Source organism: Solanum verrucosum, unplaced genomic scaffold (assembly GCF_900185275.1).
Source record: "Solanum verrucosum unplaced genomic scaffold, falcon-dt-bn FXZP01000210.1, whole genome shotgun sequence".
Lineage (NCBI taxonomy): Eukaryota > Viridiplantae > Streptophyta > Magnoliopsida > Solanales > Solanaceae > Solanum > Solanum verrucosum.
Window position 1 is genome coordinate 3,823,465 of NW_026020045.1, and position 144,179 is coordinate 3,967,643.

The 144,179-nt window shown below is 35.6% G+C and overlaps 2 protein-coding genes and 1 pseudogene across 2 annotated transcripts; all 3 read right to left on the reverse strand.

Annotated features, from left to right (window-relative positions):
* Positions 1–26,916: 26,916 nt before the first annotated feature.
* On the reverse strand, positions 26,917–64,839 carry LOC125821743 (uncharacterized). The gene is made up of 10 exons (XM_049501126.1): positions 64,563–64,839; positions 64,141–64,179; positions 62,188–62,314; positions 61,483–61,544; positions 47,060–47,127; positions 46,627–46,676; positions 44,760–44,829; positions 29,705–29,828; positions 27,813–27,929; positions 26,917–27,236 (listed from the first exon to the last, which is right to left on the reverse strand). The coding sequence occupies exons 1-10, from the start codon at positions 64,821–64,823 to the stop codon at positions 27,138–27,140; spliced, it is 1,017 nt and encodes a 338-aa protein (XP_049357083.1). The 5' UTR covers positions 64,824–64,839; the 3' UTR covers positions 26,917–27,137.
* Positions 64,840–68,884: 4,045 nt separating this feature from the next.
* LOC125821728 (uncharacterized) lies at positions 68,885–69,896 on the reverse strand. Its single transcript, XM_049501109.1, has 2 exons — positions 69,381–69,896; positions 68,885–69,313 (listed from the first exon to the last, which is right to left on the reverse strand). Exons 1-2 carry the CDS (start codon positions 69,894–69,896, stop codon positions 68,885–68,887), a joined length of 945 nt encoding a protein of 314 aa, XP_049357066.1.
* A 20,908-nt stretch (positions 69,897–90,804) lies between these two features.
* On the reverse strand, positions 90,805–104,207 carry LOC125821730 (cytochrome P450 71A1-like; annotated as a pseudogene).
* Between the last annotated feature and the right edge of the window lie 39,972 nt (positions 104,208–144,179).

Here is a 144,179-nt window from a genome sequence, read left to right on the forward strand (position 1 = left end):
TGTCCGCGTCTCAGGTGTAGCTCGGGGCGTGACATTCACTAGGCGTCAAGTGGCTAATGGGGAGGGTCTTCATTTAGGGCAGTTCTGCATGGCTACTTCCTCACCACCACGACTCCTCCCATGACTCCTGGTCCCCACCACGAATCGTCATGGGGGCCATGGTAAGGTGGGCAGTGCTTGAGAAAAACTAGGCTGCCCAAAACCCCTTCTTGGCTCTTGCTCTCTTCTTTGGCTCTTGTCCCCCCACACTAAGCCCTAGTTTAGTCAACTAGTTTATGGGGCGTTATAGTGAGTCCTCATATTTCGAGGACAATAGACATGCTTTCATTTTAGTCTTTAATTCAGTTTTCAGATTTTTTTTAGAGTTAGCAGGGGCATGTTCAAGCCACTCAACTCAATAGAGGTTTTTCAGACATAGTAGTAGATTCAGCATGAGTTGTTAAGTGGTTGTTCAGTATTACTAAACTCTTAGTCTGTTTTATATGTTCAGAGTTGTTGGGTTTTCCCCACTTTTAGTTATCCATTGTTTTAACTTCCGCATAGTACTTGTTTTATTCAATAACTTTTGTAGTATGCTAATGATATGCCAGACACAGGGTTAGCTTGGGTCACTCGTGATCCTAGGTCCCGTGTTATGTCAAGGGGGTACCCTCGGTGCGTGATAACGCTCATCCTATCCAACCAAGACAAGTCTGCCTAAACCCAAATATCACGATAAAATGTGGTAGTAAAATAAAAAATGGAAGCTTAACAAAAATAAAATGCGGATAATAGGTCAACTTAATTAAATCCCTAAAACATGACTGTCACGTTCACAAGCCTCTAATCTGTTACAATAAATTTGAAAGAAAAACACAAGTCATAATATTATCTCTAAAGTAGAACAAAATCATAAATAAAAGTGAGAGGGTCCTCTGAGATGACAAATAGCTACCACATAAATCTCCATAGAAAGCCTTAGATAAAAAGAGAAGAGAGAGTATCACGAAGATCTGGGTTCATAACCTACACAAATGTAGTAGCAAGGGGTGAGTACCAAACAACACAGTACTCAGCAAGCGAACTCCTAAACACCAAGTCAAATAATATAGAATATGGGTACTGCTACCACTCCAACCGAACCTCTACAACTACAACCTACATAAAACCATCCCAACCTAAAAATGCACAATTTAAATAACACATAGATCAATAACAATACTCCAACAATTACTGATCAATAATACACATGATCAAGTTCATCAATCACAAGTTCTACATAAAGGCATTCATAAGTTTACAAATGATAAAGATATGCAATGTAAAGAAGTGTAATGCTAAGTATAGTGATGCATGTCTGACCTAACAATACACACTCATTGTCTCTCAATTTGAGATCCATAGGAGACATATTTGTCCATGCATCCGTCACAGTGTACGAAACGACCCTCAATTATAGAATTTGTCGCAGCATACAATACGTCCATTAGAAATGGAACATCCTTTTTAATTCCTTGTTCTTCTTCAATTCACATAACACTTGTCACAACCATGTCTAAGAACGAATGCAAATAACATGTTCACATAATTAATGAGGAGATGATCATTTTCATATCAATACACAATTCACAACAGCATAGTAGTGATACTACATCAACAATGAATCGATAATTTTTTCCAATTATTCTCAACATGTCACACATAAATATACAATTAAGTTACCTTTAATTACCCCTTTATCATAATTAGGTTCATTCAATATGAACAAATAAATCCATCACCAAGTCTCATTACTCCCCAACACATACAATAAGGAAACACGAGATTCTATATACTTAACAACGGTCGCAAAATTTACTTGCCTCAAAAACATGAGCCTTCCCCTAGCATTGGGCTTCCAAATCAACGCAATCTATACAAATAAATAATCACAATAAGATTTTCAAACTAAAAATACTCATATTACTATATGTCTAGCCTAGACCCAAAAACTCACTCAAATCTATAATCAAGTTTCTTCTCTTGAGACCAATTAACATGTCAACTCACATATTTTCCAAATTTCAAGCAAAGGGTTAAGTTCCAACTTCTCCAATATCATAATTCTAATGGTGTGCATGTAATACAATATGCCTAATATTTACTTATCTATCTCAATTTATTATAAATTGAATCATAATATAATTTTATACAAAAAAATTCCAACACAAATTTGTCACAATAGATAATTATATTCTGACCCGCAATTTACACCCTATGATTAGCCATACTCATTGCCATAATCATTGGCAGCATAATAACTACTCAAAGAATTTGTGGCATAGATTATATATATATACACAAGATTGGCTGCCCAACATGGTAATACACGTGGATTATTATAATGTCTTCCTATGTCCAAGTTTCAGATACCATGGTTGCTCTAATTGTAAGATCCCCTTCCCTTTTCCTATAAGTTTGCTTAAATCAACAAAGCTCTACCTAGTAACACCTAACCATGTGAGGGAAAATAAGCTTTAATTCCACTCTATCCAAGAATTTCAGTATCTACCACTCTGACAGTCTGTCTAAGTAGAAATAATGTATTCCCATCATTACTTTGATTCCAGGTGTGGAAATTAGAGATCATTCGGAAATGTTCGTATAATTTAAGACTATATTTCTTTTCTCATACATTTCTCGTCTATTTCATAAAAGATCTTCTTAGTGTCTGCGAGTCTATGATACTCCCTTCGGAGTCTAAATAATTTTATAGAATGACATTAGGTCTTTGAAAACTAACTCAAAACAAAAAAAAAAAGAACACAAACTATCCAAAATTACAAGAACCAGCAAAAACAAAAAAGTTCCAAGACATTGAACCCCCAATCAAAATTTTAATCTACTATAACCACAAATATAAGGGAATGAGGCTCACGCAATCGATGTCCAAAGGCTACAATCACAGCAATCAGGACACCACACAATTACATTTACATAAGAAAAAAGATCCAATCACATACAATAAACATTACAGTCTAACATAAAGAAATATGCAATTCACACTAACAAAGTTTGAACCTTTTTGTACATATACAACATGCATTGCTAAAATAATCCAGATTTTGATTTAAATGAAAGAGAAAGGATAAATAAAGAAGTAGGTCATTTGGTTAGGAACAAGTTATCTCAGGATTAGCTATTGGATAACTTATCCCACCATGTATATGAGCTAACTTATCCCATCGCTATGGTATAAATGGTGGGATAAGTTATCCCAAACAAGACAAAAAAAATTGTCCTATCACTATTTATTCCATGACTGACTATCTATTTTTATCCCTCACACTAACCGAATAAGTAAAACAATATATCAAATACCAAAATTTAAAAAATATAAACAGTCGTAAACAAAGATACTCAATTTTATCATTGAGCAAATCAAAGCAAGGAGAATATCCAAGTAATTGACAAACATACCTTCACCTTGCATATTTAGTGAATAAAAGATGAGTAAACAAAGATACACAAGTTTTTAGAGTCTTTGCTCAATCGCTCTCAGAGATTTTACTACTACGATATTAGTCGATGAGCATGCATAACATCAAAATGAACCAAAACAATAGCATACTCCAAACTTTCTTTCTTCACCACTTTCATTTCTTGAAATGTACATGTATTACTCTTAGGACTTCCCTCTTTCATCTTCTTATGATCCTCCCTTTGTTTTCTCCATTCATTCTTCCTTTACCATTGTCTCACTAAAAAAACTTTGAAACACATCTCTAGTGCACCCTCCTCCTATGATCACAACTTCAATTAGCACCCAATGATCCCCTTTTCCTTGTGGAAATATTGACCATATTGCAGCTATATAAGCTGATGCCATAAATAATGTGTTATCTCCTGTAATAAGGTTAGCAAAATAGAAATAGAAAATTGATGAAACAGACAGAAATAATAATCTGAGTCCACAGAATCCACTGTGTTTTCTTAAGAAATTTAATCCCCTCAAGTACCTGAGGTTGCAGATTAATTCCTCCCAAGATAACACGATTAACCAATTAGAGAAGTAGCGGTACCTTAAACTTTAATAATTTCAGTGAACGCAAGAACAGTAACGAGAGTACACACAAACTCAGTCGATTAACAAATTGTTTATGTAAGAAAATGTATGCAGAGAGGAAAAAATTTTAGTAAATGAAAAATGAAAAAACCTCTTACTTATAGCCATTTACAGCAAGGAACGCGTCTGTTCGGACAATGGTGTCTTTCCAAAACATTGTGTCTTTTTGGGAAAAGTAACGCCTTTTCAGAAAAAACAGGTCCCTTCAGAACATTTTTACCGTTACACGTGAATTTCAAATAAATTTTGTTACGCGAAATTAATTTTGGTAATTAACTAACATTCTGAATTAATTTAGATGAGAAAGGAAATCAATTAATGAGATTGATTAAATAAATTTTATCCAAAAATATTATCAAAATCAATCACATCTTTTGCCAAATCCAAATCCAAATGCAAATCCAAAGCCAAAGTCGAGCAAGCGACGACGACGGCGCGAGGGGGAACCTTCTTCTTAACCCTTTAAGAACTAAAGTAAGTGTTTCCTAATATAAGGACAACAATTTTCCTTTCTTCTACCAATATGGGAGAAATGACTTTTCATTTGCAATTTAGAATGACTTTTCATTTGCAATTTGCAAAGACTTTTCATTTTCCCTCCAAAATTGGTTCCCCCACATTTTTCTCTTCTTATTTCCCATTCACACCTTGCTAAAACCCAAAAATACACCACATGAATGGGGAATGACTATTGTTAAAACATATGCATAAAAACATGTGTGTCTCGTAAGTAAGGGTTAATCGCATCTGGATAAGTAGGTTTCCCTTTAAATTTTCCGTAGTGAACATATATCGGATATACTCGATCAATCGGTAGATTTGATATCTTTGAACCGTCGAGCTTTGGTGTATACCTAGACAACATAAGTCACACAATCAACCCTTGAACTATTTTTGGTTCTCATTGTTTTGCTCGTTTCAGTCATGAATACGTCTTGGTTAATAAGTGCTTAGAGAACTAACCTTACTGGATTCTCCTTGAAGCGGCTTACACTTCACACTTACATAGGTTGTTTCTAACTATGGTATCTCGTAGATACACTATTTGATATACCCTGTATCAAATTTAGAAAACCATTAAAAAGTCATTATGCCTTTATCCTAGTTGTTGAACATTGTCTCATCATGAGAATGGATCATAAAATAAATTTTGACAATGTTGAACCGTCATCTATGACTTTGTTTGATTTGTTTTAACCTAGATCTTTGGATCTCCATTCTTCTAGGTAGAGTTATCGCCATGATGACTTGTTCTCGGCCACAGTCCCATTCCCGTCGATGATCTCTCAACTCCCTCTCTAGTTAGGCCTTTTGTAAGTGGATCCGACACATTATCCTTTGACTTTACATAGTCAATTGTGATAATTCCACTAGAGAGTAGTTGTCTAACAGAGTTATGCCTTCATCGTATGTGACGAGACTTCCCGTTATACATAACATTTCCAACCCTTCCTATTGCAACTTGATTATCACAGTATATACATATAGGGGTCATTGGTTTGGTCCAAAATGGAATATTTTCTAAGAAATTTCGAAGCCATTCAGCTTCTTCACCTACCTTATCTAAGGCGGTGACTTCAGACTCCATTGTAGAGCGAGCTATACATGTTTGTTTGGATGATTTCCAAGATATTGCTCCTCCACCAATAGTGAAAACATATCCACTCGTGAATTTCATTTCAATTGACCTAGTAATCCAATTTGCATCACTATATCCTTCAAGAACTGCTGGATATTTGTTGTAATGCAAAGCATAGTTTTGAGTGTCATCTAAGTACACCAAAACTCTCTTCATTCCCATCCAATGATTTTGATTGGGATTACTTGTGTATTGACTCAGTTTACTCATAGCGCAGGCTATGTCTGGTCGTGTACAATTCATGACATACATCAAACTTTCCAATACTCTGGCATAATCCAATTGAGACTGACTTTCACCTTTATTCTTAGCAAGATTAAGGTTTACATCAATTGGGGTTTTTCCCCTTTTGAAATTCAAATTCTTGAAATTTTCAAGTACCTTTTGAATATAATGAGATTGAGACAATGCTAGACCGTTAGGAGTTTTGTGAATCTTAATTCCCAATATCAAATCGGCAACTCCTAGATCTTTCATATCAAACTTACTAGAGAGCATACGCTTAGTAGCTTTTACATTAACAATGTCCTTGCTCATTATCAACATGTCATCCACATATAGGCATACAATGACCTCCTGATTCGGAGTGTCTTTAATGTAGACACATTTATAACATTCATTGATCTTAAATCCATTTGACAACATGGTTTGATCAAATTTTGCATGCCATTATTTTGGTTCTTGTTTTAGTCCATAAAGTGACTTAACAAGTTTGCATACTTTCTTTTCTTTATCGGGAACAACGAAGCCCTCAGGTTGTTCCATGTAAATCTCTTCCTCCAGCTCTCCATTTAAGAAGGTGGTTTTCACATCCATTTGATGGATTTCAAGACCGTATACTACAGCTAGGGCAATTAACATCTGAATTGATGTAATCCTAGTCACTGGTAAGTATGTGTCAAAATAATCAAGACCTTCTTTCTGTATAAAGCCTTTGACAACAAGTCTTGCTTTAAATTTGTCAATAGTTCCATCATCTTTCATATTCCTTTTGAAGATCCATTTCGAACCCAAGGGTTTGTTCCCTGGAGGAAGATGAACCAACTCCCAGGTATGATTGCTTAAGATTAATTCAATCTCACTATTGACAGCCTCCTTCCAAGAGGTTGAGTCGCTAGACAACATAGCTTCCTTGAACATTTGTGGCTCACTTTCAAGAAGGAATGTTACAAAATCAAATCCAAATGAAGTAGTTGTCCTTTGACGTTTATTGCGCCTTGGACTCTTTAAATTAAGTTCATTCTCTTTTGGTTCTTCTCGAGGTTGTTTAGACCCCCCACTAGATGACTCAAGTCTAGTTTTATACGGATAGATATGTTCAAAGAATTCAGCATTATCTGATTCCATTACCGTATTGTCATGAATATCCGGATGTTCGGACTTATGAACCAAAAATTGACATGCCTTACTATTTGTGACATATCTAATGAATACACAATCCACAGTCTTAGGTCCTATTTTCACCCTCTTAGGTATAGGAACCTGGACTTTGGCTAGACACCCCCACACTTTGTAATATTTCAAGTTGGGTTTTCTACCTTTCCATTTCTCATATGGAATAACATGTGTCTTGCTATGAGGCACTCTATTTCGTATTCAACTTGTTGTAAGGATAGCTTCCCCCCACAAGTTTTGTGGTAAACCTAGACTTATAAGTAAGGCATTCATCATTTCCTTTAAAGTTCGGTTTTTCCTTTCCATAGTCCTATTAGATTGAGGAGAGTAAGGAGTAGTAGTTTGATGGATAATTCCATTTTTCAAACATATTTCTGCAAATGGAGATTCATATTCTCCACCTCTATCACTTCTAATCATTTTGATCTTTTTATCCAACTGATTTTCAACTTCAGTTTTATATTGCCTAAATGTATCTATTGCTTCATCCTTACCATTTAGCAAATAGACATAACAATATCTAGTGCAAGCGTCAATAAAAGTTATGAAATACTTTTTCCCACCACGTGTTGGTGTTGACTTCATGTCACAAATGTCAATGTGAATCAGTTCTAAGGGATATGAATTCCTTTCAACAGACTTATAATGATGCTTAGCATACTTAGATTCAACGCAAACTTGACATTTTTGATTTATTGCACTCAAATTTAGGCAAAACATTTAAGTTAATCAGTTTTCACAAGGTTTTATTATTAATGTTGTCCCAAACGTTCATGCCATAAACATTTAGATTCAAGAGAGTAAGAACAAGCAGAATCTTTATTCATATCAACTGCAATTACATTGAGTTTGAAGAGGCCCTCAGTGAAGTAACCTTTTCCTACATACATTTCATTCTTACTTACTACAACTTTATCGGAAACAAATACACATTTGAATCCATTCTTGGTAAGAACTGGTATAGAAATTAAGTTCTTTCGCAATTCTGGAACATACAAAACCCTGTTCAAAGTCACCACCTTGCTCGATGTCATCTTCAAGTGGACCTTGCCAGTTCCTTCAACCTTTGCAGTAGTGAAGTTCGCTATAAATAACTTCTCGTCTGCTGGTGAGAGTATATGATGCAAATAATTCTTTGTTGGCACAAACATGGCATGAGGCACCAGAATCTATCCACCATTCTCTTGGATTTCCAACCAAGTTGCATTCTGAAAGCATTGCACACAGATCGTCCATCTCTTCTTTGGATTCAGCCAAATTTGCTTGATCCTTCTTGTCTTTCTTGGGACCCCGACATTCAGTAGCCCTATGACCACGTTTGCCACAATTGAAGTTGTTTCCATTGAATTTCTTCTTAGGAGGATTGCTCTTTGGACCAGACGCTTTCTTTCTTTTCTTTGATTTTGTGGAATCTTCTTCAACAATATTAACTCCAGATATTGTTGAATGACCACACGACCTCTTTTTTGTGGCCTTGTTATCCTCTTCTATTCTCAGCCTTACCATGAGATCTTCAATAGTCATCTCCTTGCGTTTATGCTTCAAGTAGTTTTTGAAGTCATTCCACAATTGAGGTAACTTCTCAATAATGGCCGCCACTTGAAAAGCATCATTCACAATCAATCCTACATTAAAGATTATGTGAGTATTAAGAATAGACTTAATATATTCAACATAGGCATTAAATAAATTTATACCTTCAGCAAGGAGATCATGGATTATGACCTGCCGTTCTTGAACTTGGGTGACGACGGTCTTACTGTCTATCATCTTATAGTCCAAAAACTTTGCCACAATGAACTTCTTCATTCTGGCATCCTCTGTTTTGTACTTCTTTTCTATAGCATCCCAGAGTTCTTTTGAGGTCTTGACACTACTATACACATTGGACAGTTCATCTTGCAGGCCACTTAGAATATAATTTTTACACAAAAAATATGAATGTGTCCATGCTTCTGTCACCAAGAATTGTTATTCGGCCAAAGTTTCATCCGACATAACAGGAACATTCTCATTAATGAACCATTGCAGACTAAACGTAGTCAGATAGAAGAAGATATTATGCTACCATCTCTGGAAGTCGGCTCCAAGTAGCAGTTGAACGATTGTGTGCAACCGATGTTGTTGCAGCACTCACTGATGTTGTTGCAGCACTCACTGTTCCAACATTTACTTGACTTGAATTTGTCATTTTTCTGTCACAAATGGCAGACAATTTTAGTATGTGGAATACTAACAGTAAAGAATAAATCCTTACACAGCCTATTTCTGATTTAATGATAAAGTTTTTATGTTCTTTTAATCGTTAATCGAATGAATTTTAAAAATTCAAACAGAGTAGAAAACCATAGAGGTTTTAATCTCCAGAAACCTCAAATACGGAAACTTTTAAATTTCTTAAGTTTGTTATCTCCTATATTAAGGTTACCAAAGAGAAACAGAAAATAGATGAAACAGACAGAAATAATAATCCGAGTCCATAGAAACCACTGTGTTTCCTTAAGAAATTTAATCCTCTCAAGTACCCAAGGTTGCAGATTAATTCCTCCCAAGATAAAATGGATTAACCTATTAGAGAAGTAGCAGTACCTAAAACTTCAAAAATTTTAGCAAACGCAAGAACAGTAACGAGAGCACACATAGACTCAGTCGATCGACAATTTGTTTATGTAAGAAAATGTATGCAGAGAGGAAAAAATTTCAGTGAATGAAAAATGAAAAAACCTTTTATTTATAGCCATTTGCAGCAAGGAATGCGTTTGTTCGGACAATGGTGTATTTCCAGAATGTTTTGTCTTTTTGGGAAAAGTAACGCCTTTTCGAAAGGAACATGTCCCTTCAGAACGTTTTTACCGTTACACGTGAATTTCAAATATATTCCATTACATGAAATTAATTATGTTAATTAACTAACATTCTGAATTAATTTATAAGAGAAAGAAAATCAATTAATGAGATTGATTAAATAAATTTTGTCCAAAAATATTATCAATCAATCATTTGCCAAATCTGAAGCCGAAGTCGAGCGAGCGACGACGACGACGCGAGGGGGCACCTTCTTCTTAACCCTTTAAGAACTAAAGGAATTGTTTCCTAATATAAGGAAAACAATTTTCCTTTCTTCCACCATTATGGGAGAAATGACTTTTCATTTGCAATTTGCAATGACTTTTCATTTTACCTCCAAAATTGGTTCCCCCACATTTTTCTCTTCTTATTTCCCATTCACACCTTGCTAAAACCCAACATAATGTTGAAATTCACATTACTTTGTGTGTTGACACCATTAGTTTCATCATTGTTCTTCTCTTGAATGGGATAACACTAACAAGGACATTAACAATTCCAAGGGAAAGGAAAAGTGCCACAATGTTACATACCAAAAACACCTTAAATGCGGATTTTTACCCAATAATGCTTTTCCATCTGCTTGATTAAATCCACCAGGAGGATTAACACCAGCAATAAATGTCACAGTTGCTATTAGTACTGCAACAATTGTTATCGTTTTTCTTGCATTTCTTAGACCTTCACTTTGGAGCTTGATTTTTTTTGTCCTAATAGAGCGATAATTATTGTTATTGTGCTTCCTTTGATGATGATTATTATTGTAATACGAATGTTGAGATGATGAGGACTATGCATAACAATAAACAGAAAACACTTCGGGTGTAGTATCCACTTGTAAATTTCAGTGATATTGATAGCTCAATTTTTTCCTAAGATGATTGATTTATTCACTAATTAATTGAAAACAAAGATAAAATTCACCAAAGAAACATAATGCATGAGAAAATCAAGTACAGTTATGAACATGTACGTAAAAATTATCCGGAAAAAAGATTCAGAAGAACTGAAAATTAACAAATATACATGAGATTGTGATTCCGAACAGTAACAAAAATAGATAATACAACCCAATTAATATTTACTACAGGTAGGCTGAATCTTAATGGTGCAATCGACAAGCGTAGCGGCACAAGCCAATTTCTGGGAAAACAACATGTAGAATAATTATAAGGATGTAATTAAGAGAGGAAAAGAATAAAGGAGAAATCAGAACAATTGAGGAGAATAGAAAGTAAAAGTATAGTGGAAGCTATCTATATCCCACATAGCTAGACACGTTTTACCAAAAAGTACAGTTGTCTCACAATTAATGCACCAAAATTATAATTTTGTCTTTGAATAGATCTTCACAAGATCACATTTCCAGCACAAAGTACAACTTTTATATGATGTGTTCGTCCTTAAGTCCCATTTCTATATATATATATATATATATATATATATAGATAGATAGATAGATAGATAGATAGATAGATAGATATCCTAGCTATTCAATTTTCTTAACTCACAAAAATAATATTATATTGATTGATTTTGCAATTAGCATGATGTCAATGTTATGATCCAAAAAATGGAGCCTTACTTGAAAGACTTTTTTGTTCTCCTTCTCCACGTGAATGGCAAAAAAAAATCTTACATGTTTCTTTTCTTTCTTTTACAAATAATTATGTACTAAAAGTGATAAACCCCATTTACTTATTTTTTAAAAATATCGATCAAGTGATATAGGGTATTAAATAAATTTCAGACTTAGCCCATTATTATCAATTAAATAAATTATCTAAAAATTACCCATTAATTAATTAACTAAAGTTAAACAAATAATTAAAAATTCCTATACCAACTGATCATAATTGACTTGGAGTAACTATCGAGAGGGGGTAAAATGGTAATTCTTACAAAAAAATTCAAAAATGACCTTCTGAGTCATTACATGATCCACCACTATAAACCATACTTATCCTCAGGCATAAAGTAAAAGAAAGTACTACAAGCTTTGAAAAGCTAAGGATATCTGGCACGCATGTTGGACTCCCAAGTCGCCTCTCCAACCGAGCGGTGCTTCCACTGCACCTTCACTGAAGCAATCTCTTTGGTTCTAAGCTTGCAAACCTACCTATCAAAACTAGCTATGGGCTCCTCCTCAAATGTCAAGTCTGGACCCTGCTCCACTAAATTGAGTGAAAGCATGTAAGACTCATCCATCACATACTTCCGAAGCATAGAGACATGAAATGCAAGATGCACAGTTGATAAGCTAGGAATCAAGGCCAACCTATATTCCACCTCGCAAACTCACCCCAAAATCTCAAAAGGATCAATGAATCAAGGGATAAGCTTGCCCTTCTTCCCTAACCACACCACACTATTCATGGGTGTCACTATGAGCCAAACATAATCGCCCTCCATAAATTCTACGGCTCGAACCCTCCTATGTACATAACTCTTCTACCGACTCTAGGCCATCAAAAGTCTTCCCTAAATCCTACAAACATACTCCATGGTATTTCTAAGCAATATTATATCAAATGAGTCCATCGCAGTCGAATTAAACCAATCAATATAAGATCTACGCCGCCTACCATATAGCACCTCAAATGGGGCCATCTGAATATTAGAGTGATAACTATTATTCTAGGAAAACTCTGCTAAGGGAAAGTGATGATCCCTAGAGCACCAATTCAATCACACACACTCGGAACATCCTCCAACACCTAAATTATCTTTTCGGACTACCCGTTTGTCTGAGGATGAAAGGTCGTACTCATATCTAACCAAGTACCTAAATAGTGTTATAGGGTCCTCCAAAAGTGAGAAGTGAATAATGAACCCCGATCAGAAACAATATAAACAGGCACCTGATATTGCCGAACTATCTGAATAATATAGAGTCAAGCTAACTTCTCCGTCGTGTAATTAACCTAAACTAGGGATGAAATGGTCAGACTTGGTCAACGGGTCAACAATTACCCAAATAGAATCATAACCACCGACGATGGTAGGAAAGCCCATAATGAAGTCCATGGTAATATGTTTCCACTTGCAAGTACGAATCAGCATCCTCTAGCTTAGATATACCTCTAGGCCATTGATGCTCACACTTGACCTGTTGGCAAGTCAAACACATGGACACAAATTCTGAAATATCTCTCTTCTAGGATCAATCTAACCAACTCTTCCACCTTGGGCACACAAATACTACCTCTGATCCTCAACACTCTATGGACATCAAGCATAGCATCTTTGGGCATAACTACTCACACCAAACCATCGCTCATGGATCTACTCAACCAAAGAATACTGAGCCTCAATAAAAGTGATCATACCACCAACCTCCTCTAAAATCTACAACCAAACAAGACTATTGGATAATCTCTAAACATCTCAAGCCAATGGTTGGTTCTCAATACTGAGCGCAACAAGATTCCCTGTTCTACAAGTCTTCCTACTCAAAGCATTATCCACCAGAGTGGCCTTCCCTAGATGATATATAATGGTTACATCAAAGTCCTTATCACAACCTAAAATATACCCTAGGCATATGATGGCGCATAGAACCCCGAGAGGCCCTACAAAATCTACTTAGCATACATCATGCAATATAATAGAAATAAAGATTTCAAATGAAACAGTCTTATAACTTAAAGAGTTTGACAAAGCAAAAGTTTAACATAAGTCTCAACCAGCCATCTACTACATCATAAGAAATATGATTGGGACGTAAGTCATACATCACATATAAAGTCTGAAAATTGAAATAATGAAAGCAATAAGAGTATCTCGGTCCTCGAAATATGGGGAATCACCGATCCTTGAGTGCCAAAAAATCAACTAGCCATGAGTGAGAGAGGTAGGAGCGTCGAACCCTACATTAGTAAAATAATGTAGGCACAAGTATGCATTAGTACATGGAATGTACTTAGTATGATATAAATGCATAAGAGTTATGTAATCATGCTAAAAGGGACTTTACATGACATGCAATGACCAAGCTAAATCATATGATCAAAGGTTAGAAAAATAAATAATATTCATGGTCAATGCAAGCTTAACATCTTTAAAACAGTTATGAGATACTTTAGAAGTAACATTAGTTCATTATTGTGAGAAGTTTACCATTTAACCGACATAGACTATTTGAGCTATAACATGGAATCCCGTGTCTGTCCCACATCGAAAAGGGATGTCCTTTCTTGCCAAGGTAAGAACCATGAGTCTGAGCTAAAGTGGATCCACTAGCTAGTGTCTATCGGAGACAAGTTCTATGCTAGCACATAGTTATAGGACAAGCAAATTGCTACTAGAAACCCGGCATTTACTAATGGGTGTGCCTCCATATCAATGTCCTCTTGGTGCTAAGTATAAATCCCACGGAATAGTCATTAATCATTGTAACACCCCGAATTTGAGAAAGGGGAATAATAGCATTTTCAAGAAGTTCCAAGTGCCACCAACGGCGGCCACCCACGTCCCGTGGATGGGACCACAAACCGTAGGTGTGGTCCGTGGTTAGTCACCCCCAACACCTCCTAGAAGACCCATAACCATGGCCTGACGCAACAGACCGTCGGTCAGACCACGATCTGTGGTTAGGGGTCCATAGGTCAAGGCCCCACTTCCACCTCTCTGAAGCCCGATAACGGACCAACATGATGGACCGTCAATCAGGGTCCGTAGGTCATGGGTCAAAAATTTGCTTAGGGATAGTTGGGTCTTTTCTTAATTATTTTATCCCTAAACTACGTGGTTTTACATAGTTTAAGCCTAGTATTCTAGTCAGAACCTACCCAAAACGTTTATTCAAGTTTAAGCCCCGAAATTAAAGGATTTCTCCGTGAATTTCGTCACCGGGTATATGAGATTTCACTAGTGGGTTCCTTTCATCCACTAGGTCCCTAGAATTCAGTCAGATTCTTGATCTTCATATCTTATTTAGACCTAGGGTTTCTAAAACCTTAGATAATTGTTGTGATTTAGTTGTTGTAGTATCCTAAATCAAAATAGCTTGTTTTCTCGGAAAGTTTGCTTAGTTCCTTGCATGAAACTCAGAACCCTAGTTTTGTGTTGATTCTCCTAGTTCATGAATTACACTTGCTAGATCAGTTAGACAGATAATCATGCTCCAGATTTTGAATGTTACATTACCAGGTTATAAATGTTGAATTCTCAAATTTGCATGTCACTATTTCGAGCTATTCAGTATTTCAATTACATTTCAGTCACATACATATTTAGTTGGGAGTACACTTAGCACCGAGTTGGACTAGGGTTCAGCGTACCCTCATAGTCCCAAAACTACGTGCCCTCATAGGTTTATAAGTCCCCTACATTGGGCATCAGATTTAGTGATCATGCCAGCCATGCCTTTATACCCTTGGCAAGGTATATTGGGTCCTCTCGATGAGGTGTATACATCGGACTCCGCATTTAGCTCACGTGGTTTTATGTCGATTAATAGTAGCTCCCACAATCAAACTCACAGTGTATTTGACTAGGTTTTCAGCATTTATATCAGTATACAGTTCAACATGTTATCTTCATGATTAGTACTTGGTCATTGCATTTAGTTTAGCCTTTCAGTTATATTTCAGTATCTATGTTTCTGTTCAGATTATGTCATTGCTCAGTTATGCGTTGTTCAGTTTATATATTTTGTTCAGCTATTATCTATATCATGCATGCTCAGTACATTCCAAGTATTGACACATACTCTGCACTACATCCTTTCATGATGTAGGTTCAGGTACTTAGCATCCAGCTTAGATCGACTTTCGGTCTGTATTCAGCAACTTCAGTGGTGAATCCTCATACTTCGAGGACAATAGACATGTTTTTCATACTTAGTCTTTTATTTAGTTTTCATTTTTTGTTAGAGTTAGCTGGGGGCATGTCCCAGCAACTCTACTCAGTTAGAGGCTTTTCAGACATAGTAATAGATTCATCTTTCATTTGAGTGGTTGTTTAGTATCACTAAACTCTTAGTATGTTTTATACATTTATAATAGTTGGGTATTCCCCACTTTTAGTTATCTGTTGTTTTAGCTTCTGCATAGTACTTCTTTTATTTAGTAACTTTTATAGTATGCTTATGATATGCCAGACATAGGGTTAGCTTGGGGTCACTCGTGATCCTAGGTCACGTGTTACGTCAAGGGGGTAGCCTCGAGGCGTAACAAACTTGGTATCAAAGCATTAGGTTCAAGCGTCCTAGGATGTCTAAAAGCCGCACTAATTAGAGTCTATTTCTTAGGTGTGAAGTGCACTACATCTATGAGAGGGAGGCTGCAAAGTGTTTTAAGAAAAAAATCATTTTCCTTGCTATTTTTATTGTGTGTGGGGTATGATCCAATTTCTCCTTTCTAATCCGTCGTTATGTGTTTAGATCATGCCTCCTCATAGATCTTACGCACAAAATGCTAATGCACACAACGCTAATGGAGTTCCTCCAGTCCCGAACCAAGAGGTTACACATGCAGAATTTTGGAATGTGATTCAGCTCTTGGCTTAGAGTGTGGCTAACCACACAATCAACAGGCTCCAGTTCCTGCAAACACTAATAATGGATCAACTGTAGCTAGGGTTTGAGATTTTGTTTGGATAAATCTGCCTGAGTTTCTAGGGTTGCAGGTTTGTGAGGACCCACATAACTTCATTAATGAGGTCAAGAAGATTTTTGGAGTGATGCAAGTGATTGGTAATGATAGGGTGGAGTTGGCATCCTACCATCTTAAGGATGTGGCTCACATATGGTTCACACAGTGGAAGGACAACAACAGTGCGGATGCAGCTCCTGTGACTTGGGAGTGTTTTACCGGAGCTTTATTGGATAGGTTCTTACCAAGGGAGTTGAGAGAAGCTAAGGCACAAGAGTTTATGAACTTGAAATAGGGTACAATGTCAGTCCAAAAGTACGGACTTAAGTTCACTCAGCTCTCCAGGTATGCTCCACATATGGTTGCCGATCCTATGGCACAAATGGGTAAGTTTCTATTTGGGGTATCCGACTTGGTGAAGACAGAGTGCGGGAATACTATGCCTTTAGGGGATATGAGTATCTCTAGGCTTATGAATCATGCTCAGTGGGTTGAGGGAGATAAGCTTAGGGAAATGGCTAAGGACAACAAGAAGGCTAGAGCAGGGAATTATGAATACTCTTAGCAGAAATCGGGTGAAGGAAATCGATCACAGTTTCAACAGAGGTCTACAGCCCCAGCACTTTCATCAGCTAGTGCTCCATCCCCTAGGTTTTGACAGCATCAGAAAGGGAGGGCATCAGGCTCTAAGTCTCAGGGGAGTATTCTGGTAACAGGACTTTCCCAACTTGCCCAAAGTGCGATAAGAACCATCCGGGTAAGTGTCTTGCTGGCAGAGAGGGATGTTTTGGGTGTGTTCAGTTTGGCCATAGGTTAAAGGATTGTCCTTCTATAAGGCAGGGGCAAAAAGGTAACAACAATAGGGCTCAGCTTCTCCAGCACCAGCAGGTCGCCCAACTCGGTAGGGTGTTTAGTCTGGTACATGTGGTGGTCAGCGCCAAAACAGGTTATATGCTCTCCAGGATCGTCAAGACCAAGAGGATTCTCCTGATGTGGTCACTGGTACGTTACGACTCTTTCATTTAGATGTTTATGCGTAGTTAGATCCTGTGAGCTACCCTTTCTTTTGTAACTCCCTATATAGTAGTAAACTTCGGTGTTAGTCTAGAAACTCTTTCAGAACCCTTCTTAGTCTCTACTCCAGTTGGTGACCCAATTATAGCTAGACCGGTATACAGAAATGGCATATTTTGAAATCATTCTAGGCATGGATTAGTTATATTCTTGTTATGCCTCAGTCGATTGTAGAACTAGGATCGTTCGATTTTAGTTTCCAAACGATCCAGTCTTAGAATGGAAGGGTAGTAGCTCAGTGCCTATGCGTCGATTCATTTCTTACTTTAAGGCTAGAAAGATGATCTCTAAAAGGTATGTTTATCATCTTGTTCGGGTTAAGGATTCAAACTCCAAAACCCCAACTCTTGAGTCAGTCCCAGTAGTAAATGAGTTTCCAGAAATATTTCCAGAAGATCTTCCCGGAGTTCCTCCCGAAAGGGAAATCGAATTCGGAATTGATCTCCTTCCAGATACCCAGCCTATCTCAATTCTTCCTTATAGAATGGCTCCAGCCGAGCTAAAGGAATTGAGAGAAAAGTTGAAAGACCTTCTAGATAAGGGCTTCATCTGACCTAGTATATCTCCATGGGGTGCTCAAGTGTTGTTCATGAAAAATAAATATGGTTTTCTCAGAATGTGCATCGACTATCGTCGGTTAAATAAAGTCACCATCAAGAATAAGTATCCCATCCCCAGGATTGGTTATTTGTTCGACCAACTTCAGGGTGCTAGTTATTTTTCAAAAATAGACCTCAAATTCGGCTATCATTAACTCAGAGTCAGAGATAGTAACATTCCGAAGACACCCTTCAGGACTTGGTATGGTCATTATGAATTTGTGGTTATGTCTTTCGGACTAACAAATGCTCATGCAGCTTTCATGGACTTAATGAACAGGGTGTTCAAACAGTATTTGGATTTGTTCATTATTGTCTTTATTGATGATATCCTCATTTATTATTAGAATGAGGAAGACCATGCGACTCATCTGAGATTTGTTATGAAAACTCTCAAGGATCGCCAGTGTATTGAGTGTTATTGAGAGGAGTAGTATCTTCGAGTTCTGAGTTCTTGAGTATTGAGTTCCTAATCCTTTGTGAAACTATATTCCTAATTATGAGATTACTATATGTCATGCATGGAGGTCCTAGAGTTGAGTCGTTCATGCCCATAATTCTGCATGAACCCTATGAGTCGAGCATTCTTATGATGAGTAGTATCATTGAGTCCTTGAGTTCTGGAGTTCTTAAGTTTTGAGTATTGAGTTCTATATACGGTTATTCAGATCCTTGAATTGAGTCGTTCAAGTCTATCATTCGGCATGAACCCTATTTTGAGAAGTCTCTAACAATTGGTTATAATTTGTTTTTAGACTTGAGTAAATGAGTATGAGTATGAGGAGAGTTGAGTTACACATGTCTAAATGAGTAAAAGGGAACTAAGTATTCCCGAGCATGTAACACTTTTACATTTAAAATGAGAAAAACATTGATTTCTAAATAAGTTTATGAGGAGTCTTGAGCATCACCTCTTTTAAAATGATTTTTTGAGTAATTATCTCAAATTGAGGAAGAGTAATGTTTTTAAACATTTGAGCATGAGTTTTATATATTATTGGAAGTAGTATTGAGCACCAATATGGGGATGAGTTCAGACAACTCAAAATCCTCATAAACCATGTGTGCCAACATGGATAAAGGTTCATACTTTTTAAGCATATCTTAGTAGATCTACTTAGTTGAGGATGTCCTATACTCCGGCAAGGTATAGGACAGTTTCTGCAGCGTGGATGAGGCGTTGTATCATTGCATAGCTGATAGTGATGGTTGTCGATTAGAGAATCTCCCAAATAAGAGTTATTATTGTATTTTTGCATACAATTGAGTTATTATCTACTATTTTAAAAGCTTTCCATATATTACATCTTTTATTGTTGGTTATTCCTTGAGTTGAGTTGAGTATCTTCGAGTTGAGTATCCTTGAGTTGAGTCGAGTTGAGTGAGATGAGACGAGGTAAGTATGTTCCCTTTTTATTTGCTCAAGCTTATGTTAGGTTTCAGTATTCCCCTTACATGCTCGTACATTCAATGTACTGACGCCACTTGGCCTGCATCTTTCATGATGCATATACAGGAATTCAAGGTCATCAACAAACTCTCTGTTGACACACTTGCAGTTCCAGTTAGCTTTGGTGAGCCTCCTTGCTTCCGGAGGGTTCCACTTTTACTTTTCACTTTGTTAGGATGTTGTGGGTCTTGTCTCGATAATCCTTCTGTAATAGTAGAGGCTTCATAGATAGTTTAAAGGTCAAGGAGTCTCTCATTATTTCCTTAGTTGTTGGAATGTTTTGAGGTCATGAGACATTTAACTATAACTTGTTAAATTATTTTCAGACAATTATTGGAGTTAGATTGAGTTTTTAAAGTTATTTATGCATTTGGAGTTCCCATTTTGCTTGAGTAAGCCTTTAGTTGAGTAATGAGCCAGGCTAAGGGTTTGCTTAGGAACAAGCAACGTTCTCGAGTGCAAGATACGCCCAGGGTGTAGGCTCTGGGCATGATACACGTATTCGAGATATGTCATAGCTAGATACATTACAAATGTGTATCTATTTATGTAGAATAACATAATTGCGCAATTAATGGAGTAAATCACTCCTTTAACAACTTTTGAGTATCTGTAGCATAATAACTTCCTAAAAAAGTTTCAAAAATCTTGAAATCATTTCCTTCCTTTTGTGAGAAACTAACTAAAACAATGTACATTTCATGTTTCAAAATTTTAAATTACAATGTATCTCAAAATAAACACAATATATCTGAGACAAATAATAGTTGAAAGAATAATCATAAAAACTAATATTCATTCCATATATATATATAAACAATGCATATAAATTAAAACACAATGTATACATACAAATCAAATACATATGAAAATAGTCAAATACATTATAATAACATAATAAATACATATGATAATATTGTGCTAATCAAACTTGGGTAGGAGAAGGAGAAATTGGGAGGGGATTACAATGTGGGGAATCGAACCCTCACCAACAAGATGGGAGTTCAAGTAGTCACTCAACTAAGCTACTAAGATTCACCTTCCATTGTGTAACAGAATACTAAAAATATGTTTTACGCAATAATTCTTAAAAGTATTTTTAGGAACAAAATATTAAATATTCAAATATATTTTACTTTAAATTAATTCAAATTTTTCTTTCTAAAACATGTCCAAATAAGCTTAGCATTTATTATTGTTTGTCAGAAGTTAACCAATAGAACAAGCATCGAACGATGTGAACAAACACCGGCTTCTTGCCGGTGTGCGTTATTGAAACTAATAGTTCGTGATCGAGATTGGATTAGCGAGGAAACTCTTCATTTTAACACAATTACAAAATTATCTTTATGGGTCCATAACAAAAGTAAGGAGATATATGAATTTTTCTAGATTTTCATTTTTTGACCATTAATAATACAATTTTTATTTTTTCCCTTAAATAAAGTCACTAAAATGTCATTGGTCTTCCTTCTATATAATAGAAACATTTTGTGAGTTTTTCAATTAGAAATATGAACATGAAAAAAATCTTTATTTTTTTCGGAGTTAGACTCCAGAAAATTGCTTAAACGTATGATTTTAAATTTTTTTGAAATTCTTAAAAAGGTATAGAGAAATAATTTACAATGACCATATTGATATAACGATAACTATATTGATATAACGATGACTATGTGATTATTAAAAATTAATAAATATATAAGTAATTAAATAATTAAAAAGATATAGCGAAGTAATTTACAATGACGATATTAATATGAATATGGTTATTATAGTTTCTTAAAAAACTATTGTTTCCTCCATTTCAATTTGTTTGACCTATTTTACAATGACGATATGAATGACCCCTTTCTTTTAGCAACTCTTTTGTTCTAACTTTCCACATGACATGCTTAAGACAACCAAATTAAAAGACATTTTAGTACATTAGATATATCTTTAATTTTAGATTACAAGATTCAAAGGTCTTTTAGACTTTCTTAAACTCTATGTCAAATCAAAATAGGTCAAACAAATTGAAACGAATGGAGTACAAAGAGATAAGGAAAATGGTTCCAAGGAGAAAATATTTCTCCATTATTTTTATATTTCTATCATATACAAACTTTAAAAATAATATATTTAACTTGATTACAAATTTCATAATTTATACTTTTTCTTTTATAATATTAATTTTTTTGTGTCATTTAAATTATCACAAAATATAAAGGTCAATTTAAAGTTTGTGGTTTTTAAATTATCTTAGTAGCATGATGATTTTACGAGGAACTTAACACTTTTTCTTAAAAAATAAATATGAAAGAGAGAAATGTTGAATAGGATAATACTTATAAACTAGAAATGATGAAAGAGAAAAAAAGTTTGGAAAGCAAAATTATTTATGGTACATACCTTTTTGTTGATTATGTCTCATCCCTGGTAAAAATTTTCGAAGAAATAACCCAGATCATCATAAACCAAAACTATATTTTCATAGGATTTATAATATTACAATTTTTTTACATATCGAAATTGATTTCATAGAAGGGAGAAAAAACTAAGTACCTAAACAAACTTCCAATAATTACATAATAGAGTTAGATTTATAAATTGAGACTTCAGGAGTGACATAAACGTGGAGCAGCACAAGTTAGCTGAAATGATTAATTACTGAATTAGTTAGTTAATGTTATGTAAAGTTAGTTAGTGAAATGGTGAGCTGTGAAATCAGTTAGCCAGCTGGAAATACAGTTAGTAGATAAACAGTGTGTCTATATATACTTGTGAACTACTTGTACAGATTAATTCAATACAGATGAAAATTTCCAAATCGATTCTCTCCATTCTTTTTCTTCCTTTCTTGAGTTATGCTCCTCTCTAATCTCCAGATTGAGATTTGTTCATGGTATCAGAGCTTCGAATCAAAGTTTGATTCAAGTTCTCGTTTTGATCTTCTCTTCCGCAGCTAATCTGGTAAATTAACATTCAAGATTTTTTTATTTTCTCGAAGAACCATGGCCAACAAAGATACAATTGAGAAGCACTGTAATCATCCCTTGTATCTTCATCAGTTAGATACTCCAGGATCAGTGTTGACAAGCATCCCACTCACAAGTGTTGAGAATTATGTCGTATGGAGCAGATCGATGATTCTCACACTTCAAGCTAAGAGCAAATTAGGTTTTGTTTATGGAACCTGCAAAAAGAGCAATTATGGAGCTAACCTAGAAGAGCAGTGGAAAAAGTGTAATGCATTTATTTTATCCTGGATCCTCAACTCTGTATCAAAAGAGCTCATGAGTGGGATCGTATATGCCACAGATGCATCAGTTGTTTGGTCTGATTTGAAGAAACGTTTTGATAAGGTTGATGGCTCAAGAGGTTACTAACTACATAGAGAGATTTGTACAATTGCACAAGGTAACTCATCTGTATCTGCATATTTTACCAAATTCTGTGTACTTAGGGATGAATTTGATGCACTTGTTCCTCCACCATCCTGTGGTTGTGGAAAATCAAAGGTGTATGCTAGTGATCTACACTGTATGCGTTCATTTGCTTTTCTAATGGGGTTAAATGAGTCTTATAACCAACAAATGAGCCAAATCTTTATGATTATACCTCTACCATCCCTGAATAAATCCTATTCAATTATTGTTGTAGATAAAGGGCAGAGAATGACTGTTGGTTCGTACTCGGGGGTTAAAATGGGTGAATCATCAACTGCTCTTTATGTGGGAAGCACTAGTTCTAACAAACCTAGCTATCAAGGTAACTTTCATGATGAAAGTACTAGTCTAGGTAGTAATAACTTTGGCTATCCACCTGCTGGCAACAGTTCTTCCAATGTTGTGGGTTACAATTTTCAAAATGGTGGTTCCACTTCCAATTCACAGAGACATAAAAGGAACTATAATCTGCAATGTGAAGTATGCAAGTTGAAAGGACATACCAAGGAAACATGTTACAGGGTAGTTGGATATCCTCCTGGACATCCCAGGTTTAGGAAGAAATATGGTGGAACAAGGATGGCAAATGCAGTTGATTGTGATGATACTTTTAGTCCTTTCAGTGCAGCTGTGAGGAGCTAAGGTATGTAGGACACACATCCTATGGAACAACCAGTATTCACAAAGGAGCAATATGGACAGATACTCAGACTGCTCAACAAAAAGAAGGGCACTGAAGATTCAGCAGTCAACATGACAAGTATTGCACATGCTTATTTGGTAGATAATAAAGTTGACTATACTTACAAACAATGGATAGTGGATTCAGGAACCAGCAAACATATTACTTCAGACTTAGGAGCATTATTTGACACATATGCTTCCTACAAGGCAATAAAAAGCAAGTTCATCTACCTAATGGCCAAACCACCACAATTTCTCATATTGGAAAGTATAAATGGAATGGTAGGGATGTCTTGAAAGATGTATTGGTAGTGCCTAATTTTAAGCATGACATGTTATCTAAGTCACAACTCACTAAAAAATTGCAGTGCTCAGTTGTGTTTTTCCCTGAGTTTTGTGTATTTCAGGACCTCTCAACTTGGAAAGTGAAGGGGATTGGTAAAGAAAGTAGAGGCCTCTATGTACACAATGATGGAGCAGGCGTATTGTGCCACAAGAGACTAGGACATCCTTCTATCAATGTTCTAATGAGAATTTCATTAGCAGTGGGAGGACATGACAACACCATTCAGAATAAATACATAGTCTGCCCTTTAGCAAAACAGACTAAATTGTCATTTCCTTTGAGTTGTACTAGTAGTAGAATGTTTGATATAGTACATTTGGATGTTTGGGGTCCCTATAAAACAGCTACTCATAATGATTTTAGATATTTTTTTACTTTAATTGATGATTACAACAGGATGACATGGCTGTATTTGCTAAGATTGAAGTCAGATGTTATCACTATATTAAAGAACTTCACTTCAAAGATAAGAACTTAGTTTGCCTCTCCTGTGAAGATTTTTAGATCTGACAATGTGACTGAATTTTTTAATAAAGAATGCAAAGCTCTATTTGAGAGCACAGGTACCATACATCAAAGCAGTTATCCTCACACTCCACAACAAAATGGAGTTGTGGAGAGGAAGCACAAACATATATTAGAGGTGGCTCGAGCCCTTAGATTCCAAGGTAGTATACCTATTAGGTTTTGGGGTGAATGTGTCTTAACTGCAGTATACTTGATCAATAGATTACCCACACCAGTCCTTAAGGGTAAGTCTCCATATGAATTGTTCCATAAACAAAAGCCCCCCTTAATCATCTAAGAGTGCTTGGTTTTCATTGCTATGCAACTAAAGTTGTCAAGGTTGACAAATTCTCACCCAGGGCTGCTGCTTGTGCCCTCTTAGGATATTCTGCTACTCAGAAAGGTTACATCCTTTTTAACTTACATATCATGAAGATATTTGTGAGCGGAGATGTAGTTGTTCATGAGAATGTGTTTCCATTCAAGATTGGTTATTCTCAATGCTTCTGTGCCCCTACTTCCCTACCTACTATACCAGTACACTTTGATGAGGATGAGAATTTCATAGTTGGTTCTGGCACACATGCAAACTCCAATAGTAGTGATAGTGACTTGGTTCCAGATGGTGAGGCCAGTGAACCTGTAGTAGAGACATCATTTGCTGATGAGATGAATTTTGATCATGCACCAACTGTAGATGTTGATGATCATCATCACATCTTAGAGGTAGTTCCTGAATTACCAGTTGCCACTCATGCTCCTAGAAGGTCAACAAGGGGTACTGCAACACCTACATGGCATCAAGACTATCACTGGTCATAAGGTTGGGAAGCAGGTTTCTCACCCTATGGGTAATTATGTTTCTTATCAGCATATTTCTTCACCATATCAAGCATATATAGCCAACATTTCCACTGTTGTGGAAACATCCACATATGAAGAAGCTATAACTGACTCTAGATGGGTTCATGCTATGAATCAAGAGTTGCAGGCTTTGAAGGATAATGGGACTTGGAAATTGGTTCCTTTGCCCCATAATCAGTCAATTGTTGGGTGCAAATGGGAAATTGGTTCCTTTGCCATCTAGACTATTCCTTATTTACAAAGAAGCAAGGAAACAAGATGGTAATAATACTAGTATATGTGAGTGACTTGCTTATAACTGGAAATGACACACTGTTGATCAAGGAAACTAAATAGGTTCTCCATCAATCCTTCCAAATTAAGGATTTAGGGGAACTGAAGTTCTTCTTGGGAATTGAATTCAGTAGATCAAAAAGGGGAATCCTAATGAATCAGAAAAAGTATGCTCTAGAACTATTAGTTGAAGCTGGTTTAACATGAGGAAAAGTAGCATTAACTCCCTTGGAGTGCAACATGAAGCTGACTATAGCTGAGCAAGATGATGACAAAGCAACTGAACTAGTGGAAGATATACAACAGTATTAGAGGATGATTGGGAAACTGCTCTATTTGACGATTACTAGACCTGATATTGCATACACAATGCAGACACTGAGCTAATTTATGCAAAAGCCCATAATGCAGCATTAAGAGTTGTGAGATACATTAAGACTCAACCAGGGCTAGGACAGTTAATGTCATCAGAGAAAGACATGAGGCTGACAGGGTATTGTAATGCAGATTGGGTTGCATGCCCAAATACCAGAAGGTCTGTAAAAGGATACATCTTGAGGTTGGGAAATTCACTCATTGCTTGGAAATCCAAGAAGCAGGCAACAGGCACAAGGAGCTCAGCCTCGACTGAGTATATAAATCTGGCAGGGTTGACATTGACAGCTGAAGTAGTTTGGGTGAATAATCTAGCAAAAGAATTGGGAATCAAGATTGAAGGTCGAGTATCAATATACTGGTGATAACAAGGCTGCTATACAAATAGCTGCAAACGCAGTATTTCATGAGAGGACTAAGCAGACTGCCACTTCATAAGGGGAAAAAATCAAAAGAGGTAGACCGTTTATGATCCATCACACGATCAACTAGCAAATCTACTAACCAAGGCATTGGGAAGGACACAACTTGAATACTTATTATCCAAACTAGGAGTCCTCAATGTCTTCATGGGACCTAGTTTGGGGGGGGGGGGGGGGGGGGGTATTGAGACTTCATGAGTGACATAAACGTGGAGCAACACAAGTTAGCTAAAATGATTAATTACTGAATTAGTTAGTTAATGCTACGTAAAGTTAGTTGGTGAAATGGTGAGCTGTGAAATCAGTTAGCCAGCTAGCAATACAATTAGTAGATAAACAGTGTGTATATATATACTTGTGAGCTACTTGTACAGATTAATTCAATACAGATGAAAATTCCCAAATTGATTCTCTCCATTCTTCTTCTTCCTTCGTTGAGTTCCACTCCTCTCTGATCTCCTGATTGAGATTTGTTCATTATATATCTTGAAATACCCAAGACTAGTACATAGGAAAAGACAGAGAGCCTATCAGTTTTAAGAAGCATGCAACTATAGAGCATCCAAAGAATAGGTCTGAAACAAGTATGATATTATCTTCTTGTAGTCACCAATCTGTGTGTCAGTGTTTGGATCAACAAGGTAAGGCACCTGCAAAATAAATTGGACTTCACTTTGAATTTTACTTGCAAAATGCTAGATGCCCTAAGAATTATGAAAAGAAAACAGTTCATGTCAAACGTGATGCACTATCTTGTTTTAATCTGTTCTAAAGCATAAAGAAATAAAGTAGAATAAGTTGCAACAAAGAGATCAGATCATGTTTGCAAAGCAATCTAGCCAAACTTAAGATTCTCCAGAACTTTTGCAGCATAAAACATCAATTACATATGGAGTTTCTTGACAGTCCCATGACTTATTTAGGTCTTATGAACACGGAGGTTAGAGATATATAACCAGCAGAGGGACAGATTATCAATCAATCAACTAAATATTACTACCAACTAGTAGGATCAACCGTATGAATCCATCCTTTGCATCCATTCCACTCTATTTGGGACATGTTCCAAAGAATTCATCAAGTTTGAGTATTTATGCAGGCTGTTAACCTACCGCAACCCTCCTTTAAGCTGACAATGCCAAGCTCTATTAGCGCCTTACCAGAATTATAGAAGGGAGATAGACTGCAAGTATAAACGAACAAGAACATTGAAAAGGAATTCTAACCTCCTTTCCACCAGATAATTTGATGAGTGACCGTTCACGTGTTGATCCCTCACCTATGTTATTTAGTATGTAAGGAAGCTCCAGTTCACAAAGTGCTTCACGAACTATTCGAGCATACTGTGACAGGAAAAAATGAAAAAAAAAAAATGAAGGAAACAATTTTATTAATTTCACCAGAACAGAAGTATTTCCCAACAGTGCATCGGCATGCTTGTCTTTTGCTCATATTATATGTTTTTCTGGGATTTCCCCAAGTATTTAAGGGTCACACTATGACTTGCATGTATCTTGGGTTCGGTTTGACTTTTTTTCTTTTAATACCAAACCAAGAGTGGTCGGTTTTTTTTTTCAACCGCAAAACAAACCAAACCAAACCACAAATCGATTTTTTTTTTCAGTTTGATTTGGTTCGTTGGTTCGGTTTGACTTTACGGTTTGTCTTGTACACCCTACTGCTGATCTACATTCTGTGTTTTATGGTCAACGTTTTTTTGAGGTAAACAGGATTCAGGTACATTAATAGAACCTAAATGACTGGGAGATCGGGAGAGTGGCTGAGCTATTACATGTTCTCAATGATTTTAATGGGTTATCAGCAGAAAAAGATTCTATCATATGGAAACATTCTAGAGATGGAAGCCTTTCTGTTAACAAGCTATATATTAAAGAGGTAAATGAGTATCCAGGTGGTAAACCTGGCCCTTGGAAGCAGATTTGGAGGAACAAGGTGCCAACCAAGGTAAAGTGTTTTTCCTGGTTGGTTGCCAGAAGAGCATGCTCCACTCATGAGAAATTAAAAAGTAGGGGTTTCTATATTGCTTCTTGGTGCTCTCTCTGTAATGAGACTGAGGAAACCAATAACCATTTGTTCCTCCATTGCAAAGTGACAACACAATTGTGGAACCTTTTTTTGGGACTAACACATACTGAATGGATTATGCCTGAGCATACAGCAGATCTACTTAGTTGCTGGATCAGCAGAGGGGGGAGAAAATCTAAGAAAAAGTGGTGGAGTATAATACCATCATGCATTTGGTGGTGTATTTGGAAAGAAAGAAATAGCAGATGCTATGATAACAAAGCTAATTCAATAGAGAAAGTCAAATGGAACTGCTTGACTACTTTTTATTTTTGGTGTAAAGAGGAAGGGATAGAAGATATTGCACAAATTTTGGATTTTATAGGCACTTTGTAATCTATTAGCCTTTTTGTTTTCTTCTCTTGGTGGAAACCATTTTTTGGAGGTCTCCAGCATATCCTTAATGCTGATGAATACAACATTACCTTTATCAAAAAAAAAGTACTTTCAACATGGAGTACAAATTTATAGGTCAAAAATTCATTAAAATTCAATAAAAAGTAGATATGAACCCATGATTTTAGAAATATAAGGAGTTCTATGCTAAGAACCTTAAAAGTTGAACCCATAGAACTTAAATCTTGGATCCGCCTCTATCCATGTGCCAGAACAATTATGAGACGCCTTTAATATGTTAAATAAGCACATAAAGCACAGGTTTTGCCTATATTTTTCATCGTTCTTTTAAAATCAGATAAGCAGGTTCATGACTAAAGTGCCTGTATAATCTTAAATGCCAATAAATTTAGCAGTTTGTCCAGTAAAAATACAGCAGATTGTCCAAATAACTAGTAAATTGAAAATGTTGTAGAACCTTTCACAAGTTGTACCTGGTAAGGATTGTAAAAAAATAGTCTCTGAAAATCACTAGTATGGCCACAACATTTTTTCCAACACAAGCCAGTTTATATCTGATTATCTGAACTCAAATTAAATAAAAATTTCCTAGCTTCATAGTGCGCAGAGAAGTATTCAAGATACAAAACGAGCAGTCAATATTCCTGAAAAAAGAATGATTTAGTAGCAGTCTTACAGGATTATTCTCATATGAGAAGAGTTCAAGCTTTTTAGGTGGTGGCTCTTTCCTGGATTTTTCCCAAAATGTCATTCCCCTTCCTGCTCGAAGAAGAGTTGGCATCCATCCTGTTAAGATAGTACTGTATGTTGCCAATGTATAAATTGTGTCAAAATCATAAACAAAGATGGCTAAACAATATGCATTCTTCTTCAAGCCATAAACTGCAACTCAGACTCCTGCACTATTTAGCATGACATACTATACTAGGAAGGTAATAGTACTATCATCTTAGAGCCTATTTGAATTAGCTTTTACTTTTTGACTTACAAGCCAAAAGCCATTAATTAGAATTTCTAACTTATGGCTTTTGACTTATTTTAACCAATTTAGCTTTAAAAAGCCAACCCAAACAAGCTCTTAAAAGTATGAGTGTCTACTGTCTTAATTAACTTGGTTGCATTACTTTACTGCTCACTAAAATTTATAGAGAACATGAAATATCTCCTGCTCATGTGAAAGTAAAACACTGTGATCTTATGCAGAAACATCCTAGCGTTTGAGTATTTAACAAATTATAGAAGTCTTGTTGGTTTTGAACAAAGGAATTAGGAAATAACAGAGAAATAAAATACTGCATTGTTGTCAAAGGGAATAATTTTATTCAGCTTTGTTGAACTCTACATTTATAGGAAACTTGCAGCAAAATATACTAAAAATATGATCATTATCCTAGCCTAGAATATCTCCATTGAATCATATCTTTACCTAAGTAATTACTAGAAATTAGGAATAACTAGTTAACATTAACAAAGATTTATTAAAAAAAAAAAAAAACTAAAGTAGTAAAATAAAGTGACCACAGTTCAAAAGCATAATTCTAACAAGTCCAGCAAGGGTAAGTATAGGCATATTTGTTAGTGTCAGGAAGCAAAAGCAGCTGAAAAAGACATTAGGAGAACATAAGCAAACTTGCATACATATAGACGTCCCGTTAAAGATGTATCCAGACCACTAATTATACCACGTTAGTGATCTGTATGATGATCCTTTCTATGTTCTTTCTCCAAATTTCCATTTCTAAATGGATATTGAATTACAAGGCAGATACATGAACTTCATTTTATATGAAAGATTTTACAGTCTAAAATAAAACCTTTTGCTAATGAGAAATATAGTTGATAATCATATTATATCATGAGCACTTGCTGCAGTTCTAGAGAGGATATTTTATTTTTCTTGCTGCAGTTCATTTTTTATCTGCTTCTTCAGCCGCAGAGCTGTTCATCTGTAACACAACACTGGACCGCGCCGCCCGTCTCCATTCACTGCTCACTGGCGACTGCAGCCTCACCACCCACCTCCGTTCAAATTTGTTTAGGGTTTTCAGATTGCACAGGTGTGTTAAGCTGCTAAATCACACCATGAAAGTTTTGGAGAAGGTAGTGGAGCCAGTTTGGATTCATGCCAGGACATTACACTACTAAAGTCATTCATCTTGTGAGGAGACTGATTGAGAAATATAGGGAGAGGAGGAAGAATTTGCATATGGTGTTCATTAACCTTGAAAAGACCTACGACAAAGTTATGAGAGAAGTTCTTTGGTGACGTTTGGAATCTAAAGGCGTACCAGTGGCATACATTAGGGAGATAAAGGATATGTATGATTAGGGGTGGGCATGGTATGGTACGGTACGGTATTTGAAAGTTTCGATACCGTAATTTCGGAGTTCGGTTTTTAAAACATTATACCATTACCATACCAATTTAATTTGGTATGGTTCGATATTTTGATGTTTGGTTTGGTATTCTATGGTATGGTAAATCAGTAACCATTGTTTATTCAACTTCGACTAATATATACTCGTATAATAGAGTATTATGACTTGGACAATTAAAAAAATGTCTCAATTGTATCATACACATGTAGAAATATTTATTCAAAATAAAGTACAAATAACTCCTTTTGTTAATCAATTAAATTTCAAATACATTTCAATCAAAATAGAGTAGCCAAAGTTTCAACTTCTAAACATTTAATTTATACTAATACTAGGTTGCATATTTGTTAGTATTTTAATAATAATAATAATAATAATAATAATAATAATAATATATATATAAATATTAATTATTTATGTAACAATATACTTTGGTATGGTATTCGGTATTACGGTATGTTATTTCTAAATACCAAATACAAAAGAAAAATTAAAATGTATACCATATACCATACCAAATACCATAATACTAAAACCACGGCTTCAAAAATTTTGATATGGTATGGTAATTCGGTATATACCATACCATGCCCACCCCTATGTATGATGAAGCCAAGGCCCGAGTAAGAGCAGCGGGAGAAGACTCGGAGCACTTCCCTGTCGAGATGGGGTTGCATCAGGGATCAACATTTAGCCCATTTCTATTTGCCTTGGTGATGGATGAATTGACGCGACTTATTTAGGGTAAGATGTCATGGTCTAAGTTATTTATTTTTGATAAAAAATAACTTACACCATTACATCTCACCCTAAAAAGCTGCGTCAACATTGTTTTGATGAAGGAGACTCGTAGTAGAGTTAACGATAGGTTGGAGGAGTGGAGACAGACTATGGAGTCTAAAGCTAAGTTGCGCGGACTCTTCACTTTCGATGCCGCACTCGTGTTGGATTCTTCAAAAATACACTACTTTGGAGAATCTGACACACACATGTTGTCATTATTGAAGAGTCCAAGCAACATAGGTGATAGCTCCATGGACACGGATGAGGCTATAGAAGCCCTAAGAAGACCATCAAGGTCTCAAGATAAGGAGTTGCAAGCCAATATCGTTGGGCTTCAATGGGAAATCAAGAAGATGCTTATCATGGAAGAAAAGCCCAAGAACGAGTCCAAGAATTGTGGAGAAGAATAGAGTAGGTGCTACACATATTTTATGGTTCACGTCCTAGCCCAGATGGAAGAAGATTGGGCCACACAAAGCCCAACAAAAGAGCCCAAAAAGTTGAACGGTTAAAGTCAAAGTTTCCTAGTTTAAGAAGTTCTTTATTTTAAAGTTTCCTAGTTTAAAGTTTTCCTAGTTCAAAGTTTCCTAGTTTAAAGTTTCAATAAAAGTAGGATTTGAATCTCATTCTATTTGGGATAGGTTTTCCCTATATACAGGGTTTTATATTTTTTATATTTTAAGACAGACAACATTATTATTAATTGAAAGTTTCTCTTCTTTACACCTTTGTGTGTAACTACTTAGGATTTATCTTACAATATAAGAACGACTCTTAAGAGGTGAGATTAATTCTTTAATTTGATACCTTTGGTTCTTATTCGTAAATTAAAGAAGATAATTAGTCTTATACTAATTGTCTCTAGTGTCTTCGAAATAGGGGTCTAGATCATTTTTTGATCTAAGTTCTTGAATTGGCTCTATTAGAATCAATAATTAACTTTAATCCGCTAATTTTTTAATACTAAGATCAATTAGGGTTCTTATCACGTCTTTTGAATTTGGAGATTTTCTCCACAAATTTTGCATATCTTTTTTTTTGAAATAGGTAACTTTGTATTCACACAAAAGAACTCAACAAGAAAGGGTATCCAATTGAAATCCAGGCACTTTTTTCTATTTTTCGCTTAGATGATTTACAAACCCCCAGGGGGTGCCATCATTCTCAAATCCAAAAACAAATTTTCAAAAATTTATAATTGGCCTATAAACTCCACTAAACTATCTACTTCCCCCACTAAATCTTGCTTACACCAAAAAAACAAAAGACTAGGACATCTCATCTTGATCATCTGGGAGCTGCTAACCCTCCCTTCAAAGCACCTCTCGTTCCTTTCTTTCCATAATGTCCACCAAATGCAAGCAGGGACATTTTTCCACCAACCTTCCTTTGATCCTCTCTTTCCAATTCATTGCCAGTGTGTTAGTACCTCAAAAGTGGTTCTGGGCATTGTCCAATTAACCCCAAGTATACAAATGAACATGTTCCACGGATCTGTAGACATCCTGCAATGCAGAAATAAATGGCCATTTACTTCAGCTTCTTGTTCACACATATAGCACCTTGAACAGATCTGTATACCTCTTCTTTGTAGCACTTCGTGGTTTAGACAAGCTCTACTAATTACCAACCAAGTGAAGCATGCAACTTTTAAAGGGATCTTAATCTTCCATATTAATTTCCAGGGCCAAACTGCTGTCAAAAGGTGATTGGTGTTCCTTTCCCAGTAACAAGACTTCACTGTAAAAACTCCTCTGCTATGCAATTTCCAAACTGATTTGTCGGACTCTGCATTGATGCCAAGGAACAAGTTAAAGGCCTGAAGTAAGTCTGCTACTCTTCCAACCTCACAAACATTTAGAGCCCCTCTAAACATAAGGTTCCAGCCTTGAGGACTCCACATCTGCGCTATAGTATCATTTTGTTGTAGGCTAATAATGTACAAGTCAGGAAAGAGTATCCTCATTTTCACCAGAAACTGATCTTCAGAACAGAATTCTGTTAGGGATGCGTTGAAAGTCATTAATTTAATTATTTAATTATATTTTTAGTTTCTTTATTTATTATTCTAGAATAGGATTTATGTTTCAGAGTTTCATAAGGATTAGGTTAAATTATAGTTATTAGTTTGGAATAGGATTATAGTCTCCTACTTCCATAAGAGTTAGACTTCCTATTGATGTAATAACACTCTTATTTAAAGGGGCTTTAGATGAATAAATCAGTAAGTCATAATTCAGCAAAAAGCAGGAGATTAGAGTTCTCTCTTCCATTGAACTGTAAGGTTTCAGTCTCCCTTTGAAGAGCTGAAGAGATCGGAGTTCTCTTTTAATGAATTATAAGGTTTCAGCCTCCCTTTAACGAGCTGATTTATATATCGCCCTGTGAATCGATCATTCCCTAAAGATTCATAACAATTTGGTATCAGAGCCTAACACAATGGGCGATGAGATCAATTCCAGATTTAGAGAAGAACGTGCCATTACAGAAACCCTAATAGACTCTAAAATTGCAGCAATGGAACAACGCCTCAGCAAAAAAATTATCCAAGTCATCCAAGAACAATTGTCTAGATTGGGAGTTGGCTCCACAAAACCAGCAACCCATAGACCTGAGTCATATAGCGCCCAGACAACTGGTAGATCAACAATTCCTACTACTAAAGGCAATATACCACATATTCAACTAGCCAATAAGAATCATCCAACAAGTGGTAATTCACCTTTGATAAGTTATGCAAAGATGAATTTTTCTACTTCTAACAACATCAACAATCCATTAATTTGGGCACATCAATATTTTGAGCGATTTGGACCTCATGAAAGTAGCAACCTGATGAGCAAATTAGTCATGCTTCAGCAAACTAATAGAGTCAAAATTTATCAATGTCAACTTCAAGCTAGGGCTGGAATTGGATAAGTTGATACTGATCCAGATTTTCTGGATGATTGCCCTGAAACTTGAGCTTGAGGACAAGCTCTTTCAACGTGAGGGGAGTAATGTTAGGGATGCGTTGGAAGTCATTAATTTAAGTATTTAATTATATTTTTAGTTACTTTATTTATTATTCTAGAATAGGATTTATGTTTCAGAGTTTCATAAGGATTAGGTTAAATTATAGTTATTATTTTGGAATAGGATTATAGTCTCCTACTTCCATAAGAGTTAGACTTCCTATTGATGTAATAAGACTCCTATTTAAAGGGGCTTTTGATGAATAAATCAGTAAGTCATAATTCAGCAAAAAGCAGGAGATTAGAGTTCTCTCTTCCAAGTCATAATTCAGCAAAAAGCAGGAGATTAGAGTTCTCTCTTCCATTGAACTCTAAGGTTTCAGTCTCCCTTTGAAGAGCTGAAGAGATCGGAGTTCTCTTTTAATGAATTCTAAGGTTTCACCCTCCCTTTAACGAGCTGATTTATATATCGCCCTGTGAATCGATCCTTCCCTAAAGATTCATAACACATTCCCCACTCTAAAAGTCACCAGCGTATTGAAGTCAGTCCACATTATCCTGATAGCTTTCCATACTGAGCACCCAAAGGTGCCATTCACCTCTTCAGTTATCCAATTGCACTGTAGGCCATATTTCTCAGCTATGAACCTCCTCCATAATGTTGTATCTTCGCAACAGAATCTCCACAACCATTTTCGCAGCAAACTAGTGTTCTGAATACTCCAATTCTTAATGCCCAGACCTCCTTGTTCTTGGCTCATTATCACCTCTTCCCATTTAACCAGGTTGTATCCTTGCTTCTCTTTGTCCTTTTGCCAGAGGAACACCCTTCTCAACTTGTTTAGTTTCTTTCCAATACTTTTTGGTAGTGGGAAAAGACTTAGCATATAAGTTGGGAGGGCATCTAAAACAGATTTTATGAGTCACTCTACCTCCCAGAGATAAATATTGACTCTTCGACCTTGTCAGCTTCCTTGCACTTCACTCCATACTTCCAATTCTTTGTTCTTGGCTCCCAACGGCATCCCCAGGTATTTGGTGGGAAGAAAAGCCACTTGGCAGCCCAGGTTGTCGGCTAGGCCTTGCATATTAGGGACTTGATTAACTGGGAACAGGCAACTCTTCTGCCAGTTCACATGTAGACCTGAAATGGCTTCAAATATGGTTAGTATTGCCCTCAGATGCCTAATTTGTGATACTTCTGTACCACAAAACACAAGAGAATCATTTGCATACAGTAGGTGTGTGACCTCCATGTTATTAGCCATGTTAGTATATGCACCAAAACCTCTTATCCACCCCAATTCAATTGCCTTTCTAACCATGTAGGTGAGTCCCTCCATTGTTAGGAGGAATAAGGAGACATGGGATCTCCTTGTCTCAGTCCATTTTGTGATTGAAAGAAACCTTCTGAACTCCCATTTATAATGATTGAAAACGTCACTGTTGACACAAAAAACTTGATCCAATTCACCCATTTCCTCCCAAACCCCATGTCACTCAAAACTTTAAAGAGGTCATTCCACTTGACATGGTCGCATGCCTTCTCTATATCCAATTTGCATAAGATACCTGATATCTTTTGTTTTACCCTGGAGTCCACCAACTCATTAGCCAATAAAGAAGCATCCATTATCTGTCTATCCTTCAAAAAAGCCATTTGATGCTCGTTAATTAGTCTCCCCATAACTATTTTCATTCTTTCAGTGATCAACTTAGCGATGATTTTGTACATTCCACCAATCAAACTTATTGGCCTAAAATCCTTGAGTTCCTCTGCTCCATACTTCTTAGGGATTAATGCCACAAAAGTGGCATTCAAGGATCTTTCAAACACTTCATTCTGATGGAAGTTATGAATTGTTTGCATCACATCATCCTTTATGATCTCCCAGCACTCCTTGAAAAAACACATAGTGAAACCATCTGGGCCATGGGCTTTATCCCCATCAAACAATTCGAGAATGTGTACCACTTCCTCTTCTGAGAATGGTCTCTGCATCCATTCTTGCTCCTCTTGACTTATTCTAGGGCAGTTCATTATCACAAAAGGTGGCCTCCAACTCATCATCACAAAATGTGGCCTCCAACTTTTTGATTCAGTGTATAGCTTCTGATAGAAATCTGTTAAATGCTCTTTGATTTCTTTCGGATCTTTACTCTCCTCCCCACTAATAATCAGTCTATCGATGGTGTTGTATCTCCTATGTGATGTTGCCACTCTTTGAAAGAACTTGGTATTATTATCTCCTTGCTTGAGCCATAGTACAGACTTCTGTCTCCACCTGGACTCTTCATTCTTTGCTAACTCTTCTAGCTCAACTAGGATTGTTGCTCTAATAATCATCTCATCCTCTGTCAGCATTTTGTCATTCTAAATCAAATCTATCTCAGCTAGCTCAGTTAGTAGCATGTTTTTTTTGTTGATGAGTTCCCCAAATGTTACACAGCTCCATTCTTTGAGTTTCTGCTTTAGAATCTTTAATTTCATGCTAAGTTTGAAGTCTAGGCATCCTTCCACAACAAAACCATTCCACCAGTCCTGAATTAAATCTTTGAAACCCTCTACATGAGTCCACCAGTTTTCGAATTTGAAGTAAGACTTCCTTTGTTCCCAATCACCACATTGTAGCATAATGGGGCTGTGGTAAGATATAACTCTACGCATAATTTTTTGTCTAATGTTTCTGAATTGTTCTTCCCACTCAAATGAGTAGAGAAACCTATCCAACCTAGCAGCACTGTGATGGTTAGGCCCTCTGAACCAGGTGAAATTTCCACCATTTAGATAGGGGTCATGTAACTCCATATCCTTTATCCACCTCGAGAAATCAGTCATTACACTGGTTATTCTCCTGCATCCTCTCCTTTCTGTCATTGTTCTAACAGTGTTGATGTAACACCTCTCTATTTGAAAGAACTAGGAAGAGCTAGAATTAGGAAGAGTCATTTTTGGAAAGAATGAAAAATCTAGAAAATTGGTTAAGTTAGGTGTGCTACCAGATACCGTAGGAAAGATCTTTGAATTATCTTTCCAACGCCGCCGAGTTTGCTCAATTCCGAGTTCATATGAGGGAGATATGTCCATTTGAAGTTGGGTTAGCTAGATAAGGAAAGTCAAAACCGAATTTTAGAAGGGTATTTTGGTCTTCTCCATACCCAATTAATAAATTTCATTTTTGGTAATTAAGATGGGGTCTAAACTGATTTGGTTCAGTTTACGTTTCATCAAAAAGAGTTAGGGTTTTGAGAGAAGAGAAAAGAAGAGGAGAAAAGAGGAGAAGAGACAAGGAATCGTCAAGTTCTTGAAGCTAAGATCGTGGATTTCAGGTATGTGAGATCACATAGCGTTGGGTTAGTTCACCCACGCGCCAATCATGATTCAATTCAGCGTAATTGTGTTCTTGAAAGAAAAGATTATGAGTTCTTGATGAAATTTGTTTAAGTTCTTGTGGGTTCTTGTTGTTGGAGTTGTTGAGAAGTTTCATGAGTTTGATTCATGAAATTAGGTGTGATTTTGAGTAGATTCCTACATATATTGGTGATATAGTCGAATCTAGGTGTTTGGGAAAAGAACCAATTGAATCTAGAGGGTTTACAGTTGAAAAACGAGTAAGAAAATTAGTCAAAAACCTGGGGAGGGGGCTGGGCCACCGCACCTCTCACAGCACCCCAAAGGGACTTCTAAAGTTTGGACTCCGGGGTGCCGCGCCAGCCAGAATGCCCCAACCCAGCTTCTGAAGTTTGCCCTCTGGCGCCCCGCGCTACTCAGAGCGCCAGGGACGCTAGGTCTTCCACCTTTTCCCACTTCTTTCCGTTTGAGTTCCCTAGCAACGTACCAAAGTTTTCTAGTTGATTTCTACACTCTAAGGTACGTCTGAACATTATGAAATCAACCATAAACATGAGATCATGAGCCTTGAATCCATAATTCAATTCAAGGAAAGTTAAGAGTTAAGTCAGGAGAAGTTCATAAAGTTTTCCAAAAGTCTTTTACAAATGTTTTAACTTTGTTTTAAGGCTTGAGTTTTGAGTTGAGTAAAGAGTAAGCGTAAAGTTCATTTCTTCAAAAGATTATACGGGAACTAAGTATTCCCAAGAGTTGAAATGTTTTCACATTTAAACAAGAAAGGAAACACACTGATTTTCAAGAGAGCTTTTAAGCTAGATTTTATGTAATTACCTCAAATCACAGAAAGAGTTTTGTTTTTAAAACATATGAGCTGAGTATATTTTGGGAGTAGTACTGAGCACCGATATGGGGACGAGTTCATAATAACTCAAGTCTCCATAAACCATGTAGTCATCGTGGGTAGAAAGGGTCATACTTTTTAGATGATTCCTTAGTGCTTTTTAGCATTGACTAGTGGATCCACTTAGTTGAGGCGTTCTATATCACGGCAAACTATAGGACAGTTCTGGCAGCGTGGGCGAGACGTTGTATCATCACTTTAGCTCATAGTGATGGATGTCGGTTAGAGAAACTCCCACAGTATTATAATACTTTATATGTAAACTGAGTTGTTATTGTATTTCTTTAATATATTGAGTTGTCATCTACTGTTTTAAATGCTTTGTATAAACTGCACCTTTATTGTTGTTTTACTTTGCATTTGAGTTGAGTATTCATGAGTTCGACTAATGGATTCCACAGAAGGAGGAGAAGTGGTGATGAATGGAGCTGAATCATCATTAGTGTTAGAAATAAAAGAGAAGCAAGACCAAGATCCTATTTTGCTTGAATTAAAGGCAAGTGTTCATAAGCAAAAAGTATTGGCTTTTGAACAAGGGGGAGATGGCATATTGAGGTATCAAGGTAGGTTGTGTACACCAAGGGTGGATGAACTCCAAGAGAGGATCATGGAGGAAGCTCATAGCTCCAGATATTCTATCCATCCAGGTTCAACAAAGATGTATCGCGATTTGAGAGAAGTTTATTGGGGGAGTAGTATGAAGAAGGGCATTTCAGAGTTTGTTGCTAAGTGTCCGAATCGCCAACAAGTTAAAGTAGAGCACCAAAGGCCCGGTGGTATGGCTCTATATATAGAACTTCCGAAATGGAAGTGGGAGATGATCAATATGGATTTCATCACAGGTTTACCAAGGTCTCGCAGGCAACATGATTCTATTTGGGTGATTGTTGATAGAATGATGAAATCAACCCACTTTTTGCCGGTAAAGACTACCCATTCAGCAGAAGATTATGCTAAGTTGTATATTCAAGAGGTAGTCAGACTTCATGGGGTTCCAATATCGATTATTTCAGACAGAGAAGCATAGTTCTAGAAATCTTTTCAGAAAGGCTTGGGGTCAAAGGTTCACTTAAGTACTGCTTTTCATCCTTAGACAGATGGTCAAGCAGAGCACACTACTCAGACTTCAGAAGATATGCTGAGGGCCTGTGTGATTGATTTCAAGGGTAATTGGGATGATCACCTACCTCTCATCAAATTTGCTTACAACAATAGTTACCACTCTAGCATACAGATGGCTCCGTATGAAGCTCTTTATGGGAGAAGGTGCAGATCTCCAATTGGATGGTTTGAGGTTGGTGAAGCTGAGTTGATAGGACCAGACTTGGTTCATCAAGCAATGAGAAAGTGAAAGTCATTCAAGAAAGGTTGAAAACAGCGCAGAGTCGTCAAAAATCCTACATTGATGTTAGGAGAAGGGAGTTAGAGTTTGAAGTAGATGATTGGGTATACTTAAAAGTTTCACCCATGAAGGGCGTTATGAGATTTGGTAAAAAGGGGAAGCTTAGTTCCCGGTATATTGGCCCTTACAGAATATCCAAAAGGGTTGGTAATGTAGCTTATGAGTTAGAGCTACCCCAAGAGTTAGCAGCAGTTCATCCGGTATTTCATGTTATGGAAAAAGTGCATGGAAGATCCTTCACCTATCATCATACCTACTGAAGATATTTGTAGCAAGGATAGTTTGTCTTATGAGGAGATCCTTGTTCAGATTCTAGACCGTCAGGTTCGCAAGTTGAGGACCAAGAAATTAGTATCAGTCAAGGTTCTTTGGAGAAACCAGTTTGTTGAGGAAGCTACTTGGAAGGCTGAGGAGAACATGAAGAAGAGATATCCACATCTCTTTGAGCCCGGAGAAATTCCAGATCAAGGTACTAATTCTCTTCTTAGTACTTTTTAAGTTGATATGTTTAATGTATTAGATTTGCTTGTTGGGTGTTTGAGCTGAATGTTAGATTTTACACCCTTAGCCTACCAAGAATAACCTCATTCGAGGACGAATGTTCCCAAGGGGGAGAAATTGTAACACCTCGTTATTTGAAAGAACTGGGAAGAGCTAGAATTAGGAAGAGTCATTTTTGGAAAGAATGAAAAATCTGCAAAATTGATTAAGTTTGTTAAGTTTGAGTTTTTGGTCAACTTCAAACGACCATAACTCCTAGCTCGCGATGAGTTAGGTGTGCTACCAGATACCGTAGGAAAGATCTTTGAATTATCTTTTCAACACCGCCGAGTTTGCTCAATTCCGAGTTCATATGAGGGAGATATGTCCATTTGAAGTTGGGCTATCTAGATAAGAAAAGTCAAAACCGGATTTTAGAATAGTATTTTGGTCTTTTCCATACCCAATTAATAAATTTCGTTTTTGGTAATTAAGATGGGGTCTAAACTGATTTGGTTCATTTTACGTTTCATCAAAAAGAGTTAGGGTTTTGAGAGAAAAGAAAAAAAGAGGAGAAGAGACAAGGAATCGTCAAGTTTTGAAGCTAAGATCATGGATTTCGTCAAGGGGTGATCCCTACGAGGTATGTGAGATCACATAGCATTGGGTTAGTTCACCCACGCGCCAATCATGATTCAATTCATCGTAATTGTGTTCTTGAAAGAAAAGATTATGAGTTCTTGATGAAATTTGTTTAAGTTCTTGTGGGTTCTTATAGTTGGAGTTGTTGAGAAGTTTCTTGAGTTTGATTCATGAAATTAGGTGTGATTTCGAGTAGATTCCCACATATATTGGTGACATAGTCGAATCTAAGTGTTTGGGAAAAGAACCAAATGAATCTAGAGGGTTTAGAGTTGAAAAATGAGCAAGAAAATTCGTCAAAAACCTAGGGAGGGAGCTGGGGCGCTGCGCCTCTCAGAGCACCCCAAAGGAGCTTCTGAAGTTTGGGCTCTAGGGGCCGCGCCAGCCAGAGTTCCCCAACCCATCTTCTGAAGTTTGCCCTCAGGAGCCCCGTGCCACTCAGAGCGCCAGGGAGTTCTGGCAGCGTGGGCGAGACGTTATATCATCACTTTAGCTCATAGTGATGGTTGTCGGTTAGAGAAACTCCCACAGTATTATATTACTTTATATGTAAACTGAGTTGTTATTGTATTTCTTTAAGTTTTAAATGCTTTGTATAAACTGCACCTTTATTATTGTTTTACTTTGCATTTGAGTTGAGTATTCATGAGTTGAGTAAAGCTAAGGTAAGTGTTCTTTTCAGATTCCTTTCAAGCCTATGTCATGTTTAGTTTTCCCCTCGCATGCTCGTACATTCAATGTACTGATGCCATTTGGCCTGCATTATCTTATGATGCAGATACAGGTAATCAGGATCAGCATCCAGCGCCTCGTTGATCAAGTTGAGCACTCAGAGTTAGTTGGTAAGCCTCATTGCTTCCAGAGGATTCTCTTTTATTTCCTTGTTAGTCAGTTGTTAGGATGACCGGGGGTCTTGTCCCGACATCCCTCTTAGTATTTAGAGGCTTCATAGACAATTAGATATGAGTTCTTTAGTCTTGTATTTCAGATGTTTTGCTAAAAGACTTGAGTTGCCACTTTGGCTAACCTGAATGTTTGTCCTTAAACGTTCCAAGTTTATTTGAGCCAGTTGTTTTAAAGTGCATTTGAATCCTTGTATTAATGCTTTAATTCTTCCGCTATGAGTTAAGCCAGGCCAAGGGTTCGCTTGGGGCCAGCAATAGTTATCGAGTGCCAGTCCTGCTCAGGGTATAGGCTCGGGGCATGACAGTTGAAGTCCCCACAGGTAATCCAAGGACCTCCACATAGCTCTCTAACTGCTGCAATTTCTTCCCAGCGTTCTAATTTTTCAGTTCTGGTATGTGGAGCATACACACCAGTGAGAAACCAGTAAAACCCATCTTGGACAACTTCGAATTTGTATGTAATTGAGAATTTGCCTTCCTCTACACTACTGCCTACCCAAATTCTTGAGTCCCGCATAATTAGGACCCCCCACTACTGCCATCGTCTTTGATATACCCACACCTAATCCATCTACTAGCCCACAATTGTTCGGCAATCCTCTCTACATCTTTGCTGATTTTTGTCTCCTGAAAGCAGTAAACATCAGCTCTCCATTTAAGTAGTGAGCTCTTAACCAGATTCCTTGTTGAAATCTTGTTAATCCCCCTAACATTCCACGATAATATATTTACTTTCATTTGAGAAATAGTGGCTGGACTCTCCCTCTGTTGACAGAAAATTCTTCAGCTCATTCTTGCCAATTCCTCTGTGTCGAGAAGTTGATGCTTCACTATTTTCCCCTTTCTTCTCCATCACCCTCTTTCTTTCATCGAGCTTCATCAGTAATGCATGTGTTTCCCCCCTGAAACCTTCAAACGCCACTCCGTAGGTTCTGCTAAGTTCCAAAATATGTGAACTTACCCGATTGGATGCTTTGACCTATGGCTATGGGAGTTTGTGAGTTGTTATGGTTAAAGATAATCCTTGATGATTTGAAGATAAGATGGGAAGGACCTATGAGACTATATTGTGACAATAAATCAGCAATAAGTATAGCTCATAATCCTGTACAACATGATCGCACTAAGCATATTGAGGTAGACAGACATTTCATTACGGAGAAACTAGATAGAGGGCTCATTTGTACGCCATTTGTATCTACAAAAGATCAGGTGGCTGATGTTTTAATAAAAGGACTGCCAAACAATGTGTTTCAAGATCTAATAAGTGAGCTAGGAATGGAAGATATCCATTCACCCACTTGAGGGGGAGTGTTGGCTGATATAGAGGATTTCCAAGAAGATATTCTTGTCATCAAAGATATGATTCTCTAAGATGAGAAGATATTCTTCATATCAAGATATGATCCTCGAAGATCTTAGGATAATTGTGGTAATCTAGAATATCATTACTCTGATTCTTTCTCTTAATGTAAAATATATGATTCTGTATAATCCCAGATTTCATGGGATTTAGGTGATTCTACTCCACAATCTCTTACGTATATATAAAGCCATGTATATGACATAGAAAAATATGAATGAAATTATTCAACAATCTTATTCCACATTAATCACTATATATCATTCTGCTCAAGTGGGAAAAGGCAAACAACATGTGGACTATAACGCACTGAAAATTTGGACCTCCCATTCACCTACATTCACTGGATAAGTCGACATGCGGGTGCATTTTCAATATTGAGCATAAGTATCATCATCAAGCACAATAAAAGAGAAATTAATCATGGAAAACTGATCTGAAGGTAATTTCTCTGCAGTAACCTCTGCCTTCTCTGCTATCCATGCAGAAGTCCCTCTCCCAACACCCACCAGGAAAAAAGATCCCCAAATTAGGATGCCTATTCATTAGCATGATAGATATGATAAATACCTTTCCAAGAGACCAGTAGATGGATTCCTTCCTTGACCATATTGATGAAATAAATATTTAACAATATCACCTGAGAAATAAAAACCACTCATTAGTTTACTAGAGGAACAGAGTTGTATAGAATGCTGGTTGTCTCATCAGCTTTTTCAATATCATATATCCCAATTAGAAAGGAGGTGCCTCCTGATAAAAAGGAATTGGTATAATGCATAACACAGATTGCAGCTCTTGTTTTCTCTTTATTTGCTTCTTTTCTTTTTGGCAAGTTATTCATTTGCTACGAACCTAGGACATATGGGTCTTGGTATTCATTCTATAGTAGCTTATGTACTTAAAATGTACAATGGCGCTCAGCTGGAAGAAAATGATTTAGAGAACTACAGCAGTTGGTGAACTGGTCACCATTCTTATGGCTATCCTTCCTTGTACTGGAGCTGATGAAGTGACAAGGAAAGGTGACAGTGTGTATATATTTCCCTTGGAAGTGCTTACCAACTCCTAGAAACAAGGGAATAACAACCATTGGCATGGTTCCCTTAAAGAATCCCAAGATTAGCTTTCATTCTTTAGCTGACCAATCAGAACAAACTTAGCACACTGGAGAGATAAAAGTCAGGAGATTGTTGAAGATAATAACCACTGCTTTTAAACTCAAAACCTGAGACGGTAAAGCATTTACTTTTTGCTTGCAGTTTTTCTGACCCATATGCCATCAGATTTTGTAGACAGCCTAATATATACTGGTTCTTACTCTAGCAATGATGAGCTTGCATGGTGATCCAGTGTGCAAAAAGCAAAGCCCTCTTTGAATAGGGGGTACTAAAGCTTGCCTTTATTGTGTGCTATTGCAAATGGAAGAGGAGTAACTTGGAAGAATTCCAACAAAAACCTAGAACATAATAGAGACATGTAAAACAGTAAAAGAGAAGGTAAATAGTAGTCAAGTCACTAAATCAGAAACAACTGAGAACTAAGCTAGGGTTCCATTGTTTTTGGTGATAGAGAGAACCATAAGATCATATGCTTTGCTTTTGTTAATGTGTAAATACCAAGGGTATGCCATCTTGAATATTGCGAACCATCATATCAATTCAGGTATCAAAGTTTCTCAAGTTACAACCAAAAGGAAGGTATTAAGATGTCTTGAGAAAGGCTCTACCAGGTTAGTAGTTCTCTCTTCACATGATGTAACTATCCCTACAACTGTACTCCAAATATAAAAGTTCCTCCCCTGACCCCTAGAAGAAAACAGAAAGCTGGATCTGTTCTTAAGCTAGTAAGACAATCAAGGGCACAACTATGCTTATAGCCTGTTTGGCCAAGCTTTTGGGAGGCCAAGAGCGCTTATATTTTACAACAAGTACTCATATATAAAATAAAAAAATAGAAATAAAAAGGTGTTTGGCCAAGCTTTTGGGAGAAAATAAGTGCTTCTGGGAAGTAGCAGAAGCTGTTTTTCAGAAGATGTAGGTTTTCCCTCAAAAGTGCTTTATAGAAAAAGTACGTTTGAAAAAAATATACTAAGAAGCACTATTAGAAATGTTGGTCAAACGCTAATTGTTGCTCAAAAGTGCTTTAAATTTATTGGCCAAATAGAAACTGTTTCTCACCAAAAGTACTTTTTTGAAAAACACCATAATAAGCTGATTTTAGAAGATTGGCCAAACAGGGTATTAGTCTTCATCTTAATCCAGGGTAGCACAAATTAAAAGCGTGATCCGTGCACTAACATTTAAAAGCTGAAGCATGTGTGTGGTATTGCACCCATTTGGTTGGAAAATGAACAGTTATTCAGCACTCAAATGAAATTGCCTTGAACACCAAAAAAGTACGAAGGAAAAGGAACTGCACTACTCATGCTTCTTACCACTTTCATAGAGCGAAGTTCCAGTATTTGGGTCAACAAGGAATGGGAACCTGCAAAATAGCAGCAATTCACTATGTTAAGAATGACAGCCAGGACAGCATTAGGCAAGAACCAAAAATATGGCCCTAAATGAATACCTAGTTTAATTAGCTTCTTGCCTCTTATCCATATGCATATACTAGGCAAAGATCTCCAATTAAAGGGGTATACTAAGATGTGATTCAGAAGGAAAAGACAAATTAAGAATACAATATAATAGACATCCATGAAAGATCTTCTTGCATCTTCACCTTCTCATGGTTCAGCATTATTTGCTCTACATGTTATCTAGCTTTTCGGAACTTGTTTGTTAAAGGAGAAGGAAAAAAAATCCTCCAATGTTTGTCAAACTAACAAAGCTCAATATAAAATTATCTAGAGATGATCTACATACTGTTCTTTGCCTCCCAATCTTCTAACCATTTCACGGTGTCTCACTGAACCCTTTGGGCATGGGTAAATCTACAAAGTCACATTTGGAGCATAAGATAACCTCATGGCAAATTAAATAAGAGATAAAACTGAAATATGGAAAAGTAAATAGCTTTAACATTCAACATTTGTTTTGATAACTGCCTACATCAGACTTGGACAGATTGGAAGAAATCACCTAGAGTTTTTGCCTCCACTGGCTTTGAACCCGAGACCTCATGATTCTCAACCCACTTCGTTGAGAACCAAGCCACACCCTTGGGTGCATTTAATATTCAACATTTTAAAGTGTTATATATTGCAGCAAATGAATACATTAAACCTCATAATCAAGTAACACTAAACAAACAAACACAGAAAGGACTTCTGCATTCAAACCATGGTCTTTTCATTCCTACTAGCAAGTGATGAGGAACAATCTAGATCTTAGATGACGACCAAAAAAGGGATGAAACGTGGCCGGCACCCAATACTTACCCATCTGCACCAAGCAAACATGTATAACTTAATTACTACCTGCTTCTACCCACATGCAACAATCATACCCAAAACATTTCATAGTAATTGTTTTACAAATTCAATAAGTGAAATAAAGATTCTTTTTCAATTTAAAGATTTATTCGATAAAGGGCTCTTGTCGGCCTAAACACAATCATTAATAAGGCATAAAGAAAGTTATTCATAAGGTCATGTGAGTACCCATAAACCCAAAATATTACAAGTTCATCTATGGAGTCTCTATGATGCTATGAATGAATAAATGAAGTTACGGGACTAGTCAAACTATACAAAATATTATAAACTAGACAACGTGCTCCCACGATCCATAAGTGGGTTCACAAAAAATAGCTATAAGGAAGCAGGATTCTAGTTCATACGTAGATTGTCCTGTGTCTGACCAATACCTGAAATATGCACATGGAATGAAGCCCGAGCATTGGAACACTCGGTATACATCATAGCTATACCACCACATGGTAGGGCAAGAGCTATATAAAACTCAATATGCATGTCAAGTTTTAATAAAAAGTTCAAGAAATTGTTGCGATTTTTCTTGGACGGGAAAAAAATTCTAGAGAAAGCTCTCAGCGCACAATAGCAAGGTAGCGATTGTGAGCTAAGAATACTTCACCGATGGCCCGCCGGCGACAATCACCACCTAAGCACACACCCAAAACCGTCATACCAGCTACTGGAGCAACTCATAAGCTGTCACCCCTTACTTTTGGGGATTTTCTACCTTTGAAGTGCCAGACGACAGTGAAGGAGAATGATACTAGCAGCTTAGAGGATGAAATTCAGCTGGGAGATGCGGACGGAAAGGACACGCCAAAGAGACGATTGCAATTTTCTGATGCAGGCATGTCTTCACAACCTACTCCTAATGCTCCAGCACAGGTGAAAGGAAATCGCGGTAATGGTAAGACCCTGAACTTCATCCTCCCTGTGATTAAGGAGGGTATACTTACAGTTCAGATTGAGGAGGAGGATATCCGATTACAGGTTAAGGAGTGGGAGAATGCACTAATAGGGTATGTTATTGGAGGAATTTATCAGGAAGGTATGGGGTTTTGTTGCACTACCTAAGATTCTGTACCATGATGATGGATACTATGTTTTTAAGTTCCAAAACACCATTGATAGAGAAAAAGATGCAAACAGGGCCATATTTCTATGGTAGTACAAAAATGATTCTGCGAAATTGGGAGCTGGACTTTGAATTGAATGCTGAAATGTATAATCAAATTCCAATTTGGGTGAGATTTCCCAGCTTACCTGTGGGGTACTGGTCTGTTAGAGCCTTGAGTAAACTTGCTACTGCAATTGGGATACCATTATACACTGATGGGATCACTGCAAATGCTGAAAAAATATCCTATGCCAGGGTATTGATTGAGGTGGACTTGGCTAAGAGCTTGCCTGATGTCATAGTAGTGGAAACACCTACTGGTCCATGGGATCAAAATATTGAGTATGAATGCAAACCCAAATTTTGTAATCAGTGCATTAGACTTGGACATAATGAGAATGACTGCTGGTACAAATATTCCTCCAAGGAGAAGGACATGGGAGGGGGAGTAAAAGTTGACCATTGGAAGGGGAAGATGAAGGATGTTAATAGGAAATTGGTGGCCAAATGGATGCCTGTCAAACCTCAAGATGCAAGTGAGTTTATACAAGAGGTACACCAGATTCCTACAGATCAACCTGTGATAGATCCTGGCCAGAGAGAGGGTAAGCAACTTGTTGAAGAGATAGCAGATGACACAATGATTGAAGAGGTAGCAATGCAGGGTAACTGGAAGAGTGCTGGCAACTATATGCCATTCCTTCCAGCTTGATACTCACTACTTGGAATATAAGGGGACTTAATCAAGGCCACAAACAGAAAGAGCTGAAACTCTTTCTGAATAAACATAGAATAGATATAATGGGTTGCCTGGAAACAAGGGTTAAGGTAAAGAGAGCTGCACATATTATTAACAGAGTAGCATATGGTTGGTCTAGTGTAAATAATTACAAGGATGATGCAAATGGAAGAATATGGCTTATGTGGAAATCAACATTGAAGGTGCAAATACTTGATATATTTGAGCAATTCATTCATTGCCTAGTTGAAGAACCAGAACTCCAGCTGAGATTATATTATACTGTTGTCTATGCTAGGAATGAAGTGCAGAAGAAAGAAATGTTATGGCAGAATCTTACGCAATTAACTTTGCAGAACCAACTTCCTTGGATTATAAGTGGGGACTTTAACAGTGTGCTGAGTTCTGATGATAGAATGGGATCTCCTGACACTCAACAAGAGGTGCAGGGATTCCAAAATGTTATAGATTATTTGCAGCTAACACCAATAAAGGGAGTGGGATGGCATTTTACTTGGTGCAACAAACAGGGAGGAAATAAGAGTCTACAGTAAGATTGATTGGGCCTTTGGGAATATGGTTTGGCTGCAACAGTTTGGACATATAGAGGCAGAATATTTGAATCCTTCAGTATCTGACCATTCTCCCATCCTGATCAAATGTAAGCCGTATAACAGCATTCATCCAAGGCCATTTAGGTTTTTCAATAACATGATGGAGCATCCTGATTTTGCTGAAAAACTGAGAAATGCTTGGGGTGATAGTGTGGAGAAGATTAATATGAAGCAGGTGTGGGGGAAACTCAAGAATGTAAAACATCAAAGCAGGGACATAAACAACTATATTGCTTCATATAAGCAAAAGCTGCAGGTACTAAGGGAAAAACTGGAGATAATCCAAGGCAAAATTCAGATTAGTAAACTGGATCAGGAACTTATTGATCAGGAGAAACCTATGTTGCTCGGACTCTTCAAAAATGTCAACGGGTGCGTGTCGGATTCGCCAAAAGTAGTGTATTTTTGGAGAATCCGAGACGGGTGCGGCAACAAAAATGGAGAGTCCGCGCAACTAAGGGAGAAACAGACAATCATAGAGTTGGAGAAATGGAGTAATATTGAAGAGGCTGCACTTAGACAAAAAGCTAGGGCTAATTGGATTGAACTTGGGGACTCCAACTCCAAATATTTCCATGCCCAGTGGAAGATAAGGTCTAGTCATAACACTATTACCTCCATTTGTACTGAAACTGGTCTAAAGCTGACAGAACCTTTACAAATTGAAGCAGAATTTATTTCTGTTTTCAAAGGGTTGATGGGGACAAAAGCATCTGAATTGAAATGTTTAAATACTAGAGTGGTTAGAGGTGGTACATGCCTAACTATCATGCAGCAAAGAGAGCTCATACAGGAAGTAACAAATGAGGAGATAGTGGAGGCCATAAAGAGCATGCCCAAGGACAAGGCTCCAGGAGTGGATGGTTTTCCCATTGAATTCTTTACAAAGAACTGGAAAGTGGTTGGAAAGGATGTTATAGCAGCTGTACTACATTTTTTTCAGACTGGTAGGATCCATCATGCTATTAATGTTACAGCAGTAACTTTAATTCCTAAAGTCAAAGCGCCAACAAAGGTTAGTGATTATAGACCCATTGCTTGCTGCACCACTTTATATAAAATCATAGCTAAGGTTTTAACTAATAGACTGAAGCTAGTGATTTCTGGTCTTGTTGATAAAGCCCAATCAGCATTTGTGGAGGGTAGGAGTATAGTTGATAATATCATGGTCAGTCATGAAATATTCAAGAGCTCTAATAGAAAATGGATTTCACCTATATGTGTGTTAAAGGTGGACCTAAGGAAGGCATATGACACTTTGGATTGGGGTTTCTTGGAGAGGTTGTAGAGTGATATGGGGTTTCCAGAAAAGTTTGTGCAATGGATCATGAAATGTATATCTACAGTATCATATTCTTTGCCTTTGAATGGTGGGCTAACTGAACCTTTTCCAGCACAAAGGGGGCTCAGACAGGGGGATCCCATTTCCCCCTATCTCTTTGTATTGGCTATGGAGTATCTTGGAAGGGAACTCAAGCAAATGGCAACAAATGTGGACTTTAATTATCATCCCAGGTGTGAAAGACTAAACAGCATTCACATTTGCTTTGCTGATGACTTATTGATGTATTGCAGAGCTGACTTAATATCAGTCAAATTGATGTATGCTGCCTTTAGGAATTTTTCTGACGCATCAGGCCTACAAGCAAATACAGAGAAGAGTTCCATATACATTGCTGGGGTGACTGATCATACAAAGCAAAGCATAATTGAAGCATTGGGATTCATTGAGGGGACTTTGCCATTCAGATACCTAGGAGTGCCTCTAGCATCTCAAAAACTTGGAGTTCATGCATACCTCCCTTTAATTGAGAAGATAACTGCTAAAATAACTTGTTGGTCTGCCAAACTATTGTCATATGCAGGGAGATTACAATTAATCAAAGCAGTCCTTTTTGGAGTACAGGCTTATTGGGCTCAGAATTTTCTTTTACCCAAGAAGGTAATCAAGACAATTGAACAACTCTGTAGAACTTTTCTATGGACTGGTGCTGTAACAGGATCAAAGCTCTAGTGTCTTGGGCAAACATCTGCCTACCAGGAGCAGCAGGAGGACTTAATATAATGTACCTATGCACTTGGAACAAAGCAGCTATTCTTAAACTTCTATGCGACATAGATAGAAAGAAAGATTGTTTATGGGTGCAGTGGGTTCATAGCTACTACATCAAAACTGGAGACATGTATCCAGTAAGGATCCCCAGGAATGCATCTTGGGTGGTTAGAAAAGTGCTGGAGGCAAGGGAGCAGCTGAGGATTAGAAGCCATATTCATGGGACAATATCACAGCAGATGCAGGGTATACAACTAGGGGGAAAGTTCTCAATACACAAGATGTATATTTCCCTGCTTCCAGACCATCCTAAAGTTGCCTGGAAATCTCTAACAATGCATCCAAGGATACACCCCAGGCATAGATTTATACTATGGTTGGCCATAAAACAGAGACTTGCAACAGCTGAAAGACTATTGAAGTTTGGAATCAATGTGACACCAGAATGTGCTTTCTGTGGATTGCACATGGAAACATTTGCACACTTATTCTTCGAATGTCGAATTACCACAAACATTTGGAGGTGGGTACTACAATGGTTGGGGCATAACAGACAACCCATGAGATGGGAAGATGAATTGCATTGGTTGAGCCAAATAGCTAAGAAAAAAGGTGGAACAGCAGAGATAACAAGTTGTGCTTTTGCAATGGTGATACATAAGTTGTGGCAAGCTAGAAACAATGCTCGATTTCAAAGGAAAACATTCCAGCCAGAATTGTTGATTAAAGACATGGTGATCCATTTACACGTACTAGGCAGAAACAATGCAATTTGGAGAAGGAGACTACAAGAGATTTCTAACTATCCTGATTAGTTTTTCTAATTTTTCTTAGTTGTAGCGATATGATTGTAAATAGAGCAGCTTGTCCAGGCTGTCTGAACTAACTTGTATGTTTTGGTATGAATGAAATATATATGCCAGTTAAACCAAAAAAAAAAAAAAGTTCAAGAAATTCAAGTACCCAATGTAGAGGTAAGAAATTCATTTTTCAACAAAGGAACTTTGTTCATAGGATTAACATTTCAAGCATCATTCTCAATATTGTGTGTTTCAACATCAATTACACAAGTGGTGTTGCATACATCAGGATACCATCCACATAGGTTGTAGTATATACCCTGATCAACTAGGCAACACACCATCATTATTACTCATTTCCTTTTTCTTTATATCAAGTAGCTCATGTCATTTCTTTAATGAAAATCAAGAGAAACTGATTCCACTATTATCATTTGAAAATATTTCATAAATTTTGTAATCAAACATGTTATGAGAAACATTTGAAAGCATGGTGTGTTGCACAAACGACACATGAGTCATATAAGAATCATAACCACTTATATAGAGTTCAAGACTTGGACAATTGGGCAATTTCAACATTTATTTCAAACCAAGGCGCGAACCACACAAGCTTGTTTGGCACATGCATCGAATCTCATTTAAATCATCAATTCGAAGTCATAAATTCGTATGGAAATCTCATGAGATAGTTTAGTCCCAGCATACCTCAAGTCACCCTTAAATAGTTTAAAATTGTCATGGTCATCATAACGGTACCCAACAACTTCATTCTACATATATGAACTGGTCATCACAAAAGTACCCAATTTGAAAATTTTTGTAAAATTACCGTTTTACACCTCCCAATTTTGACCCCGAGTCATTTCTCATTGAGTTTTGAAAGTTGATTTCGAGCTTTGAGTGAAAGTTTTGAATTGCGTAAATTTTGGGTTTTGAAAGGCTAAAGTAGCTTAAAAGTGGTTTTTGGGTGTTTTTTGGAGTTTCGAGTGTTGGAATGGAATTTTGTTGATTCCATCAGTCCTGGAGTGTGGAGACTTGTCCAAGAGAGTTGTCGGCCTCAAATTCGGAATCTTTTTGAGGATTTGAGGTCCTAAGGTTGAAATTGTTGAGATTTTAGCCTTTGGGTTGACTTTGGTCAACATTCAAGGTTCGGATTCTCGGATCGGCAGTCCGAGAGTTTCTTTGGATTTGGGGGATGGTCTAAGTTCTAAGTAAGGTCTTGATTGAATTTTTAAAGATCCCGAGCTTGATTTAGCCTTTTTAGGCGGTATGTTCATTTCTTGTGACTTTCATGAGATTCGGGTCAAGGAGCCCTCAGATTCGTGTTACGGGGTTCCAAACGAATCCTGAGGGGTCCATTTGATGATTTGTAGTTGGCTGTATTTTTTTGCTGGTGTTAGCAGGCCTCGCTTTTGCGAAGGCCATCCCGCTTAAGTGACCTTCGTGAAAGCGAAGGAGGCTTCGCTTTAGCGAGAGACCTCACTTAAGCAGGGTTCGCTTAAGCGAATCGAGGGTCGCGTTAGCGACATTCGCTTAAGCGAACCTATGTCCGCTTTTGCGAGATCAGAGAAGGTTAATAGACCTGCAATTTTGGGGTTTTACCCCTTTTTTTTCCCATTTTGGTTTTGGAAAACCCTTGGAGGCGATTTGAAGAGATTTCTTGTCCTAAATCATTTGGGTAAGATTTTGTGACCATAAAACTTTAATTCCCTTTTCTCATTTATGGATTTTAACATCAAAACTTGGGATTTTGATCGGCAAATGGCAAGATTTTTCAAGAACTTGTGTTTTAAAGTAAAATGATGATTGTGAACTAATTTAATTATTTTTTTGAAATGGTTTTCACCAATGAGTTCCAAATGCCTTGGGTAACATTTTCAAGTAAAGATTTTTGAATTCAAACCTCATTTACGGAATTGGGTTCTTGAGTTGATTTGATCCATTTTTTAAAATGTATGACTTGGATGTTGTTAATTCCGGAATCTTATTATGATTACTTGATTGAAATAGATTGTGTGGCTTTGGGCATTGTTCGGAAAGGGAAGACTCAAATCTTGGATTGACTTTTGATTAAATTGAGGCAAGGGATCTTCTAAACCTTGTAAAACTTATAGAATCTTGTATTTCCCTTCATTTTGTGTTGGGGAGTAATGGGAATAAGGTGATGGATTCATTTATTCCACTTGATTAATCTTAATGAATAAAAAGGAGATTAATGAAAAAGGCAACCTGTAGATCATAATGCTTTGTGAATTGCCTTGTTGTGGACCCTAATTTGTTGATTGATGAAATGCTTTGATGGCATTATTGTGGACTTGAATTGCTTGAGTTGTTGTCTCTTCCTTATGGTGTGAAATTGCTTATTTGCATTGATTTCTTTGCACCATGATGAGACATGATTATGTCAAAGGGAATGGTTACGGCAAGTGATATGATATAAAGCCAAAGGAAAATGGTTTCGGCTAGGGCTATGATATAAAATCGAAGGGAAATGGTTTCGACAAGTGATATGATATAAAGCCGAAGGAAAATGGTTCCAGCTAGTGATATGATATAAAACCGAAGGAAAATGGTTCTGACGAGTGATATTGTGCCAAAGGAAAATGGTTCCGGTAAGGGTTTGACTATTGTGATTTGATGCATTTTGACACTTGTGATTGATCTACTTAATACTTGTGATTGATCTACTTGATACTTGTGATTGTCATACTTGAAACTTGTTGGTTGTTGAACTGTAACTATTGGACTGTGATTGTTTTTTTTTTTTTGAGAATGGTAAAGTTGACTATTGGACTGTGATTGTTAAGCCTTGTGAACTATGTATTGTAAAACTGTAAGGTTGGGTTGATTTCAATGCAGGTTGTAGTGTGATGAGGTCGGTTAGGATGAAAAGAGTACTCGTATTCTAGCTAATTTACTTTTTTTAGTAGGTTGCTTGTTGAGTACCGTGTTGTTTGGTACTCACTTCTTGCTTCTACACTTGTGTAGGTTCCGAGCCCAGATCCGTGTGATTGCTCTTCTATTTCGAGGCATTCAAAGGATGTTGAGAGGTAGTTGCGTGTCATCCCAGCGGGCCCTCTTGTTCCTTATGTTATGCTTTGTTCTATTTGAGAAGCAAAGACATTGAGACTTGTAATTATCTTTCAATTTTGAACTTTATACATTAGTGGCTTGTACACGTGACAACCAGGTTTTGAGGTTATATTAGAATGACTAAGTTATTCGCTCTTATGTTATTCTTGTTTTAATTTATGCATTTCTTTCATGTTGTTGGGTTTGAGGCTGACTTGTCTTGGTGGGAATAGACGAGTGTCATCACATCCATTTTGGGTCATGACAGAAATATATCATCATCTCATAATGATCTCCATTTAATCAACTAAGTGTTCTATAGTTGCGCCTAATTTTCAAAAATTTCACAATGGACTATTTTGGGGAAACATGTGTTAACCATCCTAAATAATCTCAACAACAATGCTAATAGGTTCATTTGATCCATAACAATACACCATCAAAACTCTATCGCCACTATTTATCATCATCTTCATCGACCCAACAACTTCATTAATGCAGTAAAATGCATATTTAGATTTCCGCATCTATGGTCACCCATCCACCAACAACTCCAACAAACATTTATTTCTAGCATAAATACTCACTAACAATCCACAAAAACCTACGTAGAGTTTAGATTTAATTTCTTGAAGAAAACCTTTCCTCTTCTAGAGTTCTAGAAAGATTTTCTTGAAATCTAGCAATTCCAGTGTTAGTTAGGACTCTAATCACATAAAAGTTACATTGAGTGTAAATGTTGAAGAATAGGTGAAATGGGGTTGATAAAGTTCCACCACTTAGCCAAAATTTGGACAAAATAATGGCTGCCCTGACTTTGCTATTTATAGCCACGGTCGCACGCCTCAAGCCCATCACGCCTGGTGACCTAAGTTCTGCTTCTTAAGGAGCTACCGCTATGTGTCACCCAGAAGTCCCTCTGCTTTGCCAAGCCCACCGGCGCAATGGCTCGCGTCGTCGAAACATTGGGCATGGCAAACCTAGCATTTGTTATATTTCTTTTTTAAAAAATAAAATTCTTCCTTCCTTATTGTGATCTTCCTCCCACGCGACTTACCTACAAACATTGATACGCACTTCATAACACCTCTATATGCTCCGTATTCATCCGTAGCATTGTGTGGAACACAAAAATGATATTTTCAATATTCATAGTGCACTTTAAAGTATTAAAACTTAAATTTTTCAGGAGAAATACATTTGAGTAGCTGGAAGATTTGCAGCTTTTCATGTTTAATGGAAAGTTTCAGGTTAGATGATATGTCTATTTTATATAATTACATAACTTAATGGCAAGGTTTTACAAAAAATGTAACTGAAAGCAAGGGTTAACCAAATTTTACTAACTAATTCTTCTTTAAAAGCATATGCAACTATGTTGCTGAATTTCCACCTTTTGACACTGTGAGCCAGCAACCCTTGGGATCTCCAAAAGAAAATATCTGAGTGTAAAATTGAGAACTTTTTTGAGGACAAGACTTGATTTAGCTAGTTTGCGTGAAGCCCATGTATTTCAGGTCCAGGTCATCTCACCAATATTACCAAGACTATCACAAGGTTGATTCTCCAAATAGATGCTGGTGATCTCTTAATTGAGATAGCATCTAGCTCGATGATAGGCACATCGCTAATTGTATGTACCTGTACAAGTGTACAGCTTCTAACAAAACCTAATAATTACAATGATACTGAAAAAATGGATTTTCCCAAATCTTGCTAATCTGGTGATCCTACATAAGAAAAATTGCAGTGCTCAATAAAGGCGGGAAAAAAAATGAAATTGCTTCAGTATAAAAGGTGTAGATTCAAATTCCCTACACCTCCAAAATTGGAAGAAGAAAGCCTCACTCAACTTTTGTTGCTTCTATTTGAACGCTCGATACACAAGTCAATTTGAATTTTGATATATCTTGCAAAGACACTATAACATTCCAAAACCAACAATCAAACCTACTGATTAAAGAGAAAAAAAAAAAGAGAGAGAGAGACAAAAACCAAGAGCCAGTCCATACATAGATAGACTCATAGTCCCTCTATGTCCTCAAGTTATCTTGTCTAAACTGAAACCCTACAACCCTCATTTGAGGAAAATCACAAAGAACAAGAAACCAACTGCTCTCCTGGTCTTAACTTGCAAATAATGCAATTAGGTAAATTGGCTAATGAATACTTCCTTCTATTTGACTTTAATTCTGTTTTGACAACCATGGAGATGAAGAGAAAGTGTGAATTGAATATTATCTTGGAGTCTCTTTTGTTATAGAAATAATCTATTATGGAATCAGCATGGATTACTACTTGGAAAAAAAGTACCCAAAAGCGTGAAGGTGGGGGAACAGTTCCTCAAAAAGTTCTTTTTGGAAAACGAAGAAATCAAGTGGTACCTATATCAATGTATGGAAACTTATCCATTAGGGAAAAGGATCAAATACTTGGGTAGTCTAGCTCTGCCTAAAATGGTAGGCATTGTATAGTAAGTTGGAACAGAGAGGGTGACTCTTCAACACTTAGCAATGTTATCGTCATAACTAATGATGGTTGTATCTATATTCCAAAAGCTACTAACGAACTACGTCATTGTAACAAATGCATTTTTCTCTTTTCTGGAGAAATCATACTCAAAGAAACGAATGAAGGAATCGAGTTATGCAACTGAAACCATAAAAGCTGGCATTGCTTTTTTTGCATATGTTTCTTCTGACTCTATAGAAAAAAAAATTGCAGCAGGTAAAGGGTGGGTAAGTTAAAATGTTTCTGATACATCTGGAAAAATCAAAACCAAAACTAGAAAATTTTAACATGATCAAGAAACAATACTCTTTCGTTCCAACATGAAAAAAAAGAATTTTCCTCAAAGGAAACAACAACATACCCAGTGAAATCTCAAAAGTGGGGTCTGGGGAGGGTTAAATGTACGTAGACCTTACCAATACCTCGTGGAGGTAGAGAGGCTATTTCTGAAATACCCTTGGCAGCAAATCCAGGTACAAAAAAGGAGCCAATGAAGAAAATATAGCAAGTAACACGTAAGTAGTGCAAAATCTAACAGAAAGAAGCAAATCAACAATACAATAGTGCGATAGTCGGAACACACTAAACAGCATACTAAACAGTTTTAATACCCCTAGTACAAAGACAAAGACCAATCACCACAAGCAAGACAATACTGCAGTACCTTCTAACCTTCTACCCTAATACGTATCCTCCACACCCTCCTATCTAAGGTCATGCCATCGGTAACCTGAAGCTAGGTTATATCTTGTCTCATCACCTCTCCCAATACTTTTTCGGACTACCTCTGCCTCTCCTCATATCCTCTATAACCAACCTCTCGCACTTCAATGCATCTCTTCTTCACATGTTCAAACCATCTCAATCGCACTTCCCTCATCTTGTCCACCACATAGGTCACTCCCACCTTATTGGCTTATTCCGAATATCCTCATGTCTATTACTATCAGTCATAGTATGACCACACATCCACCTCAGCGTCCTCTTCTCCGCAACATGCATCTTCTAGACATGAAAGTTTTTAACTGGTCAATGGTCAACACTCCGCCTATACAACAATGACGGTTTAACAACCACTTTATAGAACTTACCTTTGAGTTTTGGTGGTACCTTTTTATCAATAAGACTCCAAAGGCAAGTCTTCACTTCATCCACGCCGCACCAATACGATGTGTGATATCATCATCGATGTCCCCACCCCCTTGAATTATAGACCCAAGGTACTTGAATCTATCACTCTTGGGGATATTTCGTGTGTCAAATCTGAATCTATCACTCTTGGGGATATTTCGTGTGTCAAATCTCACTTCCACGCCTACCTCATGTCTCGCATCACTGAATTCACACTCTACATACTCTGTCTTGGTCGTGCTCAACCTGAACTATTTAGTCTCCAAAGTTTGTCTCCACACATCTAACTTAGCATTAACTCCATCGCGAGTCTCATCAATCAGTACTATGTCATCCGCAAACAACATACACCAAGGCACCTCATTTTGAATGTTTCGTGTCAATTCATCTATCACTAAGGCAAATAGAAACAGACTAATAGCTGATTCCGGGTGTAACCCATCTCCATAGGAAAGTGCTCTGAATCTCCTCCCACCATTCTTACCACGTTTTAGCTCCTCCAGACATGTCCTTTATTGCCCTAATGTAGGCCACTATACACCTCTTGCCTCCAGGCATGCCACAAGACTTCCCTCGGTATTTGTCATAGGCCTTCTAAAGGTCAATGAACACCATATGTAAGTTCCTCTTCCTTTCTCTATATTTCTCCATCACTCTCCTCACAAGAAGGATAGCTTCTATGGTTGATCACCCTGGCATGAACCCAAACTGATTCTGAGAAATGGACACACCCCTCCTTAACTTCATCTCCACCATTCTCTCCCGAACTTTCATAGTGTGACTTAACCACTTAATACCCATGTAGTTGTTGCAATTCTGGATATCACCCTTGTTCTTGAACAAAAGGACCATTTTGCTCCACCTACATTCCTCGGGCATCTTTGTCGTCTTAAAAATGACATTGAATAGGCTAGTCAACCACTCCAAACCTACTCTAACTGTGCTTTTCTAGAACTCCACCAGGATCTCTTCTGGTCTTATCGCTTTTCCCCTGCTCATCCTACTAATAGCACGCTTCACCTCCTCAACTTTAAAACGCCTAGAGTATCCGAAATCCCAATGTCTCTCAAAGTGCTCCAACTCAGCCAACACAAGTGAGATACCCACATTTTTTCACAAGATTATGGGACATCAAAAATTCAGTGTGGACATCACATAGTTTAGACTAATGAACCACTTCAAAATATTTAAAGCTCATACCACATATATAAGGAGCGCCCAAGAGTGTGATAAATAAAGTAGATTGAGAACCACAAGGTCTTATGTCAAAATCCACTAGGTGATTTCTTTCCATATGTCGTAGGATTTGTTTATTTTTGTTAGAGTGGGTTAGAGTCCCACATAGGTTGGGGAATGGACAGTGGTCTGCTTATATAGACTTGGCCAATCCTCCCTTCATTAATTAGCCTTTGGGATTGAGTTAGGCCCAAGTGTCTTATCTTTACAATTTTTTATTTAAATATGTTGTATAATGTCATTTTTCCCCTTCCTTGAAAGGGTAAGATACAGGTACTTGGTTCGCTGAACTTTGCTCTATTTCTTTACTCTCCATGAATTGTATCTTTCAGTGTGCTTTGGTCCTTCTTACAAAGATTGTCCTTGTATAAGCTATGATCCATTCAAGGAATGAGCTTCCCCAAAGTCAAATACCATGGACTACAAGGAAAACCTTGGTGGATAGAGTTACTCATTGCCTATGTTGGTGGAAGGTAGTATGTAGTGCACGTAATTAGTCAAACGCGCTCAAGCTGGCCCGGAGAACAAAATTACTAAAACAACATGTATGCGGAGATGAGGATTATCAAATTAGATCTAGGTAAGAGTATACTCACTTCAGCAGACAGATCAAGTTCGGTCATTGCCTCCCTAACCCTTCTGCAAAATGGGCATGCCTCTGTTGACAATTCCTATAAGAACCTGAGTTATTCCATGATGAAGTAACACATGCATTTAGGCATAGCATTACACGAGTTATATGTGGATACTACACCCCTTAACGAAAGCTCGTAATAGGTTTCATATTTAGATGTGTATGAAAGGTTAACTTTGTATTCTCCTACAATCAATTTAGAGTTTGCCTTTATCCACACTTTTAGGGATTTCCAAATTTAAAGTGTGCATATCTTGAGAAACGTGAGAATACTTCAAAAGCAGCTTATTAACAATATCAGCTAGTTTTTTCAAGTTGAACTGACTACGAAACAATGGTCTACCACTTCATTTTAGGTTAAAAAATATGTGAACTGTTAGATGACGAGCTGGGTATTTATTAAATTTAAGCATTGAAACAGTATCTTCAGCACTAATCATATGAGTATTAAAAGCTAAGAGTTAACGTTTCCTACTCTGTTTTTTCTAATGCGTGTACGAGAAAAACAATACTTTCAAGATTTTGAGATTTCAGTAATGTGATTAGTTCAGCATATCAAATCTCACAGATACGGGACCACTGGTAATATTTATATTAGTTAACATCCGGGATTATAAGCCAAGGGGGCAGATGATTTAAGCTTAGCCCACAACGGAGAGATGCTCACCGAATTCAAAGATCTGAAGGTGCATTGGAGGATTAACTTTAGTCCCATCTTTACTGCCTAATGTACCATATTGTACTCGTGAACCCCATGGGAGTCTTGCCAAGGTAGAAAGCGTAGATGTTGCTTCCTACAAGAAATAGGTACTCAAGGATTAAGTGAAGCATGAAAGGCTAAAACAAATTAAGCCATCAACTCATTTAGAAGGTTAACAATTACTATGCAAACATACCATCAACTCATTTAGAAGGTTAACAACTACTATGCAAACATACCTATAATTATGTCAGATAAACAACTGTAAGATGGGCACAATTGATGGTACAAAGTTCAAAAATTCTATCTAACCTGCGCCATGCTGTCTCAGAAAGACAGTATGAAAAACTGTCAATCAATTCTCTTTTCTTATTCGTCTTTTCCTGATTAATGAATCCAAGTGTTCAAGGGTTGTGCACATACATCAGCAAAGTCTATACTTCTCTAAGGAAAATCCTAGGTTTAACTTCTATTACAAGTAAGCTAATTGTTTGCTGATCAAGGGTCGTTAATAAAGTACCAATTGTCACTTCTGTTGTCTTATTTAATATCCAATACGTCATATATTGAAATAGGTGAAATTCATAAATATTCAAAGCTACCATGATCAAAGTTAACTACAAAGTAAATGAATTGATTTATAAACTTAAAAGTTGTTAATTGCTTCAAATCTCCTTGAGCCGAGGGTCTACTGGAAACAACATCTCTACCTCCCAAGGTAGGGAGGGGTAAGGTCTGCCTACACTCTACCCTCCCCAGACCCGACTTGTGGAATTACATTGGGTATGTTGTTGTTGTAATTTCTGCAAAATCCAGGATTATTTGGCCTGGGAGGTCAATAACTGGTGAAAAATTTAACTCCTCATCCTTAAGTCTTTGATTTTCATTACTGCATTTCATGATCTTTTTGTGCTTATTTATCATCCTTCATTCTTGGTTCCCTTCACATGATTCATGCAGCTCTCATGTTTACATTTCTTTAAATCGTATTTTGTAGAAAATGGCATTAATGTCTTTTTTCAGTTAAATTCGACTTCTTTCAAACATAATTATCTAAAGATCCAACACAAAAGTTTTCCAAAAATTGTAGAATCTCCATACTATTAATGTAGCTCAAATTTATGAAAAGCAGGAAGGAAATAAAAAGAGAAGTACAAGCAAATTGTGAACTGCATATCTACTAGATTAGCAGGTAATCCTGAGAAGTAACATGCTAAGGACAAGATAACTTCATGGATACAAACTTGCAGCTTAATTACAAATCCAACTACTAAACAGTAGTCTATACAGAGATTCTTAAACATTTGCGGATGTATATGTTACTATCCCCTTTTCTTTTTGCCAGAAATACCCACAAATAGAACATCAATCCAAGATTAGCTCCATTATATTTCTTTTTTCCATTCCATTTGTCTTTCAACCTCAAATTCTTTTTCCTGTTCAAATAACTTCTCAATAAATACTGATTGCATTACCAGTAGACAATAACATCTATAGAAGAGTTAGAGTGCACAAATAACAGCGCTTAACTACAAAGATGGTCATTCAACTTTCACTTCTTTGTAACGAAAAAGTCACTCAACTTTATGTCAGCAACACAGTAATCAGTAATCTATTTTTTAAAACAAAAAAGCTACTCAGTTATGTCTAAGCATCATACCTCATTAAAATATTTTAGTGACTTGTGGTTACAAAGAACAGATGCTGTAGGTTCAATGATCTAGTGATCTTATGTGATATTTAGGCAAAGTTGAGTGACTTTCTATGATATTTGTTAGACAAAGTGGAATAATTTTTTCATTACAAAAAGTAATATAATGACTTAAGGTCCAATCAAATAAAAGTTGAGTGACTATATATATAGTTAGTTGCAGAACTTAAAATGGAAAACAAATCGAAGAACTTATAATGTGTTGGTACCTCCAATAAATAGTTTCTTTTGCTTGAGGGGTCTCCTCCCTGCATGATGACCGATTATATTATTAAACATAAGAATGTCAAATAAATTTTTCATGAAGAATGCAGCAAAGAAACCGATAAGCATTGATAAATAGAATCAGCAGCATAATGCACGACCTTGAACTAGACACATCCCCAGGAAGCAGTTGGTGTTATAAATGTTAAATTGAAGATTTGTTAGATAAATCCAGATTAAACTGCAGCTTCCAACTTACCAAAGAGAAACCAGTATTTTCCAACCATTAAATATCACTCGTTACTCTCATAACTCAACCCGCTCACCCATGAACAGGTTTAAGTTTTTGTCCTCGAAAACTCAAAGAAGACCCTAACTCAATAAGGAGAAAAAAATGAAATCAATATTTGATAAAGAACAAACTCACTGAAAAGAGTTTAAGCAAGGGGCAAAGTAAAGACAAGAAACTGGTAGATGGGCCATTTGCAATCTCAGAAGAACCCTCGTTTTCCATTTCTTGGTCAGAAGATTTCAATGCTGGCAATATGCGGGAACCTAACTTCACATTTCTTGAGATTATTACATGTTTTTGACATTTGAAGCTGAGAGTTGGAAATGGGATTGCAAATTTCGACGAATCGGTGAATTGCATTTGCAGAGCTGAGGCTGAGAATGTAAAGGATGACATTGACAACTATTTGGTGATTAATTAGAGCCGTAGCTACAATTTACATATTTCTGTGCTCTTTTAAAGGACTAGAGCGGCTAGCCTTTGAAGTATTATACAACTACTTGTATACCAACCACAAATGTACAAGCCAAATCGTAAAGTCAAATCAAATCAAATCGAATAATTAAATTAAATTGAAAAAAAAATATTTGTGGTTTAATTTGGTATTAAAAGAAAAAAAAATCAAACTGAACTCAAATCAAACCGACATTATATATATATAACATGTGCTTAGCATGGGCCCAATCTTCAGCATTTTCAAGTGGTATATACTTTGCATAGTAACTCGTAAGACTATTATATACTTTCTCTGGTGTAATTTTCCTTTCATGTTTTTGGATCAAAAGTTATAAAAGTATAACTATTTCATGTACCCAACTACAATATAATTTTATCATTTCTATTTTATTGGAGATGAGGTAAATTGTTAACTATTTAATGTAAAAATTGTCATCCATCATATCAAAAGATAATTTGTGTTAGATAAATGATAAACTTATCAAAACAGTAGTTAGTATTTATTTATTTTTAATTTAAAGTGTGGGGCAAGCCCATTTATTAAAAAATAAGAACAAATAATCTGATGGCTTTGGTTCAATAGTGACCCAAGCCCAAATACATAATACCCCACATCTTGTATTGACAAAGTATACTGAAAATGGAATGTCTTCTCCTTCAGTGCTAGTCCCAGCTGATCCGTTTCCTCTCCGACCGGCATCAGGCTTCTCCAATGGTTTTTCTTCGATGAAAGGGCAATAAAAAAAGTTATGAGCTTGGGCGGTATCCTGGGCATTCAAAAATTCTCATGAATGCCATGAATCCAACCCTATGAAGACTTCTTCAGCTCATATCCTTCTTCCGACATATCCAATCAAGGTAATCTCCAAAACTGAAGCACACCTTTGACTCGATCAATTTTGAGAGATGTAACTGATAAACCCCCAATTTGTGCAGGTTGAGCTCCGAAGAGCTGATACCACTACCTCAAATTTCAAGTATACCAGGTAACCTCTCCGTTTTGATCTTTAAAACGAATATTTGACTTACATTTTTCTGTAGCTATGAGTTGCAGCAATTATATTCAAGCATGTTTTTGTATGAACTAGTCATTTGTTCTCATACACTCTTCTATGCTTCATTGATTGTTGAAGTTTCTGTTTTGGCATTTTCTGATTCTGATATTAGGAATACCCTGCTTATCTATATGTAACAATTTTCCTGCTTGTGCTGGTAGTTCTGTGTTATATAAGAACTGGATCCTTGTTGTTCCTGCAAAACTAAAAACATGATTAGTTAAACAATCTGCTACACAGTTCCCCTCTCTAAAGATATGAATCACCACATCCTTATCCTTCAACATCTTCTTGATGCACCTTATGTCCGCTGATATGCTCCATGGTATTTCCCATATTTCATCAATGATTTTCTTTAGAATAAGAGAGTTTGTCTCCGTGATTAGAGACATGAGGTTATTATTAACACAATACTGCAATCCTTCTTTGAAGGCTCACACCTCTGCTTCTAAAATACTGCATAACTCCACACTTTCTATCTCTGCATAGACCAATTCTCCATTGCTATTTCTCACACTAAATGTCTTTGAACTGAGGTGTAGTTAATCTCTGCAAGATCCATCAGTATTGCATTTAAAATGACCTTCAGGAGGACAAATCATTTCACTACTTTACAAAATAGGATAGGAATGTAATCTTCCAAGAATTTGACAATTAGGGGCCATTGAGTAGGCATGTTGGATAGCCAAGGATATCTAGTTGTGGCCATTAGGTAGATATTCCTGTTGACCTTTCTTACCATAGCATGTCTAGACATATTTCCCCATGCTTGATTCTATTCCTTCTTTTCCAAATATGTCATATAATGAATATAGGAACTGGTCTAAACAATGGTTTTAGCTTGGGGCTGAATTCTCCCCCCCTCCCCCCACCATTGATAGATAGTCTGCTTCATTTTAATGAAAGGTCCTTGAATTCCAGCAGCTCCTGAAAATGTTTCCCATAAATACTTTGAATCTGGACAGGACACAAATAGGTGATCAAATGTTTTCGGTGTAGAGTTATTACAACATACTCAATTAAATGTGTCTGTTATGTTAAACCTAACTAGAACCTCACCAATGGGGATTCTCTGAAACCACATTCTCCAAAGTAAGAAAGAAACTCTGAAAGGAATGCCCTTTTCCCAAATAAACATGATGTCTTGTTGAATTTCCTTCCTCTGTCTCATTAGATCCCAAGCACTTTTCACTGTAAACTTTCCTTTGTTATTTGGCATCCACCAATGTTGATCTCTTTCTTCAGTTATTTGACCCATACCCAGTACCTTTTTCACCTGCTCACATATCTCTTCATTGAAGAACTCTTTTAACAAATCTTGATTCCACCCATTAGTATCCATTACACAACTTACATCAACAAATTCATGATTTATGGTATGTGAAATAGGCATCAGGAAGTGTAGAGCCCCTGATTGAGTCCAATTGTCATGCCAAAGACTGGCCTGACCAGCTCTAGCTTCCTACCATATTTCTTGATCTATGTATTCTCTAGCCTGAAGCATTAACTTCCAAACTTGAGATCCTCTTTTCCATTCTACTGTCTGTGGACCATGCCTTTTACAATACTTATTCCACATGTAATTTGACCACAAGGTATTTTTGGTCCTGAAATTCCACCAAAGTTTAGCAAATAAAGCTTTTGAGACATCTATCAATAACCTAAAACCAAGACCTCCTTCCTCCTTAGGAACGCACATGTCATTCCAAGTAATCCAGTGTTTTGCCCTCCCATCTTCTTTAAAATTCCATAGAAATTTAGAAAACATTCTATGAATATCATTTATGATACTTTTAGGAGGGACAATAACTGACAGGAGGTATATGGGCATGCTCTGCAAAACATGGTTAATGAGAATTGCCTTACCCCTAAAGGACAATAACTTTCCTTTCCAAATATGAAGCTTACTTTGCATCTTCTTGATCAGTTCTGTAAAGTCAGATTTCCTTTTCTTGGCATGTCCAATTGGGCATCCAAGATACATCAAAGGAAATTTGCCTTATTCAGAACATGTAAAATACGCTATTTTCCTTGTTGATTTTCTGGCCAAATTGCTTTTCATATTCCTGCAATACATTCATTATCAAGGTTAAAGATTTCTTTTCTGCTACTGCAAATATAATAGTATCATTTGCATATGCCAGATGATTTAACCTGTCACTCCACTTAGGCATTCCAAAGTATTTAAAATCATTGTGATCAAATAAATTATTTAAAGCTTTAGATAAAACCTCTACAGTTAAAATAAATAAAATAGGAGATAGAGGATCCCCTTGTTTTACTCTCTTGTAGAGTGGAAGAAACCCTTAGCTTGCCCATTGATGAGAATAGAATATCAGTTATTTGCCAGAAATCTCCATATCATATCTAAAACAACATCATCAAAAACCATTTGAGCCAATACACTTGTTAGGAACCTCCAATTAACCCTGTCATGTGCCTTGGCCATATCCAGTTTGATCACAACATTATCTAGCTTCCCCCTTTTTCTAATATTTGAAACAATTTCTTGGGCCAACAAAACATTTTAAGCAATATTTCTTCCTTTCACAAAACCTAATTGATTTAGTGAGATTAGTCTGGGAAGAAGACCCTCCAATCTATCATGAATAACTCTGGATATGATTTTATTAATGAAATTACTTAAGCTAATAGGTCTTGAGTCTGAAAAAGTTTGAATAAACTCTTTTTTAGGTAGTAAGACCAGATTAGTATGAGTAATCGATTTAGGTAGAGTCTGGCCCTTAAAAAAAGAATGAACAATCCCAACAACATCTAGACCTACTATTGACCAACACTTCTGGAAGAAATGACATGTAAAGCCATCAGGTCCACATGCACTATCTCTATTTAGTCTGAACACCACTGCTTTAATTTCCTCTTCTTCAGGTATGCCTTTAATCAAAGCATTTTCTTTTCTATTGATAGTTGGCTTAATAAGATGGATTAAATTAAGATCCTCTCTACAATCACTCCAATAAACTGATGCTGGAAAAAATTTACTGCCTCTACTAAAACCTCCTCCTCCCCTTCTGCCCAAGTGCCATATGATCTTAGCACTCTCTGCAGAGCTAGTCTTTTCCTTCTTCCCTTTACCAGTCTATGAAAGAATTTAGTGTTCTTGTCCTCCTCATTATACCATTGAATACTTGCCTTCTGTCTCCAAAACTCTTCTTCATAGTACAAATATAGGTTGTATTCTTCCTGAGCCTGTCGGAGAACCCTATTATTCAGAGATGTAAGATGTTCTTCAAATAAATGTTCTTTCACTTTAACAATTTCTTCTCTGATCAACAATTGCTTAAAAATGTCCTCATACTTAGCTTTACTCCACCTAGTTAAAGCTAATTTGGTCTTCTTTAGTCTCAATTTCCACTGCACAAATATGTCATCTGAAAATTCAGATTCCAGTTTTGTTTCACCACCTCTAGAAAGTCATCACTTGGAGATTTGCATGGTCTGATCCTGTTCGAGCTAGATGTTGAATCTCCAAGTGACCAAACAAATCTTGTAAGGCCTGGTTAATTACCACCATATCCAGCCTTTTGAATATACATTCTCCATCTGATTTACCTTTCCACCAAGTAAAAGGATTACCTATGAAATGAAGATCAAATAATTCACAGGAATTAATAGACAATGCAAAATCTTCATATTCTTGTGGATACACAAGAAGTCCACTAATTTTCTCATCTTCCTCCATAATAACATTGAAGTCGCCTCCAACCATCCAAGGCAATGAAAAGTCGAGCCCAATAGTGTACAAATCCTCCCATAAGCATAATCTTTCCAAAGCTGTGCATTTAGCATATACCATGGTGACCATGAACTGATACCCATTATCTAGAGTTAACTGCAATGTCAATTGTTGCTTTGTGTCTGAGATAACACCTACACTAGTACCTTCTTTAATAAACACCCAAATTTGCCCATTAGTGTTGTAGTTGATATATCGCATACCCAACCTTATTTTGTAGCATTGTAGTTGTCTAGTGTCTTGAAATGGTTCCATCAATGTAATAAGAATAAACTTATGGTCTCTGTTTAACATTTGAACTCTATGAAAAGCGAGTTCTCACAGACCTAATATTCCAAAATAATGCTTTGTGTATCATTTAACAATATTTTTCCCCACCCTCTTAACTTGTATCCTTGTTGGCTTTAAGTCAGATTCCTTCTTGCTTTTTATCTTTCTCCCTTTAGTTAACACATGAGGAGAGATTCCAGCTTCCTTGCATATTAGGGATTCTAATTGGCCACTATCATCTTCATCACTATCTTCCACTCCTGATTCCAGTACCTTTTCTTTGTGTACAACTCCTAGTGTGCTATCAAAATTATCATCTTGTAGTACTTGATGTGACACTATAGAATGAAGAGTCTCGATAAGGGTTGATTTTTTAGGCCCAACTTGTGCTAAACTTTTTTGACAGTTTACATATGTAACAATAATACCATTTTCTATTTGCAGTATCTGTTTAGGTTCTGATATGTTCCCCTCCCATGAAGCCACAGCTAGAGGCTCTGGATAACTTACATGAGGCATGTCTGAGTCATGTTGTTGGTGCATAACCATCTCCATGCCATGATATCCTCTTCAACTTCATTGGTACTGCTCTCTCTTCCCTTTCATTGTCTGCATTACTAATAGCTTGTTCATGGACAAGTACCATCCTACCCTTGTTGCTTGCAGCTTCTTCAGTGGACAAACCTTGATCATTCATCTCATCTGTAATGTTGATGCTGCTCAAAACTTTGGTTGGTGCTGATGTACTACTGATGCTGCTATGTTGTAGCGTTGTTTGCATTTGTTGCTTACCAAAAGATTTTGTTATCCAGTCCTTAGTGGACTCTAGTTGCTTGTCTTTTGATATTCTTGAAATCCCCTAGGGCTGTACTTTCTCTCCCTCCTTATTATGTGCTTGCTCATGTGTATCAGTCCTCTCATATTGAGTATGATGCTCCCTTTCATTATCTTCCTACCCTAAAGCGGCAAATGTGTTTCCCGTAGCTGCCCTTTTAACAGGGGTATAAGCTTTTTCATTAATGCTAGCACCATTTTCCTTCACAAACATTCTACTGGTCGGATGCCAATATCTCTTAGTAATCCTTTTCATCAAATGTTGATAGTTCTCCATTTCCTTTTTTGCTTTATTATTCTGTTGTTCCCCGTAGTCCCCTTGTTTACTGTCCAATCCATTTTCTTGAATGTCATCTCTTGTAAATGATCTATGTAGTTCGGGGTGTAGATTTCTACATTCATCTTGTGCATGGCCTTGAACCTTACAGTGCAAGCAATATTTGGGCAGCAAGTCATAATGTATCTTGACTCGTTCTATTCTTGATTCCTTAGTGTCTTCGTTCACTATTTTCATCTCTACAAACTTCGGAAAAACAACTAACAAATCAACCTGAACCTTTACTCTAGCACAACTTGGTCTAGTTTTGTTTATTGTTGCCATGTCTAGATGTAGAGGGTTCCCAATTGCAGTCATCAAAGAGAATATAGATTCCCTTACAAAGAAGGTTATCCCTAATATCTTGTCTATTTTGACAAATCAATAAAGAACAAATTTTATTTACCTATTATACCCTCAATTAATTACTTTGAAAAATACAGAACTTCTTGACACTCTTAAATTTTAATTCAACCACTTCATAATTAATAGAGGTAAAATGGTAACTCACTATATCAATAATAGTTTTCTTAATATGTGTATCAATTCAAAAGTGGACAAGTTATTAGGCACAGAAGAGTACCAAGAAAGTGCATTGAAAGAAGCAAATATATGTCACGATCCAAAAATGGACGTGATGCACTCGTCTTATGTCACCAAGGCAAGTCAGCCTAATACCTAATTAATATGGTGAATGTGGAAGTAAAACAAGAAAAATAGACTAACACCATCTACTAATGCGGAAATCATAATCAACTCAAAATAAAACCCCAAAACCTGGTAGTCACGTATACAAGCCTCTAATGTATTATAACAAAATTGAAAGAAAATACAAGTCTCAAATGACCTTGTTTCTAGAATAGAATAAAATCATAAATAAGTGAAATAAGGTCCGCTGAGATGACAAACAACTACCTCACAAATCTCCACATGAAGCGTGAGAAAAAGAAGAGAATAGAAAGTATCACAAAGATCCAGGATTGTAACATACAAAAAATTGGAAGCAAGGAGTGAGTACCAATCACACGGTACTCAGCAAGTAAACTTCTAAACACAAGCTAAGGGAATAGAAAACGGGTACTCCTTACACCACATTCGAACCTCCACAACGACAACCTGCATAAAACTAGCCCAACGTTAAAGTTCACAGTTTACATAGCACACAACTCAACAACACCACTCTAACAATTAGATATCCTCAACAACAAACTCAATATTCATCAATCACAAGTTCCACAGAAAGGCACTCACAAGATCAGCAACACACAAGATCAAGTTCACCAATGATAAAGATGTATAATGCAATGAAATGCAATGTCAAGTATAATGATGCATGTCTGACCTAATGATACACACTTGTTGTCTCACAGTCCGGGACCAATGGGGGACATATATGTCCATGTATCCATCGCGGCGTGCGACACGATCCTTGATAATAGTATATGTTGCGGTGTGCGACACGTCCCTCGATAATAGTATCCATCGCGGCGTGCGACAGGTCCCTCGATAATAGTATCCATCGCGGCGCGTGAAACGTCCCTCGAAATGGTATATCCTCTTTAGTTTCTTATTCTTTCTCAATTCACATAACACTTGTCACAACCATGTCTCAGAACAATGCAAATGACATGTTCACACAAATAATGAGGAGATGACCATTTTCATAACATCGCACAATTCACAACAACACAATCGTGATACAACATGAACAATTAATTAATAAGCCTTTCAAACCATTCTCAACACATCACACACCAACCATTAATCACAATGCATTTTATTACCCATTTTTCAACATTAGAATTATTCAATATGGACAAGTCAACCCATTACCAAGTCTTATTACTTTTCAACACATACCACAAGGAAATACACGATTTTATACACTTAACAAGGGTTTAGAAATCCACTTGCCTTAAATAATCGAACAATCACTCTGGGACTTGAGTCTTCCGTTTTCGTCGTGCTTCCAAATCAATGCAATCTATTAAAATAAATAATCACAATAAGATTTTGAAACTAACCACACTCATATTGATTTATGCTTAGTCTTGACCCAAAAACTCACCAAACACTATAGTCAAGTTCCTAAATTTCAAGCCTATGGTAAGTATGAATTTCTCCTTACAATACAATCCTACTAGTTTTCATATAATATAACACGTCTAATATTTAATTACAATACTAATATTATCAAAACTTGAATCATAATATAATAACTATGAGGAGGTTCCAAAATTCAAGCCAATTACGTGAATTGGCTCCTAAACCACGGGGACCTTTGTTAAATCCATAGACATTCTTTATGCAGAATTTCATATGTAAGTAATAATACCACACCTTTCCAATAATTGGGCCAATCATTAGCATTACTAACTCTTCATAATTAACGTGAACAAAAAAACTGTACTAATAACAAGTAATAATCATAATGTGGCTCAAGCAATTTATGAATTATATAATATAAATTGCTGGCATTTTCATTCCTAACCCACACAAAATAACGTAATGTTGGTTTATTTCATACATGATCATCGATATGGTGAACAAAATAAGATAAAATTAGAGTTTACCTGGAAGTTTTTGTTTTCCCCAGTAGTGTGCAAAACAATAGGTTTGGTCAGGTCTCTTTATCTCTTTTAGTAATAATAATAATGAATTAACAGAGTTAAATCTCAGTTAACCTATTTTATAATATATGGGCCAAGTGGTATAGGGTATTAATAAATTATAAAATTAGCCCATTAACCACCAATTAAGTAATTCTCTAATATTATCTATCAATTAAATTATCATAGTTATCGAATAGTTCAAAAAATTCAAAATCATTTCCCCAACTGATCAAAAGTGACTCGGGACAACTATCGAGAGAGGTAAAAATGGAAATTTTATAAAAAATTATAAAAATGACCTTCCGGGTCATTATATTATCCACCACTAAATATTATGTTCGTCCTCGAACATAAAGAAGAAGAAGAAGAAGAAGAAGAAGTATCAACCGACGTTACTAAAAGCTTGAGTTACGACCTACCAGTCGATGTTCATTTTTCCAAGTGAGCTCCTCCTTAAGACCATTCCATCAAGATCAACTACTAATAACTGAACTTTCGAATCAAACTTTGGCAGACCTACAAATCAGGAGTCATTACCAAACCACAGACTAACACATGAATCCATTTTGAACCGAAACCCTCTGAACTAAAACACAACCATCAAGACAAATATTTCCTCACATAGCCACGATAAAATTTGAAATCAATATCGGCTACAACCAGAAGTGAATCTGAACCAATTACTACACACTCGTAATTCATAAACCACATAGACCTTATCACGATTTCATCCTTATAACACAATCTTTCCACGAAATTAAGTTATAAAAATATGATCTTTAGACATCAGATACTCATCAAAGGAGGATCAACTTATCTAACCCAAAACAAAATGGCCAAGCAACCACCCAATGAGCGATACACCCAACTATACAGAACCTCTAACAACACTGTCAAAATGCTATATCAGTAGCAATGATTGTAGAAAATATTTACGAACAGCAGAACTAGACCCAATGCACCCCACATTCAATCACACATAGCCTGAACGTGACCTCAATAATGACATGAATATTAAGATTGTCGTATAGTTCTAACTATTCATAGTAGCTCTTCTATAAGTTCTCATAAGCAAAGTTGTGTGTGTACAATCACTAGTATACTTCAACTATCCCAACAACACCAAATCTGTCATAACTGAAGTGACCATGTCTACCCAAGAATGTCACCCTACTAAGAGGACAATCATAGGATCGGTACTGATCCACCACTAGGAATTCACCCATAGATATGAAAACACGTGTGACATAAACAGTGAATCATACTCCAAATAATGTCCAAAACAAAGAAGATGATCACATAAGAATGTACGAAACCAAGGTCGAATAACACCAGACACTCCTTCCATAGTGTTTGTATCAAACATTTCCATTTATCTGGCTCCATCTCTTTGATTTTTAGCTACCCGCAATCAATCAGTCTAGTCCCTATTAAAATCTTACACATACTTGATTTATCAAACCCCACATACTTGATTTATCAAACCCCACATACTCTTCATAGTACTCCACTAAAGTCAACATTCTTACTATTAACAAAAAAATCATAACCACACAGGCCATTTACCTTATACTTAATCCATCACTAGTATCAAAGTCTTCTTAGCAAACACATTGTCCCCTTTAAAATTTCCAAACTATGGCTTCATTTCTTTCCATGTAAGCATCTCATAATAGATATAGGTCTCACAGAAGGCTGATAACACTAATTTCAAATATGATAATACCTTCCCATTGAGATAAAGCTACTGAATTGCAAAAAGTCAACTCCACACAATCTTTACATACCAACTTTCAACTACCATTCATACCCTTATACATCATGCCAAAACTTAGAGAAATTATCGGCCACTTCGATAAGTCTATCTACTATGAGCACATAACCTCTATTTACTATCAAGTGTCTATGTAACACATCACATCAGTGTGTGCAGTCCCATCAACAAAGTAGTTTCAATTCCCTCAAAATCCTCATTAATCATATAGAATTGTAGGTCCATACCGTTGAACATCCATAAGTTACCTATCATAATTTGAATAATCTAGCTCGATATAACCACATAGAATCTTCCACACATCATTGTTTGTCATCCAAACCAAAACTTTATCTTCATTAAAGTCATTAATAAACCCCTAGATAGTTTGTACCAAATCAGTCCACCTTGAATAATCATTCTAACTCAAAGGCGAAAATTCCTACAACCTTTCAACTTCGAACCAAAGATCTATACGAGGTGGCTTATTCCTTCACCTTTCTTAGATTCCTCCCATGACGCAACTCCAAACACCTTGAACTCTTCAATATACTTGACTCTTGTTCCTTTCGCTAACTTGCTTACCAATCATATCATTTGACCGACAACCCATGACATTTTACCTCTTACTCTAAATCAAAACTTTAAGTGAAACATTTCCTTAAGTTCTTTGTCAATCAAAAGTAACCGAATTTACAACTCAAATTATGTACAATTCCTTCCAAATGCTCAATACCCAATGTGATCGACCCATTCTTACCTCACTAATCCATACCATGACAAAACATACTTCCATAAACATAGACTCACCATGAAAAATTTGAATTTTGATCCCAAGCATGTAACACAATCCCATTATCTATCAACATTAATTAGTTCATACCTTGAAGATCTCTATGAATACACGTATCTTAGCTTATTATTGGTCGCTTCTCAATCGAACTTATTGTATCATTCGTTGAAAATTCAATTGTACCAGTTACCAAATTTGAAATCATAATATAACTTATCATCACACTCGAGTTGAACGTATGTAGACTTCTTTCTCAAATCTTTCCCAACAATTTTTAACCAATCTGATGAACATGTGACATTATTACCATAACGAGAGCAAAATAGATGAAACCACCTGTCTCTGGACCCAATTCCTCTGAAGAGATATCTTTGGACCTTGAAATCATAGTAAATATCCTTGCTCCCGCCTCCTTCTGAAGGCTATATTACCTTTCACTAATTATTTTCATTATGACTCTAGCTCTTTGCTATAACTTTCCACGCGAACACGTTACTCACAAAATAATAGCAACCCACAACCTTATATACTCTCAAGTCGTTATTACCATACTTAATCTGTTAACCAGCAATATTTATCATATAATTTCATCCCAATCACATTTCGTCACAAACTCTTACTACAATCATTCTTAGTAGCCCTTTTCATCACCACGAAGTCAACCATATCATCAACATGACACCTTAAGCTCAACTATTTCAACCAAACCTAAAGGACTAACTCAATTTTATTTATTTTGGCACTTTCTTAGTAAAATTCTTAACTATATTCACACAAGTATATCCATTGAATTTTTATTTTTTTTATTTACCCATAAGTTTTCCCTCCCGATATCAATCCACTCACTTAGAGCTTAGGATGAAATCACTACTCCTCATTTAGAATCCCCGAGATACACTTCACAACCTAACACATTAATACAATTCCGAAGATCCACCATGATAATCTTCCTTATAAACAGTGTTTTAACCCACACATCCGTAGTAATAACTAGTTTGTTTCTGAAATATAAATGCAACATCGAACCTCATTATACGCGCATGTGGTACAATTGATAACTCCTTAAATAGTTAATATTCACACTTTAAAATTGATGTATGCATTTTCATATACCTCTAGTACCATATCGTAAAATTATGTTAGATCCACCACTAGAACACATCATACATATCGAGAAGGTCGTACCCAAATAGGTCACACATTTCTATCTATCGAATAACTGCAAAACAATATCAAATTTGTTCCATCTCTAGCCAAAGCGATATGCATTCTTTCGTGGATCAGGTCGGTAGTAGAAGTAACCAAGTATGTATCGATACTATTGTAGTAGTCGTATCATGACCCTTTTTTGATAATCACACAATCTATAAAATTGTAGTAGAAATTCTGACCTCAATTGACCAACATCATTCTCTAAGAAACCCATATATATTATAACAATTTTACTTACTGTATTTTCCATAGTTACAATATTCACTATCTAGCCATCTTTTTAATTATTCCACTTCCAATTATCGAACCACTAGAGATATTACCTATACCACTCAATTACTATTCCTTCTGCGAGGGTAACTAACCCGAAAATATACTACATTCATGAAGTCCCTAAAATCATTGTTCCACCTCATATTTATTTATTCTTAAAGTGCATCATCAAACTATAACCTCACATAATTTCTTTGAATCGCTAAATATTCTAAATTTGACCACACACCTTTCCATAAGTATATCACTCCCATTTTGATGCTAGATCTAACATCCAAGCCATCACATGAGGAATCACACATGAGTCATCACCATAAGTGAGAGAATGAAAAGAAGCAATAAGAATCAAGATCGGACCAAGGATGCACGAAAGAGATCCAAGAAGTGAAGTTTTTTTTCCATAAAAGTCACCATAGCCTCTCGAAGATAAGTACAAACGTCTCCGTACCTATCCTCGAGACACTATTAGACTTGGCTTGTATACACGTGAGACCTATGAACCTGGATCTGATACCATTTTGTCATGATCCAAAAATAGACGTGATGGCACTCGTCTTATCCCACCAAGACAAGTCAGCCTAATACCCAATTAATACAGTGAGTGCGGAAGTAAAACAAGAAAAATAGACTAACACCATCTACTAATGTGGAAATCATAATCAACTCAAAATAAAACCCCAAAACCTGGTATTCATGTGTACAAGCCTCTAATGTATTATAACAAAATTGAAAGAAATAACAAGTCTCAAATGACCTTGTTTCTAGAATAGAACAAAATCATAAATAAGGAGAAAGAAGGTCCGCTAAGATGACAAACAGCTACCTCAAAAATCTCCACATGAAGCGTGAGAAAAAGAAGAGAATAGAAAGTTTCACAAAGATCCAGGCTTATAACCTACAAAAATGTAGAAGCAAGGGGTGAGTACCAAACCACACGGTACTCAACAAGTAAACTTCTAAACACAAGCTCAGGGAATAAAATACGGGTACTCCTTACACCCCATCCGAACCTCCACAACTACAACCTGCATATAACCAGCTCAACCTAACAACTCATAGTTTACATAGCACACAGCTCAACAACAACACTCAAACAATTAGATATCCTCAACAACAAACTCAAATCAATCACAAGTTCCACAGAAAGGCACTCACAAGATCAACAACACACAAGATCAAGTTCACTAATGATAAAGATGTGCAATGCAATGTCAATATAATGATGCATGTCTGACCTAATGATACACATTCATTGTCTCACAGTTCGGGACCTATGGGGGGCATATATGTCCATGTATCTGTTGCAGCGTGCGACACGATCCTTGATAATAGTATATGTCGTGGCGTGCGACACGTCCCTCGATAATAGTATCTGTCGCAGTGCGCGACACGTCCCTCGAAATGGTATATACTCTTTAGTTTCTTATTCTTTCTCAATTCATATAATACTTGTCACAACCATGTCTCAGAAACATACAAATGACATGTTCACACAAATAATGAGGAGATTGTCATTTTCATAACATTGCACAATTCACAACAGCACAATCGTGATACAACATCAACAATTAATTAATAAGCCTTTCAAACTATTCTGAACACATCACACACCAACCATTAATCACATTGCCTTTTATTACTCCTTTTTCATCATTAGAATTATTCCATATAGACAAGTCAACCCATTACCAAATCTCATTACTTTCCAATACATACCACAAGTAAGTACATGATTTTATACACTTAACAAGAGTTTAGAAATTCACTTGCCTCAAATAATCGAACAATCACTCTGAGACTTGAGTCTTCCATTTTCGTCGTGCTTCCAAATCAATGCAATCTATTCAAATAAATAATCACAATAAGATTTTGAACTAACCACGCCCATATTGCTATATGCTTAGTCTTAACCCAAAAACTCACCAAACTCTATAGTCAAGTTCCTAAATTTCAAGCCTATGTTTATGTATTAATTTCTTCTAACAATTCAATCCTACTAGTTTTCATATAATATAATACGCCTAATATTTAACTACAATACTAATATTATCAAAACTTGAGTCACAATATAATAACTATGAGAAGGTTCCAAAATTCAAGCTAATTACGTGAATTGTCTCCTAAACCACAGGGACCTTTGTTAAATCCATAGACATTCTTTATACAGAATGTCATATGTAAGTAATAATACCACACCCTTCCAATAATTGGGCCAATCATTAGCATTACTAACTCTTCATTATTAACGTGAACAAAAAAAACTCTACTAATAACAAGTAATAATCATAATGTGGCTCAACTCATTTAATTCCCTTCTGATTTGTTCCTTTCTCTACAATTTATTACAAAGTCAATTCTCTAATATAGATATTATTACTCCTCCTCACTGACTCGTAACCCTAGATCCATAAATCAACTTTAACCTGCCATTTTTATGAATTATATAATATAAATTGCTGGCACTTTCATTCCTTACCCACACAAAATAACGTAATGTTGGTTTATTTCATATATGATCATCGATATATATGGTGAACAAAATAAGATAAAATTAGAGTTTACCTGGAAGTTTTTGTTTTCCCCAATAGCGTGACACAATAGGTTTGGTCAGGTTTCTTTTTCTCTCTTTTAATAATAATAATAATAATAATAATAATAATGAATTAACAGAGTTAAATCTCACTTAACCTATTTTATAATATATGTGTCAAGTGGTATAAGGTATTAATAAATTATAAACTTAACCCATTAATCACAAATTTAGTTAATTCTCTAAATTATATATCAATTAAATTATCATAGTTATCGAATAGTTCAAAAATTTCAAAACCATTTCTCCAACCGATCAAAAGTGACTCAGGACAACTATCGAGAGAGGTAAAAATGTAAATTTTATAAAAATTTACAAAAATGACCTTCCGGATCGTTACAATATATAACATTTTATTTCGATTATTGTGTTCTTCAGATCAATTTATGTACACTAATTTTAGAGGATATCTATCACCTCTCACCAACAATTACAAAATAATTTTGTTCACCTATATTAGGATAAATGAAGATAAACAAAAATCTTGTTCTTATTGGTGCAGGGAATCTAGAAATATCACCATTGATTGATCTAATTTATTTAAAGACTGTTCATACATAAGAAACACAAATCTTGAAAGCATCTGAACTATACAAAGATAAGGACAACTTTTCATACTCACGACTCATGTGGAATAGTTGTTTTCTAGATATCTTCCAAAATATGCATAAAGGGGATTGGTTTTATAAAAGTTTTGCTGCTCTTTCCAATTGCAAACCAAATCACCATGGCACCACCTACAAACTCTGTCAATGAGTCATTTTGACTCGAGAGCCACAAAGGTTAAAATAGAATATATTTTCTTCTTTACTACTTGCATGTCATGCATCTAGCTTTAGACTCTTCCTCCAATCCTCTCCGCAACAGAGGTCCTCCTACTATGCCTCAAAAAATCCTACTACTATTATAGAAGCATATAAAACGGAATGTATAACTTTTAGCCGTTGTCGAGCATGTTTCTACTCCAAATAGTCATCTCAGCAGGCAGTTGAGAAAGCACAAACCATCCAAGTACCTATAATTTCACGGGGGCAAATATATTAAACTCAAGAGAAAAGTTTTTCTTCATATAACTCAACTTCAAGAATAGAACATAGGAAGAACAGATTAAACAACACATAAAGAAATCGGAAAAGAAGAAAATGATACTATTTCACACTATTTAACAAATCAGTTGGGTTTGAAGGAGTGTCCTAGAATTGATAGCACAACTCCAACATGATTAATTTACGTACAGAAAATTATTTAGCATATGAAGCATTTTATGTATCCTCACTTCAACCACAATAACAAAGTACATTTTCTAAAGTTGTTGAAAACATGTTTTGATGTGAAACAAACTTATACATTTGAGACATATAATATATGTGTGATGAAGACTTCTGAGGGGGAAATAGTTGATTTTTTTCTGAAGGGATAGAGTTACCTACAAATATAAGGCAAAAAATAACAAAGAATGTAACATTAACTTTGGGGGAGGGGTGTTATAGTCCCCGGTTATGGATCTAGTTATGGGACGCTGCAAGATAAAATTTGAAGTTTTCTTTTTTCTACCTATGGTGTCGGTTCGTTAAGAGAGAACCTGTGATCTCTTGAGTTTGAAGTACTCAAAAACTTGACTAATTTTCTGCTTATCATTTCACTAAATACAAATAACATTAAATACAACATGGTGGATTAACCACCCATCTGAAAACAAGGAAGTAACTTCCTACTACAACTGAAATGAGAAAGTGGAGAAATAACCTCCTTACTGGAACAACTGCTACACAAAAATAGAAATAACAAGTAACTAAAAAACTGTAGTAACCTACTGCAAACAGAAATAAAAAATAAATAACTTAATTTCCTTAATCTTCCATGTGTAAAACATTGGTACACTAAAAGGGGGTGCTAACATTACTCCCCTCTTCAAATCGCGCTTGCCCTTAAGCGCAAAGTGTGGAAAATATTAGTATTTCTCCCTTTTTCAACAAATTCTTCCTCATCGTATATAGAGTCAATCCAAAACAACTTCTTGCACTGATGACCTCGAGTGAATGGTTCATCACAGTTGAAACAAAGTCCCTTAAGTCGCATTTCCTCCATTTCAGATGTGGCCAATTTCTTCACAAATCTGACATGTTGTTGAGGTGAAAAATCTGTTGTCTTTGATTTGCAAGCATCTAACAATTGCGAGCAAATGGGTTGTTCCTTGCGTTCATAAAGTTGGGATAAACTCATCGTCGTAGCCAAATCTGGAGGATTATGCAACTCAATCTCAATTGTTATATAATCAGTAAGACCGCTGATATGAAGTTCAATTTTTTGTGACTCTGTGAGGGTACCAGCCCGCAAAATTAACTGCTCAAATGTTTCTTGGTAATCTGCCACAGACCCGATTTGGCGTAGCTTAGCCAATTCTCCCAATTTTTGACTTCTGATTGGTGGGCCAAAATGAAGATTACAATGACGTTTGAAGTCATCCCAAGACAGTTAAGGCAAATCTGTCTCTAGTTGAAGAAACCAAAGTTGTACATTGCCCTCCAAATGAAAAGAAACAAGTTCAACCTTTTCTTCTTCCAGAGTTTGTTGGTGTCAAAAGAAGTGTTCACATTTATTCAACCATCCCAAAGGGTCCTCTTGACCATTGAATCATGGAAAATCCAACTTTGTATGTCGAGGAATGATGAAACTTCCTCATACTTCTGATCTTGACCCTCCTGCCACTTTATTTTTACCCTTACAACCATGATTCTGACTACTATGTTCAGTTGAATCAGAATCAACCTTCGAAGTACATCTAAGCAAGCATTTATTGCTTCTTGTCTCGCTATTTGGTTGCACATTCTTCTTGAAACAAGTTCACCAATTGTGCCAATGGATGTTGAATTTGATCTCCCATAACATCCGTCTCTGATATTGTTATGGTCCCCGGTTATGGATATAGTTATGGGACACTGTAAGATAAAATCTGAAGTTTTCTTTTTTCTACCTATGGTGCCGGTTCGTTAAGAGAACCTGTGATCTCTTGAGTTTGAAGTACTCAAAAACTTGACTAATTTTCTGCTTATCTTTTCAATAAATACAAATAACATTAAATACCACCTGGTGGATTAACCACCCATCTGAAAATAAGGAAGTAACTTCCTACTACAACTGAAATGAGAAAGTAGAGAAATAACCTCCTTACTGGAACAACTGCTACACAAAAAAAGGAAAAACAAGTAACTAAAAAGTTGTAGTAATCTACTGCAAACAGAATAAAAAATAAAAAAGTTAATTTTCTTAAATCTTCCATGTGTAAAACATTGGTAGACTAAAAGGGGATGCTAACATCTAACCTTTTCTTCTTCTAGAGTTTGTTGGTGTCGAAAGAAGTGTTCACACCTGTTCAACCATCCAAAGGGTCCTCGTGGCAATTAAATCGTGGGAAATCCTATTTTTTATGTCAAGGAATGATGACACTTCCACCTGTTTCTGATCCCGACCTTGTTGCCACTCTATTTTTACCCTTCCAACCGCCATTCTGACTGATATGTTCAATTGAATCAAAATTGACCTTAGAATTTACTAAATCCAGTGTGAGTGCATCCAATCGAGCATTTGTTGCTTCATGTCTAGCTAATTTGGCTGGACATTCTTCTTGGAACAAATTCACTAATTGTGCTAGTTGGTGTTGAATTTCGTCTCCGATAACACCCATCTCTGATACCAAGTTGGTATGGTCCCCTGTTATGGATCTAGTTATGGTACGCTGCAAGATATAATCTGAAGTTTTCTTTTTCTACCTATGGTGCTGGTTAGTTAAGAGAGAACCTGCAATCTCTTGAGTTTGAAGTACTCAAAAACTTGACTAATTTTCTCCTTATCATTTCACTGAGTGCAAATAACACTAAATACAGCACTAGTGGATAACCACCCATCTAAAAACAAGGAAGTAACTCCCTACTACAACTGAAATGAGAAAGTGGAGGAATAACCTCTTTACTGCAACAACTGCTACATAGAAATAGGAAAAATAAACAACTAAAAAGTTGTAATAATCTACTGCAAACACTACTATACAGAAATAAAAAATAAATAACTTATAAGCTGAAGTAATCTACTTTATAATTTCCTTAAATCTTCCATCCGTAAATCATTGGTAGACTAAAAGGGTTCTAACAACTACTTTATGTATGAAAAAGTAAAATGGAGGTTATATCTAAAACTTTTGATTTATATATATTTTTTACTATGGATGATTTGATTGAAACTCTGAAGATTTATGGACTTAAAAAGACTTAAAAGCGCCAAATAATAAGAGTACATAAAGAAAAGAGCTCGGTTCTTCAATCCATTGGAAAATGGATATAAAGGATGAAAACATGGCCCTAACAACTAGCCAACATAAAAAGGCCAAAGCTTTCAGAGAAAAAATATCACAAGAGCATCAGACAAGATTAATTGCGAACAAGTGTGTCACGAGTGTGGAAGCTCAAATCAATTCATCAAATAATGTCCACAATAAAAAATTAAATATATAAAAATCATGTTGATAAGACTAAAGAGACAAAAAGATGAACTTGTCATTTCTAGCAGAAGAATGACCACCAATGAAATTGAAAAAGTAATAAAAATAGCTCTAGATCAATGGAAAATATTCCGAGTCATGACTCTGGTGACGAAAGAAAATCTAGAGATCAATCTCTTCTTGCTATATGGATGAGTCAAATGATAAGGTCATCCTAGCACTAACGGGAGACTCTGACTTAAATGACGATAAAGAACAATCTTAGGTAAATTTTCTAAAATAAAAATAAACTCAATTCTTATTTAAAAAAAACTTGAATCACTATCAGTAGTCCATACATATGTCTACCACTCCATATGCATTAAAAAGGACCAATTGGTATGTCACACAACAACTTAGGGATGCAACTGGCACTTGGTGCCACACTTGACCCAGATCCAACACTTACTAGACAACTATTCTACTACCATAATACCAATCACAAAATCAAGAAAACAAACAAGTATATCTCGATATAAAAATAAACCCTGGACCGGAAAGACTTATATCAACAAAATCTACAATCAACCCAAGTAACTCTGATATCTCATATTGAAAAGAAACTAATCTTTTGTGGACCAACGAGGCAACCATGTTATTTTAGAAACATATAAACTATATATATAATCATATACGGTCAAGGCCAACAAACTGTTGTGCTAAAATAGAGAAACAACAAAGTCAGCATAGTCGACAACACACATTTATAAAATCCAAATTTTGCAACCCTCTAAGGGGTCATTTGGCGTGATAGATAAGAGAAGATAATCTTGGGATAATTTTTTAATACCTTTTAATTCGTCTTTTGGTTGCAAAGTTTGAGATACTTATCCCGTGATTAATAATTAATACTAGAATAAGCTATTCCTACTTGTGGGTAGAGTAGTAACCCCATGATAACATATTCTAGGATAAAATATGTAAAATAAAAAAATAAAAAATATATATATAGATATTAACATAATTCTTAACAACATTTATAATAACATTCACAACCTTAATTAATCGTTGTTTTATGATAATATATTTTTCTATTAAAAATTACATTATATAAATAAAAAATTTATTTATGAATATATTATAAGTTGAACTTATTTGAATATTTTTTACGTTTATTTATATTTTGATATCTCTTAAAATGTTCACCCCGCTACTAAATTACATATATGAGTGTTATGTTTTGGATGAAGTGACATAAATAATAAAGTTTATTTTACTTTAATAAACTTAAAATGCAAGTTCTATTTTTATGCTAAATAAGATGGAAGTTTAATTTTTAAGCTAAATAAGATGGAAGTTTAATTTTTAAGCTAAATAAGATGAAAGTTTTATTTTTAAGCTAAATAAGATGAAGATTTTAATTTTAAAAACACATGGCACAATCATGAAAATGTATACACAAAATAAGCTAAATAAGATGGAAATTTTATTTTTAAGAATGAATAACTACATCTTGCAAAAAAATGTAATAAGAAAAACTAAATACGATGGAGGGTCTTTTTGTAAACAGGTAACTTATTCTTAGAAATTATGTCAAGAATATAAGTTTGAATATGACAAATCAAATAAGCAATAGAAACTACTCCCAACATAAGTAATCACAACATAACTTGTATTCAAATCAAATGACCCTTAAGAGTAATATACTTGGACTGGACAGGTCCCGATCTACCCATCAGCTGAACATAACAAACACTAGCAAACCTCTAGATCCGAAAACTCCAAAAGAAGAGGAGCTGACTTGATGAAACTCCGCTACTAAAATATTCCGCTAAGTAGCAAGGGCCCTTGCTACTAAAAGATTTCTTGAGGCATGTAAGGAGTCGTCCGGATTTTGATACGATCTTATCTCTACTGAAAGCATAGGTCATGGGGTTTAAGTTATCTGAACTCTTACCCAAATCGATGCTCAGTACTACTCCAAAAATATAATATTATATACTCATGTAAAAGTACTCTCTAGGTTGAGATAATTTCTTAAAAGACCTCTTTAAGAGGCAACTAAAGTTGTACTAAATTCGTCTGAAAACTCTTTATACTTTTCTGAAAATAGTATTCCCTTTTCAATGTAAAAATAACACATTTGGAATCATCTAAGTTCCCTTAAAATTTTCTAAAAATATTGTCTTAAAATTATCTCTTGGACTTACTTTAATCCTCAAAAATAATGGAAGGGAATACTGGCTCGAAAATACTTTTAGAAAGAAACTCAATACATAAAAGGCTCATGTGGAACTACAAGCATAAACAACAATTTAAGAATCTCGTAGCATACAATATTGTAAATCTCATAATGTAAGGATTCAGAACTTGGAACAAGATCATAACTCATATTCAAGAATTTCATAAACTGAGGGCAGAACCATAGATTCAACTTGCTACAAACTGAATTGAGAAGTAGGGTGTGAGGACGAACTAGTCCAACACTATGAATAACCTTACATACCTGAAACACTTTAAATTCTTACGAATCTTTGAAGAAAATGACACCAATAACTTGTTTTTGAACCTTAGAGGTAGATTTTCTTGGATATATATAGATGGATTCCATGAGTAAAAAGGTGTTAATTCGTGTTAAGTTGAAGAAATTATGAAATATCATGGTCAAATCTTACTTTGGATGATGGATGAACCTTGGAGGATGGTAGTTTCTTGAAAACTTCTCTTTCTAGGATAAATTTATGAACTAGGGAGGTGAACTACGTCTTTGGGGGGTTTATAGAAGACCTCAAACGTGTGCACCCATCCAAACAATGTCTTAGCACGCAGCCAACCACGTATGAAGCAGTAGTTGCTACCTAAGTCTCTCCCTGGCGCACAACAAGAAACTAGTAAAGTCGGTATAATTTTTAGTGTGAACTTCAATTGATGCAAACTTGATGGCATTTGAAGGAAGACTCAAATGCCTTTTAATTTGATAGGTTATGTTCCACCTAACTCTTCATATTCTAAGAGATATGGTCGTTTGATGTTGACCCAAGTAGAATCTTAAATAAAACGTAATCGGTAAGAAAATTTCAACTCAACTTTGTGCTAGGAGATTTTTGTGACCATAATTTATCTCCAAATTTATTCACACACTAAAGAATTGTCTTAACAACTAAACATAATTTAAGAATTACTTGATTATCCGTAAATGAAGAATGGTTCGGATCTTAACTTAATTGTTTTCGAGTTGTTATATAGATATCATAATATACTGAAAATAACAAAGTAAAAAAGACAAGAAAAGATGAGCATAATGAACTTCTCTTGAATCTAAGCATACCAAAAATAATCAAACAATAACCTAGTCGATCCCCATAATCCCGACAAGTACAAACAACAAATAAGACCACCTATTTGAGCCCCCATAAACCCAAAAGACATCAGTTCGGTCTATATACCCCTATTAGTTGTGGTCACGATCCGAGTCTATACCCCAGTTGAGACACAGTACTCAGAACCACGAGCGGTCTCAAGCTCATCCTTGGCATAACATATCAAAGCATAATATAAAGAAACTAAGCGAAAGGTGAAATAAATAACTAAATAATAGAGTTTACAAATCCATGAATGTACATTTTTATTGTCAAAAATACGCCTCTACTAGTTCAATTGAAAATATAATTCTATCAAGACATGGCCCCAACTACCTCAAAACCAAAGACAGTATGAAGGAAAGTTTAGTGACCTAAACTAATGGAGCTCCTAAATGAGGTGGGTTCATCAAGTGCTAACTGGAAATTCTGAAACCTTACTAGCCACGAGTCTAAGTATGAGAGTCAGAATTTACATCATAAAAGGATGCAACGCAAAGAATAATACTGCCACGACCCGAGCCTACACTCTAGGCATGGCCGACACTCGAGAATAATTGATGGACCTGAAGCGAACCCTCATCTTGGATGACTACAAGCGGAAGACTAATTCAAGCATACATAAGCATCAAATTAAAAGAAACGTTTAAAAACAGTTTACTGAATCTCAAAACTTTGCTGAATATACTGAGTATGAAACATAAGTTTTAAATAAAATATATGAAACTGGAAGACTCTCCAAAACTGTCTATATATGAAGCCTCTACTATATAAAGATGGGTATCAGGACAAGACACATGACTCCTCAAGGGAACTACTACTAACAACTCATAAAAATGGAGTCATCCAGAGCAAGGAGGTCTTACTCAAAAGCTGACAAATAGATGGAGTGATCTCAACAGACTCTTGTTGAGGATACTAAGAACAAGTATCTACATCAATAAAAGATGCAAGTCGAATGACATCAGTACATTGAATGTATGAGTATGTAATATAGCTGAATAACAAATAATTGAATAAAAGGACTGCAATAAATATACATATATACTCAACTGGATGTAAAGAAATAATGAAGTGAAATAATTGAACTTTACAAAATTCTTACTCATCTCTGAACTCAACATGTTAAGTGATATAATAAAAATACACTTTTAACTATATTTGGGAGATTCTCTATCCGACAACCATCACTATGAGCTACGTGATGATACATCGTTTCGCCCACATTGCCAGAACTGTCATATACCTTGCCGGGATATAGAACACCTCAACAAAGTGGATCCACTAAGCCCTACCCGAAGACACTTAAAATTCATCTAAAAAGTATGAGGAATGTGAGTTGACATACATGGTTTATGAGGAATGTGAGTTGTCTGAACTCATCCCTATATCGGTGCTCAATACTACTCCCAATAATACATACTCATGCTCAATGTTTAAAAACATACCCTTCCTCTGGTTTGAGATAATTGTTCAAACTATCCTCTTAAAAGAGGTAACTGCTCTTGAAATATCTTTGAACTCATAACGCATTTAGAAATCAAACTTTTATAAATGTAAAAGTTGATACCTTAGGGAATACTTAGTTTCCTTATACTCTTACTCAATTCATACGTGAAAACTCTTTCTAAAAAATATATCAAAATCATACTGTAATATGATCATTGATGATTGGGGAAGTCATACTGCATAAACATTGATGGCATATCTAGATACCATACTGCTTAAACATTGATGACATACTCGATTGTCATACTAATCATGTTTTAGAAAAATCTTTTCTCAAAACTCATCTTTACTTCCTCAAAAATTCAGTTTAAAACTCAATTGTTGACTTTAAAAATCTTCTTAAGATTTATAACTCAACTCATAGGATTCATGTGGAATTATGGACATGAATGACTCAACTCAGGGATCTTAATAGCAATATGGAAACTAATAACTCAGAACTCAACAACACGACTCATCTCAAGAATACTCAATTCATAGGGTTCATGCTGAAATATAGACATGAACGCATCAACTCAAGAATCTTAAATGCATAAGATATAGCAATTCAATAATAAGGAATAGAATTTCAAAAAGAATCTGAAACTCAAGAACTCAAAATCAACTTATCTCGAGAATACTCAAATCTAGAGAAAGAATCCTAGATTACTCTTTTACTAATTTGTAAGAAGATGTAGGGCGTGAGGACGAACTAGTCCAATACTATGATAGCCTTACATACTTGGAAGAGCAACGTTCTTGAAGAATCTTGAAGAAGAACTTGATTAGAAGCCTTGAAAACATGAGTTAAGCATGGGTTCATGGGGATTCATCTTAAAATCATGAGATTATATCCATTCATGCATCAAAGTTCATAAATCAATCAAATAAATCTACATTTAAAAGAACCCATGACATAGAGTCCTAACTCAATTGGGGATTTCTAACTTTATAAATTGGAGAACTTAGGAACTCCATTGAGGAAAGGACTCCATGGATAAAAACTATCATACTTTGATGCCAAAAGCTTGCAATCAATAGAATGAATCAAATTCATTTATTTATACATAAATTTTACAATAATAAGTGAAAGTGGTACGTAAATTCTGGGTTGATAGGATCCAAGAAAGTGGTACTAATAAAGATGGAGAGGACGTCTTGGTTCCATGATAAATATCGGTTTTTCTGGGTGTGTAGTTAATCCATAAATCTCTTTCATGCTTATTTCTTCTGGCTTTATGCCACCTGTTAATCTCCAATTGAATCCATGCAACAAGTTAGCCAACGTTGTCCCCACAAGCTTGATCCCAAAGTTATACCCAGGGCACCTCCTTCTTCCAGAACCAAAAATGGTAACATGATGAAGTTTTTTCCCTTTATGTTAATGTCATTTTCTAAGAATCTTTCGGGAATAAACTCTTATGGGCTATCCCAATAATTAGGATTTTTTCCCTAAGGACCATATGTTTATAAATACCATTGTCCCTTTCGGTATGTCATAACCAGCAACATTGCATTCTTCAATGGTATAATGCGGAGGGAGCAATGGAGTTAACAGATGCAGTCTAAATGTCTCTTTAATTATGGCTTCTATATAAGGTAGTTGGGATATGTCCTCCTCTTCTACCCATTTTCCTTTACCTATCAAGTTCTTCATTTGCCTTCTCTATCATCTTCGGGTTCCTTACAAGTTCTTGAAATGTCCATTCAACTGTTGTTGCTGATGTATCCGTTCCACCGACCAACAAATCCTGCACAATTTTAATACTAAAAATAAATTCATTCAAATTTTTATCAAAGAGTTTATATGCTAAAATTGAGAAAATAAAACTTGATCCACCTATACATATGCAATTTTAGTTTCTTTTAAAATGGAAACTACTAAAAATTGGGCAAGCCTTTTATTGAATAATCTAAATTAATTAATTAATTTTTGCACAATAAAGACTATTAATTATAGAAAAAGGATTAAATATGTCCCTCAATTTTGTGAAACTGATAAAAAATGTCTTTAGTTAATAGTTTGATCTAAAAGTGTTCATGCTATCAATAATTTGGTTAAAAAATGTCCCTATTCTTATTTAATGTGTCAAAAATATCATTTTCCTAATAAATATATTATTATTTCTTTTCTTCTTAAACACATTTTATTCCTAATAACAATATTACTTTTAAAAGATCATATTCTTGTTTTTTTCTCTTAAAACCACTTAGTAAATAAGTAGGAATAAATCAATTTTTCTTTCTTAATCTCATATTATCAATAAAAATAGAAAAACTACATGAATCTTTTTAACCAATAATATATGACATATATATAAGATCATAGTAACCCCATATATTAGTTTCATTTCGATAAACATAAATTTTTTTCTAAAAAATAGAAAATAATTGTATTTCTAAATCTTTTTTGAATTGAAGTATGATAATAAACAAAATTATTATTAGTAATATTAGAATGTGTTTAAAAAGGAAAAATAATAATATTTATTTAGAAAAAAGAGCCTTTTCGACACATTAAGTAATAATAGAGACATGTTTTTACCAAACTATTGATTTTTAGACCAAACTATTACTAATTGAGAACATTTTTTTACCCTTTTTATTAATGTAAAAGAAAACAAAAAAAAGGGAGAAAACTTACAAGGATTAATCCCATTAGGTTATCGGTGGTAATCTTAACTTCAAGATTAGGGTCATCTACTAGTTGCAACAAGACATCAACCATGTCCTTTGGAACAGAATCCTCCTTTCCTTTAGCCTTGTGATCTTCAAGTACATACTTAAAAAATTCTCTCAACTTTTTATTCAAAGCCTTCATTCTTTTGATGTACCCTTGCAAGTCAAGCCAATTAAGCCAAGGTATCCAATCCCCAATATTAATCACCCCACCAAGGGTAAACCATTCATCTAACATACCTTGCAAATTTTCAATTGATTCATCCCTATGGTACGTGCTACTCATAACCATCCTACTTATAGTGCTAAGGTAAATTCTGTCAAATGATCGCGGAGAAAAATTTGCTTACCTGATAGAACATGAAGACGAGAAATCAGATTTCTCCTTTCCTCAACACGGATGTACTTAAACGATTCAAGCCTTTTAGGACTAAATATCTCGGTTTGGTAGATCTTTCTAGCTTGACGCCAATGTGCACCATAGGGTGCCCATGACACGTCTGAGTGGTTAAAGCTAATATACTTACCAGCAGTCAATGCAGGACGAGAAGAAAAGATAATCATGTGTTTTTAGAATCTCTTTAGCCATTTCTGGAGATGATGCTATCAGAACAGGCTTGGAACCGAACTTTAGTAGCATTAAATCTCCATATTTTTGTGAAAGATTGTGCAAAGAGACTCATGTGGGAGTGAACCAATAAGGTTCAAATTTCCAATAATTGGCCATGGCCTTGGACCTGGTGGTACATTTCTTTTGGGGCATACAACATGGTTCATAACTTTACAAATAATAGCTAATGCTAGTGGCCAGGCTAACGCTATAAATACTGAAGAAAAAGAAATCTCCACTATTCTACAGTGGACTATTTATTGTGTGCACTTGAATATATAGCTAACAAGTGCCGGGAGAAAAATCTTCTTGGTTGTCATATAAGAAAAAATTAATAACGAGTATTGTTTGACCAATATATTCTTTATTAATTCTTTAATATTTATCTTTATATGTGCCTCTTAATTCTAGAATAATAAATTTTAATTGCAAAGTTGGAAAAATATTGTAAATTCTCTTTTGATTATTTAAATTAACAACTATTTTGAAATAAGTACTTTTAATATACATGATAATTAAAAAGAAACAGAGAAAGTATTTAGTATCTACTAAAACTAGTAGGTTTTAAAGTTTGACAAAAGGGACCTATGTAATAAATAGAATTTAATTGGAAGTTGGTACCCATAGCAATCAAGGTCCCCTGATCTTCTTAAAATATCTCAGAAAATTGTTAACTTTGTTTGGTAGAAAACGTTAGTCACTAGATCAAAATATTTTTATTGTGTAGAAAACCATCTTAGGTATTTTGATAACTAAATAAAAATATTTTTATAACCTAGAAAATCAGCTTAGGTGTTTTAGTAACTAAATCAGTAGACGCATTATTGTAAAAAGTCGTAAAGTGTACAGTAGAAGCATTATTTATGAAAGAATAGGATAAGATTAGAATTGTCTATATAAAGGAATGTACATGTAATAAAAGGGGCAAGCCTTCAATAAATGAAGCAAGCTTTCATAAAAACACTCTCAAATATTCTCAAAATACTTAAGATATTCATACTTAATAGATAATTGAGCAATCTTCAGTTATCATGGATAAGCAAGAGGCAAATGTATATTGTTCAATAAATATGCAGAACTAATTTCATATATTTCTGAATATCATATATGATTGAATAAGTTTATGTTAGTTATTATGTATTAGAATTATTTGAATCATGATTTCTAGTTTATTAGCACACTGGAAACAGAGAAAAAACTTCTATACTATGTCATCCTAATGTTGAAATCAGTAAGGCGAGGAAAGCCGTAATAGGGGAGTAAACAAAGTTGAGGCGCTGATAAGAAGGAAGTATCTGCTAAAGTACGATGCTAGTAGTGACAAGAGAACATGATAAACAGATAATCTAGTTCATAATGATCTAATATAATCTTAATCAATTATGAATATGATAGGAATGAATAATTGAAAACAAAAACCTGCATAACAAAGAACATGACTACATATATGCATGAAGAAATGATAAAAAGTTATGAAACTCTAATCTTATATATACTTAAAGGTATAAAGATAATTGAATTAAGAAGAATCATATGGGAAAAAATATTTAATGACGACGAATCAGAAGACATACTAAACCAACAATGGTATGAGATAGAACTACATGATCTATATTCAGACCTCGAAATATATGATTTAGAAATAGAAGATTCAGATTAAAATGAACTACGAATATTTACAATATTGGACAGAAGCTATGGAAAATATAAAACTACTAGAACAATTAATGGAAAATAATTTATATATGTACCGAAGAACCCAAGATATATTATATCTAGAATATATCATAAATAATATTAAAGAAATATCCAGATTAAAACCCCTAGCCAAGGAATATTATACTAAAACCTTTAGCTAAAATTACTGAATCAGATGAATTCCGCACCCCCAAAAAATGAGAATAGAAAACCAGTTTAAGTGTTTAGAATATATATATATATATATATATATATATATATATATATATATATATATATTCTAAACCATTTTAATTAATGACTATCAAAAACACAAATTATTCACTTAAAATCTCATAAATATTTCAATAAACTGTTTTCATTGTAACCGCACTAAATCTTACGATCCTTAGAACTTAGGTGAACCTCTCACCTTCTACTAACTTTTTCTTCTTTGAGTTGTTGCTAGCTGTTCTACAAATTAAAGTAAGATATTTTCTTAGGAAAATCTAGGTAGTTTTGATCCTATAATCATATATAAGCTTATTGAGAATTAGGTAGTTAATTTTCTTTTGGGATGGTTGGAAATTTTTGAGAGAAAGGCTACTAATAGCTCTGCAAAGGCTATAAAAATCAAGATATTTCCATCACTGACAATAATTTAAAACACCGTGAGGCACGTGTTGTATTGGAGGAGGGGCGGTTATTGGGATTTAAAGACTTGAAACTGATACGTTTAATAGAGAGTTAAGAGACAATCATGGAAGAAAAAAGTAAACGGGTCTGTAGACAGTATAATTGCCATTATATGTCTATTTTGTGTATTCTAGACCTAAAAATTCTCTCTAAATTTATAATCAAATTCCTAAATCTTGATTGCAACTAATTCCTAAATCTTGATTGCAACTAATATACCAAATCTTATATTTCCTAAATTTCAAGCCTAGGGTTAAGTCTCAATTCTTCTAATATCATAATTTAATAGTATTCATATAATACAATACACCTAATGTTTAGTTACCTATCTCAATATAGCAAAACTTGAATTATTATGTGATAATATAAAGAAATTAATTGATGTTGAGCCTAACTGAATAGAAAACCAGTGGGGCACTACGACAACAATTACAGAAATAACATATCTCTAATGTTTCACTCGACACGTATTATTCCCACCAAATAAAGTCCACCATAATCATTATCCAATGATTAGCCATGACCATGAGCACCAATACAGCTTTTTCCCAACAGTAATGAAATTGAAACATTAGTATAGCAAATTTTAATTCATAGTTTCTCAATTCCAATAATAATATATCAATAATAAAGAATGCCAAACTATTCATCAATCAACATATAAAAGTTCACCCTTTTACCTGAAGCCTTCGATTTTCTTCTCCGTGTTCTTCTTTTTGTTTTCCGTCAATTAAAATCTAAATATTGTTAAACCCTTTTAATTTATTGTAATATATGGGTCAAGTGGTATAGGGTATACGTACTCACGCGTTGCGCGGATAATATTAAAGAATGTACTTATATTATACATTATGTTCGAATATATATTATACACTTGTCCATATGATTTTTTTTAATGTAAATTAGTCTATCAATGAGTGAGACCTTTTAGTTGATGAGTTATTATTGCATATTTGTGAGATGGTTAGCAAAGCAAGTTTCTCAGTACTTTTTGACATATCTTGAATACTCAAATATTATGAACAAAGGTTAAATATAACACAAACTTATCATAAAATTCTCAAGTTGCAAAGAGCATCAAATTTTACCTGAATTATCTATATAAAATTAAATTGGTAATGGATACGAAAAGATCAGTGCTAATTAAATCAATCGTCTATAAGTTTATATTCTTGTCATGTCATATCTCAGGATCCAAGAATTGAATAAGAAAATGTAGCTCAACTTTAGCGATTATTATAAGCGTACTTTGAAAATGAAAGAATATTTAAAAATCAATATTGGTAATTAACTTGTTTCTGAAGTGAATCTAAAAACAAATAATATGTTATCACATAGCTTCAAAGTTTGAGTAGTATATAATTATTTTGATAATAATTCGCACATCATCATCGTCCGTTCACTTTTAATTTTTAAATCTAATTTCGTGTATGATGTTGTACCTTGTTATTTTAATTATATAACATGCTTTTCCTTTTACTATATCCCCCAAAAGTAGATCCATCTACTTATTCTATAATAGATATAAGTCAATTCTATTCTTTGTGTATCTATTTCTTTTGTCAGTAAAAAAAAGTTCCTTGGGCTATATTCAAATTATTGACCCCCAAAAAATAATTATTTACCTATCCATGAAAATATATTTTTATTTCAAACTTGATTTACAATATTATTTATTTAAATTGATCCCTAATCTTTATAAATTAGATATTATTAATAGCTAGTTGATTTAGATTAATTTGGTATGCTTAAATGTGGGATAAATTCATGTAAGCTGATATTTGATTTCTGAAACACGTTATTCTTATTTTATTATTACTATTTTTAATTAAAAAAATTGTATAAACTTTTATGAAATCGTTAACTATTATATAGAGAAGAAGGAGCCAACTCTATTATTAAACAATGTATTTTTTTATGAAATGAATAAAAATACATAATTATAAATAATAGTTCTATATTAACAATTACAATCTTCTTTGTTTTTCTTTACTGGTCTCTTCTTATGTTGGATCTCATGTTTCAAAAGAGGAGTACTCTTTGTTGCCTCTTATAATTGGTTCATGTACACATGTGAAAAATGAGCAACATCGATTTTTACACTAAAATGATGTCACTACTATTTTAATATAAATCAATTTCAATTAAATATCAAATTTTACACTAAAATAATGTCACTATTATTTTAGTATAAACCAATTTCAATCCACTTACACACAATTTTACACTAAAAAAGGTATCAACACTATTTTAGTGTAAACAAACTCCAATCCACTATACCAAATTTTAAAATAATACACTAAAAAATATTCTTTCTCTTTAATATAATATATCAAAATATGGACATACAAAAATTTAACTCCAAAAAAGAAGCACTTCATGATGCATCTCGAAATTTAATTGATTTAATTATTCCCTTTTACATATGGGGGAAGACAACTTATCTTTACAGGACAATCAACACACGGTTCCTTATCCCCTTTTACCTTTATAAATTTGCTAAACTCATAAAAAAAAACATTGAACTCGATTTTAATTGACCAATAGGAATTGTCTAATTTTTATTAATTCATTTAGATTTTCTTATTTCATAAAACAAATTCTTTCTTCTATTTTTACATATTCACCCTATAATAATTCATATTCTTTTTTTAAAATAGTCATTCAATATGAATTATTATGTACCATAATTTTTTAAACAATACACATTGCTCTAATATTATACATTATATATAATAATGGATAATACAGATTAAAGTGAAATCATTGATGAAAAATACACCAATTTTAAAATCTAGAAATTAATATTATAAAAATATTATATAAAATAATAAGTATAATAGGAATTTAATTAAAAACATACCAATCATAAAATATTAATTTAAAAATTTTATATAATAAAAATAATAATAAAATATTTATTGATCGTTTTCTCAGCCTGTTTGTCTTCAGGCTATAATATCTCTCCTTCATCAGTTAGAGAGTCAATGTACAATTTAAATTAAAATTTGAAATAATAAGGGGCACTAAACCACTCTTCAAAATTCTCGACTAAACTAATGTGATGTATTTTATTTTTATTTTATATTTTTATTTAAATTTTGTAATTCAATGATAAATACTTTTTTGTGTGGTAAGTGACATTCAAGTTACAATGGTAAACCTTACTTTTATTTCTTATTAACTAGTAGGTCAAAGAAATATTCAAATTGACAATTATGTTGTATATCGACTTAATACTTAACCACATGAGTACTAATACGACTTTCTCAAAAATATAAGATCTCACATCATAAGTTACTAAATGATCATCAACTTTAACTATTTGGCATAAGAGTGTCACGACCCAGACCATCGTGATTGACACACACACTAACCCTCTGGTGGGAGAACCATTACTACAACCCGACCAAGCAACTTAACAAAAAAAACTAAGCATTTAAAGATACGGAAGCAAGTTTAAATGTCTAAAGAAAAATGGAGTTCCCATAAATTCTGAAATTTAAGCAAAACAACTACTAAAACATTTGCGGAAAACAAATCCTAGAACCTGAAAGTCAATATACCAAAACTCTACTAACGACAACTCTAAGAACAAGGGGTACAACCCCGAAACTAAACAAACGAACTATCTAAAGCACTACTCTAAGTTCGAAGAGAATGGACTAAAAAAACTGAGAACTCCTGGAAGAACTGGTTCGCCCTTGAATTCGGTCTCGATCAGTGATCTCCTAAACGAGGTCTGTCAGTAGCCACCTGAAGATGCCCTGTACTCAACAAAGAAAGAGCAAGTGCAGTATCAGTACACAACCACAGTGTACTGGTAGGATCATGGGGCTACTCCCATAAGCACAATATACAACAAACAATTACAATACAGTAAGCATACATACACAAAATACAATTCAACTATCATTTCAAATCAACATACAATATCCTATTATCAGTGACAAGTAGACATAACATAATAATCACAAGTAGTTCTCTCATGGAACCCATACCCAAACTGTTAGTGTGTCAGAACGTGACACCCGATCCAATATATGTGTCGGAACGTGACACCCGGTCCAATATATGTGTCGAAACGTGACACCCGATCCAATATATGTGTCGAAACGTGACACCCGGTCTAATATATGTGTCGAAACGTGACACCCGATCCAATATATGTGTCGGAACGTGACACCCAGTTCAATCAGCACAATCACAATCACATCCATAATGAACAATACTCAAATCATACAATCAAGTAACAGGTTCATGGCATGTATTGTTCACACATAATCATTTCATCAAGTTCTATTCACATTTCCCTATTCACACACACGCATGAATACAATATAGCAATCAATCGGCATATATCATACAAGTAGGAAATCAAACCTTCACCTACCTCTAAATCAAGCTTGAATCCTCCTAAGACACTTGAGCCTTCCGTTTCCGAATTCTTTCCGCTTGTTCTAGGTCTACAAACGATTAATATAACGCAAGGATCAATAATTAAGGTATAATTTACCTGGATTATAACAAACCTAATAACCAAGATCAAACCCATGATCCTAATGTGCAGCTAGGATTTTTCCCACCATTAACTTCAGGCCAAAACTCTCCCCCAATGATAATTACCCAAAAATCTAAGTTCTATGGATCAAAAAATGGATTAGAAGAGTAAAATCCTTACCTTTAGCACCAAAAGTCATGGAAAACTGTCAAGAAATCGTCCTGGTCATCTCCTAACTCTTAAGAACGAAGTTTGCATAACGAAATTGGGGTTTTCCCCCGACTTAAGTCGCGATTGGCCCGTTACGGCGGACCTCAACCCACCATAGTGGCCCTGCCCTGGCGGGAATAATCCCGCCTCAGCGGCTTACATGGAGACAGAACTCAGAATTTGAGTTCCATTCAGAAACTATCCTTTCACCCCAAGAACAGTTTCGGGAGTTCTACTCGCCTGAATTTGATTTCATAAAGTCATACAAACTCCTTAACGTCTTATCTATCCACTCATATGATCACATTTATAGTTAAATCTCCCATTCATTACCAGATTTCCCTAGACCTCGCCTGATTCAGATTCCGTCCAAATCTTAACTAGGATACAATTTTTCAAGTCACCACTTAAAAGTTTTCTTGTCCAAATTCTTTCCCCATTGGCTTTTTCATAACGACGGAAATATGTCGTTACAATAGATACCAATTTACCCTTCACTCGTCCCTGAGTGACAAAGTAGGAAAAACTGGCTAAAGTAAGAGTAGAGTAGTACCTGAATTGTCGAACAACTGGGGATACTTGTCTCATATGTCCTTCTCGGTTTCCCAAGGAGCTTCCTCAACTGAATGATGCTTCCATTGAACTTTCACAGACTTAATCTCCTTGTTCCTCAGCCTCAGACATCATGATCAAGAATTGCAATCGGTTCCTTCTCATACGGAAGGTCCTTGTCTAACAAAAATAATTCCTATTTTATGATGTAATCTCTGTCCCCATGATACTTCTTCCACTTGGACACATGAGACACTGGATGAACTCCAGATAAGCTAGGGGGTAAGGCCAATCTATAAGCCACTGGCCCTACACAGTCAAGAATCTCAAATGGACCAATGTATCGAGGAGTGAGCTTGCCCTTCTTACCGAATCTCATCACCTCCTTTATGGGTGACACTTTTAGAAGTACTTGTTCACCAGCCTGAAATGTCATGTCCCTTACCTTACGGTTTGCATACTTTTTCTATGGACTTTGGGCTACTAGTAGCTTAGCTTGGATACTTCTCACTTTATCCTAAGCATCTTTCACCAACTCAACCCCCAAAGGTTTCACATCTCCAGCCTCAAACCACCCTATGGGTGATCTACATCCCCTCCCATAAAGTTCCACGAACGGTGCCATATCAATGCTGGAGTGGTAACTGTTATTATAGGAGAACTCACACAACTGTAGGAACTTATCCCAATGTCCTCCAAAATCAATTACACATGTCCTCTAACACTTGAATAGTTCTCTTTGATTGCCCATCCGTCTGTGGATGGAAAGTTGTGCTAAAAGTGAGTTGAGTGCCCAACTCATCATGCAATTTTCTCCAAAACGTGGATGTGAACTGCGTACCACGGTCTGAGATGATAGAAAGGGGACCCCGTGCAGCCTCACTATCTCTTTCACATAAACTTAGCCAACTGTTGAACTCTAACTGGAATAAAATGGGCTAACTTAGTAAATTTGTGAACGACTACCCAAATGGAATCAAACTTACCCAAGGTCTTGGGAATACCAACTACGAAGTTCATAGACATTATTTCCCATTTCCATTTTGGAATTGACATTCGTTACAGCAACCCTGCAGGCCTTTGGTGCTCATACTTTACCTGCTAACAATTTTGGCACTTAGCCACAAACTCAGCTATGTCTTTCTTCATACCAAGCCACCAATAAAGTCGCTTCAAATCTCAATACATATTGGTCACACCCAGAGAAATGGAATACCGCGAACCATGGGATTTTGTCAATATTTTCTGAATCAAGTCATCTACTCGGGGAACACAAATTCTCCCTTTAAAACTAAGCACACCTCCCGCATCAAGAACCATATCTTGTGCCTTACCAGATGTTGTCTTCGTTCTAAGCTCATTCAAATTCTCATCCTCAAACTGTTTGGCCTTGATCTCCTCAATATATATGGGTCTAACCTCAATGCTAGCTAATGCCCCACCTTTCTCTGAGATGCCCAACTGCATGAGCTTAGACTCCAAGGTCTAAATATCCTTGGCCAAAGGTCGCTTGGATACACCTAAACAAGCTAGACTACCCATACTTACCGCCTTTCGGCTCAAAGCATCTGCCACCACGTTAGCCTTACCTGGATGATACTGGATGGCGACATCATAATCCTTAAGTAACTCCATCCACCTTCGCTGTCTCAGATTTAAGTCTTTTTCAGTGAATAAATGTTGCAGACTACGATGGTCAGTAAACACCTCACACTTGACACCATAAAGGTAATGCCGCCAGATCTTAAGGGCAAACACTACCGCTGCCAACTCCAAATCATATGTCGGGTAGTTCCTCTCATGCACCTTCAACTGTCGCGATGCATAAGCTATAACATTCCTATCCTGTATCAAAACAACACCCAAACCCGAATGTGAGGCATCACAATAAATAATGAAGTCTTTACCTTCCACCGATAGTGCTAGAATAGATGATGTGGTCAGGAAAGTCTTGAGCTTTTGAAAGCTTTCTTCACATTTTTCATTCTATTCAAAAGGCACCTCCTTTTTGGTTAGCTTTGTCAGAGGAGTGGCAATAGAAGTAAAGTTTTTCATAAACCGCGATAGTAGCTAGCGAGCCCCACAAAACTCCTAACTTTAGTCACAGAGCTAGGCCAGACCCAATTCTTAATCGCTTTAATCTTTTGGGGATCTACCATTACCCCTTCCCTTGAAACTACATTCCCCAAAAAGGCAACTGAAGTCAACCAGAACTCACACTTGGAAAACTTAGCATATAACTTTTGTCTCCCAAGGACACCCAGAACTATACGAAGATGGCCGACATGTTCTTCCTCACTTTTTGAATAAACCAAAATGTCATCAATAAAGACAATAACAAAAGAATCCAGGAATGGTTTGAACACACCATTCATCAAACTCATGAAGGTTGAAGGTGCATTGGGCAATCCAAACGACATCACTAAAAACTCATAGTGCCCATAACGGGTCTTGAATGTCATTTTGGGTACATCCTCAGGCCTAATCTTAAACTGATGGTAACCAGACCTTAGATCAATCTTAGAGAAAACTGACGCACCTTGCAATTGGTTGAAAAAATCATCTGTCTAAGGCAATGGATACTTATTTCGAATGACCCTATTCAATTGTCGATAGTCTATTCACATTTTCATACTACCATCCTTTTTCTTAACAAGCAAGATAGGAGCACAACACGGGGAAGCACTAGGACGAATGAAACCTTTATCAAGAAGCTCTTGGATTTGAGACTTAAGCTATCTCAATTCTACCGGAGCCATGCAATAAGGACGGATAGAAATAGGGCGAGTACCTGGTTCCAAGTCAATGCAGAAATCTATATCTCTATCCAGAGGCATACCAGGCAAATTGGTAGGAAACACTTCCTTAAATTCAGAGACTACATAAATAGACTCAATAGAGGGAGACTCAACCTCAAAATCCCGAAAATGAGCCAAAAATGCCAAACACCCCAACCCCAATAGTTTCCTATCCTGAATGGAGGATATGACCTTAGCCGTCTTAGGCTTGAACACTCTTTCCCACTCTAACTTTTCCCTACCCGGGATCTCTAGAGTCACAAAATTAGCATTACAATTTAACATATTATAATAGGGGGACAACCAAGGCATGCCTAAGATTATATCAAAGTCAGTCATATCCAAGATAACCAAATCAACCAAAGTCTGAAAACCCATAAATAAGATAGGACAAGCACAATATACATGGGTGACTATAACTGACTCTCCAACTGGGGTAGACACATGGATGGAGGCATCAAGTACATCACAAACCATATCAAATCCCAAGGCAACTGAACTGACATATATGAATAAGTAGAACTTGGATCAAACAAGACAATAGCCATCCGGTCACAAACAAGAATAGTACCTGTGATTACTGCATCAGACTCCTCAGCCTCGATCTTGCCTGAAAATGTATAACACTGAGCCCTGTCATCATGACGGGTGACCTCCTTGCCTGGTTGCATTGCTCCTCTACTTGTATTACCATTTCCCCAGCCTCCACAACCTCGTTGATTTCCTTCTAGCCCACCTTGTGGACACTCCCTACCATTATTATTGTTGCCCGCGGGTACCACTACTCTAGTCTGCTGATGTGCGGGATCAACCATGCGCGGGTGGGGACAGTCTCCTCTCATATGTCCAGGTTCTCCATAATTATAACAAGTGCAGTAAAAAAATGGCCTGTTGCACGTCGAAGGTGCGACTCATTGCTATCCTGAATAAAATTTTGTTGTTGAGTTCCTGAGTAACTACCTGTAGATGCGGGCAAGGGTGACTGAATTGGTTGGGCTGCAAGTGTCGGCCTACCTGAACCTCTGGAGTAAGAACCATGAAAGTTACCAGTGCTCTTGGGCTTCTTAGCCAAAGCCTTGGCCTGCCTATCACGTCTAACTCCTTCCACTTTCTTCACAAAATATGTCACCTCATTAGAACTTTTCCCTGTAGAGGTCATGTGAGCAGACAATACCTGTAGTTCGGGGCTTAGTCCCTTAAGGAATAAATGAATCCTCTCCTCCTCAATAGTCACCAATTGTGTAGCATATCTAGACAAAGCATGGAACTTAGCCTCATAAGCAGCTACAGACATACCACCCTGCTCCAAAGCCATGAACTCATCCTTCTTGCGATCCCTCAAAGTCTGGGGCACATATTTTTCCAAAAACAAAGCATGAAATTGCATCCAAGTGAGTGGGGGCAAAACTGACGATCTACATTCCACATAGGCCCTCCACCACTGCTTAGCCTCACCCTGAAGCTGGAATATCACAAACTCTACTCCATGTTGATGTTTAATACCCAACTTATGAAATCTGTCATAACAATCCAAAATGAAATCATAGGCGTCCCCACTCTTAGAACCATGGAACATAAGCGGCTTCAGTTTCAGAAACTTAGACAACATCTCATGCTTATTACCAGTCATCACGGGACCTAATAATGGATGGAAGAAGGCATCAGTGCCTAACGCTCCATCTACCCTGGGAATAGTAGTAGTAACGGGGAGGTTGATCAGAGGTTAAGCAACTTGAACTGCAGGAAGGACTCCAGGGTCGACCAACCCCTTCAGGAAAGACATGATTTATTGAGCTAACACTAGGTCTAAGGGAGGAACGTCGGTATTCCTAGCTGGTGCATCCTCATTCCTGTCCAACATCCCCCTCGTCCTCAATCTCCACATTCTCTTCTACTTCTTCTTGAGGTGTAGGAGGGGCCTCTTCCCTTGGAACATTCTCAGTTGGGCTCCACCCTTGGCAGGTGCCACTCTTCCTTAGCCTCTACCTCTTGTTCTTCCCTTACCCCTGCCTCAACCACGACCTTTGGTTGCAGACTCCTCGGCTGGCTCATTGATGAGAGCTACGGGCCTGACACCGTTGAATCGTGTGTTAACCATCTGCGAACAAAAGAGTGAAGGAGATTAGATACCAATTTGGATCACCAGATACCAATTAAAATCAAGTTATAGTACGAAAAGAGACAAGAGAAGATAAAAAGATTTCCTAAAGTCCTATAACCTCTCGATGAAAAGTACAGACGTCTATGTACCATTTTGCAAGACTCTACTAGACTTGTTTTGGTACATTGAGATCAACGAACCTAGGGCTCTAATACCAACTTTGTCACGACCCAGACCGTCGTGATTTGCACCAAAACTAACCCTCCCGTGGGAGAACCATTACTCCAACCCAACCAAGCAACTTAACGAAAAAAACTAAGCATTTAAAGATATATAAGCAGGTTTAAATGTCTAAAGAAAAATAGAGTTCCCATAAATTCCAAAAGTTAAACAAAACAACTACCAAAACATTTGCGGAAAACAACTTCTAAAACCTGAAAGTCAATGTATTAAAACTCTACTAACGACAAGTATAAGACTAAGGGGTACAACCCAAACACTAAGCAAACAAATTATCTAAAAACTAGTCTAAGTACGAACAGAATGGACTAAACAAAATGAGAACTCATGGCAGCAGAGAAGAACTGGCTCACCCTTCAATTCGGTCTCGATCAATGATCTCCTTAATGAGGTCTGTCAATTGCCGCTTGAAGATGCCATGTACTCAACAAAGAAAGAGTAAGTGTAGTATCAATGCATAACCACAGTGTACTAGTAGGATCATGCGGCTACTCCATAAGCACAATATACAACAAACAATCACAATACATTAAGCACACATATACATAATACAGTTCAACTATCATTTCATAGCAACATACAGTCTCCCATTATCAATGACAAGTAGACATAACATAATAATCACAAGTAGTTCTCTCATAGAACCCATACCCAAACTGTTAGTGTGTCGAAACGTGACACCTAATCCAATGAATGTGTCAGAACGTGACACCCGACCCAATATATGTGTTGGAATGTGACACCCGATCCAATGTATGTGTTGAAACGTGAAACCCAATCTCATTAGCACAACCACAATTATAATCACATCCATAATGGACAATACTAAAATCATACAATCAAGTAACAAGTTCATGGCATGTATTATTCACACAGAATCATTTCATCAAATTCGATTTGCATTTCCCTATTCACATACACGCATGCATAGAATATAGCAATCAATCGACATATATCAGACAAACAGGAAATCAAACCATCACCTACCTCGAAACCAAGCTTGAATCCTCCTAAGACACTTGAGCCTTCCCTTTCTAGATTTTTTCTGCTTGTTCTAGGTGTCACGCCACGAGCCTAGACCCTAGGAGAGACTGACACTCGAGAACCATTGCTGGCCCCAAGCGAACCTTTGACCTGACTTACTACTCACCGAAAGACTTAAACATAAGAAGAACAGTCTCGAATAATGAACTCATGAAAAAAATCTTAGAATGTTTAAAAAAGAAACACTTAACTAGCCAAGATTGTAACTCAAGTCTCAAAACATAAGTCGATAACAAAATAGTGACTAATGAATTAACTAAATGTTCATCTATCTATGAAGCCTCTAATAACTGAGATGGATGTCGAGACAAGTCCCACGACATCCTAATGAACGAAAATACTGGAACGCAATAAAAAGGGATCCTCCAGAAGCAAGGAGGCTCACCAACAACTCTGGAGCTCAACTAGAATCAACGATGCGCTGGATGCTGATCCTGGTTACCTATATCTGCACATTAAAAGATACAGGCCAAATGGCATTAGTACATTGAATGTACGAGCATGCGAGGGGAAAATCTAAACAAGACATAATCTTGAAAGGAACTGAAAGAACAAACCAGGTCTCAACTCAACTCAACTCAACTAAACTGAACTCATTTCAATATAAAGCAGTATATATAATTGCAGTATAAGGAAAAGCTTTTTAAAACATGGATATCAACTTTGTGTATTTAGAAATACCATAATAACTCTGTATGTATGCGAAGATACAATATGAACTCTGGAATGTATATAAAAATAAAAAATATTGCTATGGTAGTTTCTCTAACCGACAACAATCACGTAAGAGCTATTGTGATGATACAACATTTTGCCTCACGCTACCAGGGCCGTCCTATACCTTGGCGATGGTATAGAACCTGACTACTAAGTAGATACACTAGTCTATGCTAAAAATCACTAAGGAATCATCTAAAAAGTATGACCTTTTTCTACACATGGTGGCTACATGGTTTATGGGGGGTGGGAGTTGTTTGAACTCTCCCCCATATCGGTGCTCAATACAACTCCTAAAATATAATACTAGCTCTTATGTTTAAAAACATAATTATTTCTGTGGTTTGAGATAATTGCTCAAAACTTAGCTCAAAGGCTCCTCTTGGAAATTAAAGTTTCCTCTCTTGCTTAATTGTGAAAGCATTTACTCTTTACTAAAAACTAACTCAAAGACTCTTTTGGAAATCAAAGTTTCCTTTCTTGTTTAAATGTGAAAACATTTTACTCTTTGGGAATACATAGTCCCGATATACTCTTTTGAAGAAATGGACTTCAATCTTTACTCTTTACTCAACTCAAAACTCAAGTCTTAAAACAAAGTTAACTCTTGACTTGACTCTTAGCTTTTCTTGAATTGAATTATGGATTCAAGGCTCATGATCTCATTTTATTGATGATTTTATGTTGTTTAGACGTACCTTAGAGTGTAGGAATCAACTAGGAAACATTGATACGTTTCAAGGGAACTGGTACGGAAAGAAGTGGGAAAAAATAGAAGACCTAGCGTCCTTGGAGCTCTTAGTGGCGCGGGGCACCAGAGGCAAAAATTCAGAACTGAAGTTGGGGCGTGCTCTAAGTGGTGCGTTGCTCCCAGATCCCAAACTTCAGACACAAAAGTGGGGCTCTCTGAGTGGCGCAACTCCCCATGCCCCTGCCCAGAAAATCCCCGATTTTCTTGCTCGTTTTTCATCGCTAAACCCTCTAGATTCACTTGGTTCTTTCCCCAAAAACTTAGATTCGACTACATAATCAAAATATGTAAGAATCTACTCAAAATAACACCTAGTCTCATAAATCAAACTCAAGAAACTTCTCAAAAACAAGAACCCATAAGAACTTAAACAAATTTTATCAAGAGCTCATAATTTATTCTTTTAAGAATACAATTACGCTGAATTAAATCATAATTGACACGTGGGTGAACTAACCCTACGCTATGTGATCTCACATACCTCGTAGGGATCACCCCTTGACGAAATCCACAAGCAATTCTTCAAGAACTTGATGATTTCCTTGCTTCTCCTAATCTTTCTCCTCTTCTTTTATCTTCTCTCAAAACCCTAACTTATTTTTCAATAGCGTAAACTGAATCCCATCAGTTGAGACCCCAACCTGATTACCAAAAATGAATTTAATTGATTGGGTAGTGAAACGACCACAATACCCTTATAAAATCCGGTTTTGACTTTCCTTTTCTAGACAACCCAACTTCAAATGGGCATATTTCACTTATACGAACTCGATACTAAGCAAAATTGGCGGTGTTGGAAATATAATTCAAAGATATTTCCTACGGTATCTTGTAGCACACCTAACTCATCCTGAGCTAGGGGTTATGGTCATTTGTAGTTGACCAAAAACACATACTTAACTTAACTTCGTCAAATTTCCAGATTTTTCATTCTTTCCAAAAATGACTCTTTCTAATTCTAGACCTTTCTAGTTGCGGGGTGTTACAATATCTCCCCCTTGGTAACATTCGTCCTCGAATGAGATCAATCTTAGTAGGCTAAAGGCGTAACATCTAACCTTCAGTTCAAACACCCAACAAGCAAAAATGTAACTACAACATGCCAACTTAAAAATAAATACTAAGAAAAGGATTAGTACCTTAATTTGGAACCTCTCCAGATTCGAAGAGATGTGGATATCTCTTTTTCATATTTTCCTCAGCTTCCCAAGTAGTTTCCTCAACAAACTGATTCCTCCAAAGAACTTTGACTAATGCTACCTCTTTTGTTCTCAACTTGCAAATTTGGCGATCTAGAATCTGAACATGAATCTTCTCATAAGATAAGCTATCCTTGATACTAATATATTTAGTTGGGATGATCAATGAAGGATCTTCCATACACTTTTTCAACATGGAGATGTGGAACACCGAATGAACTGCTTCTAATTCTTGTGGTAGCTCTAACTCATAAGCTACATTGCCAATACTCTTGGATATTCTGTAAGGACCAATATACCAGGGACTAAGCTTCCCCTTCTTGCCAAACCTCATAACACCCTTCATGGGTGAAACTTTCAAGTAGACCCAATCATCTACTTCAAATTCTAAGTCTCTTCTCCTAACATCTGTATAGGATTTTCAGACGACTTTGCGCTGTCTTCAACCTTTCTTGAATTTCTTTCACATTCTCCATAGCTTGATGAACTAAGTCTGGTCCTATCAACCCAGCTTCACCAACTTCAAACCATCAAATAGGAGATTTGCATCTTCTCCCATAGAGATCTTCATAAGGAGTCATCTGGATGCTAGAGTGGTAACTATTGTTGTAAGCAAACTCGATGAGAGGTAGGTGATCGTCCCAATTACCCTTGAAAGCAATCACACATGCCCTCAACATATATTCTAGAGTCTGAATAGTGCGCTCTGCTTGACCATCTGTCTGAGGATGAAAATCGGTACTTAAGTCCACCTTTGAACCCAAGCCTTTCTGGAATGACTTCCAGAACTGTGCAGTAAATTGTGCACCTCTATCTGATATAATCGAAACTGGCACCCCATGAAGTCTAACTACCTCTTGAAGATACAACTTTTCATAGTCCTCTGCTGAATGGGTAGTCTTTACCGGCAAAAAATGGGTTGATTTTGTCATTCTATCAACAATCACCCAAATAGAATCATGTTGCCTACGAGACCGTGGCAACCTAGTAGTGAAATCCATATTGATCATATCCCACTTCCATTCCAAAAGTTCTATATTCTGAGCCATATCATCGGCCCTTTGGTGCTCTACTTTAACTTGTTGACAATTCGGACACTTAACAACAAACTCTGCAATGCCCTTCTTCATACTATTCCACCAATAAACTTCTCTCAAGTCACGATACATCTTTGTGGAACCTGGATGGATAGAATATATGAAGCTATGAGCTTCCTCCATGATCCTCTCTTGGAGTTCATCCACCCTTGGTACACACAACCAACCTTGATACCTCAATACACCATCTCCCTCTTGTTCAAAAGCCATTACTTTTTGCTTATGAACAATTGCCTTCAATTCAAGCAAAATAGAGTCTTGTTATTGGTTCTCTTTCACTTCTGACACTAATGATGATTCTGCCCCATTCATCACCACTATTCCTCCTTCTGTGGAATCCATTAGTCGAACTCTTAATCGTGCAAGTCTATGCACCTCTTTTACTAGTTCTTTCTTCTCTTTCTCAACATGGGAAATACTACCCATAGATAATCTACTCAAGGTATTAACAACAACATTAGCCTTACCTGGGTGATAAAGAATACTCATATCATAATCCTTGAATAACCTAACCACGTTCGCTGTCTGAGATTAAGCTCTTTCTGACAAAACACATAGTGAAGACTCTTGTGATCAGTGAATACATCTACATGAACACCATACAAATAATGACGCCATATTTTCAAAGCAAATACTATGGCAGCCAACTCTAGATCATGGGTTGGGTAGTTCCTCTCATGAACTTTCAACTGTTTGGAGGCATAAGCTATAACTTTGCCATTCTGCATTAACAGAAAACCCAAACCAACTCTGGACACATACAATATAGCACAAAGTGTTGCGTACCTTCTGGTAAGCTCAATACTAGAGCAGTAGTCAACCTCTTTTTTAATTCCTAAAAGCTTTTCTCACAAGTTTCAGACCATTGAAATTTCACTATTTTTTTAGTCAACTTGGTCAAAGGGGATAAAATAGATGAGAACCCCTCTACGAACCTTCTATAATATCCAGCCAACCCCAAGAAACTCCTAATATCAGTTGGAGATGTGGGTCTAGGCCAATTCTGCACCGCCTCTATTTTCTGAGTGTCAACTTTAATTCCATCACCGAAAACAATATGGCCTAAAAATGCCATAGACTCAAGCCAAAACTCACACTTAGAGAACTTGGAATACAACTCCCTATCCTTTAGAGTTTGGAGAACTATTCTGAGATGACTAGTATGATCTTTCATTCCTCGAATAGATTAGAATGTCATCAATGAACACGATAACAAATATATCTAAATAAGGCATGAATACTCTGTTCATAAGGTCCATAAACGCTGCATGTGCATTAGTTAAACCGGACGACATGACCAGAAACTCATAACGACCATAACGGGTCCTGAAAGTTGTCTTTGGAATATCATATTCCCTTACTCTTAACGGATGGTAGCCTGATCTGAGATCTATCTTGGAAAAACAAGTAGCACCCTGAAGTTGATCAAAGAGATCATCAATTCTCGGAAAATGATACTTATTCTTGATAGTAACCTTGTTCAACTAACGATAATCTATACACATCCTAAGGGAACCATCCTTCTTCCTCACAAACAAGACCGGAGCACCCCAAGGTGAGACACTTGGTCGAATAAAACCTTTCTTTAAGAGATCTCAACTGCTACTTTAACTCTTTCAACTCTGCTGGTGCCATTCTATATGGAGGAATAGATATTGGATGAGTATCTGGAAGAAGGTCTATACCGAAGACTATTTTTCTCTCAGAAGGGACTCCGGGAAGATCAACTGGAAACTCTTTTACTACTGAAACTGAATGAATAAGAGGTATCTCAATACTAGAGTCATTAACTCGGACTAAGTGATAGACACATCCCTTGGAAACTAACTTTCTTGCCTTAAGGTACGGAATAAAATGACCCTAAGGCCCTGCTAAACTACTCTTCCACTCTAAGACTGGCTCATTTGGAAATTGGAACTTGACAACTCGAGTTGTACAATCAACTGAGGCATAACAGGCATGAAGCCAGTCCATACCAAGAATAACATCAAAATCTACCATGTATAACTCAACCTACCATGTATAACTCAACTAAATCAGTCATGGTGCTCTTGTGATTGACGGAAACGGTACAATCACGATAGACTCTCTCTCTACTAGAATAGACTCACCAATAGATGTAGAAACACTTAAGGGCTCACTATGTTTTTTAGGAAGAATATCAAAATTCATCGCAATTTACGAAGTTACAAAGGATAAACTCGCTCCTGGATCTAGAAAAGCATAAACATCAACGTTAAAGACTTGGATCATACCAGTGACAACATCTAGAGAATCCTCTTGCTCTTGGCAATTAGTGATAGCATAAAGACGGTATCCTCCTCCGCCTGCCCCTGAAATAGCTCCTCTAGATGCTTCTCTGTGTGGTGGAGAAACTGAAGAAGACTGGGCTCTATTGCCCCCATTACCATTACACTGCTTGTTCTTTGGACACTCTCACATAAAATAACCGTTCTGGCAACACTTAAAGCAACCAGTGGACCCATCATGACACATCCCTGAGTGGTTCCTACCACACTTAGCACATGCATGAGGCTTACAACCCCTCCTTGTGCCATACTACCCTAAGAATAGGCAGGTTTAGCTCTGAAATTCTTACTATTGTACTTAGTTTTGTTCTTTGGTGTAGGTGCACTAGCCGATGATGAAACAGGTCCCTTTTGTTTCTATTGGAAGGAAGACCGGTTCGCATTACTCTTTTGCTACTCGAACTCATTCCTCTTAGCCCTCCTATTCTTAAACTCTTCTCTCTCCCTCAACTTGTCCTCCTCAACTTGTTGCACATGGATCATTAGCCTTGCCATGTCCATATCCCCTATCAGCATAGTTGCCTTGCCTTCCTTGCTTGACAGGCGAGACAACTCAGCAACAAATAAATTCATTTTGCTCCTCATGTCAGCAACCATCTCCGGAGCATAGCGGGAAAGTTGTGTGAACTTCAGACTGTACTCATGAACGCTCAAAGAATCCTGCTTAAGAGTGAGGAACTCTCGTACCTTAGCCTCTCTTAGTTCTTGAGGAAAGAAACGCCCTAAGAAGGCCTCCTCTAAACAAACCCAACTCACAGGTGGTGCTCCCTCAGCTCGGTTCTTCTTCCATTGGTCGAACCATATCCTAGTGACACCCTTCATTTGGTATGTAGGTAGTTCCACCCTCTCAGTATTAACAACATGCATGATCTCAAAAACCTTCTGAAGCTCTTCAACAAAATTCTCTGGATCCTCAGTAACACTTGAACCTGTGTAGCTTGGTGGATTCATCCTTAAGAACTCTCGGATCCTTGAAGTGTCAGCCACTTCTTGTCGATTCCCTCTTTGTTGCGCAACTTGATTGGTCACAACTTGGCTCAACATCCGGATAACTTTACGGAATTCTACATCGGTGACCTCTCCTTGGGGTTGCACTTCTGGTGCATTAGGCACCCCTTGTTCCTATGGTTCAACATTCCTTCTAATCGAATGACCTCAGACATCTCTTCGTGGATGCATGATCTGAAAGACACGCGCAAGAAATAGTTAGAAAGAAACATTTATAGAGATACACTCTATCGCACGAAATGAGTATGAAAGAAGTGAGATAGTTCCTAAGTGTCGCAGGCTCCTAATTATAGATGTGGTGCGCTTCACACCGATAACTAGGACTCTACTGACACGACTTCATAGACTCCCTAGGACTCTTGAACTCTGGGCTCTGATACCAAGTTTGTCACGCCCCGAGCCTACACCTTGGGTGGGACTGGCACTCGAGAACCATTGTTGGCCCCAAGCGAACTCTTGGCCTGACGTACTACTCAGCGGAAGACTTAAACACAAGAAGAACAATCTCAAATAATGAACTCATGAAAAAAAATCTTAGAATGTTTTAAAAGAAATACTCAACTAGCCAAGGTGGCAACTCAATTTTTCAAACATAAGCCAATAACAAAATAGTGACTAATGAATTAACTAACTATCTATATATTTATGAAGCCTCTAATAACTGATATGGACGTCGGTACAAGACCGACGACATCCTAATGAACTAAAATACTGGAAAATAATAGAAATGGATCCTCCAGAAGCAAGGAGGGTCACCAACAACTCTGGAGCTCAACTAGAATCAACGATGCACTGGATGTTGATCCTGGTTACCTGTATCTACATCATTGAAAAATGCAGTCCAAATGACATCAGTACATTGAATGTACGAGTATGCTAGGGGAAAATCTGAACAAGACATAAGCTTGAATGGAACTGAATAACAAACCTGGTCTCAACTCAACTCAACAGAACTAAACTCATTTCAATATAAAGCAGTATAAATAAGTGCAGTATAAAGAAAAGCTTTTTAAAGCATGGATAGCAACTCTGGGTATTTAAAAATACCATAATAACTCTGTTTGTATGCGAAGATACAATATGAACTCTGGAATGTATATAAAAATACAAAATACTGCTATGGGAGTTTCTCTAACCGACAACCATCACGTAAGAGCTATTGTGATGATACATCATTTTGCCTCACACTGCCAGGGCCATCCTATACTTTGTCGAGGGTATAGAATCTGACTACTAAGTGGATCCACTAGTCTTTGCTAAAAATCACTAAGGAATCATCTAAAAAGTATGACCCTTTTCTACCCATGGTGGCTACATGGTTTATGAGGGGTGGGAGTTGTCTGAACTCTACCCCATATCGGTGCTCAATACTACTCCAAAATGTAATACTAGCTCTAATGTTTAAAAACATACTTCTTTATGTGGTTTGAGATAATTTCTCAAAACTTAGCTCAAAGTCTCCTCTTGGAAATCAAAGTTTCCTCTCTTGCTTAATTTTGAAAGCATTTACTCTGTACCGAAAACTAGCTCAAAGACTCTTTTGGAAATCAAAGTTTTCTTTCTTGTTTAAATGTGAAAACATTTTACTCTTTTGGAATACATAGTCCCGATATACTCTTTTAAAGAAATGGACTTCAATCTTTACTCTTTACTCAACTCAAAACTCAAGTCTTAAAACAAAGTTAAAATGTTTGTAAAAGACTTTTGGAAAATTCTATGAACTTCTCTTGACTTGAATCTTAACTTTCCTTGAATTGAATTATGGATTCAAGGCTCATGATCTCAAGTTATTGATGATTTCATGTTGTTTAGACGTACCTTAGAGTGTAGGAATCAACTAGGAAACATAGGTTAGTTTCAAGGGAACTAATACGGAAAGAAGTGGGAAGAAGTAGAAGACCTAATGTCCCTGGCGCTCTGAGTGGCTCAGGGCGCCAGAGGCAAAACTTTAGAAATGAAGTTGGGGCGCTCTAAGTGGTGCGGTGCCCCAGAGCCAAACTTCAGGCACTGAAGTGGGGCGCTCTGAGTGGTGCGGCGCCCCATCCCCCTGCCCCTGCCCAGAAAATACCCAATTTTTCTTACTCGTTTTTCATCTCTAAACCCTCTAGATTCACTTGGTTCTTTCCCCCAAACACTTAGATTCGACTACATTATCAAAATATGTAAGAATCTACTCAAAACAACACCGAATCTCATGAATCAAATTCAAGAAACTTCTCAACAACTTCAACAACAAGAACCCACAAGAACTTAAACAAATTTCATCAAGAACGCATAATCTTTTCTTTCAAGAACACAATTACGTTGAATTGAATCATGATTGACACGTGGGTAAACTACAACGCTATGTGAACTAACATACCTCGTAGGGATCACCCCTTGACGAAATCCACAAGCAATTCTTCAAGAACTTGACGATTTCCTTGTTTTTTCTTCGTTTTTTTCCTCTTCTTTTCTCTTCTCTCAAAACCCTAACTTATTTTTCAATAGTGTAAACTGAATCCCATCAGTTGAGACCCCAACTTAATTACCAAAAATGAATTTAATTAATTGGGTAGTTAAAAGACCACAATACCCTTCTAAAATCCGGTTTTGACTTTCCTTATCTAGACAACGCAACTTCAAATGGACATATCTCACTCATACGAACTCGAAACAGAGCAAAATGGGTGGCGTTAGAAAGATAATTCAAAGATATTTCCTATGGTATTTTGTAGAACACCTAACTCATCCTGAGCTAGGATTTATGGTTGTTTGAAGTTCACCCAAAACTCATACTTCACTTAACTTTGTCAAATTTTGAGATTTTTCATTCTTTCCAAAAATGACTCTTTCTAATTCTAGCTCTTTCTAGTTGCGGGGTGTTACACTTGGTCTGCAAACGATTAATAAAATGCAAGGATCAATAATTAAGGTCTAATTTACTCGGATTATAACAAACTCAATAACCCAAGACCAAACCCATGATCCTAATGTGCATGTAGGGCTTTTCCCATCATTAACTTCAGTCCAAAACCCTCCCCCAATGATAATTACCCAAGAATCTAAGTTCTACAGATCGAAAAACGGATTAGGGGAGTAAAATCCTTACCTTTAGCACCAAAAATCATGGAAAACTATCAAGAAATCGTCATGGGTTGTCTCCTAACTCTTAAGAACGAAGTTTGCAGAAAAATAACGAAATTGGGGTTTTTCCCTGACTTAAGTCGCGACAGGCCCGCTACGGGGGACCCAAACCTGCCACAACGACCCCGCCTTGGCGGGAATAATCCCTCCCCAGCGGCTTACACGAAGATAGAAGCTCGAAATTTGAGTTCCAAGCTCCCATTTCACAACACACCTTCAACCCTTGACGTTCATAAACTATCCTTTCACGCCAAGATCAATTTTAGGAGTTCTACTCGCCCAAATTCGATTTCGTAAAGTCGTACGGACTCCTTAACGTCTTATCTATCAACTCATATGAGCACATTCATAGTTAAATCCCTCATTCATTACCAGATTTCCCTAAACCTCACCTAATTCAAATTCTGTCCAAATCTGGACTAAGCTACAATTTTTCAAGTCACTACTCAAAAGTTTTTTGGCCCAAATTCTTTCCCTCATTGCTTTTCCATAACGACGGAAATAGGTCGTTATAAAGAGACGACATTCTATGAGGTGCTTAATTCTCAAATCCGCTCTTTTTTCTCAATAATCCGCTTAGGAAAAAACTCATTATCACAAAATCACGACAAAAATAATAAATACTATATGAAGGAAAGCATATATGTAGTGGTATAATACAACATAATCTTGTGTGTCCCATTCAACAATTTTCCTTAATCAACTATACCAAATTTAAGTGGCGGATCTTATAAATTTTAAATTATCCATTCAATTTTAAAAGGTTACACAAAACATATTTTCTCAAATTCAGACGTCTTTTCCGACCAGAATATATAATAATAATAATAATAATAATAATAATAATAATAATAATAATAATAATAATAATAATGATAATAATAATAATAATAAAAATATTAATAACAATAATAATAATAGTAATAATAATAGTAGTAATAATAATAACAGTAATGATAATAATAGTAATGATAATAATAATAGTGTTGATGATGATGATGATTGAGAAATGCATAGCGATAACAAAATATAAATAAATAGAATACTCACAATATCAAACTTTTAAAATTTGTTTAAATTTGTCTTCTTCGAATAAATTAAATAAGACTCCTAATTCTACATATAATTTGGAATAACAATAATAACTATATTAATTTTTGGGAGACATGTGATTATTGCATGTGCATGTTGTATCTATGGAACGGCAACAGTAGAGGGTTTGGACAGTATAATTGAATTTTGCTACATCAACAAAAAAAATGAATCAGAAATTAATTCAATAACAATATCAAGCAGAGACTGATTGTTTTTTTTTTTTATAAATCTTATGAGAAAATTTGTAGACAAATTATAATTGCTAAAGGTTGGGGAATGAACCACTTTATAACGTGAAATATATGATAATTTTTAAGGGATAATAATTAATTTTAAAATCGTAGTGAACAGTTATAATTGATTACAATTTTTTTTTAAAAACAATGGGTTAGGATATAGATTCGGATAAATATTATATCTTTTTAGGAGTTGTTATATATTATAGGGATAAGAGTCTGAAAAATATCCCAATTTTAGTCGAATTTACTGTTACAATATCAAACTTTCATGAGGACCTATTAACCCCCTAGACTATTTAATACCGTATTTTAAACATATATATGTGCTCATGTGGATATAAAAAATATTGCATAATTATAAATAGTAATGTGTCCACGTGGACACATATATACCTTTAAAATACACTATTAAATAAAAAAATACGGTATTAAATAATCTAGGGGAGGTAATAGGTCCTCATGAAAGTTTGGTATCGTAACAACAAATTCGGTCAAAGTTGGGGTATTTTTCCTATATTATAACAATAGTAGTTTTTTTATAATGATGAAACCTCCCCTCAAGTTTCACTTCATAACACTCACCTCTCTCATGGTTTACAATATTATGCTTACTTCCCTTATTTTAATTTATTTGTAACAATTATTTTAGCCTAGTTATTATTAATGTACAAAATCATAATTTGACCAAATTGCCCTTTAAATATATCCATTGTTTAATTAATTTGAAATATCTTTTCTGAAGAATTACTTTAGTGAAAAAAAAACTCATTACATGACTTAATTATTTTTTGTAAATTAACTTTATAATAATGCTAAATTGAGGTTTTATTCTTTGTGAATTGCGAGTACCGTATATTTACTCTAGAGAAAATGATCAAAATGGTCCTTGATGTATAGGGGTTGAATTATTTTGATCCTTCATATATATCACCTTATCAAAATAGTCCTTGATGTATACAAAAAGATAATCATTTTAATCTTTAGCCCTAAAACTAACCATAAAGTAAAAAGTGTAGTTAAATTTAACAGCGGGTCCCTCAATATTGACACCTATCGGACCTCTTCTTCTTCAATCTTCTCTCTTTCACCATTAGAGATCATTGTCCAACTTCAATCCACCCACCTGCGATATTCTTACAAGAAAAAATATATACATTACACTTATTTCTTATCTCCATCTACCTCTACAAAACAAATTCCAGTAGCTTGCACTTTCATACATACAAAAAAAAAACAAAAAAACATCAGACCACTGACACAAATACAAACTAAATAAACTAACTAAAACACTTCATTAATTCCTCTTAGAAGATTGTCATAAATTAACTCTTTTGAAGCTTTAATTATATATCCTCTTGTTGAAGCTCTATACGAAAAAGATATTGCTTTGTTGTTTTTTCCTTTTTGAAATTAATAATTTTTTCATGATTTTTTTTAATTCTAGTTTTCAGATTTATGGTAAAAATTGAACGGGACAGAGATAAAAAATAAAATTTTGAAATGTTCTTTGAAAATTTAAAAAAGATTTTAATTAGTGAGTCAAAGAGAATTTTGATAATGGTAAAAAGAATTGGCTTCTCTTTTTTCAGCGAAGATGAATTGGGTGAAGAGATAAGATTTGGGGGAGAAAGGTTTGCCATGTATTGATAATGGGGGACCCACCGTTAAATCTAACCTCACTTTTTACTTTTATTGTTAGTTTTAGGGCTAAGAACTAAAATGATTATTTTTTTTATACATCAAGAACTATTTTGATAAGGTGATATATATGTAGGACCAAAATAATTCAACCCCTATACATCAAGGACCATTTTGATCATTTTCTCATTTACTCTATATATAATATATTTAGAAGTTCTATTATGCATGAAATTCGTCATTCAAAGGTAATTTAGTGATTATGACAAGAGAAAGAGATGATAGAGATAATTGCAACGACTTATTCCAAATTGGTGATAAAATGTATTTCTATTTTTCTTCCTCTGTATTAGGGTTGATTTAATGCTTATTGTTGATCATTTTTATTAGTTTCTGAGTGAAATCGAAATAGAGATTAAAGTATTCAAAGATTTTAATGAACAAAGTGAAAATATACGGCTGATTTTTTGAGCAGAAAAAAACAAAAGAGGAAACAGGTGGAACTAATATTTTCCAAGAAAATTCTCAATGATCTTTTAACCAAGGGAATTAGGTTTTATTTTAAAAGAATTTGTAAGTGAAGATATTCATATACTTAATTGATTATAAGGGGTAAATTAGTCATACTTTAGTATTTTAAATTTATATAAATATGTTAAAAGAATTGTTACAAATAAATTAAAATAAAGGAGGTAACTGTAATATCGTAAATCACGGGAGAGGTGAGTGTTATGGAGAAAAACCTCAAGGGAGATTTATGAAATTATCCCTAAATTTTATAACTGTATTGAAAATTTATTGACGAACTTAAATTAAAAAATTTAACAGATTAAGGAGGACCGAAAAAGGTATGGAGCAAACATTTAGAATGACAATAAAATAACTGATTTCAATTAAAAAAAAAAATTAAAATGTTTATCGTGCATGTGTGTTTCTAGGTTAATTTTATTTCGTTGTTGAGTTTTTGATTTCATATTTTTAGTTTCTAAATTTCATTTATTACATGTTTTCAGTTTTTTTTTTTTAATTTTTACGTTTGCATTTTTTTATTTTCAGATTTTAAATTAGTTTTGTTAATTTAATATAAATTATGTTTAAAAAGACTCCATTATCCATTGCGGTTATTTTTTGTCTCAAATAAATTAATTTGATTTTTTGTAAATTATTTTTTGAAATAAATGCAGGTTGTCAATATTTTGAATTATTGAAAGTTAATTCTTTTATTGTTAGAGAAATGTCCATTTATTTAGATTAGTTTTGTATGTTAATTTTTGTTAAAAACATTTGAAAGACTCCAAAATTATTTTTCTTATGCTATTTCAATGTTTTAAAATAATTTACTGTGTGATTTTTTTCTTTTTGATAGAGTGTCATAATTTTAGAATAATTGATGAATTAAAATTCAAAAAATCAATAACATGTCAAGCACAAGTTACACGTGTGATTGTAAAAAATACGTAATTTTTAAAAAATAATTTACTGTGAGATTTCTCTTTTTGATAAAGTATCATAAATTTAAAATAATTGGAGAATGGAAACTCAAAAATCCGATAACATGTGAAGCACACGTTAAGCATGTGATCGTAAGAATATGGTAAAAATCTTCAATCTCTTTCGTAGATTAGAAAACTAACTAAATAGTCTCTCTTAAGAAAATTAAGATTGTTTTAAAAAAAAGTATGTGGATGCTACAACAATTTTTGCCATCAATTTTTTTGAAAAAACTTTATTGTTTTAAAATACAAATCTTTTGGATGTTTGTCCTACAACTATCAATTTTTTCTTGATTATTAGGTAGTAAATTTTTTCTATTTGAAGTTTTTTTATATATGTAAAATTGAAAAACAACTAAAACTAAAAAAAATATTAAAATCTAAGTAGATATAAACAAATAAATTTAAAAATACATTTTTTTCTCTTAGGCATATTTTATAAAAAACAGTTTCAAAAATATAGAATCTGAAACTTTTAAGAACGCACGTAAATTTAAAATCGTGCATGTGTGTGTTTGTGAGTTAGTGGGGGATTTGGGGGCAAGGGATGTGTGTAGTATATAATTTTAGAATAATTGGTGGACTTAAATTCAAAAATTCAATAACATGTGAAGCATAAGTTACATGTGTGATTGTAAAAAAATGGTAATTTTCTTAGAATAATTTACTATGTGATTTTTTTATTTTTGATAGTGTCATAATTTTAGAATAATTGGGAATTGAAATTCAAAAATCCAATAACATGTGAAGCACAAGTTACATGTGTGATCCTAAAAATACGGTAAAAATCTTCAATCTTTTTGTAGATTAGAAAACTAATTAAATAATCCCTCTCTTAAGAAAATTAAGATTGTCTTTTTTTTTGGGAAAAAGGTAGAAGTACCTCCCTAGATTATGACTCAAATCTCAGAGACACACCTTAACTAAACTAAGGTCCTATTACCCCGCTGAACTCATTTTTTTTTTGTAATTTTTTACACCTTTTTGGCTTACGTGGCATCGAAATATCTCCCATGTGTCTCAACTGTGTGGAGTCACGGGATGTGCCACATAAGCCAAAAGGTGTACAAAATTACAGAAAAATGAGTTCAGGGGGGTAATAGGACCTTAGTTTAGTTAAGATGTGTCTCTGAGATTTCGGTCATAGTCTAGGGGGTACTTGTGTCTTCTCCCTTTTTTTTGAAAAAAAAGTATGCAGATGCTACAAAATTTTTTGCCATCAATTTTTTTTTAAAAAACTTTATTTGCTTAAAATACAAATCTTTTAGAGGTTTGTCCTACAACTATCAATTTTTTGTTGATTATTTGGTAGTAAATATTTTTGGTTTTGAAGTTTTTTTTATATATATAAAATTTAAAACAATTAAAAATTATAAATAATTTAAAATCTAAGTAGATATAAACAAATACCTTTTAAAACACAATTTTTTTCTCTTAGGCATATTTATAAAAATACAGTTTCAAAATATAGAATCTGAAACTTTTAAGAACAGGTATTCTATAAATTTTAAAATCGTGCATGTGTGTGATTGTGAGTTAGTGGGGATATGGGGCAAAGGTTGTACGTAGTTTTATTTAGATATTTTATCTCTTTTTTTTTTCTTTCTCTTCCTATTTTATTCTTTTTCTTTTTCAAAAATTAATATAAATATATACTTTATGTTTTAACCTAAATATGTGCTTAACATTTTAATTTAATTAAATTAATCTAGTTATATTTTATGTTTTAGTTTAAATTAAATATTATTACATTGACGTCTTATTAAATACCATTATTAGGTTTTATGAAATATGATATTTTAAATATTCAATATTAATTTTTCTTTCTTTTCAAAATTCTTTTAATATTGTCCTAGAAAAAAAGAGAAGAGAACCATAATTTTTCATTGGGCTTGGAGCAACACAAAGACATATTTTTATGCACCAATTTTATATATATTTCTATCTTATTTTGGATGTTTTAAATTATTTAAGCTATTTTATTAATAACTTTCTTGATATAATACTATTTACGTTTATAAATTTATTTAACTATTTAAATATAGAGTTCATCCAATTTCTCTTGCTTGTAATTTAACGTTTTCACAATTATTACTTTAAAATGTGGGCATATCAATTAGTGCAATTAATAATTTTTTTTATATATTCACACAAAACTTTTATATGAAAAACATAAAAAGTTTAACTCTAAATTCAAGAATGGAAGTAGAAGTTCTATTCAATACACATCTACTAATTAATTAATATTTTGTAAGAAAATTACATTGAAATAATAAATACACAAGAGAGCTCAAATATCAATTTTATATAGAAACTGAATAAATTATGTAATCCAAACACTGCATAAATATGAAGAAGTTAAAAGCGAATATCAATGATTTCATATATCAGAATTGTGACTTTTATTATTATAAACTAATAAATTAAATAGAAAAATAGGGAAAACGTTTAAAAAAATTATCTTTTTTGGCTACTGCAATAATTTTTTATTCCTAGATTTAATCATGGGTTTATCATGAAATGTAACAAATATAAATGGATGTTCGGAATTTTGTTTTGAGAGTTACGACTTCTTATTCTTAAATTTAATTAGTAAATAGTTATATTGTTCTTTAGTTGACTAATTATGTAAATATTTTTTAGATTCTGAAAACTAAGATAAAAAGAGAAATCTCATAATTAAGAGAGTTAAAGGGGTTTTTTTTTCCCCAAGCTATTTGAAAAGATATTTCATTAGACTACTCTATTTTAATAATTTTCATTCTTTTGGGAGAAAATAAAAGATTTGAGTGATAAATATTTAGGCCTTTAAATTTACAATAAAGAATAGGAATAAGTGGAGTAGTAAAGTTTGAAATATTTATTTATTTTGGGGATAATGCATAAGTACCCTCCTAGACTATGATCGAAATCTCAGAGACACACTCAAATTTAACTATGGTCCTATTACCCTCCCTAAACTAATATAAAATGAAATAAATACACCACAACGCTGACATGGCATAGAGAGTGTGCACACTTTCTTGAAGGCAAGTGATGAGTGCACAAATTGGACACATGTCATTTTTTGATTAGTAACTTTATAATTAGTTAGTACACATATTTATTGATAATAAAACTATTTATTGATAATAAAACTTATATATATATATATATATATATATATATATATATATATATATATATATATATATATAATTATTTATTTACCTCTTTGTAAAATATTTTTTTTAATTTCTTTTCACTTTAAACTTTTTTTTAATTAATTTATTATCTTTTCACTTTTAATTATTTTTAATAAATTATGTGTATTTTTTTTAAAAATAATTTAAAAGTGTCCTTTACTTTTAATGTTTAAATTTTTTTAATGTTTTATTTGATTTTCTTCACTTATTTTGATATCCATTCAAAATTAACTTACAAGACATTTGAAATCAAATCAAAATGAAAGACAAAGAAAAGAAAATTGATAGAAAAATAAAAGAGAAAAAACAATGAATGTAAGTAAAAAAAATAATTTCGATACAAGGTAAAAAAATGTGTATTAACTTAACTTAAATACAAGATAAAAAAACAAGAATATATTTTTAAAAGATTTTTTTTTTTTAAAGTAAGAAACATATTTTATTTTTTTAAAAAAAAATATCAAGAAAAATATTTTAATTTTTTTTTAAAAATAATTTTTAATTAAAAAATATAAAAAAAATATTTACACACGTGGCGGGCGAGTGTGTACAAACATAACCACCCTTGGGTGGTTGAAGGTGCCGCATCAACACCAAAGGTGTACAAAAATACGAAAAAATGAGTTAGGGGAGTAATAGGACCCTAGTTAAGTTTATGTGTGTCTCTGAGATTTCGGTCATAGTCTATGGGGTACTTATGCATTATCCTTTTATTTTACATTAAATAATAGAAATTAATGAAGGAAGTAGTAATTGGCACATTTTTCAAAATAGTAAAAATAAAAACAAATATTGTGAAAGTTGCAACAAAAAAAAAAGAGAGAAGAAAAAATAAATAGGATTTTTGGCCAAAGAGGGGTGTCAAATCACCTTTTTGATATCTAATCTTATACTATATATAGATAGATATGAATTTTCATTCTTTATTGAGAAATGAAAGGTTAGAGTGATAAATATTTAGGCCTTTAAATTTACAACAAAGAATAGGAACAAGCTTCCCTTTCTTACCAAACCTCATCACACCCTTCATGGGTGAAATTTTCAAATAGACCCAATCATTAACATCAAATTCAAGATCTCTTCTTCTAACATTGGCATATGACTTTTGTCGACTTTGAGCCGTTTTCAACTCGGGGCCTATTAGGGCAACTTCACCCACCTCAAACCATCCTATAGAAGATCTACACCTTCTACCATACAAGGACTCAAATGGAGCCATACCGATACTTGAGTGATAACTATTGTTATATGCAAATTCGATCAAAGGCAAGTGATCACCCCAATTACCCTTGAAATCAATCACACAAACTATCAACATATCTTCCAAAGTTTGGATAGTATTCTACGCTTGTCCATCGATTTGTGGGTGAAAGCTCGTACTAAGCTTAACACGAGTACCAAGACCCTTTTGGAAAGATCTCCAAAACTGAGAAGTGAATTGAGTACCACGATCGGAGATAGTGGATATAGACACTCCATGCAACATTACCATTTCTCTCAAGTACAACCTAGCATAGTCCTCTGCTGAATAAGAAATGATGACGGGAATAAAATGAGCTTATTTCGTCATTTCATCTTACTATGACCCGAATCGAGTCATGTTGTCGCTGGGTGTGAGACAAATCAACAATAAAGTCCATATTCAAATCTTCCCACATCCAAGTAGGAATGCTAATGTCTTGGGATAAGCCTCCCGATTTTTGATGCTTAACTTTCACTTGTTGACAATTGGGACACTTAGCCACAAATTCTGCAATATCATTCTTTATCCCATTCCACCAATAGATCTCACGCAAATCACAGTACATCTTGGTTATTCCCGGGTGAATGGAATATCGGGAACTATGGACTTATGACAAAATCTGCTCTCTCAAGTCATCTACATTGGGAACACACAAACGACCTTGCTATCTAAGTACCCTATCTCCCCCTTGAGAGAAAGCCTTTATAGACTTTTTAAACATTGCCTCCTTCAATTCAACAAAAGTTGGATCAAGGCCTTGCTTGGCCTTTACATCCGCCACAAAAGACGATTCCAACCTATTGTGAACTATAACACCACCTTTGGTAGAGTCAACTAACTGAACAGCCTACCGGGCCATTCTATGAACATCTCTGACTAACTCCTTTTAGTCATCTTTGATGGGAGAAACACTACCCATAGATAACCGACTAAGATTTGCCACCACATTCACCTTACCGGGGTGATAGAGAACACTCATATCATAATCTTTCAATAACTCAAGCCACCTTCTTTGGCGAAGATTTAGATCCTTCTGATTAAACACATATTTCAAACTCTTGTGGTCGGTAATAACATCTACATGGACACCTATGAATAATGCCTCTAAATCTTTAAGGCAAAAACAACCACCGCTAGTTCAACGTCAAGGGTAGGATAATTCTTCTCATGAATCTTAAGTTGCTGTGAAACATATGCAATAACTTTTCCATTTTGCATAAGCACACATCCCATCCCAATTCTCGAGGCATCACAATAAAAAAAACCATCAATCCCTTTCGGTAAAGTCAACACCAGAGCGAAAATAAGTCTATCTTTCAATTCCTGAAAACTCTTTTAACATGCTTCGGACCATAAGAACTTTGCCTTCATTTGAGTCAATGTTTTCAATGGAGAGGCAATCGACGAAAACCCCTCAACAAACCTTCTGTAGTAACCATCTAAACCCAAGAAGCTTCTAATGTCCGAAGGGGATAGAGGTCTAGGCCAAATTTTAACCACATCCATCTTCTTAGGATCTACCTCAATACCCTTACTCGAAACAATGTGACCAAGAAAAACTACGGACCTTAGCCAAAATTCACATTTGCTAAACTTAGCGAAAAGTTGGTTGTCCTTGAGAACTTGTAACACAATCCTCAAATGGTTGTTATCATCTTCACTTCTCGAATAGATCAATATATAATTAATGAACACAATCACAAACATGTCAATGTATTGTCTAAACACCCTATTCATCAAGTCTATAAATGCCGCCGGAGCATTAGTCAAACCAAAAGACATCACAAAAAACTCAAAATGACCATACTGAGTTTAAAAAGCCATCTTCGGAATGTCATCTGCTTTCACCCTCAATTGGTGATAACCCAACTGAAGGTCAATCTTGCAGAAGTAACTGGCTCCTTGAAGTTGGTCAAACAAATCATATATCCTTGGGAGAGGATACTTATTCTTAACGGTCACCTTATTCAACTACAGACAGTCTATACACATACGGATAGAACCATCATTCTTTCTAACAAACAAAAATGGAGCACCCTATGGAGAGATACTTGGTCGGATGAAACCCTTATCTAACAAATCTTTTAATTGTTCTTTCAACTCCTGTAGTTCTATCGGAGCCATTTGATAAGGAGGAATAGAGATAGGTTGCGTATCTGGGAGAAGGTCAATACCAAAGTCTATTTCCCTTTTGGGAAGAAATACAGGGTAAATCATCTGTAAGCACTTTTAGAAACTCATTAACCACGGGGACCGACTCAAGAGTAGGGGTTTCAGAATCTACATCCTCACCCTAACTAGATGGTAAATGCAAACCTTAGCAATCATCTTTCTAGCTTTAAGACAAGAGATAAACTCACTCTTAGGCATATAATTCCCCCCTTTCCACTTTAGGACAAACTTATTTGGGAACTGGAACTTTGACTACACGAGTTCTACAATCAATAAAAGCATAACACGAGTGCAGCCAATCCATACCAAGGATACCATCAAAGTCTAACATATCAAGCTCTACCAAATCAACAAGATTAACTCTATGGGACAAGGAAACAAGACACTTTCTATAAACCTTCTTAGCCACAATAGATTAACCAATAGGGTTAGAGACAGAAAATGGATCTAACAACACATCCGAAAGAACATCAAACCTCATAGCCACATATGGCGTCACAAAAGACAAGGTAGCACTGGAATCAAGTAAAGCATAGACATCACGTTGAAAGACTTTCAACATACCGATAACCACTTCAGGAGAACCCTTTTGCTCATGACGAGTCTAAAGTGCATAAAATCTATTTTGCTTGGGATCATTTGAACCCGAACCACTTGGATCGGATAAAGGATTAGGTTGAGCCCTGCGACGATTATCTCCTTCATTCTTAGCAACTGAAGGACAATCTCTTATCTTGTGGTCCATCTTACCACACCCAAAATAAGCATTGGCACCCGCTAGGCACTTGCCCTCGTGCTTCCTTCCATACTTAGCACAAATAGGCAATAAAGACCCACTACTATTTCCTCCTTGAGGCTTGCGGTTAGACACCCTATCTTTGTTGAACTTAGAAGGAGCATTGGAGGAACCTTGGCTGGAAAACCTTTGAAATAACTTAGAACGATCATGTCCATTGGACCTTGCATGCGAGAAATTACCGTAACCGGTTTTATCCCTCTTTGACTCCCTAAACATTTCCTTAAGTTTATCTTCTTCAATTTGTTGAACATGAACCATGAGGCGAGAAATATCCATATCATTAACAAGCATGGCGATACGACATTCCTTAACCACCATTTTGGATACCCCCGAAATGAACTTCCTCATCTTTGCCCTAAGGTCGGCAATCATTGTAGGAGCATATCAAGGCAATTGTGTAAACTTCAAAGCATATTCCTTCACACTCATAATTCCATGACAAAGGTTGATAATTTCAAGAACCTTTGCCTCCCAATTCTCAAGGGGAAAGAACCTATCAAGGAAATTAATCTTAAACTTTTCCCAATCGAGAAGACCCAAATTTTCCGGACTCTCTTCTTTCCATTGGTTGAACCAAATTTGAGAAACACCCTTTAGTTGATAAGTGGCCAACTTCGCCTTTTCCACTGGGGTCACTCCCATAATCATCAACACCTCATAAACCTCATCAATGAACTCTTGAGGATCTTTCTCAACCTTAGAACCATGAAACTCCGGGGGATTAATTCTAGTAAAGTCCCTCACTCTAGATGCCACCATACCTTTATTCGGGTTCACGGGAACCACAACCTCCCTATTGGCTTGGGCTGTCACTGCTTGGGCCAACATTTGAATAACAACCCTAAACTCTGCATTAGTCACTTGCTCGGCCAAAGGGTCGACCAGAACTTGAGGATCTTGAAAAGGAGTTTCTTGTTCCGCATTCTCCCCCACATTCCTTCTAGAATAAGCTCTTCAAGTAGCCATCTCCTGTAGAGCATCAGATGAGGATTATGAGAGAGACCTTATAGAGTTAAACTCTATCACACGACTTTAGAGTAATAAAAGAAGTGGAGTTTCCTAATCATCTTGTAGCCTCTCATTCATAAGTGTGGCACACTTCTCACTCATGAACAAGACTCTACTCGACGTGGCTTATGAGACTTCCTAGGACCTTTCTAACCCTGGTGCTTTGATTACCAAGTTTGTCACGACCCAAGGTAGATCCTAGGCGTAGCGTGGCGTATAGGACCCCGAGTGGCCCTATACAAACAACTTAGCATTCATAACATAAGAAATAGACAAAGAGATTTAAAAGACAGCTTCAATGTATTAAAGTTTTATAAGCAAAACAAAAATTCTAATATCGTCTCAACATCTAGTACATAAGAATGAATCTGGGCCTAGACCGTATGTCATGTCCAAAACTAAAATAAGGAAGAACTAAAGACAATAAATATCTGGGCCTCGAAGCACGAGGACTCACCAAATCTTGGAATCTCGTTAATGAACTCTAGCCATGAAACTGGGAACCTGACTGTCGGACCCTACATTTGGGGAAATGTAGGAAAGAGTATGCGTTAGTACAAAATATGTACCAAGTATGATAGCCATGCATAAAATATTTTAAAATATACTTAAATAAAGATACCTTCATAAGATGCAATGACTAAGCTAAACAGTTAGAAAACATGAATCATAAAACATGGTCAATGCACACAATCATCATCATAAACATGTATGAGATACTTACTTGAAGTAAGTTTAGGTCATCATAACTTGCTTGTGGGAAGTAACTTTAACCGACATATAAGACCATGAGAGCTATCATCATGGAACCTGATGTCTCCCACACTGAAAAGAATTGTCCTACTTGCCATGGTAAGGACCATGAATTTCTAGCTTATCTGAATCCACTAGCTAATGTCTATATAGACAATCCTATGTCGGCACATAGTTTATGGGACACGGGTAATCGCCACTTCTCCACTCATTTTAAGCTTAACTTCCACGGAATAGTTCTTATTCATATTTATCTTAGCTCTTAAAGGAACATGGGTAATCACCTCTTGTCCTAACATCATGTGACATGGGTAATCACCTCTTGTCATTTCAATTAGAGAGCATAGGTAATCGCCTCTTGCCTCAACATTAACATATCTTCTTACTTATTGGTTCATTTTAGATGAGAAGACCTTTCAACTATAAGAACCCTTATTATGTGAGAATGTGATGAGTCGAGGATTTCGACTCATTTGGGGCTTAATTTTACTAATTTATTATCCTCAATGCCTAATTTATGCTCTAAACTAATGTTAAAATGCTAATTGCAATGAAGGCAAAAGAGCAAGTCAAAGAAATTACAGGGCAAAAAAGAATGGAAAAGTCAAAAAGGTTGGAAAAAGCAGGGCTGAGGATCACCAAGACCATTCAGCGAACCGTCGAGGATTCTTCAGCTCACCAAAAGATCCAAAAGGCCAGCCCTGGGATAAAAGCTAACTCGGCGATGAAAAGTGCACCTCGGCAAAGCATTGAATGGATCAGTGATGGCAATTCTGATCACCTAAAGTTCCAGTGATGAAGTGATAAAGGGGCAGGCCAAGACGGTGATGGCAAAGCACACTCGGTGCATCGATGACCTGTTCGATGACACACGACTTATTTCCCCAATATGTCCTAAAGTGGAAAATCTGGAAGAGTATAAGTGTAATTTTTAAAAGATGAAAATGAGTTGTTCCAATTCTGAAAGATCCTACACATTCTAACTCTGGGGCTTTTTTATCCAAACACTATTTTAGTAGTTTTTAGTAGAATTTTGAATTGGGTTTTGATTTTTATCTTACTCCAGGCATTCTAAAGACTTGATATTTGTTACCTAGCTGATGGAGAACATAGTTGGTAACATTTTATTGCTTTTCTGATGTGTGACTAAAACCCCCATTCTTAGGGGTGTGTTAATGTGATTAAATTTTCTAATTAGCTTATGGGTGATATTATTTACTGATTTAAATGTTGATTTGAAGTGGGTTTGATTGATAGTTGTATTTTAATTCATGAATTGTAGTTGTAAATGCAATATTAACTCAGTAATCTAGGCTTGCTTGAGAAAGATGTTTTAAAATTAAGTCTATCAATTGATAATTGTAGTGATTGGGTTGTTGTTGATTCAACTTGAGAAAGTGAATATGAATTCAATCTTACCAATCTAGCTCGAGAGAGTAGATTAATTGGGGTTTTGGACTGTTTGTAGTATTATGGTTGTCAAGGTTTGAGAGAACTCGCTTGAATCGTAATAGTTGATCGAGAGATGGCTACCACATCTAAAGCCTAGCCTACCTACTAAGATTCAACGTTTTTTAGTAAATTATAATCACCCATATAGAAAAATTAGCATTTAATCAATCACATCCCCGAGAATCCTTTTCTACTTGATTACTCCCCTATTTTTGTAGTTGGTAATTGTCACTCTAACCCCTCCAATTTGACACTTGTTGTCTACCCCTACAATTTAATTGAATTGCTTTCGATAATGTTTACCTCCACAAACGACTAGAACACTTCTTTTACTTAGTAATTGAGTTCTATTTCGTATCACTCCCTATGGGATTAACCCCAACTCTTTGTTGGGTTTATACTGGATTGCGACCGCCTACACTTAGAATTGGATGAAGTGTAGTTGAACATTATCAAAAATGGCACCGCTTCTAGGGAGTGGTGTTTAGAATTATTTTAGAGAAGTTTAGTTGTGATCTTATTGTGTTGTAGTTGAATCAATTTACTTTTGTTTGTTGTTGGTTGCCTTTGAACAAGTGACGAGATGAGTGTCAATCGAAGCAACGCTAGCCAACTTGGACACAATGATGACATCGACAAGTTGAACGATCTCAATAAACCTCAGTTGGGTAGTTTGGGTGCTATCTGGTTACCCTCGGTCGTGGGGAAAATGGGTTTTCATGTGACTAGCACGATGTTACATCTGTTGCAAATGAAGGGTTTGTTTGGAGGTCTAACTCATGAGGATCCCCATGACCACATCTTGAATTTTGTGGACGTTTGTGGTCCATTTTCTCATAAGAAGAGTCAGTTCGACTTCGGTTGTTCCCTTTTTCTCTGATGGGGGAGGTAACAAAGTGGTTAACTTACCTACCAATGGACTCAATTACCTCTTGGGACGATCTTACTGAGGCATTCTATATAAGATTTTTCCCTCCTTCGAGGATGATGGCATTGGGAGATAATATTCAGGGTTTCAAACGATTGGATGGTGAACCAATTCATGAGACTTGGTTATGGTTCCAGAAGTTGTTGCTCCAATGTCAAACTCATGGACTCCCAAACAACGTCCTTTTACAACATTTCTACCGGGGTCTAGATTCAGTCAACAATGCGGTGGCTGACCAACTCGTTCAAGGAGGAATCATGCAACATCCATTCGAAATCGTATCTAATGTCCTTGATGGAATGACCAAAATTAATCATGTTTGGTACACGAGTAAATATCAAGTATCTCCTTTGAACTTCAGGATGACAAATGAACAAATAGAAAAAGACCAAGAGCGGGATGAAAACATGGACAAGATGATGACCCGAATGGATCTATTATCAAAACATGTCATGGGAAGTGGTTCTAAAGCTATGAATGCAGTTGGAGTTAGTGGGGTGAACCTCGATAATGTGCACGTTGAAGCCTTGTACAATGAAAAAGTACACTTTCTAGCAAATTAGGGAGGAAGTTCCACCAAATTATTCAAGGCCAAGAGGGAACCAAGGTTGGAATAGAGAGTGTGATGAAGGTTGGAAGGACCGTGATAGGGAGTAGCGTGACCGTGTACAAACTAGAGGGAGCGAGACTGTGACAAAGAGAGATATGTACCTCCCTCTGAGCGTCAAAAGCTAAAAGAGAAAAGGGCTGACCCAAAAAATTTCCGCACTTAAGATATGCTTGCACGTATTCTCAATAAAGTGGAAGGGTCAGACAAAGTGCTCAAAGAAATGAATGAGGATGTCTCAACTCTGAACTAGACGGTTACTTCTCACCCGGTGTCCATTAAACAACATATTGGTAAGGTTGATTATGAGCTTGAATTGCCTAATGAATTGGCATCGGTGCATCCAGTTTTCCATGTCTCCATGTTGAAGAAATGTGTTGGTGATCCGACATCTATAGTTCCCTTAGAAGATTTCAAAGTTAAAGAGAATCTTTCTTATGAAGAAGTCCCGGTTGAGATTTTAAACCGGCAAGTCAAGAAGTTATGAAATAAAGAAGTTGCTTGCGTGAAAGTTTTGTGGAGGAATCAATTAGTTAAGGGTGCTACTTGGGAGGCCGATATGATATCCCGTTATCCTCATCTCTTTCCTTCTACCCCTACTTTAGCTTGAGATATTGAGTTCCTCATGGTTTATACTTTGGTGTCATGTGTCTTAGATATTCCCATGGTTTCCTATTTTATGCATGTTCATGAAAAGCTTAAGTTTTGAGAAAATGAATCAACTTGATTGATTTCTACATGTTTATGTGCATTTGAGTATGAATTTCATATAGACTTCATGATATGATGTTTTACACATGATTTATCTTGTAGTTCATGTTTCCTCATCGGATATGTGCATTTATGAAATTGCATGCTTGTTGGGCTGCTAGATTGGAGTTCTTCTCTTTCATGTGATGTCTATAATCCCATTCGAGGACGAATGTTCTCAAGGGGGAGATAATGTATCACCTCAGAATTTAGAAGTCTAGAAAAGGGATTCAAGTGGGAGGTCACCATCCCATAACTGAGCCATGACATCCTTCATGGAACCCCAAACGGGTCGTCAAGGGAACCACGGCTCGTAGTCGTGCTCGTGACTACCTTCTAGTGTTTGGCCAAGAGGGGATCCCCTCCACAAGCCCTTAGTCCAGTACTATGATAGCCTTACATACTTGGATGAATAAAGTTCTTCAATAAGTTTGAGAATAACTTGATTGGAAGACTTTAAAACCCTAGATTTTTTATTTTTTGCGGTTTTCTTGGAGATGAAGGGTGGAGAAGAACCTTGGATTAAAAACCTTAGGATTTTTAAAGAGAACTTGAACTTGGAGCCTTTCGATCTTAAGAAATTTGACTAATCCCTTTCTTGGAGTTCTTGATCTTTAGAAGGATGAGAATTGGGCTATTTGAGAGTTATTATAAGTATAATGATGTTATTAGCTTGTACTGATTTAGGGTAAAAGGTCAAGAATACCCTTCTAGGAACGTAAGGAAATAATAAAAATGAAAGAAAATGGCTTTTTAATGAATCCTGTCGGCCAAATCGGTGATCTGGAGGTCTCCTCGCCAAAAATACTCAACGGATCTCCCGTTGGAACTTTAGATCGCCCAAATGATCAGAAGATTAAGGTTTTTGGGACAATTCAGTGACCTAATTTGATGATTCGCCAACCCATTCGGTTGATCACCGATTGAGCAGGTGAGTTTGCCCAATTTCCTAGGTTGGGTATGTTTTACTAAAACAACTATAACTTTTTAATCCGAACTTTGAATAAGGATAACTCGGTAGCGTTGGAAAGAAGACTAATATACCTTTAATAAGATAGGTCATAAACCACCTAATAAATTAAATGTTGAGAGATATGAGTGTTGGAAGTGTACATTTATATGAATGCATGCGAAAACATAGCAAATAGGGATGCTCTCTGAACTTGGCTTTGTAGTTGAGGTCCCTTATGACCCAAGATAACTTTAGATACTCTTGTTAAAGGACTTTATTACACATGACCAAGTAGAAAATAACCCGGTTCAAACTCATATACTTACGGCGAGTGATTCAAATTTTAAGAGTAGAGTTACGAGGCGCTACAAAATGATTTTGGTCTTAGCTTAGAAATTTTTGGGGTGTTAAAATATCTCCCCCTTGGGATCATTCATCCTCGAATGTTGGCTGGACTAAGCATGCAAAGGAATGGAGTTTACTCTTACTATCTTTCTGACTTCTGAACTTGCGTAATAACATAAGCGGAACTGATTCATACTAAGAGTTTTGAAACTAGACAAGAGCACGCTTGACACAAACGCTCACATAAGATTTCAAAATTATAGGTCATGACATGAAATTTCTAAGAATCACAAATAAAAGCATCAACTCTGTCACATCTATCATCACACAACTGCTATCAATATCATCACTCTCAAAACTAAAAAAAAAAAGATCACTGAAAGATCTTAGAGCGAAAGATCATCAACACGACTCACTCAAGAAATCTGATATAAGAATATGCTTGACATAACATTATGTTGCTAGACATTAAGATTAAATCACGAATTTTCGAGTCGAGACTGAGCATAATGTGATACATGAATGCTTATTTGAATAGGGTCATATCATTAAGCTGATATCTATAACTTTATGGAGTAAGATTAAGATCAATGGGCTAAAGGTTTTGCACTTCATTTTGGAACTGAGCATATATGTGAATCTTTTTGAAGTGCATGAGCGTATGTCATGGACATGAGGCTAATATTTGAGACATCAACCATATGTTATAATTACTGGACTTTGAGGAATATGCTAGAGTATGAATGGATTGATATAACACTATAACTTTTTCTGAACACATCATTATCTGATTCTTCACACTTGACTTGGTTTCTCATCTTATCATCTCTCCCTTAGTTCTGAAGCTGACACTTTAAAGTTATGGATTTATTCCATCTTCTCTAAACTAGTATATTTTTGCTTTACTCTAATACTCAGAAAATTCTAATCTCGTGGCTACTAAACTCTCGATGTGTTGGCACTAAGATTCCTTCTAGGACTTCTTTCAAATCTTCTTCTCTTAACATCTTCCTGTTTCTATAGAAGTCTTTTTATAATCGTTACCAACATTGGCTTATAAAGTTGCTTAATCTTACTCTTAATAGTCTAACTTCTCTTTCTTAGCTCAATAATACCGTCCTTTCAATTTCATATCTACTTAATAGGAGGATACTTGAACTATATTTAAGAGGCTCATCATTGGCAAAGCAATATAAAATCTTTTCTAGCAAACTCTTACGGGTAATAAACAATGCTTACATAAGTCTACCCATCATTGACAACTCAACTATACTATCTAGGCACACATGAAAAATCATAAACTTAATTGAAACCTTGTCTGACTACATACGATCTGGGGTACACCTCTTAATTCTCTTGCTAATCTAATGTCTTAGCCATACTTCATTGCTCTCATCTAAGAGTCGTAATACCACACTTGTACCACTCACATTTATCAAAAAGTAGAACATTAATTCCTCAATTAACTTATGTCAAATCTACTAGATCATATCTCCAAACTAATATCATTATCCTCACGTTGCCATCCTTCTTGTCATGACACCCATCTCAAAATTCAAGCTTATTGTATAGTACTAAAAAGAAATATCAATATAATTGATCGCATACTAAACTAACTTATAACTACTATATAAAATTAAGGAACACTTGCCCACTAAGACCTCATGACAAGTAGTCAATCTTTATCTCCCAATCTACCTATTTACAGATTACCTACATATTCCCTTTTACAACTTATGTACTATTTACCCTTTCACTATACATCATTGCCTAATTAGTTCTATAACCCTCTGAATACCATAGGGGTCTCCCTTATAAAATCATAAGCTTAGCTCAGATATATCACCTTATGAATACTCTGCTCTTTTATTCAACACTTATACTTGGCCTTCACTAACACAATGTTACATTGACATAAACTCACTTCTAGTTAAAGTATACTCTAACTCGTCCTAACTAGTAACTATTACACTACCTTCTATCATGAAATACACAAAAAATTATCAGTCCTTATCCCACACATAAGGGAAAAACTTCTCATTAATGACTTACCAGGTACATGACTACAACTACATGCTTTAATCGATAACTATCTCATTTCTTAGGTTACTACACGTCTAAATGCATACTTCTAACTCTAGGTACTTCTACTATTACTGGCTCATAACATTGCAACTCATACTATCTTCGGGTGATAATACTACCCAAGTTCTCTAAAACACACTCCCATAATAAAGGGAATCACATGAAAAAAGGTTTAGAGAAGAGAATATGAGAGTACATCTCGCTTTTAGCTCAAACGCATGATTTATATGAATAAGGGTGCACTCTTTCAAATCATACACTTAAGCTAACTCGTGAGCATCTCTCAAGCCCCTCTAGAGTCTCATGACTTTATGAAGACTTTTGCTGAGAGTAACTCATCGATAACTTTTCTTTCAACCAGCTTGAGTTTGAGAGTTAGTCAAATGGATTTGAGTAACGCACAGATTTGAATAAGTTCCTCATGACACCGTTTTATTGCACGATAGTATGAAAGAGGGGAAACTTTTATTAGGTGTTTGTAGCCCCTCATTTATAGAAGTAAGGCCTTCAAACCATAAATAAGATCCTACAGACACAACTTCATAGACCCCATAGGACACTTGAACTCTGTTCTCTGATACCAAGTTTGTCACGACCCGAGCCTATACCCTTGATGTGGCCGGCACTCAAGAACCATTGTTAGTCCCCAAGTGAACCCTCATCCTTACTGACTACAAGCGGAAAACTAACTCAAGCAATAATAGGTTTAAAACAAAATTCAATCCGTTAAACTCAAATACTCAACTCATAAGGTTGGGAAAATACTCAATAGAAATACTTATAGTTTATAAAACAACTCAAAATAAAATAAATTCTACGAGACATGTCGACTCTGTCTATATATGAAGCCTCTTCTATTAAGGAAGGATGTTGGAACAAGACCCATGATGTCTCAAAACTACTAATAAGAAAGTAAATATGAAGTTCTCTAGAATATATGAAGGCTCACCAAAATCTAGATAAAGTGTAGAGTGATCTCAATGAAATACCTGTTGATCATCCTGAACACCTCTATCTGGATCATAAAAAGATTCAGGTCATATGACATCAATACGCTTGACTGTACAAGTATGTAATATAGCCGAAATGAAATAACTGAATAAAAGGATTGCAATAGATAAAAACTATACTCAAGTTGAATGTAAAGAAATAAAGGAGTTGAATCATTTAAATCTTTACAAAATACATAAAATCTCTGAACTCAACAAAATAAGAGATATATCAAAATACACTTAAACTATATTGGAAGATTCTCTAATCGACACCCATCACTATGAGCTACGTGATTATACAACGTACTGTCAACGCTGGCAGAACTGTCCTATATCGTGCCGCGATATAGAACATCTCAACTAAGTGGATCCACTAAGCAATAAGGACTCATCTAAAAAGTAGGATCTTTTACCCATGTTGGCAAGACATGGTTTATGGGGGTTGTGAGTTGTCTAAACTCTCCCACATATCAGTGCTCAATATTACTCCTGCTCAAATGTATAAAACATGCTCTTTCTCTAGTTTGAGATTATTGCTCAAACTATCCCTTTAAAAGAGGTAACAACTCTGAAATATCTCAAAAACTCATTGCTAATTTAGAAAATAAGGTTTCTCTTTGATCAATTTAAGAATACATTCTAGGTTGAGATAATTATTCAAAAGGGGCCTCTTTAAGAGGTAACTTCTCTATACTCAATCTTTCTGAAAACTCTTTTAACTTTTCTCAAAATATTATTCTCTTTCTTCATGTAAAAATGAAATATTTGAGAAATACATACTTCCCTTATACTCTTGCTTAAATATTGGTTAAGCTCTTTCTAAAACTCCTATTTACTTTCTCATAACTCAGTTTAAACAATTATATTTTGTTTGAAAGATTCTCAATAAGAACTCAATGAATACTCATAAAATACGGTTCATGCTGAAAAATAGATATGAATAATCTACTCAAGAATTTCAATGCAAGATATAACAACTCAATAATGAAGAAATATAATTCAATAATTAGTAGCTAAAAAACTCAGAATCAATATCAACTCATCTCAAGAATACTCAAATCTAAGGATAGAACTCTAGATTTCTCTTTTACTAATTTGAAAGTAGATGTAGGGCGTGAGGACGAACTAGTCCAACACTATGATAGCCTTACATACCTAGATGAACAAAGTTATTGAATAAGTTTGAAGAAGAACTTGATTGGAAGACTTGAAACCCTAGATTTTGTATTTCTTGTGGTTTTCTTGGAAATAAAGGGTGGAGAATAACCTTGGATTGATAACCTTAGGATTCTTAAAGAGAATCTTGAATTTGGAGCCTTTCGATCTTGAGAAATTGGAATAATCCCTTTCTTTGGAGTTCTTGATCTTTATAAGGATGAGATTTGGGGGTTTTGAGAGTTGTTATATATACGTATAATGATTTTATTAGGTTTAAAGATGGACTTAGGGAAGGTGATTTAGGGTAAAAGATCAAGAATATCCTTCTAGAACATAAGAAAACAATAAAGATCAAATAAAATGACATTTTAATGAATCCAGTCAGCCAAATCGGCGATCTGGAGGTCTCCTCGCCAAAACTACTCGTCGAATCGCCCAAATGGACAGAAGCTTAAGATTTTTCGGAAAATTTGGCAAGCTAATTTGGTGTTCGCAAACCCATTCGGCAGATCGCCGATTGGGCAGGTGGGTTTGCCCAATTTTCTAGTCTGGGTATGTTCCAGTAAAACAATCATAACTGTTTAATCTGAACTCGGAATAAGGCAAACTCGATAGCGTTGGAAAGAAAACTCATATACCTTTAATTTGATAAGTCATAAACCACCTAATTAATTATTTGTTGAGAGATATGAGTGTTTGAAGTTGGTTTTTATATGAACTCGTGCGAGAACTTAGCAAATAGGAATGTTTTGAACTTGACTTGGCATTTGAGGTCCTTTATGAACCTAGATCACTTTAGATACTCTTGATACACTAGGTAAATGACTTTAAACACACGAGCAAGTAGAAAATAACCTGTTTCAAACTCATATACTTACGACGAACAATTCAAATTTTAAGAGTACAGTTGTGAGGTGCTACAAAATGATTCGAGTCTAGCTTAGAAATTTTTGGGGTGTTACACGTTGGTTCTTATAGAAGGTGTATTTGGGGCTGTCTTTGCAAATTCATTTTAAAAAAAAACAAAAATGGATTGATGTACATCTTAATTTCATAATTTAGAGCTAACACATCATTCGTTATAAAAATTGCTCATATAGACCGTTATTTCTCTATGACTATGATATACCTTTACTGTTACATTCAACCTAGATATACAATATTCCTCAAACAGATGTGAAATGATTTTAATTCTTTTGATTTTTTGTTAAAAAAAATCATGTAAGGGTATATTTGGTCCTTCTCAAACGTGAATAATTTCTTTTTGGACTCTTTGATTCAATGACTAATTTGAGTTTTAAATATCTCCGTTATAAATCTATTCACCTTTCATTATTTGAGTTTCTAATTCTTACTTTATTTTTTTGTGTGAAAATATGAAAAATAAAAAGAAAGAAGAGTGAATGAAAAAAGAAACAAATATATAAGATTATTTTTTGCTGCTAAATTGTATTTTATATTTTGTATCTACAAAAAACAATGGGCATCTATGATAAATTTTATAAGAAGAGGAGTGAAAAAATAAATTGATCGTTAAGATGATAAACTCAAATTATTTATTGAATTAAAGGAGGCAAAAAGAATAAATATAATAATAATTAATGTGTGAAAATAATTAAATATACCTCTTAACTTTGCAAAAGGATCACATATATATATATATATATATATATATATATATATATATACACTAGATACAATGAGCCCGTGCAAGCATGGGCCCAATATTTATTACTTTATTTGTCTCTATTTATGTGAATGATTTATAATATTCTTAACATAATTTTTAAATAATATATATTACTCTTCTTGTCCCAATTTATGTAGCACATGTGAAATTTTGAAAGTTAATCACATTTTAATATGTTTTTCAAATATTTTAAGTTGTTAATTATTGTGATTTATAAAACTCTTAGCGTAATTTAACGTAATCCTCAAATAATATATATTTCTCACTCAATCTTAATTATGCAGTACATATGAAATTTCAATAGTTAATCAAATTTTAGTACTATTTTAAACTATATTTTTGTACTATTTACATAATTTTCGAATAATATATATATTACTCACTCTATTCTATTGTGCAATATATGTGAAATTTCAAGAACTAACCAAATTTTTAATATTTAAATTGATTTTTAGTACTATTTTTGGAGTAAATAGAGGAAGTTGAAGAAGAAGGGTAAATCGGGCAATTGACCGACCGACCCTAAGCTCCTAAATATTCTCACTTCTAATATTCAAGCACGAGTACAATATCTGTTAAATTGTTAATTATTATGATTTATAATACTTTTGTCAATCCCCGAGTCTACACCCCGGACGTGGCTGGCACTCGAAGACCATCGCTGGTCCCAAGCGAACCCTTGGCCTGACTTTCTGAACTCAGCGGAAGAGTTACTAACAAAAATAAGTTTTAAACAATAACTTAAAGAAATAACATCTTAGCCAAATTGGCAACTTAAGTCTCATAGCAAAACATCTGCAATACAAAAATGAGAGACTCATAACTAACTGTCTGACTGTTTATGAAGCCTCTATAATACTGAGATGGATGTTGGAACAGACCCCTCAACATCCTAATAAAGAAAGACTAAAAAGCGGATAAAAGAGTCCTCCGGAAAGCAAGGAGGCTCACCACTAACTCTGAGTGCTCAACTGGATGAACGAGGTGCTAGATGATGATCTTGGTTACCTGCGTCTGCATCATAATAAGATGCAGACCGACTGGCATTAGTACATTGAATGTATGAGTATGCGAGATGAAATGCTAACAAACATAGGCTCGAAAAAGATTATGAAAGAAACACTTACCTTGGCTCTTCTCAACTCATGAATACCTAACTGAACGCATTTCATTATAAAGAAGTTTAAAACAAATGCAATATAAAGAAAAGGAAAACTGTTTAAAACATGACGTCAAAATCATAATCATAATATCATAAAAGCATACCATGCTCCCTCTCAAAGTCTACTTGTGAAATGCATGAATGAAGTCCCATACCCCCATTCATACTAAGAAGAACCCCTTGAGGAACCATGCAATTACTACTGTGGGATTTTCTCTAACCGACAACCACCACTATGAGTCTAAGTGGTGATACAACATTTTTACCATCACGTTGCCAGACTGTCCTATACTTTGCCATCATATAGAACTACTTAACTTAGTGGATCCACTAGCTTAACTTCTGTGATCATCTAAAAAATATGACCCGTTAATACCCATGATGGCTACATGGTTTATGGAGACTTGAGTTGTTATGAACTCGCATCTCCATATCGGTGCTCAATACTACTCCCAAAATATACTTAGCTCATGTGCTTTTAAAACAACCTCTTTATTTAGTTTGAGATAATTACTCAAAGCTTAGCCCAAAGGCTCTATTGGAATCGATGTTCCCTTTTCTTGCTCAAATGTGAAAACATTTATAAACTTCTTTGGGAATACTTAGTTCCCTAATAGCTTTTTAAGAAATGAACTCAACTCTTTACTCTTTGCTTAACTTGAAAACTTGAGTCTTAAAATGAATTTAAAGCATTGTTAAAGACTCTTGAAAACTTTAAGAAACTTTGCTTTGACTTGCTTCTTAACTTCTAGACTTGAATCTTAACTTCTTTGACTTTGATCCTAACTTTCCTTGAATTGGATTATGGATTCAAGGTTCATGATCTCATGTTTATGGATGATTTCATGATGTTTAGATGCACCTTAGAGTGTTAGAATCAACTAGGAGACATAGGTACATCACTTAGAAACTAGTACGAATAGATGGGGGAAGAATGGGGTGAACTGGCGTCCTTGGCACTCTGAGAGGCGTGGGGCGCCAAGCCATAAACTTCAGAGGAAAAGTTGGGGCATGCTGGCTGGCGCGGCTCCCCAAGGGGTAAACTTCAGAGACTCTTTTGGGGCGCGCTGGCTGGCGCGACACCCCACCCTTTTCCCCAGAAAATTTTGACTTTTCTCCTTCGTGTTCCATCTCTAAACCCTCTAAACTTCCATAGTTCTTTTCCCAAACACTTAGGATCATTAGTACCCTCAATACCCAATAGATTTAACTTGAAAAACAACCCGGAAATACGAATCAAATCAACACTAGGCATTCAACAATCAACCAACAAGAATTCAACAATGTTCTTCAAGAACTTCACTTTCTTAACATTCAAACAACTCCAATTTTGCTGAATTGAAACAAGTTTGACGTGTGGGTGAACTAAACCAACACTATGTGATCTCACATACCTTGTAGGGATCACCCCCGATGAATTCCACTCGCAAAGCTTGAACGTTCTTGGCG

Excerpts from the sequence above, each read along its gene's own strand:
- LOC125821743 (XM_049501126.1), bottom strand. The coding sequence starts at position 64,823 with ATGTCATCCTTTACATTCTCAGCCTCAGCTCTGCAAATGCAATTCACC. Across the intron at positions 61,545-62,187 it reads CCTTCAGATCTTTGAATTCG|AGGCATGCCCATTTTGCAGA; the intron begins GTGAGCATCTCT and ends AATTGTCAACAG. Across the intron at positions 46,677-47,059 it reads AGATTGGGAGGCAAAGAACA|GTTCCCATTCCTTGTTGACC; the intron begins GTATGTAGATCA and ends GCTATTTTGCAG.
- LOC125821728 (XM_049501109.1), bottom strand. The coding sequence starts at position 69,896 with ATGCGATATATCAACTACAACACTAATGGGCAAATTTGGGTGTTTATT. Across the intron at positions 69,314-69,380 it reads CAGACCATGCAAATCTCCAA|TGGAAATTGAGACTAAAGAA; the intron begins GTGATGACTTTC and ends ATATTTGTGCAG.